Consider the following 144,179-nt stretch of genomic DNA (forward strand, 5'->3'; position numbering starts at 1 on the left):
CTCATACCAAATGCCTTTTATAAAAAAATATTTAACTCTCAAGAAGTGGGATACATCGCCGAAAATTAGAAAAGTCAATTGAACTAGCCTACTCCTTCAGCCTTGATAGCATTCCGGAGCGTGCCTGTTCGAACTCAGGACTTACAGTATGTTAAGAAGCCATTAGTTACAGGACGCTTTTGTTTACTGACTGTTGCCAGAGAATACTTTTAGAAAATGCCCCCCAAAAAGTGGCGAAAGTGAGATATACATCTGGTGAGAGTTATAGTTCTAATGAAAGGGTGGTAACTTTTTAGCTTCGTGCTTCTTCTTGGCCGTCCACTTGATTGACCTTTGTCTTAAAGTAATGATGGACTGTCGTTTCTCTTTGCATATTTGAGCTGTTCTTGTCATAATATGGACTTGGTATTTTACCAAATAGGCTATCTTCTGTATACCAACCCTACCTTGTTACAAGAGACTAGAGGTCGACAGATTATAGTTTTTCAACGCTGATACCGATTATTGGAGGACCAAAAAAGCAGATACCGATTATTTATTTATTACAACAATACTGAATGAACACTTATTTTAACTTAATATAATACATCAATAAAATCAATTTGGCCTCAAGTAAATAATGAAACATTTAAATAATGCAAAAACGAAGTGCTGGGAGAAGAAAGTAAAAGTGCAATATGTGCCATGTAAGAAAGCTAACGTTTCAGTTCCTTGCTCAGAACATGAGAACATATGAAAGCTGGTGGTTCCTTTTAACACGAGTCTTCAATATTCCCAGGTAAGAAATTTTAGGTTGTAGTTATTATAGGAATTATAGGACTATTTCCCTCTATACCATTTGTATTTCATTAACCTTTGACTATTGGATGTTCTTATAGGCACTTTAGTATTGCCAGTGTAACAGTATAGCTTCCGTCCCTCTCCTCGCTCCTCCCTGGGCTCGAACCAGGAACACATCGACAACAGCCACAATCGAAGCAGCGTTACCCATGCAGAGCAAGGGGTACAACTACTAGAAGGCTCAGAGCGAGTGACGTTTGAAACGCTATTAGCGCGCGCTAACTAGCTAGCCATTTCACTTCGGTTACACCAGCCTCATCTCGGGAGTTGATAGGCTTGAAGTCATAAACAGTGCAATGCTTGACGCACAACGAAGAGCTGCTGGCAAAACGCACTAAAGTGCTGTTAGAATGAATGTTTACGCGCCTGCTTCTGCCTACCACCGCTCAGTCAGATACTTAGATACTTGTATGCTTGTATGCTCAGTCAGATTATATGCAACGCAGGACACGCTAGATAATATCTAGTAATATCATCAACCATGTGTAGTTAACTAGTGATTATGATTGATTGTTTTTTATAAGATAAGTTTAATGCTAGCTAGCAACTTACCTTGGTTTACTGCATTCAGGTAACAGGCAGTCAGTCTCCTTGTGGAGTGCAACGAGAGAGGCAGGTCGTTATTGCGTTTGTACGGTTGCAAGATTGTATCCCCAGAGTTAACAAGGTGAAAATCTGTCGTTCTGCCCCTGAACGAGGCAGTTAACCCACCGTTCCTAGGCCGTCATTGAAAATAAGAATGTGTTCTTAACTGACTTGCCTAGTTAAATAAAGGTATTAAAAAAAAACGCCTTTTTAAAATCTTTTTTTATAAATCGGCGCCCAAAAATACAGATTTCCGATTGTTATGAAAACCGAATTAATCGGTTGACCTCTACAAGAGACTGTAGAGACAGCATCCAAGATGGACGTTCGTATACACTGTTTCGTGGGGATTGCCATCTTTCTAGATCCAGTTTTACTGGGATTACTACGCATGCGCACTAGCACTCAGTGCAAACAAGGAGCAGTGAAGATGTCATCACGTTTTCCAAAAACATAAGAGAGCAGTTGCTTAGGTACTGTATCTCTACCCGACAGATAATAACAAAACGATCAGTATGACTGACTGATAGTTGTTATTCAGCAGTCTTAAAAGTATGCCTTATCTATTTTTAAGAACTATTGAAATAGTGATTTTGGTAGACAGCAGGCAGTTTGTTGTTTACTTGTCTCATGATTATACTGTACGTTCCATGTATTGGGCCTGATTACTCTATTTAAACTGAGCTTTAGTATTTCATTTTCTTCTGTTTGTTTGTTTTTTAAAACGTTTTTTCTTTATTGTAATTGTTGTTTTATCATTTTGTTGTCCTTTAATGTGGAAGAACTGAAATTCCAAGAAAAACATTATTACAAAATTAGGTTGATGGCACCCCCTGGTGGATACAGTGTGTTATTGCTGCTCGCGTAAAGTAAGTCATTGGTGATGCCTTACCTACCCTCTACAATTATGATATTGACAAACATAGAGGGCTATGTTAGCAATGTTAGTGTCTGTCAAAACTACTTCCTGAATTTTGTTTATAACCAACAAGAGTGTACATGTTTTAAGAAATGACAACGTCTACTCATTCCTATTCATGTGGTACCAAGTAAAAATTCAAGTTTATTGTCACCCACATAGAATGAAAACACCCAGCTCAGCTGGGGAGAGCCCAACAACCATGTTCCTTCAGGCCTACATCCACCACCTCAGGGTCAGTTTGTTTCACCTGCAATAATAATGATGTGATATAGACCCATGGATTAGTTTCTCCTGGCCCATAGATTTTTTTAAATGGTTATTTAATCTTTATTTAACTAGGCAAATCAGTTAAGAACGGATTCTTATTTACAATGACAGCCTAGGAACAGTGGGCTAACTGCTCTTTCAGGGGCAGAACAACCTTGTCAGCTCAGGGATTCAATCTAGCAAACTTTCGGTTACTGACCCAATGTTCTAACCACTAGCCTACCTGCTGATAGATTACTTGCAGGTTAGTGTTTTCCGTCATGAATCTTGTTCTGGAGGCAGCTCTGCAGAGTTGTTACTAGCTGGAACAGCCACAAAGACATAAAATCTGATTTTAAACCTAACATTAACCACACTGCTAACCCTAATGGCTAACCTTAGATAAATGTTTTCAATATAGGCAATTTTGACTTTGAAACTGGCCTATCTAAGGGGAAATTGCTCAGTTCTGCCTCCAGGACAAGACCCATGGCAATAAATGTCAACCTACTTCAGGGTGCGGAACTGTCTAACATCAACTTAACTAGGCTGGTGGCACTTCCTGGGGGATGCAGTGTGTTATGGACACTTGCAGGAAGCAAGTCATTGGCTATACCTACCCCTCTACAATTCTGATATCTATGAACATAGAGGGCTAGGGGTGTTTTTTTGGGTGGTCTGGTTGACACAATTAAATGTTCAAATATTACAGTAACATCTGTGTTTTTATGCGTGCCATCATGTGTTTAATTGTATAGTTGATGGAAACTGGGGCGAGTGAGAGATGGACCAGTCCTAGAGAAGTAAGCCAGCAGAGGGGCTGAGCATAGCCCTGAGTCCCTTCTTAAAATGAAGATGCTCTTCCTCAAGGTTGGGTTGCTGTTAAACACTTTGTGACAAATACTGCTATCTCACTATGCTGTGGTTGAGCACGAATACACAGGACTAAAGCTTAAAGTTTAAAGAAGGGAAGGTCACGTCGATAATACAATGCTTTGTGCTCAAATGCATGGTACGGTATAGAGGCCATTGCAACTCATACCATGCTAAACTATGGACTCTATGGAATATCCAGTGGTGTAAAGTACTTAAGTAAAAATAGTTTTAAGTACTACTACTTAAGTCGTTTTTTGGGGTATCTGTACTTTATTTATATTTTTAAATATTTTCTTTAGGAATGTAGTGAAGTAAAAGTAATGTACTTTTTACTCCCATACATTTTCCCTGATTTTACCCTGTACTCGTTACATTTTGAATGCTCAGCAGGACAGGAAAATCGTCCAATTCACACACTTATCAAGAGAACATCCCTGTTCATCCCTACTAACTCTGATCTGGCAGACTCACTAAACACAAGTATTACAAGTAAAAGTATAAATCATTTCAAATGTCTTAAATGTATTAAGCGTACCAGAAGGCACCATTTTATTTTTTATTGACGGATAGCCAGGGGCACGCTCCAACACTCAGACATAACTCAGACATAACTCAGACATAACTCAGACATCATTTACAAAGGAATATTCTAAGTTTAAAACCAAATACTTTTAGACTTTTGCTCAAGTAGTATTTTACTTGGTGACGTTCACTTTTACTTGAGTCATTTTCTATTAAGTTATCTTTACTTTTACTCAAGTATGACAATTGAGTACTTTTACCACCACTGGGAATATCCCATCAAATGTGACATCTATTGTTTTAAACTTTCTTATCTGCTCCTCTTCTTTTTCTCTCCCAAATCAAATCCGAGTTGATTTGTCCCATGCACAGGATACAGCCAGTGTAGTGAAATGCTTGCTGCTTGCAAGCTCCTTCTCAACAATGCAGTGATAGTAAGCTACATAAAATAAATACACGCAAGAATATACACTGCAAGGTCAATATCAGTGGCAAACAATGTCATGGATACTGGTGACAGTTATTTAATCAGGGTTAAAGTGACCCAGTGATCAGATGGGGAACAAAGGCGCTTACATCCACCTAAGAGGATCAGACCTCAAGCCAGAGTTTCAACAGTTCACTGCTGTGGTCAGTACATATCTCTAATAAAACCGATGGAGTTGCTTATTAATAAATCATATTTCATCATTTACATTGACTGCTCTTGGCAGAGAGAATGCCCTGCTCCAATGGTGCTCTTCAAAGAACCAACTCCAAGCTGAGATAATACTTTGGGGATAAGAGTCAGCATGCAAAATACTTGTATTTTTCCATTTCCTTTTTGCACAATGATAGTGGGACTGAGCCTGGTCTGTGTCTGGTGTCAATATGGACATTCCTCCATAGCTACCTCAAACACATTGTCTTCTTCAGGACCTTGAGCAACGCTAATGGGAAAAGTATCAGTTGGACAGCTTCCCAGGTTTAGAAAATGACCAGAGATAGTTATAGAAACAAATGGATTTAATTAGTATAGTCGATTCATTGCTTTCCCAGCATCCCAAAGGGAGAGGGTACAATGGTACTGTAGACCAGAAATTGTCATAAGCTTGCATTTTGAGTGTTTGTGAAACATAGTCAGGACAATGCGTATGTGGACTTCTTATTAGTATCTGATATCATTATGATCAAACCAAAAACATCTAGAGGACGGTTGTGGTGGTTTCTGTGTGTTTAATGACACGCACGCACGCACGCACGCACACACACACACACACACACACACACACACACACACACACACACACACACACACACACACACACACACACACACACACACACACACACACACACACACACAGAGAGGGGCTGGAATCACTCTTCTCACTGCAAAGGAAGAATGTGTTCTGTTTTGCCTGATCTCCACTGTGAACCTGTGGACCAGACAGAAAACATTTAGATGACAACCTATCTGTTTTTGTGAGACTTAAGTAGGTAAATAGAATGAATCATAAATATTTCATCAGAGGCAGACTTCATCTGTTGTATTTGATAGGGTAGAATTTTCCCTCACTAAGGCTCAAAGCAAATCACTGGGGGCTTAGCCCCAAAAGCAGCTCATGATTGGTAGCGAGGCCTGATTCTTTGATTCCTGACAACTGTTCTGCCATAAGATTATGTGCTTTCCTGGGTTTGAAATCACCCAGAGAGGGGAATTAGATCTCCACAGCAGCTCCTGTCATACACCGCGTTCTGATCCCTTCCCTCTCTCCTCATTTTTTCCACTGCTGTCTGTGCCTCATTCATCTCCCTTTCCTCTGTCCTGCACTTTGCTGAAGTAGCAGAGTGTGAGCTGACTAACAGAGGCAGAGCAGAGCAGCTGACGAGCACAAAGCTCTCTGCCGCCCGTATCAGACACGCTGGGTGAACAAAGCCCCTCTGCTCCACAGACAGACAATGGTACAATAGCTGACCGGGCTGTTACAACATGTGCCATACTCGCATTATGGAAGCACAGATCTGGTAGATTGGACTATTCAAATGAGTTGGATGCATGATTAATGAAAACGCAGTGTTAATTGGAGCAATTAGAAGAACATTGTGCTTTGGAAGTGTTCAAATTGCCTCTGTGTCTGCTGTCATTCCCCACATACAGTACAGTACAGTAGGGCGGTTGGGAACGGGGTTACATAACATTGGGAGTTGCCATTCCCAGCCTCATACTCTCCGCTCCCTCTCACTGAGGTGTCAAACAGGGAGTCATAAACATAGCCTTACTGCAGCAGACAAACCACATATTATTCAGACCAAAGCAAGTTCAGACAAGACAACACTACTTTTACGCAGCTAACCATATGAGCCTATTCTAGCCCTGTTTATACCTGGTTCAAACATGCAGCCTTTGTCCTGATCTTGTCCACATTCTGATTGTGCCCACATTTTTAGTGTACAGTAGATGATTAAAAGACGTATTGTGATCTGACTGTGATCTAATCTTATACGTGTAAATAGACAAAATCAGGTCAAGATCAGGTGGACGAAGGATACATGCTAACGGCAGACATAAACAGGGCTATCGATTCATGCACACCGCCTACGATGGTACGATACATCTACTGATGCAACATCTGTAGCTGACATCCTGTTGGCTAAACCACAGTAGAAGCCAATCAGCAGAGGGATGTGCTGACTCAGTGGTACAGAACATGGAACATGTTGGCTAACTGTCCCACTTAGTCACCCACCACATCACACTCACCAGATGGCACCCCGCAGATGGCATGAGCAGCCGTTGGAGGGCACAGGAGGGGTAACGGACCTACACATACTGGACAGAGAGAGAGACGAATGGATCCATAGAGTCAGAGTCCACATCACCAGAGGAGTACAGGCAGGGGACAAACCCTAAACCTGACTGGGGCCTTTGGTTCAGTAGAGAATTATCTGGTTCTGATGTGGCTAGTCGACTTCTTTACATGTAATTTGGGGTAGTCTCTCCTTTCTCTCTCTCTTTCTTCCTTCCCTCACCCCCTCTGTCTGTGAGTGAAGAAGTCTCACCCATGGCTCTGTTGTCCGTCTATGCCTCACTTCCTTCCTGCCTCTGGCCAATCTTCTTCCAGAGGGCCAGTCAGCCATGCCGTACATGCTACTGAGAGGCATACGCCTTCTCCTCAGCTCTTTTGGTATGTCAAACACTCACAAGACTTGTAAGGCATATGGTGCAGTCTGTGTTGTGAGTCTGATAGTCCAGTCACTAACAGAAAGGAGATAATGACTCAGACCATAACATTAAGCATTATGACCCAAAATGGGTAAATAAGGGAACGTTATGTAGTGGTGAGGGATGATGCCGTTTGGTGAGAGTATCCCTTCAGAATGTGAATGTTTTCATAGAGTTATTACAATATACACAGAGTGTACACAACAATAAGAACACCTTCCTAATACTGAGTTGCACAACCCAATAAGGGATCATAGCTTTAACCGGGTCAGTCTATGTCATGTTTTGTCCACTCGGTCCAAGTTTAAATCCACAAAAAGCTCCAGTTGAAACTGAACAAGGGGAAATCATTTTCATTTTATAGGCCACCTCATGACTTTTAAAAGGGGAAATCATTTTCATTTTATAGGCCACCTCATGACTTTTAACGGAATACATAACTGTGGGATGGATAAAAAACTGTGAACATTATGTTATGTTTTGAGAATAAATTTGGGCTACTGGCTATGAAGATTTGACTGTTTGTCTGCTATCTGTATTTTTCTACAACTCCACCACAAATGTGCAGTCTAGGCTATGTGTAACATGGAGGAAAAAGTTATCTTGGCATTTATTTAAAATGCCAGACTGCTTTTACAGAAGGTCTTTAACCCACCAGAGATAAGATGTAACACTGTGAAATGTTCAGAAAGGGAGTTCACACACTTACCAGTGGAAATTCATTATTGGAATGCTAAGTGGGGTTTAGTTGAAAGAGGAGCACAGTTTGTGTTGGCATGGAGCGAGCTGCTGTGAGCGACAACAACTGCCCTCTCGTATTTCAGCTTCCCAAAAAGCAGACAGAAAAATGCTAAATATGCAGCAGTGTGACCTCAACCCTTAGATCAGCCACTATTTTTCGACAAAGGTGTCTAATTCCTTTCACCTAGGTACTTTTCTCCTATATCTCCAATCAATCATGTCAGCACACGTACAATACTGTCTAATATATGTAGTTAACAAACAGTAGATTATTATATAGGCTATGTACAGGTGAGTTCAATTGCTAATGGATGACCTAGTTGTTGAGGAGTGTGTTTTGCTTCTTAAATTGCTAGTAGTATATTCTTATTAAGTTGTATGTTGGAATGTTGCACATTTGATCAATTGTGTTCATGCAGGGCTCCCTTGGAAAAGAAAAAACTCCTTCAGCAGTAACCAACCCAGCGCAGCAGCACAGCTAAGCTATGAATGGTAATGACCACAGACTGAATAGCTAGGAATGTCAACCAGAGTTATTGCACTGGAGCTCTTCGTCCATCGCTACACCGCAACAGATGCAGCAGTATATTTCCTTAAACAGAGATCCATAAACATGAGGACAGAATAAAATGTACATACAGTGGGGCAAAAAAGTATTTAGTCAGCCACCAATTGTGCAAGTTCTCCCACTTAAAAAGATGAGAGAGGCCTGTAATTTTTATCATAGGTACACTTCAACTATGACAGACAAAATGAGAAGAATAAATCACATTGTAGGATTTTTAATGAATTTTTTTGCAAATGATGGTGGAAAATAAGTATTTGGTCACCTACAAACAAGCAATATTTCTGGCTCTCGCAGACCTGTAACTTCTTCTTTAAGAAGCTCCTCTGTCCTCCACTCGTTACCTGTATTAATGGCACCTGTTTGAACTTGTTATCAGTATAAAAGACACCTGTCCACAACCTCAAACAGTCACACTCCAAACTCCACTATGGCCAAGACCAAAGAGCTGTCAAAGGACACCAGAAAATTGTAGACCTGCACCAGGCTGGAAAGACTGAATCTGCAATGGGTAAGCAGCTTGGTTTGAAGAAATCAACTGTGGGAGCAATTATTAGGAAATGGAAGACATACAAGACCACTGATAATCTCCCTCGATCTGGGGCTCCACGCAAGATCTCACCCTGTGGGGTCAAAATGATCACAAAAACGGTGAGCAAAAATCCCAGAACCACATGGGGGGACCTTGTGAATGACCTGCAGAGAGCTGGGACCAAAGTAACAAAGCCTACCATCAGTAACACACTACGCCGCCAGGGACTCAAATCCTGCAGGGCCAGACGTGCCCCCCTGCTTAAGTCAGTACATGTCCAGGCCCGTCTGAAGTTTGCTAGAGAGCATTTGGATGATCCAGAAGAAGATTGGGAGAATGTCATGTGGTCAGATGAAACCAAAATATAACTTTTTGGTAAAAACTCAACTCGTCGTGTTTGGAGGACAACGAATGCTGAGTTGCATCCAAAGAACACCATACCTACTGTGAAGCATGGGGGTGGAAACATCATGCTTTGGGGCTGTTTTTCTGCAAAGGGACCAGGACGACTGATCCGTGTAAAGGAAAGAAGGAATGGGGCCATGTATCGTGAGATTTTGAGTGAAAACCTCCTTCCATCAGCAAGGGCATTGAAGATGAAACGTGGCTGGGTCTTTCAGCATGACAATGATCCCGAACACACCACCCGGGCAACAAAGGAGTGGCTTCTTAAGAAGCATTTCAAGGTCCTGGAGTGGCCTAACCAGTCTTCAGGTCTCAACCCCATAGAAAATCTTTGGAGGGAGTTGAAAGTCCGTGTTGCCCAGCAACAGCCCCAAAACATCACTGCTCTAGAGGAGATCTGCATGAAGGAATTGGCCAAAATACCAGCAACAGTGTGTGAAAACCTTGTGAAGACTTACAGAAAACGTTTGACCTCTGTCTTTGCCAACAAAGGGTATATAACAAAGTATTGAGATAAACTTTTGTTATTGACCAAATACCCTTTTTCCACCATAATTTGCAAATAAATTCATTCAAAATCCTACAATGTGATTTTCTGGATTTTTTTTTCTCATTTTGTCTGTCATAGTTGAAGTGTACCTATGATGAAAATTACAGGCCTCTCTCATCTTTTTAAGTGGGAGAACTTGCACAATTGGTGGCTGACCAAATACTTTTTTGCCCCACTGTAACTCCAGGAGACATGGCAGCTTCCAAAGCATGTTGCAAGAGAGCTGAAAATAAGCACCGACCGTATTCACATAATCACAGCTTGTTATGTGAATACAGTGGGTTCTTAGGTTCTGTTTGGTATGATTGTAAAATATCTCAAACCTAACAACCTAATCAACCCAAAGAGAACCTACACTGTAAGCACCCACTGCCTTCACATAATTCATCCGGTGTGGTATGAATGGTAAAGATGCTATTGGCTGCATACTGGCTGTTCGGTCAAGGTCACTGTCTTGTTTGAACCCGGCTAGGATATCTCTGAGTGAGTCTTCTCCCATTCATCCATATGGTTGCATTACAATCACTATGAATCAGCTTGGCACCCTCACTCAACCTGTGTCCATTTGGGTTATTTTCAACCAGCTCTTATGGGAAGTGTGGAAACAACTATGCACTTACATCATGACCCTCACACATAGCCATATAGTGTTGTTGTGGGTTGGTATGTCTGTTTTGTTATTGAGAGATGAATAATGTTCACCTCTGAAGCGCTCTGGGGCTGGGTGACTCATCCAACGCCTTAGGGAGGTTTTCCGTGGGATCTGCGTGGTAGCATCAACAACAAACTGTCCATAGCAGAGGAAGCTGGTGGGAGGAGCTATAGGTGGATGGGCTCTTTGTAATGGCTGGAATGGAATTAATGGAAAGGTATCAAACCACGTTTGACTCTTTTCCATTAATTCCATCCAACCATTACAGTGAACCCATCCTCCTATAGCTCCTCCCACCAGCCTCCACTAATACAGCCTATAGGTTAAGAAGAATATAAACTATATAGTCTATGATTAGGCTGAGACATTTTTCTTTTTGTTTATTTCCACCCTGTAGCCTAGATGCTGTAAAACAAAAAAATAAACATTCAGTTGGAAAATAGGGATCAAAGAAAGGTGTTTAGACAGCAAGTACAACCCAAACATTTTTAATAACAGAACAGGCTACAACCGTTTTATTTCGTATGCATTCGTGAGTCTTCGTATGGGTTCGGAAAAGCCCAGGAGAGGGGGCTGAGTCCGAGCCGCACTGATATCTAGGTTGCATGTGACTAATCGAGTTTGCCAGTGAAGTAGGCTACAATTCATTCCTACGGAATGTTCACCTGAGAGAGCGGAAGCACTGCAAAATAACAGGTGAGTCTTCTTAGAAACGCATGTCACTGTTGCAATTGTTCACTAAATGAGTCATGTTATTTCCAATAAGTTACTTTATTATTTTTTGCGGATAAAATAACTTCTAAGAATGATCGTGTCTATCTACTGTAGCACAAACTTTGCTATGAGTTATTTATAGTTCGTTTATGGGAAGGCTAGTTTGTGAAAACAACTTGATAAACGTCCAATGTGATTAACTTTACACACGGATAGTAATTTTGAAGTGAGGTCGTTTCATTGAAGTTTGGACCAAATTTACACTAACCGTGATTCTCCATTACCTTTTAGACCGAATCGTTTTGAGAAATGTGGTGTCATTAGAAGCGAAGGACGATTGCACGGTAACCTGACTTAAAACGGAAATTACAAATTCCCTGCTGAAGGAGCGAAGTTTACAAACGTAGTAAAGCCACTGGTGAAAACCCCACACATACAAAACGAAAAAAAAGGAACATGGCAACGGGTGGATTTAAACCAAATGCACAGACAGACTTTCTGGAGGAATGGAAGGCTAAACGGGAGAAAATGAGGGCAAAAATGCTCGGGGACATCGCTGCGGCCACCGGCGCGTGCACTGGTGGTATTGCCCCTGCCACTGCGTCCCTGGGGAGCCACAGCAACAAAAGTGAGATGCGCAATGCTACCTCGAGCACCGAACTTAACAACAACGGCAACCCGGACCGCGGGACATCATACCCCATGGCTCGCTCATCATCCTCCTCAGCCTTGAAGAGACCTGACGATGACCCACACCCGACACCAGCCGTCAGAGGAGCGGATACACCGGGGAGTAACCTGAAGAAGACACCGCAGCCGGAGAAAGTGCCCTGCACCCCACAAGAGTCCAGCCCGACTGCATGCAATGACCATGGCAGTGACAAGGAGAGCCCCTCACCCAGTAAAGGCAAAGAGAAGAAAAACAGTGGTCCAAGCGCCAGGAAGGGGAAAGGACAGATAGAGAAGAGAAAGCTGAGGGAGAAGCGCAGATCAACAGGTGTTGTCAGCATGCCATCCACCGAGGTGAGTCCAAGCTGTCTAACTTTCATTTGTTTACAAATCATCGCCTAGTTAATTAGCATGACGCATGGTGTTGGATGAGACTGTTTACATTCTGTACTGGCAACCTGTAGGCCTATGCAACAACAACAACAAAAAAAAAGTTATGAAAAGACGGCATAAAAGTTGGACTTATCTGTCTCTTAGGTCGCGTCATTATCATTATGAAACGAACATTTCAATGTACCAAATGGGTTGGATATTTGTGGGGAAATAGTTTGAAACAGAGTAGCTTTAATGACCAATGAGATGTTATCAAATGGGTTTCTAAAACATGAATTCTTCTGACCTTCAAAAGCCCACATAAACATGTCTGTTCCGGTGGAGTGTTTATGAAGACCGTCTGTCTAGCACAGACATGAAAAAAGTCTCCATGAGTATGCTGAAAATGTGCAGAGGGAGCAGTATCGTTGTTATTGCACTTAAATCATGTCACAGTCTGGCCGCGGGGACGTTGATGAAAGCTTGACCACTAAGAACTTCCACCATCAGGGAAATTATGTTTATACAGTGCCTTTAGAAAGTATTCGCATCCCTTGACTTTTCCCACATTTTGTTGTGTTACAGCCTGAATTTAAAATGGATTCAATTGAGATTTTGTGTCACTGGCCTACAAACATTTTTATGTTTTTAGAAATGTTTACAAATTCATAAAAAATGAAAAGCTGAATTGTCTTGAGTCAAGTATTCAACCCCGTTGTTATGGCAAGCCTAAATAAAAATGCACTTAACAAGTCATATATTAAGTTGCATGGACTCACTCTGTGTGCTATAATAGTGGTTAACATGATTTTCGAATGAGTACCTCATCTCTGTTCCCCACAGTTACAATTACCTGTAAGGTCCCTCAATTCAGTTGTCAATTTCAAACACAGATTCAATCCAATTTCTCGCAATAAAGGGCACTTATTGGTAGATAGATTAAAAAAGCAGCCATTGAATATCCCTTTGAGCATGGTGAAGTTATTAATTACAGTTTTTGATAGTGTATCAATACTAGAGGACGACTGATTATGATTTTTCAACGCCGATACCGATTATTGGAGGACCAAAAAAAGCCGATGCCAATTTGTATGTATGTATGTATGTATGTATGTATGTATGTGTGTACAGTGCCTTGCGAAAGTATTCGGCCCCCTTGAACTTTGCGACCTTTTGCCACATTTCAGGCTTCAAACATAAAGATATAAAACTGTATTTTTTTTGTGAAGAATCAACAACAAGTGGGACACAATCATGAAGTGGAAAGATATTTATTGGATATTTCAAACTTTTTTAACAAATCAAAAACTGAAAAATTGGGCGTGCAAAATTATTCAGCCCCTTTACTTTCAGTGCAGCAAACTCTCTCCAGAAGTTCAGTGAGGATCTCTGAATGATCCAATGTTGACCTAAATGACTAATGATGATAAATACAATCCACCTGTGTGTAATCAAGTCTCCGTATAAATGCACCTGCACTGTGATAGTCTCAGAGGTCCGTTAAAAGCGCAGAGAGCATCATGAAGAACAAGGAACACACCAGGCAGGTCCGAGATACTGTTGTGAAGAAGTATAAAGCCGGATTTGGATACAAAAAGATTTCCCAAGCTTTAAACATCCCAAGGAGCACTGTGCAAGCGATAATATTGAAATGGAAGGAGTATCAGACCACTGCAAATCTACCAAGACCTGGCCGTCCCTCTAAACTTTCAGCTCATACAAGGAGAACTGTATGTGTATATGTATTATACACATTTTGTAACGATGACAATTACAACAATACTGAATGAACACTTACAGTGGGGCAAAAAAGTATTTAGTCAGCCACCAATTGTGCAAGTTCTCCCACTTAAAAAGATGAGGCCTGTAATTTTCATCATAGGTACACTTCAACTATGACAGACAAAATGAGGGGAAAAAAATCCAGAAAATCACATTGTAGGATTTTTTAATGAATTTATTTGCAAATTATGGTGGAAAATAAGAGGAGGAAAACCTGGTTCCGTCTGCTTTCCAACACACTGGGAGACAAATGTACCTTTCAGCAGGACAATAACCTAAAACACAAGGCCAAATATTCACTGGGGTTGCTTACCAAGATGACATTGAAAGTACCTGAGTGGCCTAGTTGCAGTTTTGACTTAAATCGACTTGAAAATCTATAGCGAGACTTGACAGAGTTTGAAGAATTAAAAAATAATCTGTACAAATATTGTACAATCCAGGTGTGCAAAGCTCTTAGAGACTTACCCGGAAAGACTCAAAGCTGTAAACGAAGGTGATTTATAATAGGTTGATTCAGGGGTGTGAATACTTAAGTAAATTAGATATTTCATTGTCAATAAATTAGCACAAATTTGAAACATGTTTTCACTTTGTCATTAGGGGTTATTGTGTGTAGATGGGTGAGCAAAAAAATTAGATGTAATTCATATTGCATGTAGGCTAAAACAACAAAATGTGGAATAGGTCAAGGGGTATGAATACTTTCTGAAGGCACTGTATAATGGGCGTGCTTTATGATGTTGACACTGGCTCAGTGCCTTGAAGCCACAGAGTGTAGTCCACATGTTAGGGGTCTGGCTTTTCTGACAGCTGCCCACACCCAGAGCATGCTGCCCTCTGTGGCGTTTCACCTGTAGGTTGACCAGTGTCTGCTGGCTGGTGACAGCCTGTTATTAGACGGCCGGCAGTGCCAGTAGAGAAGTTTGAGAGGCTGGTCAGAAGCCAAGCCGTAAAGCTAGGTTTCATCCCCACAGATCATGCCAAACTATGTGCTACCATGCAACAACATTGCCTGTGTTTATTGCATTGCATATTTCCCATGGTAAATCTATACCCTGACATGGCGATCACTGTATGATTTGGACCCTCTTCACACAAGGCCTCTGGTGTTATGAATTTTATTGAATAGGTACGCTGGGGCATAATCAGCCTGCATGTTCTGTGGGGCACAATAGCTGTTGAGGGGGTTTCAGAGCAATAGGGAACCCAATCGCGCCACTCTGAATAGCTGATAATGGCTTCACGGTTAACCGAAGCAAACACTGGCTCTTCTGTGGCGTGTCAATCAGGACCACCTCCTGCATTCCAGGAAGGTGTCTCGTTTCAGCCTCCCTGTCCATCTCACCCTCTTTGGCGGAGAATGGTATGTGTCTACTGGCTGTTGGGGACCTCTGACCCGCTTAACAAATGCTTACTGAACAACGGAATACTGCTTAAGTGATGTGTGCGTTTGAAGATAACGCTATCTGAGTGAGTACTCACCTTCCCTGAGATCTCTGCTCGGCTCTCCTTTTCTTTCTCTCTTTAGGATGTGTGCGTTGTCAGTGATCCGTTTCCTGTTGGCCTCACCGTGGCTTAGGCCTAGTTGATGAGCCTCATTGTCTGGGGCCATCCATGTTTTATGACCAGCAGTATGTTTATAAGGCTCTGCTTGGGGAGTTGCTTTCACTCAGGAGCGTGAACTTTGTTTCATGTGTTGGGCTGGATCTCTTTGATAAAGGCTGCTGCTGTTGTGTCTGGAACACCCAGGGCTGTTCGTCAGTAGCAACTGTGAACAGGCTGAGTGATAGGGCAGGCTACATATTGGTGCCAATTAGCGCTGGGCCATTCCACGGTAATGGAAAATGCTGAGACTCACATTTTTAAAGTGAAAAATGTATACCAAAAAAAAAGCATTGATTTAAAAGTTTAACAAATCATACAACAAATCATACAACTATATGCACGAGGACTTTTAACATTTTCCACAGGAAATTTAGCAAAAACACATTCACAGAAAGAACTGTGCAGATACAAAGTTTGGTAACGGAATAAAACTGAGGGAGATTGTACTGTAATTCTGTTGGTAAAATTTGCATCTGCACTGTTTCCAGTAAATGTTAATTTATTTTCTGTGTAAATTGTTCCAAGTAGTCATTGTGCATCGAGTTGTATGGTTTGTTAAACTTTGAAATCAGTTGTTTTTTGTTTAGCATACATTTTTAAAATGAGTCTCAGCGTAATTCCGTTACTGTGGTGATGGGTAGCTTAGCGATTTAAGAGCGCTGGTCCAGGAACCAAAATGTGACTGGTTCAAATCTCAGAGCCGACTTGGTAAAAAAATCTCTCATTGGGCCGTTGAACAAGGCACTAAACACTAATTCTGCTAAATGACTAAAATGTCAAACGTAAAAAGGATAGGGCCGCAGGGTATAGCCAAGGGGATTTCTCAGAGCTTCTTCCTGGTTGCTGTTGAATCACTTGTGTGTAGTTCATGCATATCTGTCATGAACTAAGAGGAGTGTGTGTTTACCTGTACATAATCATGCTGATGTCTTTCACTCCACGGACAAAGCAATGTGATTATAACATTTATTTTCCTATGAGAATCTGCTTCAACAAAGTGCCCATTGACAGTTGGCTTTGCCTCAATGTTTATGGCCCATTGGTAGATAAAGCCACAGCTCCAGTCTGATTGGTTGGATTATCATTGTCATTTTGAGCTCAAACCGCAACAGTTTTGTTTAGGATCATATCTAGCTCTGGGTATATGCACAACAGTCTCTCCAGGTGAGTGAGTTGAGTTTTATCTGCAGACAGACCGAAAAGTTATTTCAAAGCCGTCATGCTACAATTACACCATCAAAACATCTGTAAACGCTCTTGAGTGACATACCATCATGTTGAAACAGTTTTTCTTCAGCATCTCTTGCTATTGTTGTGCTTAAAGTAGCAGTGCTGGCAGTGAGGGATAAAGCAGAGAATCTTGAGTGTATGGTATGTTGTGAGTCAGAGCTTTGCCCTGTAACTACATGAACTCCCCCCTTGACCTGTACTGAAGCCCTGGGGAATGTAACATGGATGTGATAAAGTGGCCTGGTTCTAGTTTATATTTTTTGCTTTCAAAACAATTTCTGGTCAAGCCAGTCTGACTCTCACAACCAGAAGCTGTGGCATTCAGACGTCAGACGTTTGGACACACCTACTCATACAAGGGTTTTTCTTTATTTGTACTATTTTCTACGTTGCAGAATAATAGTGAAGACATCAAAACTATGAAATAACACATGGAATCATGTAGAAACCGAAAAAGTGTTAAACAAATCAAAATATCTGTGTGGGGGTACAGGTTAGTTGAGGTAATTGGTACATGTAGGTGGGGGGTTAGTGACTATGCATAGATAATAAACAGCGAGTAGCAGCAGTGTACAAAAGGGAGGGGGGTGTCAAAGTGAATTGTCCGGTGGCGATTTTATGAATTGTTCAGCAGTGTTATGGCTTGGGGGTAGAAGCTGTTGAGGAGCCTTTTGGTTAAATCAAATCACCCATCCTAGTGCTGCTACACTCTCTGCCCGTCCTCTGGGAGCTGTATACGTTTTGCTCCACTACTTCCGTACCTTATGCTGGGGCTGTGGTACTTTCTCTCATCCATCTGTGTTCAGTTTCCACCTCTAAAGATACCTCTCTTGGTGCTGTAGTACGATCATAAATTATTCTGTTCTAAAGGCCTCCCATGGACTGCAGTTCTGAATGGAGTTGTCATTCACGTCTTTGAAAGCAATGGCCAGGGAACGTTTTGAGTATCAGTGCAATAGGGTGTTATTTAATTGTACGGTAATTAGGTGAAATGTAAAGCTTTCTATACATCTGTTCTCAAGGAATGTAAGTGTGCCATTGGGTGGAGCCTGTTGTACTCGCTCCTAAAACCTTTCCCAAACAAGGTCACATCATCACTGGAAATACCATAGGGATTGGATCATGGGCTTGGATAAGCAAGGAATTATTTTGGCAGGGTTTTGGGTTGTTGGTGGAACAAAAGGAATTTGTGAAGTTATGTTAAACTCTCTAATCCAAATAGTGTTTCTTTTATACCCAGGCTCCTTTGCCAGCTATGTGAGTTTACAAGAACATTTGACAGGTTGACTAATTAGCAGGAGTTGTTGATTTGTTTACGGGGATGTCTTTCGCAAAATAAGTTTTAAGGGGGGTGGGACTAATAGAAAAGTTCCAATAGAGCTGTGTGGTGAAAGTTAGGGGAATTCCACAGGAAGTTGTAGAGGAGGAAGAATGTGGAACTACTGTTCGCCTTGTTCCATGACATGGTTACCAGGTAGGCAGGCCCCTAATAAAGGGGGCACCCAATGGTCTCTCAGCACCTCATAAAACACCCTGCTCCCACTAATGGGCTGTGGCACAGGGTTTTGTGCATGTTTTTGGAACGTTACGTAAGCGACAGCTCTCATTAATGTGCCCTCTGACTAGGTGAGGCCCAGTGAATAGCCGTCCATTACTCTGTCAGGTTTAATCATATCACTTAAACAGACCAAGGGTATGTGAAAACTGGAGCCTTCACTCAGAATACAGTAGTCCTGGCTGCTCCTCTAATGGCCCTCTAACTGACCTGGCCTCTGCTTACTCCCCACATCCTCTTTGCTTGTCACAGGTTAATGAGCTCACTTTCTGGCAACGAATCCAGTTTTAAACGTTTTGTGACAAAACATGATCACAGGAGTATTTTTTACAATGTATGCATTTCAGCAGGCCTGACAAGAAAATAGCCTGCGTAATTTGGACTCCTGTTCCGAATGTGTAGGTTTGTAGAGTGTTCTGTTCTAACCCAGGCCATAGATTTCTCTGCTGTAATTGGGTCAGTGCTCTTTAGTTATGAGGCTATAGGAGCTCCATGTGGTAGATTATTATTGTCCAAAAAAGAATGCTCCCCTGCGCTGCCTCTCTCCAAGAATGCAAACCTGATTGCCCAGGGTCAATGGGCATTGATGTCTTGAGCACGTGTCTGGTGAATGAGTAACAACCCCCCCCCCAGCCTTGAGCACAACAGAACCACACAGTCATGGTCCCAATGGACAGTAACACGCCAGGCCCTATGAATCTACCTTTTACAGAGACCCCTGTTTGCACATTTTGTTTGCGTGAGAAATGACATGGTCCTCTGTCACTGCTTGGATGACACAGTGGCTGTCTGAGGGGCCAATCATTAACTCACAATCAAAACCAGGATGTTTCAGCGATATGGGAGACTTGTTGGTTACTTAATAAGGTGTTGTTGAGGTTAATGTCCGACTGTGTTGTGAAATGTGACCGAAGGATGGGTCAACTGTTCGAATAGTAAATCCTAGCGTGACTGATCTTCCCTCTTGGTGTGTGGTTGACCAATACTTTAAACTATTTGTTAGTACCAAATTGTTTGTGTCCAATTCCCTGTGAGGCACTTCAGGATTTACTCTAAGACCTAGAGTAAAATGCCAATGCTTTGGAATTGTGTCACGGAACATGGAAGCCTTCTCCTTTGAACTAAATGGGTATTTCTAAGTCGTTGTCTCCCCTCATAGAGGTTAACACCTTCATAATCCAGTAGCAGATGTGGAGACAGTGATTTCCTTTCATCTGTCATATATTTAGGCTTAAGTTTTCCTTTTTCCATACCTGTTCCCTCCAATACCAGCCATCACGCTAACAGTATTAACATGAACTGTTGCATGTTATTGTAAGTGAAATGTCCTGCCCCTGAAATCTGATAATAGCTTATGGTTTCACACGGATACATGGGGTAGTGGTTTTCATGCCTCCCCTTTGGAAACTGCCACTTAGCCCCCCCCCACTGTGTTCTTGTGGAAGCTTGGGCTGCCACATTCAACTGCTGCATGCAGAGATCCCATAGAGAGATTCAGTGGATTGGGGTTTGTCTGCTGATCACAGCGACTGTCAATCAGCAAGCTGGTGTGTGTGTGTGTGTGTGCGTGTTCCTGCATAAATGTAACTTGTTTGTTGGACATTCCTGTGTGCTTGGCAGCAGTGGGGGATTTGTGAGTCAGCTGTAATCAGGCCACTGCATGATTAGGCATTCAGGAGAACTGTATGTTTGAATTTATTACAGTAGAACAGAATAGTATGCAGCTGCTACCTCTTTCTTTCTCTCCTCTTTCTATGGGCACGGAAAGAGTTGTTATGGAGTGTTATTCTTCGTAAAAACCTTAGCTTAATTTTTATGGATGAGCTCTTATAGATGATATGTCCACATACAGTGTCTCTAAAAGAGTTCCAGAACGTTATGTTAGTACTGCACACACAGCTAGAGAGATCCAGCACCACCACAGGCCAATGGGTTCTCTCTCCTCCCATTATGGCACCATGGTTCCCTGTCAGACTTTGTCCCCTGATAAGCGTCAGCAGAAGTAGGCTACGGTATCAGACACGGCAGCATAACAATCTAGCTAACCAAGGTGATGAATAATAAACATGCAAGTCATACGTCTGGGCTATTTTCATTCTGCTTCACCGTGTGGATAAGGGGGAGAGAGTCTTCTGGGTGTCATAAAAGCACCTAGCTGAGTGTAGGAATACGGTTGGTTGGTGATCTACAGGTGGAGGCGGTCAGGAGTGTTTGACATTCCACTGTATAATGGGAGGACTGTGGGGGATGGGGGTCTTAAGCCTAGCTCTCAGTCTTTAAAAACACATTCACTTTACATGCATACCTGAGGAGGCTTAAGTTGATTTGTTGGAAGCTGGCGAAATGGGAGGGATTCATAATGCTTTGAAGAAATCGAATATTCTAACTGTTGACGTGTATGTTGTTAGTGTGGCTCATCTTGTTGATTTATGGAAAATACAGCCAGGCAGGCTCACATCAAGAGGAACCAAATGAAAAAGTGGTTCAGGAGAATGTAGCCGATAAACACTCTAAATCAAATTAAAATGTGGGTTCAAAGTGCCTGTGGATATAAAGCCTTGATCTTTAAGTTGTTGAACCAAACAAATATGAATGAATGTGTTGTAGAGGATTAAAGTAACCACATGCCATCCTACCCTTGGCTTTAAAGCTGGAACCTCATTCTGTGTGTTTGTGTGTGTGTGTGTCCTTCCCCTACTGATCCTGTTGTGGGTAGAAGGAGAGTCAACTTGGCTGTGTTGAACTATGATGCATTACTGGAACGCATCCCACAATGTCCACAACAGACCAGCGATTGGCTGCTACTGGCAGCATACCTACCTTCCGCCAACCCATGTGACCCACGTATGCGTTCCCAGGGGGCCGAGATGGGCTTCCAACCAACACCCCAACCTCACATCCTTCCTCGCTTCCAGCAGGCCTCTGGGGCACTGGAATGCTGTCCAAATCCCAGTTTTTATTTTTGTGCTGGAAGCCTTAAAGACTCCGTTATGTGGATCATGCCAGCCATGTGCTAGGGTCCGGAGGAAAGCTTGATTTCTTCCCTGAGGCTACTAGGAGGCACGAGGTGCACAAGGCCCAAAGACAACAGAGACACGGAGCAGAACAACATGATTAGTAGTCACGCCATTGTTCCAGACCATTTGCTCCTGCTTACACCCCTCATTGCTTACACCCCTCAGTGCCATCCCGTCTTAGAGAACGTTTGTGCGTTCTGTAACGCCCACGGTGACGATTAACCCAGCCAAAGGTTCAATTCTTCTGCTATCAGAAGAGATTGCTTGGTATTGTACCCGGTGGCCTTAGGTGACACGTGGCCTGGCATGAAAAGTAAACACGGTGCTCTTTAATCACATTGGCAGATGCATCAACAAACCCTGTGTCAGTGTCCCCAACCCAGAGCTGAGGAATCTTGACAATATGGTTACGCCCTGTCAATAGGCATACTTTCCTCATCACACGTCCTATCAAAACAGAGTGTCCACGTAGCTACAGTATCTAGGGTCATTCTGTTTACTCAAGGCTGGTTTATTACACCCCATTGCATGTGTCTTGGCATTTTACAAGCTGTCAAGTGTATGGGTGGTGAGCCTCTCTTTATCATTGATAATCATAGCCATTATGAAGAGGTGTTGGCATGCATGGTATCTTTCCTCAAAGTGAAAGCTCGGCGAGGAGCCGTTGTCCAAGACCACAGTGACCTGCCCACCATCGCAGTTTAAACTAAACAAAGTAGCACTTCTTTGGCCTCCCCAAACATACTTGTATTTTCACTGTAGGGGATTTCCATCAAAGGATGAATGAGCGCCAACATGTTAAGTTCATCGAAGCATATCAAATTGGGTGCCAAGTGAATAAAGGCACAACCATTTTCCATCTTAAAAATTAGACATAAGTAAAGGCTTTAATTTCTGGGTAAACAGATGGAAAAGGGGTCTTAGAAACCAGAAAAAGTCTTAAACGGTATGAGAAATGCATCAAAACGCAATGTTGACGTAAAGACTCCTTTCAAATAATATTAACACTTTATATTTAGTATTTGTTTTAAATTGTTAAGCTTCTGTAAATGAAGATGTTTTCTAATTTCTCTCCCTCATGAGAAACGGAGTATAATGAAAGTTCATAGAAGTAACAAGTAATGGTAGACCTACCAATTAGTTAGTGATTTGACTTTTATCATTTAAGTTATTAAAACTCCTAATTCCGTTAGCAAATTGTTAGTTTTCACTTGTTAGCATTGCCAAATTAATTGCAAAGACTGGCAAATCCAGCTCAAAAAGTTATACAAGCTTGGCTTGTAGCTACCGAATGTCATTTTTGGTGAATGTAGACCATTTACAAGCGAGATAAATTATGCACATGTACAATGTTGTGATGCATGTTTTTCTGAAGGAAAAGTGGGAAGCACAGCGGGGGAAAAACTCATTCGGACCTCTTTGAATTCTGGCAGAAAGCCATTCTAAGATATCTGATGGCAAATATTTTGAAGTGAATTGCATACAAGTGTAACTTCTTCACCTCATGTGCACCGCACAACAGAGACTTGCCGATAGATATAAAACGCTATGGACTCACCAGATCACGCCTTCTCCCGTTGTGCAATTTACAAACATACACGTGACTGGCTCAACTGGTCTGGGGAACTACGGTAAGCTTCATAATGTAAACTGTGACGGGTGAAATGAAGAAAGCAATCTGATTTATCTCCTAACGTATTGCAGTTGACTGCAAGTATTAACTTAAAAGTAGCTACAAATATTCACATTTATTGAAAAACGTCAAATAAATTGACGATATGGAGAACATCCTGTGTCTTTTTCCAAATTCCCCAGTATATGGTATACCACCCAAGCCTAGTACAGATCAGGGACCCATTATGTAATTCTATTACCAGGTGTAAATCTACTTCACTTACAGTAGGTCAATAACATAAACAATTGTTTTGAAACTGAAGGTGGGATGTCATAGCTGGTCACCGCATTGTTTCTACAGACATCTTTGAATCTTAATTCAGGGCAGATATTTAAGTTTTTGGAAAACGTGCTTGCATAAAAACCTGAGGGAGATTTTACCCTAATTCCATTGCAAAAAAACATTTTGTGTACAATTTTCTGAGGAAGTAGTCCTTGTGTATAGTTTTATGGTTTGTTAAACTTTGAAATCAATGTTTTTTTTTGCATACATTTTAAAGTTAAAAAAAAACTGAGTCATTGTAATTCTGTTACTGTTGAATTGCCCAGAAGCAAGCAATTCCACAGTGACAAAGGGTTATATTAAACAGCAATGTAATTCCAAACAGACACAGCATATACATGTAATTTCCTCCCTGTTTGTCTCTAGGAGTCTGTTACACCTCCAATGTAGATCATCTGCTCGCTTACGTTGTAAAACTGTCCAGTGGTCAGATCAGTGCAATGAAGTCTGTTACTGCTCTGTCCCCGCCAGCACTTATCTCTTGTTAGACGTTCTCCTTCTGCATACTGATAAGTATCAGTTTGGAACAGTTTTTTTCCTCCTCTCTTTCAAAAGTACACTGTTGCATAATTAATGCAGGCTTAATTGGTTTTGCCAGTTTGCATCACCCTCACACCTAAAACCCTGCACAAAAGTTTAAATTGAAGAGCAAGAGTCTCTGAGAGATGGCAAATGCCTCCCTTTAATCTCCTGGGTGATGACTGCACTTTCAGAGAGAATAAACCAAATGGTAATTTTCAGCAGGCTTGCCCTGTGCGATTTTGCCTCCTCTGTGGGTATGAACCTTTTGTCTGTGGAGCCCAGCGGCCTCTTAAAAGATGCACGGCCAATGAAACGCTCCACTCTTGTGTGACCGATGGGATTCTCATCCCCAAAACGCCCTCATTGATTGTGGATGCCTGGTCTGGGTTTCTGCTCCCTTTTTCCATGTCTTATTCTTCCTCTCTTTTATGCTCGGCTAGCTGCTTGAGTCCTCGCATGGTATTTATTTATGTTAGGCTGGTTCCACTTTTTTGCATTCTTTCCTTTCTTTCTCTGGACTGGGGACTAGAGGTCACTCCTCTCTGGCTTATCTTGTGAAACTGCTTATTTGCATGGCAGTCCTCTAGTCTGCCCAGACCGTGTTTGTTTGTGTCCGCTGTCCAGAGAGTTTGAGATGCACTGCTCCTCCTTTTGTGTGTCCCGGGCTCATGAGTAAACATGAGGTGTGGTTCTCGTTCTTTCTTTCGCTCTCTCGCGCCGTCTTTCGCTCTGTCCCCCTCCCCCCTCTTTCCTTTTCCACTGTGGGCCAGCGGTGAAAGCTAGATGGCTGGATCCTTCTCCAGCAAGATGAAGGGGCTGGTGTTGTCTGCTCCGTCTGTCCACAGCGCTGGATTTATCTTTCCCAGCCTCACACAATCAAGTGCAAATAGTCCATGGACCAGCATTATCTAGAGAGGGAGAAAGGGACAGAGTGCCTCCAGTCAACACTCCTTTTGATGTGAATGATACAAATGCAAACAGCATGCTTCTGGGTATATGGAATTTAACTTTCAAAGGAATGCACAGGAAGAAAGTCAACCAAATTCATGCAGTGAAATGCTCGAAGGCATTTGCCAATTTAAAGTATTAATATCAGACAGATGTTTCATGACAACACTCCCCTGTTGGTTATAATAATGATATTTAAATTTAACACTTGTCTTTTAGTTATTTATCTACCTAACTTAGTTATATGCTTGTCGTTTAATGTAACGTCAGGGCATTGTGCCAAAGCAGTACAACGTAGTAGTGAATCATGGTTTCCTGTTTCTGATTCCCTCTTAAAATGTGTTAACAACTTGACAGTGGGTTATAGTGGTCAGGAGGATATTCTCTCACAGAATAACTCACTTAGCCTTCATTCTGTGAACGTTCTCCCAGTATTCCCAGTAAGTATAATTCAGATACCACCAGGAGAACGATGATCTTCACAAGGGGCGCTCCCGAAAGAGCTGATTCTAAAATTTTACGAGGACATTTCCAGAAATTGACTTTGACTGCAGCAGCAGCTTTTTGATGTGGTTAGCACAGCACATGCAATTGAATTTCCTGTTTCCTGAGCTTCGCCGTTAGCCCCCCACGCTAACACAGCAGCCTTGGTAGGAAAAGCTATTTGCTCTGTGAACAACAGCCATTTCAAAATCACTCTCTTTATAGTTCAGCTCTTGTACTGATGCCATGTCTCATGTTCTGTGTCATATCTGCACATCTATAGTTCTCAGGTGAAAAGGGGAATAGGGAAATGCTGTTTATTTCCCCTGATCAAACATGGACTTAACCTTTCCCACAATTCCCAGTGATCCCAATGTCTCCTCCTTGGAACCCAGACAGTGCTCTCTATGACTCATGGTCTACTCTAGTCTGCCAATGACCTAACACAATGGCCACTGTACACAAAGCCCCCTTTCTCATAGGAATGCAAAACATGCCCTAACCGTTTCCGACATAGAATATTGGGAGGTTGTGTTACTCGTTAGGCATGCCATGCAAGGTGCGCTTTATTTTCCCTGAATGTTATTCCCAAAACCACGTATTGTCCTGAGCACAATGGTAAAACCACAGTAGGGGTAGTTTCTTAATCATGAAAACATATTGACTTTGAGGTGTCTTTTATTAGAGTAACTTAGCACTTTCCCAAAAATCCGCTAAAAATCAGGGGGAGGAACGTAAAGTATATGTCACATTAGACACTTCAGACAGATTGTGAGGGAGATAGCAGGCACAAAGCCTTGCAGCAGTCACATGCAGACTGTCAGGTTTTTCCTCATGTTCCCAACAGTCCCTCGCTCTCCTTTCTTCTTTGCTTCTCTCTCTTGCTATCTCTCTTGCTCTCTCTCTCAATTCAATTCAAATGACATTCTAGTTCTCTTTTTTTTGTTAATTACTTGACACATCAGAAAGAATTATCTTTTTGTTTTCTCATGATTTGGTTGGGTCTAATTGTGTCGCTGTTCTGGGGCTCTCTGTTTCTTTGTGAATAGAGCCTCAGGTCCAGGTGTATCTCTCTGTAGGTGATGGCTTTGTTTTGGAAGGTTTGGGAATCGCTTCCTTTTAGGTGGTTGTAGAATTTAACGGCTCTTTTCTGGATTTTGATCATTAGCGGGTATCGTCCTAATTCTGCTCTGCATGCATTATTTGGTGTTTTACATTGTACATAGAGGATATTTTTGCATAATTTTGTATGCAGGGTCTCAGTTTGGTGTTTCTTATTTTGTGAATTCTTGGTTGGTGAGCAGACCCCAGACCTCACAACCATAAAGGTCAATGGGTTCGATAACTGATTCAAGTATTTTTAGCCATAACCTAATTGGTATGTCAAATTTTATGTTCCTTTCGGTGGGATAGTAGGCCCTTCTTGCCTTGTCTCTTAGCTCATTCACAGCTTTGTGGAAGTTCTTTGTGCTCTAGGGCTGCGGTGTCTAGAATTTGTATTTGTTGTCCTGACTTAAAGCTGCATCTCTGTCTCACCCAACAGCCCTGGGGAAAGAAGTGTTTTTTTTTGTTGCCCATTTTAACCGCACATTTGTTGTTTGTGTACATGGATTTTATAATGTCGTATGTTTTTCCCCCAACACCATTTTCCATTAATTTGTACAGCTGACCCTCATGCCAAATTGAGTCAAAGGCTTCTTTTGAAATCAACAAAGCATGAGAAGACTTTGCCTTTGTTTTGGTTTGTATGCTTGTCAATTAGGGTGTGCAGGGTGAACACGTGGTCTGTCGTGCGTAAATAGACAAATTGACATTTGCTCACTACATTGTTTTCATTGAGGAAATGTACGAGACTACTGTTAATGATAATGCAGAGGATTTTCCCAAGGTTGCTGTTGATGCATATCCCACAGTAGTTATTGGTCAAATTTGTCTCCACTTTTATGGATTGGGGTGATCTCAGTCGCTCGCTCGCTCGCTCTTAATCTACTTTGGAGAAGCGGAGGCAGTCATTTTGCAGCAGATGAATAACTGTTGAGTTATAGGGACACTTTTAAAATGCCTGGAGGTGATGATGCTTCTTTGTTGTCACATGCCTGTAGTTTGGAGGCAGTTGGTTTCCTGTCACTCTCCCTCTCTGTGGAGGGTTAATATCTCTGGAAAAGCTGAGAAAGTACAGACCTCAGTGTTCTGAACCTTTATCTTTCACTTTGCGTCCTCTCTCCATTGGATGAATTATTGCAGTGAGATCCAGCATGCTGTCACATGCAGAGAGAGGGAGACATGGAGGGCGAGGTTCTGCAATGGCGTGTAAGGATATAACTCCCCCTTTGCACAGTGTCTGCCACCAGCCACCACTTAAACAAAAACTGAGAGAGTTCCAGTATAAACATCAGTGCTTTAGGTTAAAATGATTATTGGTTGAAGATCAATTGGTCATGGAGGTTTGTTATGTAATGATTTTGTGAACAATGTAATCTATAACCCTATCACAGTGTAGATATCAGATATGGTATAGCCATTACAATAACATAACTATAGGGAAGCCCGTTAGATCAATCATCCAAATACGTTGTACTGCTACGCCGATCATTAACATTGTTTTATATCAGGGTGAATTCACACCGTCACCATCATCGGCGTAGATATAAAAGGATACAATAGGAAAAGCAGGGGTAGTTGCCTAAATCGGTGCTTGCATGACCATCACTAACACAAAGACACCCGCTTTAAACCTGTTGGCTTCTGCTGTCCTTATCAGGTAATTAGATCTATATTGTGGAGACACACGGTTGCCAGAGTCCCATTTAATCAGATGAACATGTTATCAGGGAAACCAACTGGAAACATGTGAAACACTGCCTCCTCCCTCTCCGGTCTTTTTCCCTCCCTCTCACCCCCGAGTGGCGCTTTGATGCAGGCAAACGGATCGCTTTGGTTCTAAAATATTCAAGGAACCGCTATCAGCTAGCTGTGATAAATGATGTGTTGCTGTGACTTTATCTCCCCGTAATCTCGCTCTGGAGGCCTTCCCTTTCGTGTTTTGCCTATTTTTAGATGGAGTCAAAATCGTGCATGCCTTAGATGTATGCCTCCAAGTGGTGTTTGAGATTTAGCTCAACTTGAGGTTTTTCCTCATTGTCTGGTTTCTGCAGGCATGCATACGCACTCTGTCTTATGATTGTTTTGTGAACTCCTCATTGGTTGAACGTGGCTGCTTGCATGTCTGCAAGGCTCTGAAATCCTCACTATCCCTCTATTATTTTTCTCTCGCTCACTCTATCTCACTGCCTCTCTCCTTCTCCACACATCTCCCCTGATTCATTCTTGGAGACTGTTACCCAATGCATGCTTGACCTGTTGGTCTACTTCCAAGAAAATCCATCATCTTCACCCCGAACTCTCTCTTGCTCTCTCTCACTTCCTCTCTGTCCCCCCCCCCCCCCATGCTGAACTCTCTTCTGCCACCTCCCTCTGTGCCAGATAAGAAGTGATGGGGTTTGAGGTCATAGACACGGTAATGGCGGTGGCCATCTTGGTCTGTCTTCAGATCCAGAGAGCAAGGGAGAGAGGAGGTTAATTTGCCCAGACAGTAACATTCCCAGATCTTTGTGGGGGGAGCAGGGAGCCATTTCTTTATCATGAATAACAAACGTCATGCTGGGCTGCGCTCTTGGCCATTTACACTGACTGTTTGTCTCTGTCTTTCCACGTTGGACCCTCCGGCTCCCTTGAAAACCACACCGGGTCCATTGCACATTTCTTGGGTGATCCTCTCTGAAAGGTGAGACTTAAGCAGAGGGAGATGTATACTATGAATGTGACGGTAGACAAACTAACACAACAGAGATGGTACTTTACCCTCTGGGTGTTGTTTAGATAAACGAGGCAGGAAGTTGCCATGCGGCTATCCTGTGCTGATGGTAACCAATGGAATGTGAAGAGCTTTAGACGCCTCTTATCTCACAGCCACCTGTCCCGGAACCACACCTGGTGTGTCAACTGTCAACCACTCAAACAGCCCACTAATTATGGAAACTGTTGGTGTATGTTCCTGGCATGATGTGATGCCTCTTGTCACTATCTCTGGGGGTGACCTCCATCTTTGTCATTTCTACTGTCTTTGTGTTCCCTCTTCCTGCACCGCCAGGTTAAGGGGAGCGGTAGGAGGATTTCAGTAATGGTTCTCAGGTAACACAGTGGCCATTTTTAATCTACTGTCTCAGTGATGGAATGGACTGGTGGGTTTTTGAGCAAATTACCACCAGGGAATCGTTCTGACAGAGAGTGTGTGTGTCAGGCCTGTCATTGTTGCTCTAAGCCCGCCCACTGTCTCTGTCCTAACTGTTTTGCCAATGGAGCGGCAGTGCAGGAATGCACTAATCACGCAACTCTGCTGCCCTGCCTAGCAAAGTCTGCCAGACTGCTTTTCTTTGTCAGCACTTCAAAACAAAAGTCCTCAGACCAGACCTGGGCCATTTGGCTACGTTTGCCCTCTCTGGCCCAAACAATGCTGATGCAGAGGAAGTTTCACTATTGTCGGGAAAGTGTTTTTTTTGTTGTCTTGGTCTGCCGGGGGGGGGGGGGGGGGGGGGGTGTTAATATAGGGTAAATGCAGATGGGCAAACCCTGTTTTTGTGGTCCGGCGTTCCCCGGATACCTTTTATGTAGAGGGACTAAGAATCTCAGTTCTTGTGACTTTCTAAAAGGACATTCTATTCCAAAATGAATTAAAATAAATATGCTAACACCGTCAAAAATATAATTTCCATGATACTAGCAGTAAGCATTATCACCTGTAGCCTATGTGATGCAGCATAGTGGCTAGAAATAAATAGGCTGAAGCATGGGGTTGCCAACCTGCATTTTCCCGATTGCGCTAATCATTAGCTAAATCCCAAATGTGATCTTTTAACAAGTTATCATCATATTTGATTAATTTTATATCCCATATATACAGTGACTATAATACCTGTTAGGGTAACTTGGGGTTAAACGCCACCTGGGGTAATACGCCCCTGCCTGTACTTCTCTCAGAACCCCCCCCCCCAACACAATTTGTCACTCCCTTGAAAAGATTGAGGTAGGGTCTCGTTTTACCCCAAGTTATCCTACAATTGACCCATGTTATATTCAGCCCCACTCTCCCCTATATACTCATGGTGGATTGCAGTGTGGTAAGGTTCTTCACCATGCAGCTGCTAAAAAGTCTGGGTTTAAAATGGTGCCATTCGTAAAATATTTAGGAGTTGAGAAATAAAGTAACAACAACAAGCTGACTAGGTAAATGGACCAACTCTTCTACCTTAGGTTTGTCTGATTTGTCTATTCATTACTCATTTTGTTGCAGAGCAAAAGTAAATGTGGACTGTTCCTGCATCTTCAAAGTGCGCCTCGGCAGAAAAATGTGTTCCTGTCCCACATTTTGTTGCCGTGGCGGCAATCATTTTGCCATGCCGCAGCTCCACAGTGAATTAACTGCCGCGGAAACACTGGGCTGAATGGGATCCCCCCGCTCTGTACTACAGTGAAACAATGGGTCTCATTCACAATGAAAGGTGTCTCACCAGGATGGGAGTTTCTCTCCACTTTTACAGCAGCCATGGCAGCACCACACCTTTCTTGCGGTGTTTGACTAACATTTCCAGGCTTGTCTTTCAAATGCACACAGACAAAGGAAGGAGCGCCAACTTCATGGCATTGTGGCATTCTTGTTTGATATGGCAACGGAGTAGCTTGAAGCTGGCTTATGTGTGCCAAAGTGAAAGTTCAGCTTTTTCTGGCCTCAAATAAACAACTGTTTCACTCATGAAGCTTCACTTAAACTGTTTTATGTGACCGTAAACTGAGCTATGTGCTTCCCAACAATATTTTCATCAAAGGGAGCCGCACATTCCATATGGTAGTGGGATGTTTTCAGGCTCAGAACTAGAGTTTTTTTTTCTCCATTTTAGTCATTTAGTAGACACTCTTATCCATACTGGCCCCCTGTGGGAATTGACTCCACAACCCTGGTGTTGCAAGCGCCATGCTCTACCAAGTGAGTTACACGTGCAGCAGAACTCTCTTTTATACCAGACAAGACATGCCCAACACCAGCCTCATTATTACAGTGCCAAAGAGGTGTTTTACTGCATCTCTATGCCAAACATATTTCAAGCTGAGAGTTTAAATGTTTGTTTTCTCCCCATCTGTTCTTAAGTAAAACAGCTGTTTTTGATGTTTTGGCCTCAGAATTCAGGCATTTACTAAGTTTCCTGTGTTTTCTCTACTCTCCCTTGAAATATTGTTATTGTATTAGAAATGTTTTCTATTTTAAAATCAATGATGATGATAATCAAGATGGCGCCGGAAGACATGGAAGCCCTGTTTTCTGGCTCCTAAGCAACTTTGCACAAGCATTTCGCTACACTTACACATATTTTGCAGATACTATTGCATGTGACCAATAAAATTTGACATTCAGAATTCTAGAAATACAACTTGGTTCAGAACCCAGTCTCTGCCTGCCTCACTGGTGAATAACTCTTCCTACAAAGTCCTTAAGGCCCTTTATTCATATTTGCTCTTCATGCAGATAGATGTAACTGACATTTGATACGTGTAGACCTAAAGTCTTTATGCAAATACGCGTCATTCATTCACTTCCTCCTTCCTTATTGAAGCCAAATAAGTAGCATTACTCATGTGTCATCATTGTCATGTTTGACAGGAAACTATGAAGCACGCCCCAGAGTATTTTTTTTTTTTAAGATGGCAAGTTTTCAAACTATTCAGTTACTGTGTGAGGATATGTATTGACTATTTTAGAGAGAGTGTTTCATGGTAAGACTGGTCCAGACTCTTACTTTTTTTTAATATATATTTTTTTAAACATGAGAATGAGAATCTGATAAACATTTGCTGAAAACCAGCCTGTTTTTGTTTTCCACACTCTTATCAGCTCTGCTCGACACTGTCTGTCTGGTTGTTAGTTTACTTTGGGAGGAAAACAACCTAGTCATTCGACAAGTATTTCCGGTTTATGGAGGTATTTGTTGTACTCCATTTTAGATAATGTTCGCTAAATGCTAAATATGGCTAAGTTAGATCTATGCTTTTGTTCTGTGTCTTCCATCGAAGCTGAGCAACACAGGCACATTTCTGAAACAGAAGAAAAGGGGTATGGAGACAACGGGGCCTGCAGAATTACGTTGGGGGAAAATGACGGGCTTAAAAAATGTACTAATGCAATACATTCTCATTGAAGCCCTGGAGAAACATGAGGAAGGTTGCATTTTCTCCCTTTTCAAATAAAAATAATGTTTTAACATTCCTGTGTATCTGTAGCATTTGCTATATGAAAAATAGTCTTCTCTTCCGACCTGTAGTGGGTATCGCCACACTGACCAAACCAGCAATGTTAATCCGATCATTGAAGGTCTTTTAACTTACAGTGAAGAAACCCTTATTTACCATCTTTCATTTATTGTAATGAACAGAATAGCATTTTATGTATCTTCACTGGATCCATAAACTCAGGAACTCTGCAACATCAGGTGTAGTTCACACGAGCCGGCGAGTTCCACTGCCTTGGCGTGACACCCTCTCACTTCAACGGAAATCCAGATCTCTCTGAAGTGTCTCCAGAAGAACAATGCCCTGGAAGCCATCAACCCATCCTGGATAATAGTCTTATGTCACACTGTTGTAAAAAATCAGCCATTGAACCAGTTTCTCCCCACATTCTCTCTCCCACTTAGTCTCTCTCTTTCAAACTCCACCCCCATCTCTCTTTCTTTCTTTCTCGCTCTCTCTCCCTCTTTATCCCCCTCTCAAACCCCCCCCTCTCTTTCTCTCTCACTCGCTCTTTCTCTCTCTCTCTCTCTGTCATCGTCTCCTCAGTTCTCTCTTTCCCCCCTCTGTCTTCATCTCCTCAGTTCACCCTCTCATTGTTTTTACAGCCCCTTTCACCCCCTCTAGGCATTGAAACATTGTCAGTGTGTTCTGTCTGTATGATAAGTAGATGTCACAAGTCAGGGTATGCCAGTCAAAACAGAGTGTCTAGGGATTTCCTTGACTTGCTCTGAGCCACTCACACACTGATCAAAGCACAATGTCTCAAACATTGTGCCCAGTCACCCTCCTGGGCTCCTTCTTAGGTACTTTACATTGCTATATAGTATCATAGTCCTGCCATGTTGGCCTTATACGTGTTAGGTAATGCTAGTCTCCTTTGTGTTGAGTAGTTTAGTGCATTCCCTTGTGAAGCTGCAGGTGTGAAAGGGTGTTGGCTTAACATGTTCTGACTGGATTGTGTAGTGGAAGGTTAGGACTGGGAGAGACCGCTCTGGGGGACATGCGAGAGAGAATGAGCGTGGAAGAGAAGTGTTATTGAAGCCATGTGCTGTTAAAACCTAGTGCTTATGGGGATCTTCTACAAAGGGCAAATAGTTTAAATGGCTCAAATAACTTCTGATATCAGAGAGGTGATGGAATTTAATTATGCTCTCTTCTACACTTCACAGAGGATTTGAGGTTCTTAGACTTTGGTTTCAATTTCAAATTGCTTATCGGCCCTGAAACAACAGCCACATTTTTTGCTCAACATCAAAGCACACATTTTAATTGAAGCTAAACAGTGGTGGTCGAAGTTGCTAAATGGTAAAATAGCCTTTTTGATATTGTGATTATCAGCTAATCGTCTGAGTGGGTGGTCTTGCCCTCTCAGGGCCTGGAGTTGATGACTAAAACAAGTTTGATTTGAACCTGTAGTCTGTAATTCACGCTCACTCTCATTACCTCACTCAGTGTGGCCACGGCTCTGTTCTCACTCAAAGGCGTAGAGGTGGCAGTGTGTCCCTTAGCCAGACTTGGTTTAACACGGTGGACTGCCAGAGCTGGTAGCGGGGGTGGTGGTGTTAGGCCAGCCAGCTCGTCCCGGAAAGCAGGGTAAACTGGCATTAGAGCGCTGGTTCATACTTTATAGCTCAGTAGTGCTGTGAAGTGCTTTATCAGCCTATGGCATTGTTTGTTTTTTATGCCCAGTGTAGCAAATCCCTGTCTGTCTCCATGTGCAGTGGACGTCATCATGTCTATGAACAGATGCCAATGAATCTCTACCCTTTTGCATGACTCTCCTATCTTCCCGTAGTGCTTGTGGATTTGCAGTGCATGCTGGGACTTGTGGTAAGCTTCATTGGCCAACTGGGGTATTTTGGTATTACTCCAATCAAAGTGTACCTGTGGTCTGTGGATTGTATTTTAACACTGTTTTTATGGGCTGAACTGAAGATGAGGTTTAGTAGCTCTAGAGATGTATAGTAGGATTGAGGAAATCAGATGGCTGTTTATATCTCTCCAGTGTACTTATACCCTTTAGGGGTCTGGCAGGAATGGGATGGATAGTTGCCCTGCAGGGAAAATAGTTCCTCTACAAAAGAAAGGGACCATTAGACACTAATGCAGAGCATAATCAAAACTTAATCAGTATGGAGCACACACTGGTATGAAACACGATGGTAAACCAACTGCGAGAGCCTACTTGCTTTGATTTATTACAGCATTCTGTTAGACCCAATTGAGATTACATAAGGTAATCACACAGGCAGAGGCTTCTCCCTCCAGCTCCTATCCACCTACATGTGATTCCACCCACAGTAGGCTACGTGGAAGAGATGGCCTCTAGTGCTGCTATAGCACACTGTTCAGTCCAAAGTAGTCAACCTAGAAACAAATAGTATGTTTATTAGAGAAAGAGTTCAGACAGAAGCCTCTCATCTGCTGTGATCCATCCTCGGGAGAGTTGCATTACCCAGCTTGTCCTGATTCAGGAAGCACACGAGAGAGCAATATCAAGAAAATGTTTTTGTTTTTCCTTCATATCTGACGTTTTTGTGCATGAATGCCACCCGTGGCAAAAAAAGACAGGGAATGCTGGTCCCCGGCTGGGAGGCACAGACAGTGAGAGAGGAGAGGAAGTACAGAATGCCTGAGAATGCTCACTCTTATTTTTTTTCTTTCCTTTTCCTTTCAACCATAGGAAGAAAGAATAAACCTGGCCCTGAAATAAGTGGGATGTCTGTGGGTGTTTTGTGTGGGGTCTCTCTCAAAGCACTTGGTCTGTTCTGTTCAGATCAGGTTTTGTCTCTCATTCTCACCAATCCCATACTTCCTAGTCCTCAAAATGAGAAGTAAAATACATAGTTGGTTTGTATCTCCTGTCCTGTGGTTCTAACCAACAACAGGCCTAGAACCCCAATGCGTCTTCAGCTCATGTCTCCCCGTTGTCCACCACAGCGTCAACCATAGCCCATAGAAGATATTTGCCCGGTGGCCCCACAAATTGAATCACTCAACCAGACTATTTTCATGTTTGGGAGCTGTTAGAAATCTGGTTTATTTTCTTAAGTCTGCTACTCATCTCTCGCTATGGCTGGGAGTGCAGACAGCTCAAAGTAAAACCCTCAGCAACCCGATGAGTTTCGCACTGGCCGCCACTACTGGGAGGATCCGTACTCAGTTCATTTACATTCCTCTGATATTGGGACTCACTTCAGAGACTCATTACATTTTCCCCAGAACACCAGTCATCTGCAGACACACACACACACACACACACACACACACTGGGCCCCAGTTTTGGGATTCATTAAAGTCCATATTTTACCTTCTGTGTTTATACAATGGGCTTAAAGTTAATGCCGTTATTACAGTATATAAGTCACAAAGGAGTCTTTGTTATACATCTCTGATATACCCCAAAGCCATACTACTTTGATTATCCCATTAACATTTGTTATACCTTAGTTTTAATGCAGAGAGTGAATTTTAGACTTGTACATGGGCCCCGAGAGACTAGTCTCTGGGCCTTCTGCCCTCATTGGACCAACCCCAGAATGACAATGTAGCGGCTGTCCTCCGCACATCACTCTTCACCCACTGCGCTGCCTGGTGATTATGACATGGCTTGGACACTGTGATTCTTGGACTTTGAGATATGTGTGGGTTATTCGATCCACGAGAAACATATGTGCAAGTGTACACAGTGCATTCTCTCGGTTTTGCGTTGTTAAATTGTACCAAATGTGTGCGGAATGTGTTGACGTTGTTAGGTTGTGCAGTCACAAGGCCTGTGAGGAACCTGGGAGCCTGTGTTGCGGCATTGCACTGTGTGATTTATCCAGCCTTTACATGGGAGCACCGCTTGGCTCGTTAGTTCCTCATTAGTTAATGCCCAGGAATTCGGGGCGCTTCTGTCTTGCTGAAAAATAAACTCTTCAGCTGAGCTCTTTTTGTAGAAAACGTCTGTTTTTCCGAGCCTCCTGTTCCCAGCTTCCCTTTTGGTCCCCCTCTCAAGAACCCTTGGAGGAAATGAAAGTAGGAATGAGCTTTGTGCTTTGAATGGACTTGGCTGGGGGAATAAGAGGTGCGTCTTCAGTGTTCTCCTGTTTTTCTTTTTCTTCCAGAGGGCTGTCAATCAGATATAGTAGTCCCTCGGAGTTCCCACAGCCATACGGTAGATAGTTAGGTTAATGTAGGTGTTCAGTCAGCCCTGTGTGTGTTTGGAGGGGCTGTTCTTATGCGCTTAACTTCTTGACGCTACCCATCCCTTAAGCAGGATCATTTTCATCAGCAACCGCTGAATAACATAGAGCCTCAGTCAAATAATATTACTAAAATATTCATATTCATGAAATCACAAGTACAAATATTGCAAAACACAGTTTAGCCTTTTGTTAATCCACCTGTCGTGTCAGATTTTGAAATTATGCTTTACAGCGAAAGCAATCCAAGCGTTTGTAAGTTTATCGATCGCACGACAAAACATTAAGTACACTTAGCATCAGGTGGCTCGGTCACGAATATCAGAAAAGCAATCAAATTAATCGTTTACCTTTGATCTTCGGATGTTTTCACTCACGAGACTCCCAGTTACAGAACAAATGTTCCTTTTGTTCCATAAAGATTATTTTTATATCCAAAATACCTCCGTTTGTTTGTCGCGTTATGTTCAGAAATCCACAGGAAGGAGCGGTCACGACAACGCAGACAAATTCCAAATAATATCCGTAATGTCCACAGAAACATGTCAAACATTTTTTATTAGAGGGAAAAGCAATACCTATCCAAACTCTGTTGTGCGAGCAAAACTCATGTGACCACTTGACGCGACGTTATCGTTCTGGCTCATTTTTCAAAATAAAAGCCTGAAACTGTCTGAAGACTGACACCTTGAGAAAGCGATAGGAAAATGAATCTGGTTGATATCCCTTTAAATGGAGCAATGGGAACATGGAGTTTTCAAAATAGAAGCCACTTCCTGGTTTGAGTTTTCTCAGGGTTTCGCCTACAATATTGTTCTGTTATACTCAGACAATATTTTGACAGTTTTGGAAACTAGAGTGTTTTCTATCCTAAGCTGTCAATTATATGCATATTCTAACATCTGGTCCTTAGAAATAGGCCGTTTACTTTGGGAACGTTATTTTGACCAAACATAAAAATAGTGCCCCCTAGCTTCAAGAGGACTCAATCGGGAATTCTTCATGTGGGGCTACCCATGCAGGGACCAGGGTCATGCACATATTTTTTGTTTGGGCCATTGGGCTTTTATACACATTCCTTTTCAAATGCTTTGTTTGGGAGAAGTGCATTAACATAGTTCTCTAAATAGAAATGACTAATACACACTATAATGTAAATTGTGTCAACCGCAAAATTGTTAGTCAACCCAGGAGGAGGATGTCCGTCAATTTGATGCCAAACCAACTTTGCACCAAGCTCCTCAGCTCAAAAATTGCCATTGTCGTTAAATCCCTTCAAACGTCCCCCCCCAAGGAAATGCCATATTTTGTGAGTGATCGCCTTTATGTAAACTGTGTACCGTGCATCTGCACAAATGAGGATTTCTGTAAATAAATGGTGGTTGATGGTGCAGATGGATTGATATTTTGCCAGAAACCCTTCATGGATCTGAGGGTGGCTGGCATTTTTCCTTCCATGCACTGAGCGGCTTATAGCACTGCCTCCTCATGTGTTTGACTAACAGATGATCCGGTGTACAAATGGGAGATGACGCGGTATACTCTGTGTGTGGCATTTCATTTTAGAACCTAGCCTAATTAAAAATTGGCTCCATCTTTTGATTCCTTCAAATTAAAGTGGGATGATACAAAAGCTAAGAAGAACATGAGCATGAATGACAAAGCTAATAAGAAAAGAGGAGGACAGTTTGTTTCCCAAGGCTCGGTAATCCCATTACTACATTTGATTCTTGGAGTCAGTCTTAGTGTGTTTTTTTTTCTCTCATTTTGAGAACAAGGAGCTCCATGTGAAATAATTGAATTGTGACCTACTCTGGATCAGTGCCCTGCGCTGGTTGCCAGAGGTATGTTTTGTTGCTATAAGACATTATCTCCTTAATTAGTTTGTTGTTCTATTGCCGAAATTGCTTTTAAACAGGCCAGTCCCCTTAATGAGATGGAGGGAAAATATCCTGAGGAGGAAATCAAGTCTTCAGTGCCATACTTTTCTAATGGCCCAAACTAAAAAGAAAAAAAGAGTCCAGCCTTGGAGCTGTTGGAACTAGGCTACACAGCAATACCCCACCACTCTAGTATTCCGGAGAGTGAAACCACATTGAAGGCAGTATGTGTGTGGTATTTGATTGAATGATGAATACCCCTTCAAACTCAACCTCCAATGTGAAGTGAAGGATGACGCGGGAAATAGAAAGGGACAACATGTTCTCCCACTACTCGATGTCCTCAGTTTCCCCTCAATAATTGTGGTTTGTGCTATCACACTACTTTGAAATTGCCCTGGGTGCCAGACCAGACTATTTCTGTGTTCAACAACGCCATATCATTTACAAGACCAAAAAAAAGTTAGCTAAAGCAGAAAATGAAACGGGTGGGCCTGGCAAAGAGTATGAGAGAGTTAGAAACTATGCATTTAACATCAGATTGTTCTGATTGAAATATATACTTCTGCACTCTGTCCAGCTCAATGCTCCCTACATGTATTTGAGGTCATTGTGTTTCTAGGAGACCTGTTGGAGGTGTGTTGTTTTTATTTATTTAATTTCACCTTTATTTAACCAAGTAGGCTAGTTGAGAACAAGTTCTCATTTACAACTGCGACTTGGCCATGAATAAAGCAAAGCAGTTTGACACGTACAACAAGACAGAGTTACACATGGAATAAACAAACATACAGTAGAAAGAAATCTATATACAGTGTGTGCAAATGAGGTAAGATAAGGGAGGTACGGCAATAAATAGGCCATAGTGGCGAAGTAATTACAATATACCTATTAAACACTGGAGCGTTTTGATGTGCAGAATATGAATGAGCAAGTAGAGATACTGGGGTGCAAAGGAGCAAGATAGGTAGATAAAGAAATACAGTATGGGGATGAGGTAGTTGGATGGGCTATATTACAGATGGGCTATGTGCAGTGATCTGTGAGCTGCTCTGACAGTTGGTGAGGGAGATATGAGTCTCCAGCTTCAGTGATTTTTGCAGTTTGTTCCAGTCATTGGTAGCAGAGAACTGGAAGGAAAGGCTGCCAAATGAGGAATTGGCTTTGGGAGTGACTAGTGAGATATACCTGCTGGAACGTGTGCCACGGGTGGGTGCTGCTATGGTGACCAGTGAGCTGAGATAAGGCGGGGATTTTCCTAGCAGAGATTTGTAGATGACCTGGAGCCAGTGGGTTTGGAGACTAGTATGAAGCGAGGGCCAGCCAACGAGAACATACAGGGTAGTATATGGGGCTTTGGTGACAAAACGGATGGCATTGTGATAGATTGCATCCAATTTGTTGAGTAGAGTATTGGAGGCTATTTTCTAAATGACATCGCCGAAGTCGAGGATCGGTAGGATGGTGAGTTTTATGAGGGTATGTTTTAGAGGTTGACCGATTTTAATTTGGGTTGATTTCAAGTTTTCATAACAATCGGAAATCGGTATTTTTTTTTATACCTTTATTTAACTAGGCAAGTCAGTTAATAAGAACACATTCTTATTTACAATGACGGGTGGGTTAACTGCCTTGTTCAGGGGCAGAACGACAGATTTTCAGCTTGTCAGCTCAGGGGACCCAATCTTGCAACCTTAGTTAACTAGTCCAACACTCTAACCACATGCACTCCACGAGGAGCCCGCCTGTTGCGTGAATGCAGTAGAAGCCAAGGTAAGTTGCTAGCTAGCATTAAACTTATCTTATAAAAACCAATCAATCATAATCACTAGTTATAACTACTAATCCAGGTTAGCAGGCAATATTAACCAGGTGAAATTGTCTAATTTCTCTTGCGTTCATTGCACGCAGAGTCGGGGTATATGCAACAGTTTGGGCTGCCAGGCTCATTGCAAACTAATTTTCCAGAATTTTACGTAATTATGACATAACATTGAAGGTTGTGCAATGTAACAAGAATATTTAGACTTAAGGATGCCACCCGTTAGATAAAATACTGAACGGTTCTGTATTTCACTGAAATAATAGACGTTTTGTTTTCGAAATTATAGTTTCCCGATTCGACCATTTTAATGACCAAAGGCTCGTATTTCTGTGTGTTATTATGTTATAATAAGTCTGATTCGAAAGAGCAGTCTGACTGAGCAGCAGCAGGCTCGTAATCATTCATTCAAACCACACTTTCATGCGTTTTGCCAGCAGCTCTTCACAAGCACAGCGCTGTTTATGACTTCAAGCCTATCAGCCTAATGGCTGGTGTAACCAATGTGAAATGGCTAGCTAGTTAGCTGGATGTGCGCTAATAGCGTTTCAAATGTCACTCGCTCTGACACTTGGAGTAGTTATTCCCCTTGCGCTGCAAGGGCCGCGGCTTTTGTGGAGCCATGGGTAACGCTGCTTCGTGTGTGGCTGTTGTCGATGTGTTCCTGGTTCGAGCCCAGGTAGGGGCGAGGAGAGGGACGAAAGCTATACTGTTACACTGGCAATACTATTGTGCCTATAAGAACATCCAATAGTCAAAGGTATATGAAATACAAATGGTATAGAGTGAAATAGTCCTATTATACTATATTAACTACAACCTAAAACCTCTTACCTTGGAGTATTGAAGTATCATGTTAAAAGGAACCACCAACTCTCATGTTCTGAGCAAGGAACTTAAACGTTAGCTTTTTTTACATGGCACATATTGCACTTTTACTTTCTTCTCCAACACTTTGTTTTTACCTTATTTAAACTAAATTGAACATGTTTCAGTATTTATTTGAGGCTAAATTGATTTTATTGATGTATTATATTAAGTTAAAATAAGTGTTCATTCAGTATTGTTGTAATTGTCATTATTACAAATAAATAAATACAAATTGGCAGATTTAATCGGTATCGGCTTTTTTGGTCATCCAATAATCGGTATCGGCTTTTTTGGTCATCCAATAATCGGTATCGGCGTTGAAAAATCATAATCGGTCGACCTCTAGTATGTTTTGCAGCATGAGTGAAGGATGCTTTGTTGTGGAATAGGAAGCCGATTCTAGATTTAATTATGGATTGGAGATGCTTGATGCGAGTCTGGTAGGAGAGTTTACAGTCTAACCAGACACCTAGGTATTTGTAGTTGTCCACATATTCTAAGTCAGAACCGTCCAGAGTAGTGATGCTGGACGGGCGGGCAGGTGCGGGCAGCGATCGGTTGAATAGCATGCATTTAGTTTTCCTTGCATTTAAGAGCAGTTGGAGGCAACGGAATGAGAGTTTTATGGCATTGAAGCTCGTCTGGAGGTTAGTTAACCTTTCTGATCTCCCCATCCCGGATCCGGGATCGTGAATAGACTCAAGCTCATTACCATAACGCAAAGTTAACTATTCATGAAAATCGCAAATGAAATGAAATAAATATGCTAGCTCTCAAGCTTAGCCTTTTGTTAACAACACTGTCATCTCAGATTTTCAAAATATGCTTCTCAACCATTGCAAAACAAGCATTTGTGTAACAGTATTGATGGCTAACGTAGCATTTAGCATTAGCATTCAGCTGGCAACATTTACACAAAAAAACAAAAGCATTCAAATAAAATAATTTACCTTTGAAGAACTTCAGATGTTTTCAATGAGGAGACTCTCAGATAGCAAATGTTCAGTTTTTCCTGAAAGATTATTTGTTTAGGACAAATCGCTCCGTTTTCTGCGTCACGTTTAGCTATGAAAAAAACCCTGTATCCAGGATTGTGTAAATCTATCAGCAAGCTCATTAGCATAACACAACGTTAACTATTCATGAAAATCGCAAATGAAATGAAATAAATATGCCATCTCTCAAGCTTAGCCTTTTGTAAACAACACTGTCATCTCAGATTTTCAAAATATGCTTCTCAACCATAGGAAAACAATCATTTGTGTAAAAGTTTAGCGTTAGCGTTTAGCGTTAGCATTAGCGTTAGCATCCAGCACGCAACATTTCAACAAAAACATAAAAGCCTTCAAATAAAATCATTTACCTTTGAAGAACTTCTGATGTTTTCAATGAGGATACTCTGTTAGATAGCAGATGCTCAGTTTTTCCAAAAAGATTCTTTGTGTATTAGAAATAGCTCCGTTTTATACATCACATTTGGCTACCAAAAAAAATCCGAAAATTCAGTCCTCAAAACGCGAACTTTTTTCCAAATTAACTCCATAATATCGACTGAAAACATGGCAAACGTTGTTTAGAATCAATCATCAAGGTGTTTTTCACATATCTCTTCATTGATACATCGTTCTTGGACACATGGTTTCTCCCCTATATCAAATGGAAAAGTACGAGCAGCTGGCAATTGCGCACCGAATTCCACGCAGGACACCAGGCGGACACTTGGAAAATGTAGTCTCTTATGGTCAATCTTCCAATGATATGCCTACAAATACGTCACAATGCTGCAAAGACCTTGGGCGAACGACAAAGTGTAGGCTCATTCCTTGCGCAATCACAGCCATATAAGGAGACAATGGAAGACAGAGCTTCAGAAATTCTGCTAATTCCTGGTTGATGCATCATCTTGGTTTCGCCTGTAGAATGAGTTCTGGGGCACTTACAGACAAAATCTTTGCAGATTCTGAAACTTCAGAGTGTTTTCTTTCCAAAATATATGCATAGTCGAGTATCTTTTCGTGACAAAATATCGCGCTTAAATATCGCGCTTAAAACGGGAACGTTTTTTATCCAAAAATGAAATAGCGCCCCTAGAGATCTAACAGGTTAACACCGTGTCAAAAGAAGGGCCAGAAGTATACAGAATGGTGTCGTCTGCGTAGAGGTGGATCAGAGACTCACCAGCAGCAAGAGCGACATCATTGATGTATACAGAGAAGAGAGTCGACCCAAGAATTGAACCCTGTGGCACCTCCATAGAGACTGCCAGAGGTCCAGACAACAGGCCCTCCGATTTGACACACTGAACTCTATCGGAGAAGTAGTTGGTGAACCAGGCGAGGCAGTCATTTGAGAAACCAGGGCTGTTTAGTCTGCCGATAAGAATATGGTGATTGACAGTCGAAAGCCTTGGCCAGGTCGATGAATACGGCTACACGGTAATGTCTCTTATCAATGGCGGTTATGATATCGTTTAGGACCTTGAGCGTGGCTGAGGTACACCCATGACCAGCTCTGAAACCAGATTGCATAGTGTAGAAGGTGTACGGTGGGATTCGAAATGGTCGGTGATCTGTTTATTAACTTGGCTTTCGAAGACCTTAGAAAGGCAGGGTATGATAGATATACATCTGTACCCCTTTGAAGAGGGGGATGATTGCGGCAGCTTTTCAATCTTTGGGAATCCCAGACGATACGAAAGAGGTTGAACAGGCTAGGAATAGGGGTTGCAACAATTTCTGCAGATAATTTTAGAAAGAGAGGGTCCATATTGCCTTGCCCAGCTGATTTGCAGGGGTCCAGATTTTGCAATTCTTTCAGAACATCAGTGATTTGGGTGAAGGAGAAATGGGGAAGCTTGGGCGAGTTGCTGTGGGGGGGTGCCGGGCAGTTGACTGGGGTACGGGTAGCCAGGTGGAAAGCATGGCCAGCCGTTGAAAAATGCTTATTGAAATTCTCAATTATAGTGGATTTATCAGTGGTGACGGTGTTTCCTAGCCTCAGTGCAGTGGGCAGATGGGAGGAGGTGCTCTTATTCTCCATGGACTTTACAATGTCCCAGAACTTTTTTGAGTTTGTACTACAGGATGCAATTTCTGTTTGAAAAAGCTAGCTTTATCTTTCCTAACGGACTGTGTATATTGGTTCCTAACTTCCCTGAAAAGTTTCATATCACAGGGGCTATTCGATGCTAATGCAGTACACCACAGGATGTTTTTGTGCTGGTCAAGGGCAGTCCGGTCTGGAGTGAACCAAGGTGTATATCTGTTCCTGGTTCTAAATAGTTTGAATGGAGCATGCTTATTTAAGATGGCAAGGAAGGCACTTTTAAAGGATAACCAGGCATCCTCTACTGACGGGATGAGGTCAGTATCATTCCAGGATACCCCGGCCAGGTTGATTAGAAAAGCCTGCTCGTTGAAGCGTTTTAGGGAGCGTTCGACAGTGATGATGGGTGGTTGTTTGACTCCAAGACACATTACGGATGCAGGCAATGAGGCAGTGATTGCTGAGATCTTGGTTGAAAACAGCAGAGGTGTATTTGCAGGGCAGGTTAGTTAGGATGATATCTATGAGGGTGCCTGTGTTTATGGATTTGGGGTTGTACCTGGTAGGTTCATTAATAAATTGTGTGAGATTGAAGGCATCAAGCTTAGATTGTAGGATGGCCGGGGTGTTAAACATGTCCCAGTTTAGGTCACCTAGCAGCACGAGCTCTGAAGATAGATGGGGGACAATCAATTCACATATGGTGTCCAGGGCACAGCTGGGGGCATTGGGTGGTCTATAGCAAGCTGCAATGGTTACTTGTTTCTGGAAAAGTGGATTTTTAAAAGTAGAAGCTCAAGTTGTTTGGGTACAGACCTGGATAGTAAGACAGAACTCTGCAGGCTATCTCTACAGTAGATTGCAACTCCGCCCCCTTTGGCAGTTCTATCTTGGCGGAAAATGTTAGTTAGGCATGGAAATTTCAGGGTTTTTGGTGGTCTTCCTAAGCCAGGATTCAGACACGGCTAAGACATCCAGGTTGGTAGAGTGTGCTAAAGCAGTGAATAAAACAAACTTAGGGAAGAGGGTTCTAATGTTAACATGCATGAAACCAAAGCTTTTACGGTTTCAGAAATCAACAAATGAGAGCACCTGGGGAATTGGAGTGGAGCTAGGCACTGCAGGTCCTGGATTAACCTCTACATCACCAGATGAAAGTAGGATAAGGGTACGGTTAAAGGCTATAAAAACTGTCCGTCTAGTACGTTTGGAACAGAGAGTAAAAGGAGCAGGTTTCAGGGCGCGATAGAACAGATTCAAGGCATAATGTACAGACAAAGGTGTGGTAGGATGTGAGTGCATTGGAGGTAAACCTAGGCATTGAGTGATGATAAGAAAGATATCGTCTCTAGAAACATTTAAACCAGGTGGTGTCATCGCATAAGTGGGAGGTGGAACTAAATGGTTGGGTAAGGCATATTGAGAAGGGTGGTGGCTCTACAGTGAAATAAAACAATCACTAACCAGAACAGTAATGGACAAGGCATATTGACATTAGGGAGAGGCATGCGTAGCCGAGTGATCGTAAGGGTCCAGTGAGTGGTTGGGCTGGCTGGAGACATGGCAATTCAAACGGCTAACAGGCCGGAGCTAGCAGAAGGGCCTTAGAGGGAAGTCGGATAGGCGGAGGATAGTCCGTTTTAGCCTCCTCGTGCGTTTCTGTTGATAGACCAGTCGTGATGGATTAGTAGGGTTCCGTGTAGCAGGTGCAGTCCAATTGGCAAATGGCTCTATTCAGCTAACAGTCCAATATGCTCTAGACAGCTAGCGGGCTGCGGCTAGCAGATGGGCATTCAGGGGACGTCGCGATGAAGGAGCCTGTTGGAAAAATAATCCTCGGGCAGATTATGTTGGTAGTCCAGTCGTGATGGATAAGCAGGGCTTCATGTGGTAAAAGGGGCCCAGGCTGATTTGGCAAAATATTAATAGTGGCACGAGAAATTAGCCGATGGACCTATTAGCGAACAGTCCGATCTGCCATAGACGGCTACCAGGCCGCGGCTAGCAGATGGGCATTCAGGGGACGTCGCGACGAAGGAGCCAGTTGCGTAACCCCCTCGAGCAGATTACGTCGGTAGTCCAGTTGTGAAGAATCGGCGGGGTTCCGTACCCCGTACCTGCAATAAAGGGGCCCAGGAGTGGCTGGTGGACCTCTTCAGCTAGCCGGGAGATGGGCCTAGCATGGGCTAGCTCCAGGCTAATTGGTGCTTGCTTCGGGACAGAGATGTTAGCCAGGAGTAGCTAGCTGCAATGATCCAAGTGAGAAGGTTCAGAGCTTGCGGTAGGAATCCGGGGATATGGAGAGAAAAATGGGTCCGGTATGCTCTGGTTCGAATCGCATTGTACAGACTAGCGAGAGCTCTCTGAGCTAAAGGTAGGTAGCTGATGACCGCTAGCAGTGGTTAGCTGACTACTAGCTAGTAGCTAGTTATCTGGCTAGCTTCAGTTGAGGGATTCAGAGGTAAAGAAAAATACTTTAGAAAAAAGCAGATCCACACCACATTGGGTGAGGTGGGTTGCAGGAGAGTATTTTGAAGTTCAGGTTTAGAAAAATATAAAAAAAGATATGCGAAGAAAAATATATAAAAACATATACATTGGACAAGACGAAGGACAAAGACATCTGACTGCTACGCCATCTTGGATAACATTGTTTTTCTGTGGTGTGTTGTTGCAGGTCTGTGTTAATGTATCTGTGATAGACCTGTAAAGGTATAGTAGAGGAAGGTGGCTGCCTGGCAGGGGAGGATGGTTCAGTACTGCCATCAGGCGCATCCAGGCTGCTCTGCTCTCTCCTATTGGCCCATCAGTCACCCTAGAGACACAACACACACTGGTCTGACTCACAGCTATTGTTCTTTTTATCTCCTCATCTCCTTCTGTCACTTGATGAGCAGGCACCCTGATGTGTTACAGAAGAGCTGCACAGCCATCTTGGATGACATTTTTTGACTGGTATATGTTTAACCTGAATCTAAAGAACCTTGATTCCAAGCAATTGTTGAGACTGTTATTGAGACCTCTCTTGGAAATTGACTCCACAACCCTGAGGTCACGGAGGACTTGATCCATTCTCATGCATTGGGTTTGTCCTGGCCCTGTGTTTTACAGGGTCATAGTTGTGATTGTATGCACTGGTTTTACACACATCCTTTCTCATGTTCTAGACAGAATATATTATTCTACCCTGTGAAAGGACAAAGGAAGCTGGTATTGTACACAGCCCTTCAGGTTGTTTGGTTTCATCCTGGCCATGAGAAGTGATATCTTCCAGTCTGACAACGTGTTGCTGCTACTGCTCTAGCTGGCTGCTGTGCACCGGCTTTACGGCAGCCCAGTGTCTTTTTTTGTCTTTTGATAGCTCTATGAAACCCCAATAGTCCCAGAGTTGAGACTGTATGAGAGTGAAGAAGCTGCTGCCAAGATACCGAGCCATTGCGGCCAAAAACCGTGAGGGCTCACACAAAAGGAGCGAGGGACTGAATGGCGCTTGGCTCTGACTGTCGTTGGCTAGTTTATTTTTTAGATAAACCCAATCAAAGGGACGACGAACCGATGGCTTTCTCTTCTTTAAGCCTCCCGAGGGGTCTTATTGGCTCATACTGGCCCAGCCAAGACATCTCTTCATCTCTCTATTGCCTCCTTTTGTTGGGGCGAACCACTACTGACACAAAAACCCAGTGTTAAATTCTTCTGTTGCTGATTCCCCTGCCGCTTGGAAGAGCCCCCTGCTCTCCGCACTAGGTAGCCTTAGATCAAAGCATTGACACAACATTGACACAGAATATTATGGGCAGCTACTACAGCTATTAGAGGTCAGGTTGTAATGGGGAGATGAGCAGCCCATTAAATACTGGTTAGCCTCATATAGTGCATTCGGAAAGTAATGGGACTTTTTCCAGACCCCTTATTTTAAATTGGTTAAATAAATAATTGTCTTCATCAATCTATACACAATACCCTATAATGACGAAGTGAGAACAGGTTTTTAGAAATTTTAGCACATTTATTAAAAATACAAAATATATATATATACCTTATTTACTTAAGTATTCAGACCATTTGCTATGAGAAATTGAGCTCAGGTGCATCCTGTTTCCATTGATCATCCTTGATAGTTCTACAACTTGATTGGAGTCCACCTGTGGTAAATTAAATTGATTGGACATGATTTGGAAAGGCACACACCTGTCTATATGAGGTCCCACAGTTGATAGTGCATGTCAGAGCAAAAACTCATCCATGAGTTGGAAAGATTATGTCAAGGCACAGATCTGGGAAAGGGTACCAAACAAATTCTGCAGCGTTGAAGGTCCGCTAGAACACAGTGGCCTCCATCATTCTTACATGGAAGAAGTTTGGAACCACCAAGACTATTCCAAGAGCTGGCCATCCTTTCAAACTGAGCAATCGGAGGAGAAGGGCCATGGCCAGGGAGGTGACCAAGATCCTGGTGGTCACTCTGACAGAGTTCCACAGTTCCTCTGTGGAGATGGGAGAACCTTCCAGAAGGACAATCATCTCTGCAGCACTCCACCAATGTGGGCTTTATGGTAGAGTAGCCAGAAGGAAGCCACTCCTTAGTAAAAGCAACCTGACAGCCCGCTTGGAGTTTGCCAAAAGGCACCTAAAGACTCTCAGACCATGAGAAATAAGATTCTCTGGTCTGATGTTACCAAGGTTGAACTCCTTTGGCCTCAATGTCAAGCCTCACATCTGGAAGAAACCTATCACCATCCCTAAGGTGAAGCATGCTGGTGTCAGCATTCTGTGGGGATGTTTTTCAGTGGCAGGGACTGGGAGATAAGTCAGGTTCGAGGGTAAGATGAATGGAGCAATGTACAGAGAGATCCTTGATGAAAATGAGCTCCAGAGCACTCGGGACAGACTGAGGCGAAGGTTCACGTTCCAACAGGACAATGACCCTAAGCACACAGCCAAGACATGCAGGAGTGCCTTCAGAGCAAGTCTCAGAATGTCCTTGAGTGCCCAGACTTGAACCCAATCGAACATCTCATGAGAGACCTGAAAATAGCTGTGCGCCAACTGGCAGAGCTTGAGAGGATCTGCAGAGAAGAATGGGAGAAACTCCTGAAATACAGGTGTGCCATGCTTGTATTTGCTGCCAAAGGAGCTTCAACAAATTCCTGAGTTTAAAGGCTGTTAATACTGGACATTGTAGTTTTATATTTTTTATAAATGTGGAGAAAAAATGGACCTGTTTTTGCTTTGTCATTATAGGGTATTGTGTGTAGATTGATGAGGGAAAAAACAAACAAAAAGTCAAGGGGTCTGAATACTTAACGAATACACTGTTTCTGTCCCATCGGTCCCTCCCACCACCGTGGTGACTCTCGAACAGCACCGACCACCTCTCCCTAAGCGTGAGTCAGCAGCCAATGGAACAAACATGCATTGCTGTCCATTGAGGATTGAAGGAAGGGAGGGGGTGCATTTGAGGCTGCCCTGCTTTCCCTTTAGTCTCCTGGCTACCTGCACTGCTTCCACCTGCATGCTTCTGTAGGACTGTGTGGATGGTGCGGTGAATGACCGAACAATGGAGGGAGCTTGGCGGCCTGGCGCTGGATGAGAAACAGCCTCACACTATGGGGTTGTTCTACGTGTACCAGAGTGCCAAGTCTAGGTCCAAAAGGCTCCTTGACAGCTTCTACCCCCAAGCCGTAAGACTGCTGAACAATTAACCCAATGGCCACCCTGACTATTTTATATTGACCCCCCCCCCCCCTTGTTTTTACACTGCTGCTACTCACTGTTTATTATCTGCGCATAGTCTTTACCCCACTTTACCCCTACCTACCGCTAAAAGCGGGTGGAAGTAAGTATTCGTGCCAGTGCTGAGGACGGAAACAACATTAGGAGGTTACGCCTCGATCAGACAGACAGCGTCATTGCATAATAAATTCTGTAGTTACATTTTTTTCATTATGTTATCTGTGAGCAAGACAAAGGTGCTGATCTTGGACTACAGGAAAAAGCAGCCCGAACAGGCCCCCATTAACAACGACAGCACTGTGGTAGAGTGGGTCGAGAGTTTCAAGTTCCTTGGTGTCCACATCACCAACAAACTAACATGGTCCAAACATACCAAGATGGTCGTGAAGAGGACACGACACAACCTTTCCCCCTCGGGAGACTGAAAAGATTTGGCATAGGTCCCCAGATCCCCAAAAGGTTCTGCAGCTGCACCATCGAGAGCATCCTGACCGGTTGCATCACCGGCTGTTATGGCAACTGCTCAGCATCTGACCGTAAGGCGCTACAAAGTGTTGTGTCTTTGTCATTATTAAATTGAAGACTTATTTTATCAAATCAATTTTCTGTAATTATTATTACATCATTAAACTAATGTCAATGTAATTAACTAGGAAGTCTGGGCACCAAGGAAAATCTTCAGATTACAAAGTTATAATTTTCCTAATATAACTTCAGATCTTTTAATATCTTTTAATTACTTTTCTAATTAATGAATTGTTCTTTACCTCACGTTAGTCTCATTCCAAACGTTGTAAATTGTTAGATATCTGCATGAACCCAGCCTTTACTATGAATCATCCATACATCAATTGGCTTAATCATTTATTTACTAACTAAATAATCACAGAAATGCATAAACAAACAAACAGTAGATATGGTTACAAAGAAATGATAGGGGAGGTTCCCTAGTGGGCTAAGCCGATATGACGGCTTGGTGGACAAAGGGAAGTGGGTGTGGACTGAGAAGGGCGCGAAAGACAAAAGAGAGACTACACAGTTGATAATTATATTCATTGAAATGCTAATCCTTTGCACATGAACGCTCACTCATTTGGGAATAATTGCAATCAATATATATATTTACGCTCAGTGTGTCATCGTGATCTCTGTTGGAATCGTCCATCTTTCTGTTGGAAAGTTCCTCCAAGCTTCTCTCTGCTTCCCTTCATGGTTAGAATGGTTACTTCAGAGTACCATTCAGAAATGTTCTTATAGAATAGATGTTTTGGCGGTCTTAGCCAATGCTCCACGTGGTTTGGTTAGGAATTCAGCAAGCAATACAACCTTAGCTTATACTGAGGTTTTTGTGGTCTCTACTCAAACCTTCGCCCCCTCTGTGATTGAGGTATGCATGGCGTGTTTTTTTTATTCAGAACAGTAGAAAAGGGCTGTCCCATGAGCCAGATCATGTCTGTGTTCATGGGGGTGGGCCAATGACTTAGTTAAACTTTAAAGGGAATATAATTCTCTCACATTAACGGTTTAAAATCACATTCCATAATTTCACAAATAGTTTCATCTTTATTCATTCATTTTATACAATAATTAGACGCAAACCTCATAACGGAGGCTCCTGTATAAACAGAGTTATGGTAATGTGGCTGTATTGTCTTTCATGAGGTCACAAACATGAAACAAAATGGACCAGGTCGTAGCTGGCTTCTCCACCGACCGTTTACACATTCTCCAAAACATGGATATTGTTCAGTTCTCAAATTCTGTGATGTAGAGAAGTTCCTTTGTTCTCTCTATGCGTCTCTTTCTGCATGGCCAGGAGGAGATAACAGAACCTGGGTGTAGGAGGGAGAGAGGGGGGATGCCATGCTCTATACCCAGAAAGGGCCACTTCATGACAAGAGGGTACTGCGAAAGGCCCAGTACATCACTGGGGCCAAACTTCCTGCCGTCCCGTCCAGTGTCAGAGGAAAGCACAGAAAATTGAGGCTCCAGTCACCCAAGTTATAGACTGTTTTCTCCGCAAGCGGTACCAGAGCGCTAGGACCAAAAGGCTCCTCAAAAACTTTCACCCCAAGCCATTAGACTGCTGAACAATTCATAAAAATCACTGCTGGACAATTTACATTGAACTCCCCTTCTTTACACTGCTGCTACTCGCTGTTTGTTTGTTACCTATGCATAGTCACTTCACCCCCACCTACATGTACAGATTACCTCAACTAGCCTGTACCCTGCACACTGACTCGGTACCTGTGCCCCCTGAATATAGCCTCGTTATTCTTATTGTGTTTCTTTTTTTTTTTTTTTTTTGCCTACTTGGTAAATATTTTCTTCTTGAACTGCACTGTTGGTTAAGGGCTTGTAAGTAAGAATTTCACGAGTAAAGTCTACACTTGTTGTATTTGGCGCATGTGGCAAATAAAGTTTGATTTTAACATTTTGTTCTGGATATGTGTACAACCAACAGTTCAACATTCACCCTTTTGCTACTATTTCTGTCAAGTCTACGGATACAATTTGATTAATACGTTGGATTTATCCATTGGATATGAATCTACTTCCTGTGTGTCCAAACGCAATGATGCTGTCAGTCTGAGGCTTTAGACAAAACACAGGACCAGCTTCCCCCGCTGACTCCGAATACCACCACCACAAACCCTGTTATTACTGCTGGTTTACAGGGATTCATTATGATGGTCCTGGATCCAGAGCTGTGGGTCTAAGTACTCTAGCAGGTCCCAGCTACCATCAGCCTGGACTCACTGTTATACACTGGTTTGAGTTACAGTACAGGCCCCTTAGCTTGTGGATAGAAGAGCCAGATGTTAAATATATCCCATCTACACTTGCCTTCAGACAGTTTCAAGACCCTCACGCCAGCTCTGGGGATGAGATGGTATTGTTGTTGTCATGCCAACAAGAAGAGTCAACAGTGTTATACTAGAAGAGTTGGATGTAACTGTTGGTATTTGAAAACCACACTGCCATTGAATAGGGGCAGCAGGTAGCCTAACGGTTAAGAGCGTTGGGCCAGTAACTGAAGGGCTTGGTTCAATTCCCAGAACTGGCAAGCTGTAAAAATCTGCCCTTCTGCTCTTGAGCAAGGCAGTTATCCCCCAACAACTGCTCCCCGGGCGCCGATGATGTGAACGTCGATTTAAGGCAGTACCTCTCTGATTCAGAGGGGTTTGGTTAAATGCAGAAGGCACATTTGGGTTGAATGCATTCAGTTGGCGTGAGGGCCTTAACTGTCTGCAGGAAATCTGAAGATATATTTAACATCTGGCAAATGACTAGTTACCCCCTTTCCCTTCCCTTCTCTTTCCCTATACCTGTGGACAGGCATGTCTGAACCTCGAGTCATGCAGAGGTTTCCTGTCATCATGATAGCACAATGAGTCTACCTGCACCAACCAGCTGCTCTAGGGTAGCCAGAGCAGTGGACCAGTTGAGTGTGTTTGCAGTTGGATGTGCGTGAGACACTCCTCCCTGGTCAAAGACTAGAGAAAACAAACAGTAGATTTGCAAATGGTGCCTTTAACTACAAGCTGCATACCCTTCTATCAGACCCAGGCAAGCAATGTTTATGCAGTGGGCTAGAGTCAACACAGAGATAAAGACCCCCTGGCCAACAGGTTAGTTTGGTCTGCACAGTATACAGTCCTGCTGGGATGCTTCTATAAGAGGATCTGATAGGTGTAGAAGACTAGACCGCTGTATTAAACACTGCTATCATTGGACGCTGATGAGCCCAAATGTGCTGAATGAACTCCAACAGAACTATTGTGCTGAAATCTATTGTCTTGAATATTCATGTTTTATTTCATGAATGGATGCCATGTCCTGGTATGAAAGATGTACGTTATGGTCCAAAATCATAACAGATAGAACGGGCTGCCTTTTTACACAGTGTAAAATCACGTTGTTCTGGAGGGAAGACAACGGGGGGAGAGGGGATCTGTTGGCCATCGGTTACAAGGTGAGTCTGTAATCTTTTAAAATGCTTGGCTGTCTTTTTATTTATTTGACCTTTTTATTTAACTAGGCAAGTCAGTTTAGTTAAATTCTTATTTTCAATGATGGCCTACAAACAGTGGGTTAATTGCCTTGTTCAGGGGCAGAACAATATATTTTTTTACTTTGTCAGCTCGGGGATTCGATCTTGCAATCTTTCAGTTACTAGTCCAATGCTCTAACCACTAGACTACCTGCCGCCCAAGCTAAAGAGAAGACAGCACTGGCTGTCTTTTCTCGAAGACGGTCTGTGTACAGTAGCCTATTTCCTCTGTTGCATAAATTCAACCAAACTTCCAGCTGCTAATTATTCATTAGGAATGAAGAGGCAACCATGTAATTAAGCAATTCTCCATACGACTGGAAAATTGCTACATCGTAACATATGATCAGCGAATGATATGTATTCATAATATTTCACACTATTTCCAGAGTTTTTTTATGCGGCGTCATCTTCTTACCAAGGTTGTTTTCTCCGAGTCATTTTAGATATTGCTCACTTGAACTCATCTTTTCTGTCTTTGTCTGCCACCGTCTCTGACTGAATGAATGTCTGTCACCGTCTCTGACTGAATGAATGTCTGTCACCGTCTCTGACTGAATGAATGTCTGTCACCGTCTCTGACTGAATGAATGTCTGTCACCGTCTCTGACTGAATGAATGTCTGTCACCGTCTCTGACTGAATGAATGTCTGTCACCGTCTCTGACTGAATGAATGTCTGTCACCGTCTCTGACTGACTGAATGTCTGTCTGTCACCGTCTCTGACTGACTGACTGAATGAATGTCTGTCACCGTCTCTGACTGACTGAATGTCTGTCTGTCACCGTCTCTGACTGACTGACTGAATGAATGTCTGTCTGTCACCGTCTCTGACTGACTGACTGAATGAATGTCTGTCTGTCACCGTCTCTGACTGACTGACTGACTGAATGAATGTCTGTCTGTCACCGTCTCTGACTGACTGACTGACTGAATGAATGTCTGTCTGTCACCGTCTCTGACTGACTGACTGACTGAATGCATGTCTGTCTGTCACCGTCTCTGACTGACTGAATGCATGTCTGTCACTGTCTCTGACTGAATGCATGTCTGTCTGTCACTGTCTCTGAATTAATGAATGTCTGCGTCACGGTCTCTGAATTAATGAATGTCTGCGTCACCGTCTGACTGAATGAATGAATCTTGCTCTGTCACTGTCTCTGACTGAATGAATGAATGTCACTGTCTGGATTGAATGTCTCTGTCACGGTCTCTGAATGAATGAATGTCTGTCACGGTCTCTGACTGAATGAATGTCTGTGTCACGGTCTCTGACTGAATGAATGTCTGTGTCACGGTCTCTGACTGAATGAATGAATGAATATCTGTCACGGTCTCTGTCTGAATGAATGTTTGTCTGTCACTGTCTGACTGAATGAATTAATGTTTGTCTGTCACTGTCTCTGAATTAATGAATGTCTTTGTCACTGTCTCTGACTGAATGAATGAATGTCTGTCACTGTCTCTGAATTAATGTCTGTGTCTGTCTGTCTTACAGTCTCTGACTGAATGTCTGTCTGTCTGACTGCACGCCATATTTAAGGCTGGGAATAAAACATGAGGCAGAGAACTCTCCTAGTAGCAGGATGCCATTGAAAACTCAATGATAATTTTGCACCAGAAATGCGTAATGCAATACATGTAATTAAATATGTTGTCACATATTTGTATCCATTAAAAAGCCTTGGATATTTTCATGGCGGTTGAGCAACTCACTAAACTATCATTCGTTGTTCTTATGACCATTCTGTCGTCTTGCGAATGAAACCGGGGGGAGGTCACGACCACACATCCTCTGAGGTCTCGCTGAGGTCAGAGGCACTGCTTTAGGCAGGATGAGACCTGTCAGGAGACTGACTGGTGGTCCTTTGTATCTCAGTTGGTAGAGAGCATGACACTTGTAACGCCAGGGTCGTGGGTTCAACACCCACATGTAAAATGTTATGCACGCATGACTAAGTTGCATTGGATAAAAGCGTCTGCCAAATGGCATATATTTATTTATTCATTTATTCAAAGTTTAATAAGGTCTGCCTCAGGCCTCTCCTGGGGGCTACATAGACTGATGGACAACCAAACAGCGTAGTACATTGTTATCCATTAGCTACACATGGCAATATTTGCTCAATTTCATTGATTCTCTGTCAGAAAACAAGACGACCCCATTCTGTGATATAACATTAGAAATGGGGTTAGTACAGAAAGCTGGGTGGTATTTCAGTAAGCTACCATTTTAGGAGTTTAGGCCCGGAGTCTGTTTTAATACCTTCTCTGCCCCCTCTCAAACTCTTCCCCCAAAGCCTCGTAACATGCCCAGCAGTTCAATTCCTGGCTCTTTGTCCAAACCACAGAGGTTATAGAGCATAGAATGAGGTTGGCAAAGCAAGAGCAGTGAGACACAGTGTGGTGTTGCATGGTCTATTTCCACAGATGGATTAAAGCTGGGGCCAGAGGTCAGACAGTTGACCTCTGCTTGGCCTCCTGGCTGCCCAGGTCTATCTACAACAGAGAGGGAAGCTGATGCTAGCACTGTCTCATGATTGATGACCACGGAGGATTTATAGTGTGTTTCCTAGTAGTTGTAGCCTATGTTTTGTAATGGCATACTTTTACTGTCACCCCATGTGGAGATTCCGTCCCTGTGAGGTCTGGTGGAGTATTAAACATGCTTGTTAAAACATTATTGCTGAAAAGTTTGATAGAAAAAGGGGAAATGTGGACTTCTGCTTTAGACCCAGTTTACTGGTTCTTTCCCGTTCCAGGCTTGTGCTTGATAAACATTGATTAAAAAATATATATAAACTCAGCAAAAAAAGAAACGTCTCTATTTCAGGACCCTGTCTTTCAAAGATAATTTGTAAAAATCCAAATAACTTCACAGATCTTCATTGTAAAGGGTTTAAACACTGTTTCCTATGCTTGTTCAAAGACACAAACAATTAATGAACATGCACCTGTGGAATGGTCGTAAAGACACTAACAGCTTATCGACGATAGGCAATTAAGGTCAGTTATGAAAACTTACGACACTAAAGAGGCCTTTCTACTGACTGAAAAATACCAAAAGAAAGATGCCCAGTGTCCCTGCTCATTTGCATGAACGTGCTTTAGGCATTCTGCAAGGAGGCATGAGGACTGCAGATGTGGCATGGGAAATAAATTGCAATGTCCGTACTGTGAGACGCCTAAGACAGCGCTACAGGAAGACATGACGGACAGCAGATCGTCCTCGCAGTGGCAGACCACGTGCAACAGCACCTGCACAGGATCGGTACACATGGACATCACACCTGCGGGACAGTTACAGGATGGCAACAACTGCCCGAGTTACACCAGGAACGCACAATCCCTCCATCAGTGCTCAGACTATCCGCAATAGGGTTTGTAGGCCTGTTGTAAGGCAGGTCCTCGCCAGACATCACCGGCAACAACGTCACCTATGGGCACAAACCCACTGTCGCTGGATGAGGCAGGACTGGAAAAAAGTGCTCTTCACTGACGAGTCACGGTTTTCTCTCACCAGGGGTGATGGTCGGATTTGCGCTTATCGTCGAAGGAATGAGCGTTACTGAGGCCTGTTCTCTGGAGCAGGATCGATTTTGGAGGTGAGGGTTTACTTAAAGAAGTTGTAATCACAGCCAAGACGAGCTGCATTTTATGAGAATGTCTTGTACACCGTTTGACTTCAAGGCCCAAACCAACCCCTGCAAGGATAAAGTTTATTCGGAATTTTAACTCAGAAGTTAAATAAAAAAAACTACATTTTGGGAACAAAACCAGTGTGGGATTAACAGGGCAGATAAATCATGCTTTCTGGGTTTGGGGGGAGAGAGAGAGAGTTGGCCCTGATTTTTAGAGGCTCAGAGATGGTTTAAGGTTGGCCCCATAGCTGACCAGCACCTCCATCTGTCTGACACAGCCCACTGAGCAGCCTCTTCATCACTCTGTCTCTGTGTGTGTGTGTGAGCTTGCCTGAATCTGGGCACTGAACAACACTCCCTTGGACTCTTGCTACAGCCAAGAGGCATTGTGGGTAATGCACTTGTATCCTCACGTTGTTCCCTTTTACTCAGCGAATCAACCATTTAATTCAGAATTCACCTAATCTGCCTCCATGATATTATTATTTCACGTTGGACCATAACAGGTTGTTACGATAACCAGACAGTCATATTTTACACAAACTCTTATGACCTTGTCAGATGATATCGTTCAGGCCTCATAGCTGGCAAACCTCTACTTTAACCCACATAGGCAACAACGTCCTCAAGTGTCACATTTATCCCCTCGACTCTCACCGTGGATGTTTGTTCTCCCTTTGATCTCTGACAGACCTGAGTTCCTCCAGTCCCTCCAGAGAGCTCTGTGTTGTATTTGTGAGCCAGGTCCTGAATGAACAACGCTAATGATTAATGGACAGTGGGCAGTGTGTGAATCACCTCAGTGCCGTTGTTCCTCTCCTTTCCTCACTGCTCCTCTCCATCTCTAACACATCATCCAAATGAACTCAGTCAGTGCCAGGGCATGCAGTAGGTAATTAATGAACACAAGTCATTAAACACGGTCGCGCAATACCGCCGTCGCAGCAGCCTCCAATGGGAAGAAAAGACTAGCGGACGGAGGTGCCCTTTGCTTGTTTATTAATACATTTGAGGAGTAAACGGACAGAGCGCTGGCACGTTAACATGTCGGCGCTGGCAGTCTGCTTCAATTTTTCAAACGGGTCCTCTGAGGAGAGAGACTTTGTCGTGTTGTCTGTCTTGTTGTGATGTGTGTGTTTTGTCATTTATTTATTTTAATCCCAGGCCGCCGTCCCTGCAGGAGGCTTTTTGCCTTTTGATAGGCCGTCATTGTAAATAAGGATTTGTTGTTAACTGACTTGCCTAGTTAAAGGGGGGGGGGGGGGAGAAGATATGAGTGTTAGTGTTTAGGAAGGGATATTAGGTATAGCTCCACACTGAGGAGAGAGAGAGAAGATATTATGAGTGTTAGTGTTTAAGAAGGGATATTAGGTATAAGACCACACTGAGGGGAGAGAGAAGATACTATGAGTGCTCTGCCTGTATGAGCTGTCTGCAGCTATAGTTCTGTCAAGGAGCAGCTGTTGGAAATTGTTCTTGAGGATTTTTTCCCCATCTTAAAACAAGGTGAGGATGCTATAAACTGTTCAGATTCTTCACCTCCATTACATAAGCAGTGTTATTTGAGACACCTGATGTCCATTCAGGGAGGTATAGACACAGTCCATTCAGGGAGGTATAGACACAGTCCATTCAGGGAGGTATAGACACAGTCCATTCAGGGAGGTATAGACACAGTCCATTCAGGGAGGTATAGACACAGTCCATTCAGGGAGGTATAGACACAGTCCATTCAGGGAGGTATAGACACAGTCAGACATTTTGCAAGTTCCTCCTGCCATGGATTCAGCATTAGAATGATAGATTGCGGATCACTTTCCCACAAAAGGACCACATTTCCACCCAGCACACACATTCCTAATGGACCGCCACAGTCGGGACCAGATGTAGCTTCTTAACTGGACTTGTCTTCCCATGATGAACACTGGCGTTTGGAGACCTCAATAACATGTTGAGTAAACGCTCTTCAGAGGCCTCGCGCTTTACGCCTGCCAAGGTCCCACACATAAACAGGAAGAGGAAGGAATGTTGGGACTCTGCTGCTTCTTTTCAGAACTCACTTCCCCTCTCCCCTCTGGTGTGTGTCATCATCACCACTTTATCTGAGCCCCTCGACAGGAGGAAATGTACTCAGCAATTCCCAGGGCAACCAGTAGTGCCCTCTTCCTGCTTTCAATAGGTGATACTTGTCCCTAGTTTAGCTGTGTGTCTGTGTTTGCTAAGTGTGTTCATCTGTATTTTAAATACAGCTGTCTGATGATAAGTTGTGTGGTTACACCATAATACTGTATACCCATTCTTAATAGTTACTGTACAGTAGTCATACAGTATGCTAATATTTGTATGTCTCTGCCTCCAGTATGAAGGAAGTTAGAGGTAGTTCGCAAGCCAATGCTAGCTAGCATTAGCACAGTGCCTGGAAGTCTATGGTATCTACTAGCATGCTAAGGACAGTATCCTATAATACTTCACTATCGGACTTGGAAATGTGAAAGTGAATGCTGGACTAAGGTTATATATCCATGGTTCTATTGACATAAACCTATTTGACCCTGTGGACTCAGACGTGGCCGCCATGACTGATCGAGTACAGAGACAAAATATGGCTTAGCATAGTCTCCTCACTGGCTGGGTCGGAAAAACACACATTCTTTCTGCTGAAATCAGAAACATCCCTTAAAAGGATAAGCCTAGATCTCCCATTGTTTTATCTGGAATAAGACAAATGCATGGAAATGATTTGAATTAATAGTGGGTAAAACAGCCAGCACCGTGATCCAAAATAAATGTTCGTAACCCAGTTCCAGAAGTCCCTCTGTTTGGGCAACTGTGCATAGCAACATTTTTAGTCTTAAAACACTGTGTTGATGTAGACTGACTTCTGTTAGACTGTAAAATCCCTCATTATTCCATATGTGACTGTTATTAGTTTTATGTTTCTGACCCCTGCTTCTCTGGAGTGTACAGCTGTGTATTGCTGTAGGCAGTTGGGAGGGAGCAGGGGAACGTTTTGGCAAATCAAACAGCACAGAGCATCCCTGTGCCCTTTGCAGAGGTCAGATGGCTAAAGGCAGGCAGTGTGTTTACTGGGCTTGTCTGCACAGACACAGGCAGCATGCTCCTAAAAGTAATGTCTGTGTCAATATGTCATAGGCCAGACGAGAACAACTAGCGTTAACCTCTGCCTGAGTTGGAGCAGAGAAGAAAGGAGTTGGCATTTCCCCAGGCGTGCTGATAAACATTTTGGCAGGAAGGTCTTTGCAAATGACTGCATTCCTTTATAGCCTTTTAAGGCTATTTTTACCATTCAAGGGCCTGTTCGGTAAGCACTGTTTTGTTTGTTGCACAGCGTGAAAACAGGAAAGACTGGTTTGTGTTCTGCATGAGTGGGAGGTTGGCTCCTGTTTCTGTCAATATAGAGGATACAACCGTCAAGTTCAAAGTCAAACTATTTTCTCAATGCATATTCATTTATTTTTGATGCACTACTTAACTAAATTGCATATATCATGAATTTCACAATTTCTCGCTGTGCCCCGACTGACTCCTACATCACAGGGCGTTTCGGGGACATTCCACGGGTCAAAAAGCCCTCTGACTACACGTCCACAGCAGCAGTGTAAGGACCCCTTGCCTGCCATCTTCCTGTTGCCTGCGTGTCCCAGTGAATGTGGCATAGGTTGCGTCAGAGCTGTCCAGGGGCTGGGAAAGAAATCATTTCTTAAGAGGATTAAGGGGACCGGGGCCACATCTCTTCGGAGGTGACCACGGTTACAGTGAGAATGACCCTGGCTGTCACCGTGCGCCAACATCAGTGGTGGTGTCTCACTACCCATGCCTCTATCTCTTTATTGCTCTGTACCTCTCTCTCTTTCAATAGATGTACATCCTGTTGATATGTTACTTAGTGTATAGCATAGTTCATTTATTTGCACCTAAAGACCATTCAGGAAGTTGACCTCTATTCACACCTTAATTATTCAATAAAGGTGTGTTCAACTCTCTGTCTCTCTGTATTGCAGAGCCTGGATGAGCTGGATGATGACGACGGAGGGGATAAGGCGAAGGAGGAGGAGCAGCAGCTGACACAGCTCAACACGGAACAGAACGAAGCCATGACCTCTGACCCAGGGGCCGCCACCCACTTACTACAGGTGAGGACCATGTCACCCAACCTCACTGACCTTTTTACCCCTTAGTGTAATATCTAGGGCCTGGAGTTTTGCCTGACCATGTAACTGGACCCGGAAACACTCTGGGCTCAAGTCATATCAATCAACAATGCATTTGGAGCCCCAAGTTATTGTACACATTTAGGGAAAAAAAGGGTTCTATCACTTGCTTCATATATGAAACACCTAGAAGTTCTATATAGAACCCTTTTTATATGGTTCTTTGATCAGAACCCTAGAGGTTCTTCACTGAACTAAAATGTTTCCATATACTGTTGAACACTGCATGGTGCCATTTATGAATTATGGCTACTACTATTTTGAGCTAAGAATATACTTTAATAAACAATTAAGCAATGGATCGAAGAATATCAGCTAGAATTATTTGCCATTCTATGCGAACATAGTTTGGAAATATGCACTGGTGGCCAGGAAGGCATCTCTTTGTTTGAATGATGGCCCACGTCAACTCTGGCTGACTTCTTTACAATACAACACTTTGTCCTTTATTTAGTGATCAACAAAAAGGTGTCTTCTGCTCTGTTCTCAACCACCACCAAACAGCAGACCTCACACATACAGTTGAGACAACCACAGGTTCAAGCTGCATGCAGTGCCCCTGGATGGAGAGCATGTTGTGGGGTTAAAGGCCTTGCTCAAGGGCCTAATGGTAGGGGAATGTTTTGAAGATGTGAACCCAGCAGCCCTCCAGTTGTCAGATCAATTCTGTCTTTTTTTTTTTCTCCAGTGCCCAGCCCGGGATTAGAACCAGCCACCTTTCGGCCACACGCCGCTGGCTTACCTGCTTGACTGGAGACATGAGTTCATCTCCAGAAATAAGCATGAGTTAACCTGCCAAAATGCTATGCAGTCATACAATTATTATGATGTAGAAGAACAACTTGCATGTAGTTGTCTGCAGCAGCCGAAAGAGAGAGCCTCTGATAGGTCTGCGTTACTGAAAGAGAGAGCCTCTGATAGGTCTGCGTTACTGAAAGAGAGAGCCTCTGATAGGTCTGCGTTACTGAAAGAGAGAGCCTCTGATAGGTCTGCGTTACTGAAAGAGAGAGCCTCTGATAGGTCTGCGTTACTGAAAGAGAGAGCCTCTGATAGGTCTGCGTTACTGAAAGAGAGAGCCTCTGATAGGTCTGCGTTACTGAAAGAGAGAGCCTCCGATAGGTCTGCGTTACTGAAAGAGAGAGCCTCCGATAGGTCTGCGTTACTGAAAGAGAGAGCCTCCGATAGGTCTGCGTTACTGAAAGAGAGAGCCTCTGATAGGTCTGCGTTACTGAAAGAGAGAGCCTCTGATAGGTCTGCGTTACTGAAAGAGAGAGCCTCTGATAGGTCTGCGTTACTGAAAGAGAGAGCCTCCGATAGGTCTGCGTTACTGAGAGAGAGAGCCTCTGATAGTTCTGCGTGACTGCAAGAGAGAGCCTCTGATAGTTCTGCGTTACTGCAAGAGAGAGCCTCTGATAGTTCTGCGTTACTGCAAGAGAGAGCCTCTGATAGTTCTGCGTTACTGCAAGAGAGAGCCTCTGATAGTTCTGCGTTACTGCAAGAGAGAGCCTCTGATAGTTCTGCGTGACTGCAAGAGAGAGCCTCTGATAGGTCTGCGTTACTGCAAGAGAGAGCCTCTGATAGTTCTGCGTTACTGCAAGAGAGCGCCTCTGATAGTTCTGCGTTACTGCAAGAGAGAGCCTCTGATAGTTCTGCGTTACTGCAAGAGAGAGCCTCTGATAGGTCTGCGTTACTGAAAGAGAGAGCCTCTGATAGTTCTGCGTTACTGCAAGAGAGAGCCTCTGATAGGTCTGCGTTACTGAAAGAGAGAGCCTCTGATAGTTCTGCGTTACTGCAAGAGAGAGCCTCTGATAGTTCTGCGTTACTGCAAGACAGAGCAAAACACAGATTGTGTGTTTAAAAGTCATGTAATAATTAACTAGGCTATTGAATCACCAATACTTATTATACATTTATTATATTTAATGTATACATACCTCTTATTCAGAAACGGTCATATACTGGTTTTAATGAAACGGTCCCCTCAATTGACTCTGAAATACTGACATAAAATAAAGAATTAGCTAATTGCCAATGTCAGACTGGGTCTGTAGCTCTATTTGGCATGTCCCATAATAAAAAATTGTTTATTAGAAAGCTAGCTTGTGAAGTGGTGAATTTAAAGTAGCCTAGCTTTTTCTGTTTAGCTAGCTAGCTTACAAACATGTACATTCTAATAACGTTTCAACTTTATTTATCTAGTATATAGTTTATCATAAGACTTTTGCTTCATATATTTTAATTAAATCAACTTTGCTCACCTTTTAATACATTGAAAAATAACTTGCTTATTGGTAGGCTAGTTGCAAGTTGCCTCAACCACCGTCCTCTTGCTTTGTCAGGCTGGAATGGATTGGCAGTTGGCTTTTGAATCGGCATGGCAGTTACATTCTGACTTATCCAAAGGTTTCTAGAACCCCTTTATGTGTCTGCTTTTATTTAACACATTATTTCCTCTTGCACAAGTTTGTGCCTGGCTGTTTGCCACTCGGACCGGTCAAGTCCTACAGCAGCATCATTAATATGGATATAAATGTCAATGGAAAACAGCTAAAACCAATTAAGAGGGAATGTTAGCTGTCATTTCAGAGTTTGATGTGACTGGGTTAGCTTTTTTTAGCTGTTTAATTTCTAAAATCCCTATTACACTCTGGGGCGGGATAGAACCCTCAATCTCCTTTGTCTTTACTGGGTATATATAAAAATATAACTTTTTTTTTAGTAAAGGGTCCTTTTAAATATTAATTGAAGAACCAAAAGGATATATATAGAACCCTTTTTTTCTAAGTGTATAGTACAAAACAGGATAGATCTCTTGATTCCCGGTGATCTACAGCTGAGTCCAGCCCCAACTTACACACTCCCCTCCCCTGAGCAGAATGTGATGATGGATAGATAGATAGATACCACAGTGCCACCAAACAGAGGCACTGTTGGTCAGAGAGAAATCACTCTGCTTGAGAAGGAGAGCGCTGCAAATAATACATTGCTCTAGTTGTACTACAATACTCCACAAAATACAAAGTATTCTCATTCCATTCCGAGTGTGGTGACATTAGTAGTACTAAAAACACAGCTTAGACACCTGTGTTTTTGAGATGGTCGCAACACAGATCAGCTCAACGGTCCACAGGGATAAGTGCTTATAGCTTCATTGGGAGCCTATGTTGCAGCAAGTCTCTCTAAAAACACACTTCAGAGCTGTATCTGGAACTAATCTGCATGTATGACAGGCTGTTGATATGGAGCATGCAGTTTGGGAACTACCTATTCAGTCCAATGCGTTAATAGATTTCATAGGAAGGCCAAACCAATTTTATATACACATTGTTTTGCAAACAATTATGTTTTGATTGTGGTACTAGGTGCATAATTGATTTTGAAGCAAACCGTTCCAGAGCATAACATACCTGAATAAGACATAGTCCCTACTATCAGGTTTATTATTATTGATACGATTGTTTCTATAAGCAGTGATGTTGCAAATATCGTTTTCTGTTACTTTTCCCTTGAAGAGATCATTACTGTGCAGTCAACAAGTGTGCAATTGAAGTGCTGTCAAACTCTCTATGCAGAGACATGAAAGGACTTCAATGAGAATGTCGGTAACGAAGGCAACAGCGGACGCACTCGTCTATGAGCTGGAATATGGTACGATTTAGATTTCCTCCCTGTTATATTTACAGATGTGTTTTCTGTCTGTACAATACAGTATATCAGATAATATATTAATATAAAGCTTTCCCAATGTAGTTAGTCATTTAATGTATGAAGTCAGTAGGCCCACAAACACTTAATTCACTAGAAATACAAGTCCCCCACACACTCGTTTAACCTGTCATGTGTGTAGAAAGTGAAGAGGCTTCTACTCTATTGACATACCATATAGTGAATCCAGAAGATTCACTATATAACACATCCTTCCCACTGAGACAAAACCAGATTACACTTCAGCCATTTCAAATGAGACCTAGAGGTGCTTGCTGAGCCCACCTTACCATTACCACATATTTCCCTTAAGTCAGAGCAGATGTGGGTATTGCCACGGCTAACCACTGGGGAGCTCCCACACTGCATCTCACCCATTGCTCTACCACTCCCTGTCTTTGGGTGAGGGATTGTTGATGGTCATATTTGGTTGTGTGTCGTGCTTTTGACCGTAGTGATGATCTAACGGAGGAGGAGGAGGGGAGAGAGGATCTACAGGTAGCTGTCAAGTCGACGTCTGTAAAGACAGAGCATTCCAAAAAATGTGCTGTTTTATTCTGACCCCATTTAATCACACAGACAAGCGGTTGCCATGTTGTCTGTGTAATATACAGCTCCCTCGAGCGCAAACTGTCAGGTCTTTTAGCTTCGGCACCGGTATCAAGATGTCTGGACTGAGACGGGACTGGCAACTTCAAATACTAAGAAAACGTAGACGTTTCTGCAAAACAAAATAATCCCCTATCGTTTTGAGCCCACACGGTGTTGCGTCAATAATAAGTGAACTTGGTTAATGAGCTTTCTGACTTTCATTTGATAGTTGATTTGTATTTCTATCCTTTCATCCTTTCTTGGGTCAGTCTATCTGGTACCAAGTAAAACACACTATCCTCCCCTTCTTCCTCTGTGGAGCTCTGTCTGTTCCTGCCCTATAACAACCCGTTCATGGAGATGAGACTAGGTAATAGCATTGTAGCACTGACCAGTTTTGCTGTGACAATACCAGTATTGCAATATGTTTTCCATGGCAAAAATGAAAACACGAAGCAGACCAAACTCTTTGGTCATTTAAAAACCTGCTGTATGTACAATATTGTGTGCTACAGCTTGGAAAATAAAGAAATACATGTGATTCTGGATGATAACATAATGATTTTTGTTTCCAACAACAGGGCTGTTTTCCTAAAGACGTTAAATCCACTCCGTGTTTTGTTTCCTTGCCATGATACTAACGAGCATCGCGATGCTGGTATCCTCCCGTCCCTCCTGACCAGCCCATCTCAGTGAGAGGGAGTAGAGAGGGATTCCTGTAATGGCTGCAGCACTATCTCCTCCACTGTCATCCTCTCCCTGTTCCTACTCATCTATTTCAACCCGTCCACCCCCACACACTAGCACCTTGTGATACACACGGAATCACACACACACCCGTACGCACACGCATACACACATACTCACACGCACACTGGTGTTTTTCTTTCCTATGGTTGCGTTCCTCTGTGAGGTAGTGTAATCAAGTGTAGTTTCAGTAATGTCCGTGTCACGGAGAGGCCCTCTCTCTGGGGAACCCATGTGGTCCTGGTTATCAGGCCTTACCCCTCTGTGGTATGTGAGCCGTACAAGGAAAACACTTTCCCTAAACCTGGAGCCTTGTCAGATAAACAAAACCATAGGTAACATTCAACTGGATCATCTGCTTCTAATGTTGCGCCCCGTCCAAAGGGGAGAGTGGCTTAGGTTCTGAGTCCTGAAACGGTGTGCGCTGTATACACTGAGTATACGAAGCATTAGCAACACTAATATTATGCCCCCCCCCCCTTTGCACTCAGAACAGCCTCAGTTCGTCAGGGTATAGACTGTTCAAGGTGTCAAAAGCATTCCACAGGGATGATGGCCCATGTTCACTCCAATGCTTTCCACAGATGTCAAGTTGGCTGGATGTCCTTGTTGTGGTGGATCATTCGGGAAACGGTTGAGCGTGAAAAACCCTGCAGCGTTGCAGTTCTTGACACAAACCGGTGTGCCTGGCACCTACTACGGTACCATACCCCATTCAAAAGGCACTTAAATATTTTGCCTTGCCCATTCACCCTATGAATGGCACACATACACAATACATGTCTCAATTGTCTCCAGGCTTAAAAATCCATTTTTGGGGCCTCCCGAGTGGGGCAGCAGTCTAAGGCATTGCAGTGCTTGAGGCGTCACTACAGATCATAGCTTTCACCTGGTTTGTCTAAGTCATGGAAAGAGCAGGTGTTGTATACTAAGTTTAAATATATACATATGTAGCTACAGTATATGGTTTTGCAAAACAATTATGTTTTGATTGTGGTACTGTATGTGCAAATGATTTTAGAGCATAACATACGTGAATAAGACGCACACCCACACCCCATTGTGGTATCCAACACCTCAACACACATTTGCATTTTTGATTTGCACCTGTCAGTCTTTCTCCTCCCTGCCTAGACAGTTTTCAAATGCATTAACTGAAGCTTCCCTGCTTAGATGTAATGTTCTTTAAGCTGTTCAGAAATTTGGTTGTTTAGCCCGAGACATTAATTTCAGAGGGTATCACCATTGTTGACCAAAGATTACAAGTGTGTAAATCAGGTTAACCAGATTAATATTTATCCTTTACAAGACTGCTGCCAGCTAAAATAGGTCATTGGCTGTAGTCCTCTCATTTTGCCAGTTTAATTCTTTGGCCTCACCTTTTGAAATGTCAATCGTGGACTCATAAAATGACAGAGCCTCCAGAGTAACAGATGGGGATATTTATCAGCTTTGCAAGGAGACATAGATGGAGAATTCAGGGCATTGGCAGTATGCTGGAATGCAAAAGTAAGCCTATTGTTGAACTTTTATTAGGCATGCCTTCTGGGATTTCAGGCATTTTAATGGGCTGTCAAGCGCACAAAGGCTGTCAGACTGCAAACCCATAAATTCCTTTTATTTTTTTTTTATTATAAATGTGCATGTGATTTATGAGCGGGAGAACATTGTCATGAATTATACATTTGGCCATGGATAGATGGGCAGACCGACACAGACTGACTGACACAGAAAATCTGCCAACTTTACCATGCAAGGTATTGCCAGTAACAAAGCTTGTACTTTTATTTCCTCCCACCGAGGTCTTTAATGCAGTAGTATGTTTAAAACTCCCGCCAACGCCTCAGTATAAAACGTTGCCTTTTATCTTACCGGCTTTGGCACACAAGAAATCATGAACAGTCTATTCTTGTCCGACATCAAACCTGTCAATTACAAAGCTTCACTGAATTCCTTTTCATGTGTTTATCTCCATTTACTTGTATGTGGTTCTGTCCTTGAGCTGGATTTTGTCACTGAAATTTTGTCATTGTCATTTTGTCATGACTTTGTCATTGTCACAGAAATGCTTTAGCATTTAGCCTGAGTGAACACACACAGGAATCTGCCATTTTAGATTTTTGTATTGACTTTTAACAGGTACATTTTAAAAGGTCCTTAGATCTACCTAAGAAATGATGGGTAAATATACATGCGTGTCAAACTTAAACTACAATTCGGCTTTTAATGTCAACTTTTATTAAGCTGGGATTTCTGAATTTCTACTGGGCTGTCCAGCTCACAAAAGCTTTCAGATCGCAAACACCCATAAATTCCTTTTTAAACAACGTGCATGTGATTTATGAGAGGGAGAACATTTGCCACTGCGCTTTTCCTCTTTTGCTGGAGTGGCACAAGTCTATAGGCTACAATATCATGTTGACATTTATGTTGAGCTTGTTTTGCTGCTCTAGTGGAAGTAATATTTGACGTGTGTATTTACAGTTATTTACAAATACCTCAAGTGCGACTCGTAATAAGACTAGGTATTTAGCCTATTAACATGTTTATCTGACTCCATAAAGATAATTAGCAATATGCAAGAACACTATAATTGCGATACAGTAATAGGCAATGAAGAAATGTCTGAGAATGGAATTCGAAATACAAGTGTATTTAACTACCTTGGAAAATGAATGGATTCACATACAAGGCATAAATCTGAAGTTACAAGGCAATACTGACATTAACAAAGCAGTATACTATGCATGATAAGAGAGAAATCATAGCCTGAAATGCCATGCCCCAGAAATCCATGGGGTAGAGAAGGAAAGAAGGTCAGAAAGAAAAAAGAGAACCTTGAGTCTTAGACTCTTTTATAAGCATCTGAGTTGTTTGGATTCAAAATCTTGAGTTGTTGGCCAATAGTATTCCTGTAAAGTTAACCTCCAATCAGATATCAGATCTGCATGATGTGACCTCTGCTTATCAGAGGTGAGACAATGGGGGTTGGAGAAATAAAACGGAGGATGCTGAATTCCTAAGACAACACAGAGGAGTTTCTTGCATACGGTTGATAAGTCAGGGGCTTCTCTACCCTACAGTACGATTAGTCTTATTTAGATACATGTCTGCTGCCTACAATTTAAAAAAGGCAGTTTGGCGAGGACATTTGTTAGCAAGATATCAATGTGCATGATTTCTAACAAAGCAGAGTGAGGGTAGGAAAATGTATGAAACCTGGATAAAACAGTGACTTTTTCAAATCATCCTTCGGACGTTCATCCAGGTCAGCTTTTACATTTCTTTACATTATCGGAAAGAGCAGATTCTAAGGTTTCTAACATACAATCACTTACAAACTCTGGAAAATGGGGGCAATGGGCTCTGTTTCAAAATATCACTTGTTTTGTTACATGACAGCGTTTCCATGCTTTACCGTGACACTCAAGTTGTGTGGGAAAAGTAATGTAATTAAACCCAAAATACGCTATTTCATTCTTTTGAAAATGTATTTTATTAGTCTTATAATGGTTTTTAGGACCTGCATAAACAAATTAATAATGGATTTCTTTGTGATGGTATATTTTCAATGGATTTATAAAAATAGACGCTTACTCACATCTGCATACCCTCTTTTTTTTTAATGTTATATATTTTTTAAATTGAACCTTTATGTAACTAAGCAAGTCAGTTAAGAACAAAATCTTATTTACAATGACGGCCTACACCGGCCAAACCCGGACGATGCTGGGCCAATTGTGCGCCGCCCTATGGGACTCACAATCATGGCCGGTTATGATACAGCCTGAATTCGAACCAGGGTGTCTGTAGTGACACTTCTAGCACTGAGAAGCAGTGCCTTAGACCGCTACGCCACTCAGGAACCCCTACTCCCATTGTCACCGGTACAGGCATGTGCACAGGATATATACATGGTTTACCCCGGCACAAATGTGGTAAAAATGGGACTGTTTGAAAGGGGGTCGTCCCCCCAAAGTTTTTTTTTACAGGTAACATACACAAATCACACAGGATTTAGAGTATCTTTGACACACACACACACACACACACACACACACACACACACTGCCTCCTGTTGATGCAACAGAGGTATTTTTCAGTTTAATTGTTTTCTATTGTTAAGATCCCATTGTTAAAATCTCTTCAGTCATATGTATACCTATGAAAATAAAAGAATGCCAACTGTCCCTACCCCGGCTTCATGAAAGACACAACTCTGCACTGACTTCGCTGTCAGCCTTCTAAAATCTAAATTCAGAGACTGGCTACCCCCTGACCGGAGGCAGGAACACCTGCAGCCAAAACAAACAGACTATACCAAAGTCTAGAACAGAAAGGTACATGACGTCACCAATCCCTTGTTTCTGCTCATTGATTAATGAGTCACTTTAAGACAACAGGACATTATTGATTTTTTTTCTTTCTGGTATTTGTTTATTTTGTTACTGTTACCCATGAATATGTTGTATGTGCATGGATTTCTGTTTGTATTGACTTTAATATGAGTGTTGAAACAAACAAAAAATTAACATAAGAGCTGGAAATGTAACATGCATACAGCTCATTCATAGTGTTGTTTCCGAGGCATTCCTGAGGCCTGTCTGTTCTCTGTAATAGTGGCTCTTAGGGCTGCAGCAGAGGCCGTTAATTAAGGATCCGCCCCTTTTTTTTACATTTCTGTATGCATGGTACAACTGGAGGCTGTGTGGTGATAGCTCCCCTGAAGCTAATAGCTTAACTATCTGTCAGTTCAGCAGCAGAGGTACAAGAAGGTTTATACACAACCTACAGGCTCTCTGTAGTAGCTACTCCTGATGACTTTCTGCTGATGTTGACGCAATACTATTTTGTTGTCGTGTCTCTGTGTTGCACACAACTGCGTGTGCGTTTGTGTGTGCTCACCCTAGGCAGATTAATCAGGAAAGGTGGGCTTTGTGTCAGGCAGTGACAAGCTTTTCGAGCGGATTATTTTTGAGTCTCCTCGGTGCATTTCACAATCTGGACACAGGTGTTGAATACAAAAATGCTGACTAAACCGTTTCATAACTCAAGCTACAGATCATAATTTTCCTCAGGCACATTGAGTATTCATCCTAACAAACATTTCCACCGCTGTGTACGATAGACTTCCCTTGCCTTTGTTCATGTATTCATTAGCAATTAGAAATGGCCCTCCCCCTGACATAGCCCACCAGTATGTAATATACTTGTACAAAAGAACCCTGGCCCTTTGTTGTCTGAGTATCCCCTTCCTCTGACATGGCTCTCCTTTGTTTTCCTAGGATACTCCAAGATCCGGGAGTGGCCACCACCAGAGGTAAGAAACCTTCCCTATTACTTCTGTTGAGAATGAGGGCGTGTATTATTGTTTCTGGTATGGTGGGAGTGAAGGTGGTGATAAAAGTGAAGAAACGGAGAACCTGGAAGACCAAGAAGAGAAGGCAACAGTTTAGGTCATTAATTACCATAGCAGATGACCTTGCATTTACTTAAATAGATTTTGAAGTTTCACCATTGTAAATGCCCTCTGTGTTTACGGTGCCTGTCAGAACATCTAGTTCCAGTTTGATTTCAATGCATCAGAAATTACAGCACAGCTTAACTCGCCGGGTGTCTTCTCGTACAGGGTTTCCCAACCCCGGTCCTGGGGCCCACCCTAATTCAAGTTAGCTTTGATTATTTGAATCAGGTGTGTACCCAGGGGGGGGGGGCAGGACCGAGTTTGGGAAAACCTGCTCTAGTAGACTGTATGCCAACAACAGGCGTGTACATTTTGTTCAGACTATCGTTCGACAAGTTTGCAGGCAATGCAACGTTGACGTGATACGAGAGCATATCAAGCCGATCCGATGTCTCGATAAGGAGTTGAAGTTCAATCAAGGTCGGAAAGAGTTGTTGCTGATTACAGCCGACATCCTCTTTATACCACACACTTACTATGATTGACTTATCGGAGCATACAAGAGCCAATTAATCCACACCAAGTCAGTATTTTTCTTGCTTATGGTGTGGCCATTGACACCTCAATTTATCTTCTTTAACACTGTTAAGTGTCCAAAGCCATTGACACCTCTGTTTTTCCAGACACCACACTGCTAAATTTCCAACCACCATTTGGACATTCTTTTCCACTATTTGCATAAGGACAATCGCCATCAAATTGTTAAGTTCTGTGTGATCCCTGCCCAGTTCACCGGCTGACGCTCCCAATCTGGCCCAGTAATGATGTCCTACTGTGATTGGCTGGCCTCCACTGTCGGATGGTCCAGTGTTGTGGCGCAGAGAGGCTGCCAGGTGGGCGCCACAAGATGGTGGAAATATTGGACAACCCGGTCTCTGAACTCCACTGAAACTATACAACAGGCTGCTAATGCATTCACACCATCCTCTCTCACTACACTATCATTATGGTTGATATGGGCTATTATAGTGATCAGCCTGTTGCTGGTTGTCAGTCTGGAGATGGCTTATGACTTTAAGATGGATGGGCCTTCTCTGTTCCACTGGGCTCTGCTAGCAGACCACACCAGGCATCTCAATGCTTGTTGTGTGTGGCCATTGGGTCTCTGCCTCTCCTCTCCAACCCCCAACTGCTGAGACCTCCAAGAGTGGATCATTGCCTCTGCCTGTCTCCCGTGCGGTCTCTGCGGGGCGCTAATGGACCAGAGTGGGGTGATTAGCACTGAGGGCATGGCCGTTTAGACTGGGTGCCTGGCAGATGCTGCAAGCCCTAGAGACAGAGGGATGTAGAGCGTTTGTGTGTTTGCATTTTCAAGGGTGGAGTGGCCTTGAAGACATTCAGCCAAAAACATGTCATTCACTTGGTGTAGGAAAGTGCCATGGAGAGCATTTCAAGGACTTTCTCTCTATCATCAAAAGCAATGGGCACAACACTCTTTAGTTCTGAAAAGAGTGAGTGAAAATAATTTCTGTGGGCTCAGCCTCTGAGTTACTGAGGAAGTAAATGTCAAATAGCCCCAAAAAACTGCATTACTACATGAGTGTTTGTATTATGAGTGGTGGAGCTTCCTGGCTAAATAAAAGAGATGGTCTGATTTATTATTTATTTTTTTGCTATTTCTGCTTCTTAGGGAGCTTGTGATCATGTAGTCTCGGGAAAGTATATATATTTACTGCTCAGGATAAGTAGGTATTCAACCCCGTTTAAGAAATATTGAAGTTTCCTTTTCTGTAATGCAGACATACTGCACTCTTCCAGAGACTGGGATCACTCTTCTCTTAACTGGTCTATAGAATGCCCAGTAGGTAGCAGCCTGAACACACTTCTACAGGTGGAATACAATGGAATATTATGGTTTTCTGTGGCAATTCCAGAAGTTTCCCTTTTTTTCTTTTTTTTTTGTGGGCCTTGTTGAGAAATATGCAGACAACCCTCTTAAGCAATGAGGCGAAGCCCAGCGGCTGCCCAATAATTTGATTCCAGGAGAGAGTTATTGGACCGGGCACAATCCGCATGGGTAAAAATATGAGGAGCGCAACTCATTCCAAGACTTCCACGTCAGTAATTATTGAAATAAAAGCCGCTAGGAAATAAGTTCCAATATTCCCCTCGCTGCCCTCGAGTCTTCTCAGAGAAGAGCGAGAATGAGAGAGAGAAAGGGGGAGAGAGCTGTTTGTTCCTCACTAGCAGACCAAGGACCGCGGAGCACCTCTTTTCACTAGCCGATGAATAGGGACGCTTTGTTGCTAATGACATGAAGTGGATTTATGCAGGGCACTCTTTACACATCTCAGCATTCAAGATAGTCATATTGAAATGGCCTCATATTCAGAATCCATTCTTCGCCCTTCGAGATAGAACCCTGACAGCTTTTATGTTCTAATGGGATAAAAGGTATAAGTACTTGTTCTCCTCACACTTAAGTCTGACCATTAGAGCTGTATTGTGCATTCAACAGGCTCTGAGTCATACACTACAACAGCTTTTCAGTTTTTATGTGATTCTTTTGAATGTCAAGGAACGTTCAAAAGGTTTATACGTTCCTTATTGAATTTACTTCACAAACTACAGGTTTTTGTGAACGTGTACCGTACCCAACAGTGAGTCAGTGTTGAAAGCATGGACATTGGTGTTGGTCAGAAGTATTGACGTGTGTGTTGTGGCAGCAGCAGCTCTGGAGGTCCTGGTTCTGAGGAGGAGGCGGGGGGGAACAGTCGACACCGCCACGGCAACCGCCACGGCAACGCCGGAGGACTGGAGAGGAGGATGGAGGAACTGGAAAAGGTACTCAAAATTAGGCTTGCTCTACCATTCCCCCAGAAACGTGCACTCGGTCACTCCCCCTCATGCATTGAACGCATTGGATTAGTGCAAGCAAGCATAGCTGGGGGAAGGTTCTGCATTAGGCCTGTCGTTCACTGGTTGACAACTATTTCAACACAGGCCTATCCATCATCACTATCCAATGTTTATAATGTCACTGTGATGTAAATATTAAAATGACATGTTTTAGTTGATTATTTCAGAATGACTGTTATGCTTCTTGGCACATTTGACCATTTTTATTGTTGGTATTTGTTATCCTTCCCGTCTACTGCTATTTCTCTGTCTATATCCATCTCACGTTTCCTGAAAGCCCTGTTTGTCCTTCTGTCCATCCGTCACAGGGGCAGAGAGACTTTGATAGTTCTCCTCTCCCAAGGCCCTGCTGCAATAACTGTTTTTAAAGCATCTATCAGCATCCTGTTAAATCTTGAGGATTTCTTTTTAAAAGATGAATTCCTCTCTGAGTCGTTTGAGCGTCTGCCCAGTCTGGCCTCGCTGTTCGTCTTCAGTCAGATGTAGGCATTCCTATATTCCTGTCTGCAATAACTCCTCTGCGTTCAGTCAGAGAATGTATTTTACTGGAGTTCTCTCTTCCCCATCACCCTGTTCTTATGAAACACTCTGTACTCCCTCTCAATCACTTTTTAGATTCTCAAATGTCATCCCGGTCCAGTCCATTTCTAAAAGAAAAACTACTGCTTTCACTTGCCACGACGCCTGTAAATGGAGAGTTTGCACATCACTGGCGAGTTCGAGAGAGCAGTCAGTGCACTTTAGTTTTGTATTGATTTCAGCAAGTTCTGTCGTTGGTCTCTGGCTCGTTTAAATGCAGTAGATTTCATGGCTTTATACAACATTGACAAATGTGCAGCGCCCTTGATTGCTGTGAGTATCGCATTGTAGTGTCATTCATCATGATAATGAAAGTATTACTTTCAACCTTCAGTTACCCATGTAACTCGGGTAACCCTCCATAAAATAAAATGTATCTTCCGCGGCCTGAAGATTTATGGTCGCCGTGGTATGGTCATCATGCTACATTGTTTTGATGTTTTCTCGTTGCCATATGGGTTTCCATGGAAACCAGTTCACGCTTATCTGTAGTAAAAAACAAAGTTAAGTTGGAGAGGCGGATTCCTGGCGAGCCTTCATTTCGCAGCGTAAATATCATCTTGAAACGTGACCATATTTCCACATGGATGAGGCCTCTATATTTGTTCTGTCTCTGTCTCTCTGTCTGTGTATGTGGACCATACCAAAGTGCTGCAGGATGTGTTCTAACGTTAACAGAGCTCTTTGCCCCTTCTTTCTCAGGAGCTGGCCAGACAGAGGCAGGAGAACGAGCAGCTGCTGAAAGCCCACCAGGATAAAGACGACCTGATTGGAAAGCTGAAGGAGGAGATTGACTTGCTGAATAGAGTGAGTGTTGGAGAGGGTTCGGCCAGGGTTGAGCGGGTAGAGTTGGGCTAGGCTGGGGAGTGTTGGAGAGGGTCATCCAGGGTTGACAGGGTAGCTGTGGGGTAGATTGTTGGGGAGGGTCAACCAGGGTTGACAGGGTAGAGTTGGGCTAGAGTGGGGAGTGTTGGAGAGAGTCAACCAGTGTTGACAGGGTAGATGTAGGCTAGGGTGGGCAGCCTCTAAGGCACTGAGAGTTTAAGGTATTTTGAAGAGGTTACTATACAGATGTTAGAGTAGCAAGGCTAGATCTACTTTCACAATTATTCAAATCAAATTTTATTGGTCACATACACATGGTTAGCAGATGTTATTGCGAGTGTAGCGATATACTTGTGCTTCTAGTTCCGACAGTGCAGCAATCTAACATGTAGTTTAACAATTCCACAACAACTATCTAATACACACAAATCTAAGTAAGGAATGGAAGAAGAATATAAAGATATGGATGAGTGATAACCGAGCGGCATAGGTAAGATGTAATGGATGGCATAAAATACAGTATATACATAAGAAATTAGTAATGCAAGATATGTAAACATTATTAAAGTGGCATTATAAAAGTCACTAGTGATCCATTTATTAGTGGCCAATGATTTCAAGTCTGTATGTAGGCAGCAGCCTCCCTGTGTTAGTGATGGCTGTTTAACAATCTGATGGCCTTAAGATAGAAGCTGTTTTTCAGTCTCTCGGTCCCAGCTTTGATGCTCCTGTACTGACCTTGCCTTCTGGATGGTTGCGGGGTACACAGGCAGTGGCTCGGGTGGTTGTTGTCCTTGATGATCTTTTTGGCCTTCCTGTGACATCGGGTGCTGTAGGTGTCCTGGAGGGCTAGTAGTTTGCCCCCGGCGATGCGTTGTGCAGACCTCACTACCCTGTGGAGAGCCTTGCAGTTGTGGGCAGTGCAGTTGCTGTATCAGGCGCTGATACTTCCCGACAGGATGCTCACAATTGTATTAGAAATGAATAGTATGCTACTTAAATGATAATGTATGGTGCCCTTCTAGTCTCGAACACAGGTATAGTAATGTATACCTATGTGGGTTTTTTTGCCCATAATCCTTTGATGGACATCTCTATCCTGCCACAGTTAAAGATGCACTATGCAGAAATAGCTCCGCCATTTCCTGGTTGCAAAAATTCAAATAGTTAGCTAAATTTCAGTTTGTGGCAACTGGCAAGTATAGTGTAGAGAATCATTGTACCATTTAAACAGCTGGGAAATATATTTTTCATAACCCCAAATATTTTATTTTCAGTTTTAAAGCTGGTGTACAAAACTGAAAGAAAGAAAATGCAAAAATGTAACTTAAGGGAAGCATATAAATAGCACACGTAGAACAGATCTACCACTTCAACTTGCTTTCGATGAGAATTACTGATCTATAACACACATTTCTATGTGAATTGGTCAGGTCACCCAAAAAGTTACATATTGCAACTTTAATCTTATTATAGTTTCTCTTAATTGTCAGTTGAAAGCTTGTCATTTTTAGTAACTGTGTACTGCAGAGGAAACTTGGAGCAATTCAGTCTCTCACAGCTGTGTTGAGTGAAGCCGAGGACTAAATAGAACCGATTGCCAAATTACCACGTCCATATCTGCAGGCAATCAGCTTGATATTGTAAAGCTGCTTCTCGGATAAGCAGAAGATTACAATTATCCAGCGCTTGCAAGGATTAACACTCACACAGGCACCCCCCAAAAAAGTCATTTCTCATGTTCTCTCTCGCTCTCTTTATCTCCCATACCCCAACCTCTGAACTGGATCTGATTGGTGTTTTATCAACATTTTAAACTCATTGTCAACCACACGGGTTGTAACCCCATCCGATTTTGGTCTACAGAGCCTGAAGTAAACGATATGCAGACCCGTTCGAGGTGCAGAGCTCTTCAGTTTCACTCCCCTGCACCCCATTGCAGTTTGGAGAAACAACTTTTTAGTTTCGCTCTGTGCCTCCTGACTTAAAACAGCTCCCCTTTTCAAAACATGACATTTTCCCTTCCCTGACAGAGAGTTTATCGGATCTAGTCTGAAGAAAACACTAGGCCCCTGCTATATGTCAAGAGTCCTTATGCCAATCAACATTCTACATGCTGTGGTTAAGAGAAACCCTTGTAGTGTGGAGTACGAGTCTGATTTCAATCATCCCCTGATATGTAACGTGACTTATAACCACTAGGGTTATCAGCCTATAATTAATTCATCATTAGTCAAGAGTTACTACATTTCCTCTCCTATATGCTCCTGAATGTTATGTAACCATTTAGTAGTCCACGCATTAGGCTAAATCCACAGACTGAATGTAAAGAGACAGCTGTGTCATGTGCCTCTTTCTCTAGAGACCAATTACATTGCTTCTCCTTGGCACCAGGGAGTCCGATCTGTGACAGCCTACAGGCAAATACCCCACACCCTGTCTCCATACCTATTGTAGACCCACACTGTATACAGAGGCAAATACCCCACATCCTGTCTCCATACCTACTGTAGACCCACACTGTATACAGAGGCAAATACCCCACCCCCTGTCTCCATACCTATTGTAGACCCACACTGTATACAGAGGCAAATACCCCACACCCTGTCTCCATACCTACTGTAGACCCACACTGTGTACAGAGAGACAAATACCCCACCCCCTGTCTCCATACCTATTGTAGACCCACACTGTATACAGAGAGACAAATACCCCACACCCTGTCTCCATACCTACTGTAGACCCACACTGTATACAGAGGCAAATACCCCACCCCCTGTCTCCATACCTATTGTAGACCCACACTGTATACAGAGGCAAATACCCCACACCCTGTCTCCATACCTATTGTAGACCCACACTGTATACAGAGGCAAATATCCAGTGAAACACATTCCTCAGCATTTCTCTCGATGTTGTTTTGTATCTTTCTAAAATGGATGGCATTCACTCACTTTGAAGGTTTCATATATCATTGTCTAGCTCCTGCCATTGCATATTGAGAAGAAAGCCGAGGTCAGAGTTTCTGTTTCCTGAGTCTACAATCTTGGGCCAGTGGTCCAGTGTTCCCAGCACTCTGAGACCATCAACAAACTCTCCCCATCGCATGACCCCTGCTCACGTTATCTGTGTCACATGTTTTGGCATTGGGAAACCCAGCAGGAGGCCTCTGAAATATTCCAAATACTCTGAAATATTCCAAATACTCTGAAATATTCCAAAAGAGAGTTTGCAGCCTTCCTCGATGAGGCATTCCAATGCAAACAAGCCCCGAGTCTCCCCTGCCAACAAATACAGTTGCCGAACAGTGTTGATTTTGCACATTTCAGGAACTTGCAAGTGTCCTCAATGCCTGGCTTTCTTTATTATCTTCACATTTCTTCATTAAGATAGCCACTGCAGTCTACAGCCTATGAGCCATGTGGAGGAGGCCATAGAACTGTTGGATCAGAGACCCCTGATAGCATCACATGAACAGGACCTCATAAGAGGCAGCCTCCCTGTGGGAACACTCGCCGGGGCGATAGTGATCAGAAATGTCCCTCGGAGAGGTTACTGCAAAGCCTGATGGGAAGGCAGGAGATAAGGAACAGATCCAGTGTGGCGTCTCCTTCTCGCGGCGCTTGAAGATTGAACTGTGACTCACTAGCAAAGTTTGTTTTGTAGGGAAGGCTTGGATAAGGCTGAGGTGCTGGCAGATGATATGACCCTGGAAAACATCTGACTCTGGGTGTTGGCTACATAGAATACAGGCTCAAGCAGGTGCATGCAAATTGAAGTACATGTGGATATAATCTATTTTGGGAGATTAAATGAAATGTGAATAAAGTTATTAGTCGGTTGTAACTTAAAAAGGTTCAAATGGTATGCCGGAGGCAGCCGCCAGATGCGAAATGAGATTGCTTTTCTCCCCTTGTGTCAGAGCTCAGACAGTGAGCTGTTCTGTAGCCACAGCATGTCTGTGGCTCTGTGACCTCCAGTGTGTGATTCGCAGACTACCTCGCTTTTTAAGTTTCCGACAAGTACGGCTTAGCTAATCTTGACGGTCGCCTGTCGCTTCCGCCAGTGATGGAGGAAGCCGAAAATGAGAAGTGTCACTTTTAGATCAGCGCTTTGATGGGAGTGCGTCATGGCAATGGGGCTCCTCATTTGTGTCTAATTGGAGCTGTTCAAGTTTAATTTGTTATTATCAAGGCAATTCTGCTGAAGAGAGACCCGGGAGGTGAAACTCTTCGTTCCACCTCTCACTCTCATCTTTTTCTAAACTGACAAGCTAACTCTCTGAGGTAAAAATAAGGCAGATCTTGCATAATGAAAGTAAATGACTTCCTTTAGATCAAGCTGAAGTGGAGCTGTCGCCTTTGTTTTTGTTTTGCAGGACCTTGATGACATTGAGGATGAGAATGAGCAGCTGAAGCAGGAGAACAAAACTCTCCTGAAGGTGGTGGGCCAGCTGACGAGGTAGAACCCAACGGGCCACGGATCCCCACTTCCAAAAAGAACAAACCACCCCTCCCTCCAACGGAGTGCCCCTCCCAAGCTCTTACACACCCTGCTCTCACCCTTCCCTTTCTACCCTCGGCCCAAGTCCAGCATGTCCTTTCTCTGTGTCAGTGGTGTCTCTGTTATTGTCGCTGGGTGGAAGGGGACATTTGAAAGTAGCTTTTAGAGCCTTTGTGTCATATGCACACCTTTTTATTCTGTTCTGAGGGGAACCTGAAGCCACTGAGAGCTCTAGTCCTATTTAGATCCAATGGGGTGTCTAAAGAAGATTCTGTGATGGTATATTTAATGTAAATCTCTTGTACATAGGCCATTTAGATTTGTTGTTCTTTTTTGATGAATCTTAAAAAGGAAATTGAATGTACGTGGTGCATCACCGAGCACATGAGGGATGTTTTGTTTGTTTTAGGAACTAAAAGAGGTCTTGGACATTTTGACTCTAATGATCTGTTGACCAAGGTATATAATGCTTGCCTAGGTTATGTGCAACCGGCTCTCTGCTTCTGTTCATCTGCATCATTACAGTGTAAATACGTTGTCAGTCCAGTGACCATATTATCCATCTCAGCACTAAAACCTGGTCTCCATCTGCACGTGAAACAACCTGCTCTGTGATGGAGCCTATGTCATTTAGACTAAATTCAAGACAAAATCCCTGCTACCATCAGCCAAAGTAGGCATAATGCCTTGCACGTTTACGGAGGTATTTTTTGGAAATCCATTAGTTCCATCTCCCCAAGGGGATAAAAAAAAAAAGCCTGGTGCTTTTTCTGTTCATGTTGATGGCGCTTTTACTCTCTTGTTCCGATTTATACTTGGTACATTTTAATCACTGGGGTCGTTTCAGCTAAACTTAGGGTATGCCAGTGACATTGGTGGGGAGATAAAGTTGAAGCTTTATTTACTGCATTTCTACACAATTTAAAAACTCTAAAATGATATTCGGAGAACAAAAACAAGCTAAATTGACTTCTGCCATAATACGCTAAACTGCTATTGCCTTTTAATGGGGATTTGAATGATTTTAGTAGCCTATTTTATATTGTTGGTGTTGAGCTAGGATATGATGTCTGCCATACTCAATTCACGCCCTAATTTTTTAACCCAGGTGGTATATTTTCAACCTGAAGTCATTCAAATATATATATCCCCATTTATAAATCATAAAAAGCAAGCAATTTGTTTTCATTAATTCTTTGCTTTATAGCCATTTCAATGTTGAAAATGAAATATTCTAGTATTGTTGATGGGGAGAGGTCTTGAGGTTACACCCCGGTAGAAATACATATGGAATCTTTTGAAATCCGTTTTGCATCTGTAACTCAAGCGTTTACAGCTTGTTCTGTTAGCAATATTGATAGGTGTAGCTGCTCTTGGTATATAGTGAGCAAGAGTTATAGAGTAAGCTACTGCAGTGCATTTTGTTGTAACCAAATCAACTGAAGGAACATACTTTTTGAAATGCATCTTCTTTTGTATTTCTCAAGACAGTGATGTGGCTGTGAGTAGTTCTATTACTTTACCCAGCTGTATTTAGAGCATTGCATTACATACAGGGGCCCATGTTGTGCTGAAACAAATGTGTGGCTCTTGCATCATGTACTTGGTAAAGATTTTAGGTTTTAGACTTTACTGGAGTACATCTCGATATAGAGACACACACACACACACACACACACACCCCTTACAGAAAAAACATGTGAAACCATGTGTTTTTGGAACATTTCACGTGTAGTTTCACATTAACCTTTCACATTTTTATTCAAATGTGAATATTTTTGGGGGGATATTTTTCACATGAGATTTCACAGGTGATGCCCTGCAAATAAAACAGATTTGTTAGAATGCACACGCGGTGCTTTTAACATAATGTTTTCAACTCCCATATTTGGCACACTTTGACATACATGATTACGTTGTGTATGTTTGTTTATACAGTAATTGTTATTCCACATGTCCTCGCCGAGGATTTCAACTCCCAACCTCTTCGTTCATGGCATTCCGATATATTCCTACACTTTGGACTTCAAAGTAAATCTGTTTTGTTAAAAGTGCATTTATCGGTGTGATTCAGGAGTAATGTTAAAACAGAATAATATACCCTCCAACATTAGACAACTGTACAGAAAACCCTCAAATTGCTGCAATAAGTAAATGAGTTAAACAATGAGAGAATAGTCAGATGAACTGATAAGTAAAATGGCAGTGTAGATAGCACTCTTTTGGTAAGTGCAGCGATGTAGGGGAATGCTTCAGAGTTTGTGCCACAACAGAAAGATCAGTTTACCACAAATCCAGACGATGTTAAGAGTTTAAATCCCAGGTGGGGTCATATTGAAAAGCCAGTAAATCCCAGGTGGCCTCATATTGAAAAGCCAGTAAATCCCAGGTGGCCTCATATTGAAAAGCCAGTAAATCCCAGGTGGCCTCATATTGAAAAGCCAGTAAATCCCAGGTGGCCTCATATTGAAAAGCCAGTAAATCCCAGGTGGCCTCATATTGAAAAGCCAGTAAATCCCAGGTGGCCTCATATTGAAAAGCCAGTACTTAACTACTAAGTGATCATGTCAAATGTAATCATTGACATTGAGTAAAGATTTGACTATTTTAGCGAAACAGCGGGCTACTTACTTTAAAACCTCCATATCATGTATTTACTCATCATGTTACGTCTTGATGAATTGTAAAACAAAGGTCTTGAACATCTTAGAAACATGTTCCTCAATGACTTTATTGGGATGTTGTGTTGTGGTCCCCTGGAGTTTTTTGTTGTCTAGTTCCAGTTTTGTTCCAGGGACGTCCCCAAGGACGTTGTTGGGATGTTCTTGGAATGTTGTCATGGTCCCCTGGAGGTTTTATCTAGTTCCTGGTTTGTTCCAAGGATTTTCCCCAGGACGTTCTTAGCACATTCCTGGGATGTTGTGTCATGGTCCCCTGGAGGTTTTGTCTAGTTCCCGGTTTGTTTCAAAGATGTCCCCCGGGATGTTTTTAGCACATTATTGGGATGATGTTGTCATGGTCCCCTGAAGGTTTTTGTCTAGCTCAAATGTTGTCACATGTAGTTTCATGCGATCACATGTTAGTTTTGCCTCCCCATTATTGTCACATTTACTCAAATGTTGTCAAGTGTAGTTTAATGGTGTCACGTTGACATTTTGCTTCCCAAGTTGTCACGTTTATTTCACAAATGTTCTCACATGTTGTTTTACATGTCACATGAACTTCATGTGACGTGTTTTTCTGTAAGGGACACACACCTCATTCTCTCTACATTATGCATGTACAGAAGATGAAGTCATTTAATAAAAGTTTGATTATCTCTCTGTCGACTTGTTAGTGTTTATTAAGGCTAATTTGATGTGGTGATACGATACCACTGAGCTGGTATGTAACGTGACAGCGGGGGTTCAGTTGTGTGCGCCCCGACCATGGTTATTCATCATCGCCAATCACCTCGTCGTCTGACTGGAGCGGGACCACCCATCCCTGGCGACGCCGCGTCTCCAAGACACATCGACGCTGGACTAATTTAGCAATGCCATCCAAGTTAATTAGTCTCCCTCACCTTGAGACATTCATTCCTCCTCCTTCCTGTAGTTTGTGAAATAATCTCCTTTTTAAACCCCCGGTTTTGTCTTTTTTCCAGTCTTGTTGTTCACAAACTTGACGGTCTTGACTGCTTCTCCTCTGCGTAGTAAAACTAGCATTAACTGAGTTTCAACCCATTCCCTGTAGCTTCATTTAAACCCCCTCTCATCTGTTCCTTAACCAGCCCTCTGAAAGGCACTCACCACAGCCTCATGGGGACATGTTTGGAAAATGGAGGGATGTAGTTTTTGTTCATGCTAAATCCATGTAATTATTCTTACTGATACACGTCACAGTTGGGCTCTCATCGCACTAACGAAAGTACGGGACTGCAGTGTTATCAGATATAATTTTACCTTTACTTTTAAACTAACTTTTATTTTTTTTTAGATCTGAAATGTGACAGAGGTGGCTTTTTTTCTTCAGTGTGAAGACCTTAAAGATCTTCACTGAGCTGAGGCCTGGAGGCTAGTTGATATGGATGGAATGGCCACGTCCGTGTACACCGAAATGCATTTGATCCTGTGGAACTGATAGTCATTGGAGAAAAAATAAAACCAACCCTTATCTTGTTTATTGAAGGAGGCCATATTTCATTATCAGCGGTTTCTTGGTCCTCAGAGCCAATCACCTCCATCTCTGGGATCTCTGGCGCAAGGAACCACTCACCTAGCTGAGGATGGCAGGGGTCGGGGGGAGAGATGGCCGGAGAGAATATATGGGTTTTTGTCTCCCCTGAATTGGCTGGCTGGTTTGGAACCATCTGCTCAGAAAAATACATCCTAAAGAATAAAAAACAATTGCCCATATGGCATTTTGTTTAGACTAAGGTAATATTTCTCTAAAACCATTCGTAACCAGTAGATCCTGTTCTACTGATATGGAACCTACGAGATCTCCCACACGTCACACTTGCATCAAAATTGGGATACATTCTGCAGCGAGTCTTTTGTAACACAGATTAATAGCTTTGGCATTTGTGGAAGCCTGATGGACCCTGTGGCTTGCTACTAGACTAGTGAGGGATTTTTCGACTCGCGCTCTCCCACCAATGCTCTGAAACGCAAACAACACCATGTCAGAGAGAGGGGGAGGTGGAAAAACACAAGACGCACACATTTCCCTCAACACACTAGGGCCACGCGCTGTGCTGCCCTTTCAGAAATACCCTGTAAAAGTCAATAAGGAGGAAAGGTGCCATTTTCAGACCAATAAGCAACATAAACCATTGACAGACCAAAGGCATTTCATTCACCACAGAACTCCTACGAATGTATGATTCATAGTGCGATAGATTCTCATACTTTCATTTTGGTGTATGTGGACTTTGATTAGGCTTATAGTAAGTTATGTTATTGCTGTAGTATTACAGGTTTTAATCATTCCTTAGCAAGGCACAGTACATACCTCAGGGGACCCATTATAAGACTATGCAATTAGCCTGTTGATCTGACTCCATAAAGATCAAATATGCAAGAGAGTATAGTTGAGTTAGTAATAGGCAGTCAAGAAAGGAATGTGTATTTAATTATTTTGTAAGATGAACGCTACATTATACAAGGCATAAACTTAAGTTACAAAGCATGAGAGTGAGAGGTCATAGCCTGAAAGGCCATGCAACCAAGAGTCCCTGGGGTGGAGAACGAAAGAAAGTGTATCTCACTGGCACAGGCCAGGAACAAAAGAGAGAAAAAATTAGGCTAAGACCCCTTTATAACATCTGAGTTGTTTGGATTCAAAATCTGAGATGTTGACCAACAGTATTACTGTAAAGTTAACCTCCAATCAGATATCCGACATATAGGATCTAAAGAACCTCAGAACCTCTGCATCTCAGAGGTGTGACAGGGGGTTGGCAAGACAACACCGGGAATGATGAATTCCTAAGACAATTAAACCCCTTTGTCGATAAGGGTTCCTTCAGGGGCTACAAAGGTATCATAAGAACATAATATTTATGTTATGGGGGGGGGGGGGGGGGGCATCTGAGTAAAAAGAAAAAGAAAAGCACACCATGTCCTCTGTGCTTTGCTGGGTGCTCCACTGCATTCTTAAATGACAATAACCTTTTCTTCATCTTAGTTGAATGCGAGGCTTCTAAGCCACATGGACATTGGTCTGTGATGGCCAGTGGGACAAGCGACATTGTTGGAACCTAATTTCTATGTGGTCCTTTTGTCAAACTTGAGGTCAAGTTCAAGGCAGGACAGTTGGATAGCCAGGCACTGTAGTAATGGTAGTTATAAAGTGTCATTGTTTTTCTGTCTTAATCCACTGGTGCCTCGTTGTCCTGATGACTGTCATGTTGGGGGCATCAATGTCACCTTGAAGCTGCATCCTCAAAATGAACTACATCAGCCTCAACATGGATTGTGTAAACCAGAATTTATTCAATAGTATTTGTGTACAGTTGTCGATACTCTGGTCAAAAAGTCCTCATACAACATATGGAACTGTCGAGTCCCATGATTAGAACCGGAGCACGACAGGCTTCAGTAGTGCTCTTCTCAGCTGGAAATAAAGTTGGCTGTTCCAAAGATCCAGTATCGGTCGCCATGGCAACGAGTTATGATGCAGAACCCGATCCATCTTTCTAAACTGTGGTCTGCGCACACCCATGCAGACACACACACACAACCTGCCTGCTAATTCCACCAACATATTTGCATTGTTGGGTGAGAACACTAACGACAGAATACCTCATATAAAGACTATGGATATTTTGTTGCCCCTTTTTTTTATTTGCTGGACAAAACTACCTTGAGCGCCACCTATTTTAATTATGTGGAAGAAACGAGTTGAAATAACATATCCAATGTCTTCAACTTTCAAAGGAATTTCAATTCGAAGAATGACTCACACAACCTACACTGTGTAGATAGCAATCATGTTCAGTACCAGATATGTTTCCCTACCCTGCTTCAGTTAGGCTCTGCTCTACCAGTGGATGGCTGTGTTCTCACCACATCCATGCAACCTATTCAATCCACTACACTGGGGGTGTCAAACTCATTCCACGGAGGGCCGAGTGCCTGGTTTTTCCTTTCAATTAAGACCTAGACAACCAGATGAGGGGAGTTCCTTACTAATTAGTGACCTTAATTCATCAATCAAGTGCAAGGGTGGAGCAAAAACCTGCAGGCACTTGGCCCTCCGTGGAATGAGTTTGACACGTGCACTACATTGATTCATATCTCTCTTTGCTACACACAGTGTCCTGTTAATGCTTCACCTTTGTTCTGTTTGGGTACAACAGTCCTGCCTGCCGTATCTCAGTTGTATGTTTGAGAGGAAATGAAAATGAATGAATTCAATAGCTGCAAATTAAGTCAAATACTGTCGTTTGTATTACATAGAAATGCCCTTTGCACTGTACAGTCACAAATGAACAGCATGTTCTAAAGACCAGTGTTGTTATTATGCTAAAGTGGCATGCTAGCCTGTGGAAACTCATAAAGCCCCTGTGGGAGTCCTGTGTTCTACAAGAGCCTCCCTCTCACAGCACCACCACTAGCTATGGACAAAACACAAAGGCAGAAGATTATTACTGTCAATACTATGGAGGCAGAGAAAATAAAAGATCTCTTGAGTCTGCCAATATTCGCATGTGGGACCGTTGTACACTTTAATTTGTTTCATGATAGTGATGAATCCCAATGTAATTCTGGACACAATAATAACAGTAGTAGTCGAGTTATGAATACAAAAAGCCCTCAAATAAGTTCCTAGTAGCTATTTCCAGTGAAAGTGCATGGATCTCAAGGTTGTGATGGTTACACATAAAGCCACACGACATACTGAATATGAAACATCTCTGGGGAGCATCAATGGTCCCTGAAGGTCACTTTACACTGTTTCCATGAGAGCCCGTCTGGCTCCCCTTCTGGGAAAGCTTGTTGCTGTTGTGGTTTTGTTATGTACTGTGATTTAGGGGTCCACACACACACACACAGAGTCTCTCTCTCTGTAGGAGCGAGGCAGAGGTACATGTTCTGCTCGGAGCAGAGTCTCATTCTCAGTACTCCCAAGGGACGCAAACAGGCACAACACGACTCAACCGCTGGGCTGGCGCAGAGACAGCGGAACACCTCCAGGGAATCAAATCACATTTTATTTGTCACATACACATGGTTAGCAGATGTTAATGCGAGTATAGCAAAATGCTTGTGCTTCTAGTTCCGACAATGCAGTAATAACCAACGAGTAATCTAACCTAACAATTCCACAACTACTATCTTATACAGACAAGTGTAAAGGGATAAAGAATATGTACATAAAGATATATGAATGAGTGATGGTACAGAACGGCATATACAAGATGCAGTAGATGGTATCGAGTACAGTATATACATATGAGATGAGTAATGTAGGGTATGTAAACAAAGTGGCATAGTTTAAAGTGGCTAGTGATACATGTATTACATAAAGATGCAGTAGATGATATAGAGTACAGAATATACAGTGGGGAGAACAAGTATTTGATACACTGCCGATTTTGCAGGTTTTCCTACTTACAAAGTATGTAGAGGTCTGTAATTTTTATCATAGGTACACTTCAACTGTGAGAGACGGAATCTAAAAAAATCCAGAAAATCACATTGTATGATTTTTAAGTAAGTAATTAGCATTTTATTAAAACTTAGTACCCTCTCCACTACTGTCCTGTCGATGTGGATAGGGGGGTGCTCTGTCTGCTGTTTCCTGAAGTCCACAATCATCTCCTTTGGTTTGTTGACGTTGAGTGTGAGGTTATTTTCCTGACACCACACTCCGAGGGCCCTCACCTCCTCCCTGTAGGCTGTCTCGTCGTTGTTGGTAATCAAGCCTACCACTGTAGTGTCATCCGCAAATTTGATGATTGATTTGGAGGCGTGCATGGCCACGCAGTCGTGGGTGAACAGGGAGTACAGGAGAGGGCTCAGAACGCACCCTTGTGGGCCCCAGTGTTGAGGATCAGCGGGGTGGAGATGTTGTTACCTACCCTCACCACCTGGGGGCGGCCCGCCTGGAAGTTCAGTACCCAGTTACACAGGGCAGGGTCGAGACCCAGGGTCTCGAGCTTGATGACGAGTTAGGAGGGTACTATGGTGTTAAATGCTGAGCTGTAGTCGATGAACAGCATTCTCACATAGATATTCCTCTTGTCCAGATGGGTATGTGCAGTGTGCAGTGTGATTGCGATGTGGGAACAGCAGACTGGGATAAGAATTGATTGAATATGTCCGTAAACACACCAGCCAGCTGGTCTGCGCATGCTCTGAGGACGCGGCTGGGGATGCCGTCTGGGCCTGCAGCCTTGCGAGGGTTAACAAGTTTAAAAGTTTTGCTCACATCGGCTGCAGTGATGGAGAGTCCGCAGGTTTTGTTAACGGGCCATGTCAGTGGCACTGTATTGTCCTCAAAGCGAGCAAAAAAGTTATTTAGTCTGTCTGGGAGCAAGACATCCTGGTCCGCGACGGGGCTGGTTTTCTTTTTGTAATCCGTGATTGACTGTAGACCCTGCCACATACCTCTTGTGTCTGAGCCGTTGAATTGCGACTCTACTTTGTCTCTATACTGACGCTTAGCTTGTTTGATTGCCTTGGGAATCGGGGAATAGCTACACTGTTTGTATTCGGTCATGTTTCCGGTCACCTTGCCCTGGTTAAAAGCAGTGGTTCACGCGAATGCTGCCATCAATCTACGGTTTCTGGTTTGGGAATGTTTTAATCGTTGCTGTGGGTAGAACATCGTTGATGCACTTTCTAATGAACTCGCTCACCGAATCAGCGTATTCGTCAATGTTGTTGTTGGACGCAATGCGGAACATATTCCAATCCACGTGATCGAAGCAGTCTTGAAGCGTGGAATCAGATAGGTCGGACCAGCGTTGAACAGACCTGAGCGCGGGAGCTTCTTGTTTTAGTCTCTGTCTGTAGGCTGGAAGCAACAAAATGTAGTCGTGGTCAGCTTTTCCGAAAGGAGGGCAGGGGAGGGCCTTATATGCGTCGCGGAAGTTAGAATAACAATGATCTAGGATTTTACCAGCCCTGGTTGGGCAATCGATATGCTGATAGAATTTAGGGAGCCTTGTTTTCAGATTAGCCTTGTTAAAATCCCCATCTACAATGAATGCAGCCTCAGGATATGTGGTTTCCAGTTTACATAGAGTCAAATAAAGTTTGTTCAGGGCCATCGATGTGTCTGCTTGGGGGGGAATATATGCGGCTGTGATTATAATCGAAGAGAATTCTCTTGGTAGACATTTGATTGTGACGAATTCTATGTCAGGTGAACAGAAGGACTTTAGTTCCTGTATGTTGTATTAACCATGCCGAAAGGAAAAGAGTACCACTACCAAACCCACACACCTCAGCAGAAGTGACTGCCTAGAGTGTAGCCTGTTTACCAGATAGCCAGTGGAGAGAAAAGAGAGTACACACCCTATAAAACCCATATCACAGCACAGGGGTAACCCCACAAAGAATACCTCATCAGCACAGGGGTAACCCCACCAAGAATACCTCATACAATAATAATAATAATAATAATGGCAGAGCAATTGAACAGCAACTTCATACAATAAAGAACCCAGTCATCAACAGAAGATTTGTAGTAATATGTATTATCTTCCAGTAGAGGAGTGCAGAGGGTAAGAATGTGGGGGGTGTTCATAGACACAACACAACAAAGGCCTTAAAAATGTCCACAATCTTCTCGGCCACATGTCATTAGCACACCCCACCTCAAAACAGTTCAAATAACAATACACAAACAACCTCCCTTTTAACTAAAATGTCCACCCAAATACTTCTGGCAGGGCAATGATAGTCCAGCTCTAATGAACTTCAATGGGAAGTGCATTTGAAAAATAGAAAGTCTGTTGCAGGGTAAAGCACTGGAACGATAGAAGGAAGAGAAAGGGAACGAGAGATCTTAGCTGTGGTCTTCAGGCATGCCGGTGTACTGTCTGACCGTCCGATGGTTGGTTGGTTTGTATGTCAAAGCTTCGCAACAATGTTGCTACTAATCCATGCATCCATAACCGGTGCGGTCCCAACCGACAACAACCACGACCTAGAACTGTCACACCGATGATTGAGTTAAATACTTGATCAACTACACACGCTGCAAATAAACAAGGACATCTGCAGCACAGCACACACAATCAAACTGTTGCGCCAACCAAGAGCTCCTCCCCAAAGAGCTGAAAGAGCTGTTTTTATTTCCTCCTTCCTTACTGCTGATGCGCTCTTAAAGTGGCAGCGCACGGTGAAGGCTCCGTGCAGGATTTCGCCACATGGTCACTAGTGTAACCAGGAGGTGAGGCCTCATTTAACACAGTAAATTCATCAGGCTTAAGCCATGTTTCAGTCAGGCCAATCACATCAAGACATTGATCAGTGATTAGTTCATTGACTATAACTGCCTTGGAAGTGAGGGATCTAACAATAAGTAGCCCTATTTTGAGATGTGAGATATCACGATCTCTTTCAATAATGGCAGGAATGAAGGAGGTCTATATTCCAATGAGATTGCTAAAGCGAACACAGCCATGTTTAGTTTTCCCCATCCTAGGTCGAGGCACATACACGGTCTCAATGAGGATCGCTGACTACACTGACTGTGCTAGTGGCAGGCTCCACTAAGCTGGCAGGCTGGCTAACAACCTGCTGCCTGGCTATTTCATTGTGGAGATTGGGGAGTTAGAGCCCTGTCTATGTTCGTAGATAAGATGAGAGCACCCCTCCAGCTAGGATGGAGTCCGTCACTCCTCAACAGGTCAGGCTTGGTCCTGTTTGTGGGTGAGTCCCAGAAAGAGGGCCAATTATCTACAAATTCTATATTTTGGGAGGGACAGAAAACAGTTTTTAACCAGCGATTGAGTTGTGAGACTGCTGTAGAGCTCAACGTTCCTCAATAAATTAAATAGTGACATTCAGATGGCGCAGATATATATTTTAAATTATAAACCGGGTAGTTTGGGTCCTGAATGCTGATTGTCTGAAAGCCGCGGTATATCAGACATTATACAACGGGTGGGTCTAATCTTGAATGCTGATTGGTTAAAAGTGTATTCCAGCCGGTGTCTATTCCACAAATTATCATCGGCTAAATCTATGACGTTAAAATTCCTATTTACTCTGTTCCATCTGACTGCGCAATCCATCAGTCCAGGCAGGGAAGTTATGAACTTAATCTACACAATAAAAATAATCTAGACATTATCTCACATTTCTTTTAGGCTAACATTTAGTTTTCAAAAGCTGAGATTTGTAAAAACCTTGCTGTCTCTTTCCGACATTTGAAACATTGTTTCAATATTTAAATTCGATCTTCAACTGTCCCATAGTAATGAGCGTGTAGGGGTTGGGAGTGGTGATGAGAGAGAGAGGTAGGCAGCGTTTCTCAGCCAGTCGAAATCATGAATCAGATGGCATCATTTTTATGGATATATACAAAGAAATGTCAATTTAAGCTAGCTTGCAGTCTTTCCAGCTTCAGTTTGAAGTTATTGTGTTTGCTGTGTTGTTGGCTAGCTCCTGTGAACAACAGTGTCCTGAAGAGAGAGCACATTTTCTATGCCAGGAGAAATCGTGCCTCATTAGCTCATTGTTATGGATGTATCCAAATAAATGTCACAGCTTAAACAAATGCAGCTACTGTTCTGACTGAAGACTGAACGACGGGGTTGCGTCTCTGACTACCGTACCAATAGAACGAATGACCCGCCGGGTTGGGTAACAACCCTAGATTTGTTTCTGGACTATATATTGTGGAAGGATGAAACAGTATGAATGAATGTATCAAAATAAAGTTTTAAATTAAAATATGTCAATCATTATTTGAATATGTTTGTAACCCTTTGTATAAAAGTGATAATGTCCTCAAAGCCAGGGTTTGGAGGATATATTGGCGTGGTTTGCTTCGACTTCGTCTCGGGCCTAACAATGCCCGTGCCAATATATCCTTCAAACACTGGCCTCTCAAGCATTATCACTTAATTATTCTGTGGGTGGTTCAATCACTGAATGGTGATTCTCTGAAAGCCGTGGTATATCAGGGTTCCATCTTTCGGATGGGATGTTAAATGGGTGTCCTGACTCTTTGTGGTCACTAAAGATCCCATGGCACTTATCATAAGAGTAGGGGTGTTAGCCCTGGTGTCCTGGCTAAATTTCCAATCTGTCCTTCATACCATCACGGTCACCTAATCATCCCCAACTTACAATTGGCTCATTCATCTCCTCTCCCCTGTAACTATTTCCCAGGTCGTTGCTGTAAATGAGAATGTGTTCTCAGTCAACTTAGGAGCAAGAATGGCTCAACTGCGAAGTGGTAGGCTACACAAGCTCACAGAATAGGACTGCTGAAGCGCATAGTGTGTAAAACTCGTCTGTGCTCGGTTGCAACACTCCCTACTGAGTTCCAAACTGCCTCTGGAAGCAATGTCAGCACCAGAACTGTTCATCCAGCTTCATGAAATGGGTTTCAGGGGAAGACAACCCTGTACCTGGAGTGTTCCAACTAGGCACCACACCTGACCAACCGAGGTAATTGGTCTAGATGATGATCACCTTTTAGACCTTTTAGAGACATTTCTGGTGCATTGATACTAGAGAGGGAGAGTAACAGGTAGTTTTAACACTTTTACGGAGCTATTAGTGAGTGAACCAAGGTGTGGTGTGTGTGCGTGTGCGTGTGCGTGTGCGTGTGCGTGTGTGTGTGTGTGTGTGTGTGTGTGTGTGTGTGTGTGTGTGTGTGTGTGTGGTAGATGAAAGCGGAATAGAGTTCAATGGGCCTTTGTTGTAGTGGGAATTAGTCTAAATATTCCTACTAAAGGCAATGTGTTAGGGTAATCTGCCTTGACAATTTCATCTTTCTGCTTTGATCATTGGTTGTTAGTAAGAAAGCAACATAATATATAGGCAAGCTTTACCTTGATTGGATGATGGGCATCAGCTCTTACAAAGATATGTATGAGTGTATTTGAAGTGCTTTGATAAATCAAAGGCTCCACTCCATACAAAAATAACATTGAAAACACCACTTAGGTGAGTAATCTCACGCAATCAGGATCCAAAGTATTTTGTACATGTTGCTGCTACCGTCTCTTATGACCGAAAAGAGCTTCTGGACATCAGAACTGGGATCTGATGCGAGGGAAATACTACGGACACCCGACCAGGCCCAGATCCCCATGATTCGCTGGAAAAGGAAACATAGGTTTTGCCGAAAGAGATGAAGATGCCTTGTGAGGATCAGGTGACGAGTGGCTAATCTGCCCTTGCCTTCCGTTCTGCTAGCTAACGTTCAATCGCTGGAAAATAAATGGGATGAACTGAAAGCACGTATATCCTACCAACGGGACATTAAAAACTGTAATAAGTTTCACAAATCTTATGTTATGTTATATCTTATGTTTCACAAATTGTCAGATGAAGCAGATGCTAAACTACAGTACAGGACTGTTTTGCTAGAACATACTGGTATAGATGTTCCGGGATTATTGCGATGGCATTGAGGAGTATACCACATCAGTCATTGGCTTTATTAATAAGTGCATCGAGGACGTCGTCCCCACAGTGACTGTACGTACATACCCCAACCAGAAGCCATGGAGCTGTCGCTTTCATACCACCCTGCATACCACTGCTGGCTTGCTTCTGAAGCTAAGCAGGGTTGGTCCTGGTCAGTCCCTGGATGGGAGTAGGAGGCACTCTTACCTCTGGTCTAAAAAATATCCCAATGCCCCAGGGCAGTGATTGGGGACACTGCCCTGTGTAGGGTGCCGTCTTTCAGATGGGACATTAAACGGGTGTCCTGACTCTCTGAGGTCATTAAATATCCCATGGCACTTATCGTAAGAGTATGGGTGTTAACCCTGGTGTCCTGGCTAAATTCCCAATCCGGCCCTCAAATCATCACGGTCACCTAATAATCCCCAGGCTCATTCATCCCCCTCCTCTACCCTGTAACTATTCCCCAGGTCGTTGCAGTAAATGAGAACGTGTTCTCAGTCAACTTCCTTGGTAAAATAACGAATAAAAATAAGAAATCTCGCTATGCCCTCCGATGAACCATCAAACAGGCAGAGAGTCAATACAGGACTGAGATCAAATTGTACTGCTCCGTCGGACGTGGCAGGGCTTGCAAACTATTACAGACTACAAAGGGAAGCACAGCCGAGTGCTGCTCAGTGACACAAGCCTACCAGACAAGCTAAACAACTTATATGCTTGCCCCAGGGCAAGTAACACTGAAACATGCATGAAAGCATCAGCTGTTCCGGACGACTGTGTGATCACGCTCTCTGCAGCTGATGTGAATAAGACCTTTAAACAGGTCAACAATCACTCGGCCAGACATATTACCAGGACGTGCACTCCGAGCATGCGCTGACCAACTGTAGCCGTGAAATTCTTTTAAAGGCTGGTCATGGTTCACATCAACACCATTATCCCAGAAACTCTAGACCCCACTCCAATTTGCATACCTCTCTAACAGATCCACAGATGATGCAATCTCTATTGCTCTCCACACTGCCCTTTCCCACTTGGACAAAAGGAACACCTATGTGAGAATGCTATTCATTGACTACAGTTAAACGTTCAACACCATAGTGCCCTCAAAGCTCATCACTAAGCTAAGGACCCTGGGACTAAACACCTCCCTCTGCAACTGGATCCTGGACTTCCTGACGGGCCGCCCCCAGGTGGTAAGGGTAGATAACAACACATCTGCCACGCTGATCCTCAACACGGGGGCCCCTCAGAGGTGCATGCTCAGTCCCCTCCTGTACTCCCTGTTCACTCATGACTCCACGGCCAGGCACGACTCCAACACCACCATTAAGTTTACTTATGGCACAACAGGGTTAGGCCTGATCACCGACAACGATGAGACAGCCTACAGGGAGGAGGTCAGAGACTTGACCGTGTGGTGCAAGGACATCAGCCTCTCCCTCAACATGATCATGACAAAGGAGATGATTGTGGACTACAGGAAAAGGAGGACATAGCACACCCCTATTCTCTTCGACGGGGCTGTAGTGGATCAAGTTGAGAGCTTCAAGTTCCTTGATGTCCACATCACCAACAAACTAAACTATGGTCCAAGTACACCAAGACAGTCATGAAGAGGGCACAACAAAACCTATTCCCCCTCAGGAGACTGAAAAGATTTGGCATGGGTCCTCAGATCCTCAAAAGGTTTTACAGCTGCACCATCGAGAGCATCCTGACGGGTTGCATCACTGCCTGATATGGCAACTGCTTGGCCTCCGACCGCAAGGCACTACAGAGGGTAGTGCGTACGGTGCAGTACATCATTTGGGCCAAGCTTCCTGCCACCCAGGACCTCTATACCAGGCTTAGTCAGAGGAAGGCCTTAAAAATTGTCAAAGACTCCAGCCACCCAAGTCATAGACTGTTCACTCTGCTACCGCACGACAAGCGGTACCTGAGCACCAAGTCCAGGTCCAAGAGTCTTCTAAACAATTTCTACCCCCAAGCTGTTAGACTCCTGAACAGCTAATCAAATGGCTACCCAGACTATTTGCATTGCCCCCCTCACATTGTCACATTGACTCTGTACCGGTACCCCCGATATATAACCCCGCTATCATTATTATTTTTATTTTTTATTTTTTTATTTAACCAGGTAGGCTAGTTGAGAACAAGTTCTCATTTACAACTGCAACCTGGCCAAGATAAAGCACAGCAGTTTGACACATACAACAACACAGAGTTACACATGGAATAAACAATCATACAGTCAAGAAAAATCAATATACAGTGAGTGCAAATGAGGTAAGATAAGGGAGGTATGGCAATAAATAGGCCATGGTGGCGAAGTAATTACAATATAGCAGTTAGACACTGGAATGGTAGATGTGCAGAACATTATTGTGCAAGAAGAGATACTGGGGTGCAAAGGAGCAAGATAAATAAATAAATACAGTATGGGGATGAGGTAGTTGGATGGGCTGTTTACATATGGGCTATGTACAGGTGCAGTGATCTGTGAGCTGCTCTGACAGCTGGTGCTTAAAGCTAGTGAGGGAGATATGGGTCTCCAGCTTCATTGATTTTTGCAGTTCGATCCAGTCATTGGCAGCAGAGAACTGGAAGGAAAGGCAGCCAAAGGAGGAATTGGGCTTTGGGGGTGACCAGTGAGATATGCCTGCAGGAGCAAGTGCTACGGGTGGGTGCTGCTACGGTGACCAGTGAGCTGAGATAAGGCGGGGCTTTACCTAGCAGATGACCTTGTAGATTCCCTGGAGCCAGTGGGTTTGGCGACGAGTCTGAAGCAATGGCCAGCCAACGAGAGCATACAGGTCACAGTGGTGGGTAATATATGGGGCTTTGGTGACAAAACGGATGGCACTGTGATAAACTGCATCCAATTTGTTGAGTAGAGTGTTGGAGGCTATTTTATAGGTGACATCGCTGAAGTCGAGGATCGATAGGATGGTCAGTTTTACGAGGGTTTGTTTGGCAGCATTAGTGAAGGATGCTTTGATGCGAAATAGGAAACCGATTCTAGATTTAATTTTGGATTGGAGATGCTTAATGTGAGTCTGGAAGGAGAGTTTACAGTCTAGCCAGACACCTAGGTATTTGTAATTGTCCACACATTCTAAGTCAGAACAGTCCAGAGTAGTGATGCTGGATGGGCGGGCAGGTGCGGGCAGTGAACGGTTGAAGAGCATGCACTTAGTTTTACTTGCATTTAAGAGTAGTTGGAGGCCACGGAAGGAGAGTTGTATGGCATTGAAGCTCGTTTGGAGGTTAGTTAACACAGTTTCCAAAGAAGGGCCAGAAGTTTACAGAATGGTGTCTTCTGCGTAGAGGTCTATCAGTGAATCAAAAGCAGCGAGAGCGACATCATTGATATATATAGAGAAGAGAGTCGGCCTGAGAATTTAACCCTGTGGCACCCCCCATTGAGACTGCAAGAGGTCCAGACAACAGGCAACAGAGAAGTAGTTGGGGAACCAGGCGAGGCAATCATTTGAGAAACCAAGGCTGTTGAGTCTGCCGATAAGAATGTGGTGACTGACAGAGTCGAAAGCCTTGGCCAGGTCGATGAACACGGCTGCGCAGTAATGTCTCTTATCGATGGCGGTTATGATATTGTTTAGGACCTTGAGCGTGGCTGCGGTGCACCCATGACCAGCTCTGAAACCAGATTTCAAAACGGAGAAGGTACGGTGGGATTCTAAATGGTCGGTAATCTGTTTGTTGACTTGGCTTTCAAAGACCTTAGAAAGGCAGGGTAGGATAGAGATAGGTCTGTAGCAATTTGGGTCTAGAGTGTCTCCCCCTTTGAAGAGGGGGATGACCGCGGCAGCTTTTCAATCTTCGGGAATCTCAGACGATATGAAAGAGAGGATGAACAGGCTAGTAATATGGGTTACAAGATTTCGGCAAATAATTTAAGAAAGAGAGAGTCCAGATTGTCTAGCCCGGCTGATTTGTAGGGGTCCCGGTTTTGCAGTTCTTTCAGAACATCAGCTATCTGGATTTGGGGGAAGGAGAAATTGGGGAGGCTTGGGCGAGTTGCTGTGGGAAGTGCAGGGCTGTTGACCGGGGTAGGGGTAGCCAGGTGGAAAGCATAGCCAGCCGTAGAAAAATGCTTATTGAAATTCTCAATTATAGTGGATTTATCGGTGGTGACAGTGTTTCCTAGCCTCAGTGCAGTGGGCAGCTGGGAGGAGGTGCTCTTATTCTCCATGGACTTTACAGTGTCCCAGAACATGTTGAGTTTGTGCTACAGGATGCACATTTCTGCTTGAAAAAGCTAGCCTTAGCTTTCCTAACTGCCTGTGTGTATTTGCTCCTGACTTCCCTGAGAAGTTGCATATCACGGGGGCTATTCGATGTTATGCAGAATGCCACAGGAAGTTTTTGTGCTGGTCAAGGGCAGTCAGGTCTGGAGAGAACCAAGGGCTGTATCTGTTCCTGGTCCTAAATGTTTGGAAAGGGGCATGCTCATTTAAGATGGTGATGAATGCACTTTTAAATAATGACTAGGCATCCTCTGCTGACGGGATGAGGCCAATATCCTTCCAGGATACCCGGGTCAGGTCTATTAGGATGGCCTGCTCGCTGAAGTGTTTTTGGGAGTGTTTCATAGTGATAAGGGGTGGTTGTTTGACCGCAGACCCGTTACGGATGCAGGCAATGAGGCAGTGATTGCTGAGATCTTGGTTGAAAACAGCAGAGGTGTATTTGGAGGGCAAGTTGGTTAGGATGATATCTATGAGGGTGCCTGTGTTTACGGATTTTGGGTTGTACCTGGTGGGTTCATTGACATTTGTGAGAGATTGAGGGCATCAAGTTTAGATTATAGGATGGCCGTGGTGTTAAGCATGTCCCAGTTTAAGTCACCTAGCAGCACTAGCTCTGAAGATAGATGGGGGGGGCAATCAGTTCACATATGGTGTCCAGAGCACAGCTGGGGGCAGAGGGTGGTCTATAGCATGCGGCAACAGTGAGAGACTTGTTTCTGGAAAGGTGGATTTTTAAAAGTAGAAGCTCGAATTGTTTGGGTACAGACCTGGATAGTAAGACAGACCTCTGCAGGCTATCTCTGCAATAGATTGCAACACCGCTGCCTTTGGCAGTTCTATCTTGTCGGAAAATGTTATAGTTAGGGATGGAAATTTCAGGGTTTTTGGTGGTCTTCCTGAGCCAGGATTCAGACACGGCTAGGACATCGGGTTGGCAGAGTGTGCTAGGGCAGTGAATAAAACAAACTTAGGGAGGAGGCTTCTAATGTTAACATGCATGAAATCAAGGCTTTTGCGGTTATAGATGTCAGCAAATTATAGCGCCTGGGGGATGGGGATGGAGCTAGGCACTGCAGGGCCTGGATTACAGATAAATATATGGTAGGATGTGGATACAGTGCGGGTAAACCTGTGCATAGAGTGACGATGAAAGAGATACTATCCCTAGAAGTATCATTTAAACCAAGTGATATCACCGCATGTGTGGTAGTTGGAACTAAAGTGTTAAATAAGGCGTATTGAGCAGGGCTAGAGGCTCTACAGTGAAATAAGGAAATAAATACTAACCAAAACAGCAATGGACAAGGCATATTGATGTTAGTGAGAGACATGCGTAGCCGAGTGATCATAGGAGTCCAGTGAGTGGCTTCAGGCAGCTTGCGGGCCGGGGCTAGCAAGCTAACAGAAGAGCCTTGTGGTAAACCTTGTGGTAAACCAGGCCAATTGACAGAATAGGTATAGTTGCCAGAGAATTTGTCTGGTGGGCCTCTTAAGCTAACAGTCCGATGTGCTCTGGACAGCTAGAAGGCCGCGGCTAGCATGCTAGCAGATGGGATTTCAGGGGATGAAACGACGGCGGAGCCAGTTGTGAAGAACCCCATCGGGCGATTCACGTCGGTGGTCCAGTTGTGATGAGTTGGCGGGGGTCCAAGCCAGTTGGCAAAACGAGGTATTGTAGCCCAAGTAGTGGCTGATGGACCTCTTTGGCTAGACGGGAGATGGGCCTAGCTAGGCTAGCTCCAGGCTAATTGGTTTTTGCTTCCGGACAGTGACGTTAGCCAGGAGTGGCCACTCGAATAGCAGCTAGCAAGCTGTGGTGATCTAGGTGAAAAAACAAAAATGTTCAGAGCTTGCGGTAGAAATCGGGAGATATGGAGAAAAATAAGTCAGATTTGCTCTGGTTTGAGTCGCACTGTGCAGACTGACGAGAGTTGTCTGTGCTAGAGATGGCTGACTACTAGCTAGTAGCTAGTGAGCTGACTAGCATCTGTTGGGGTTCCGGTTCAGGCAACGGTTCAGATGACGGATCAGCAGGCCTCCATATGGTGGGTATAGTGGCCAAAGAATTTATCCTATGGGCCTCTTAAGCTAACAGTCTGATGTACTTTAGACAGCTAGCAGGCCGTGGCTAACTAGTAGCCAGTTAGCTGGTAGCCAGTTAGTTGGCTAGCTTTTGATGAGTTGATGAGTTCTTAAGTATAAAAATAGTAGATCTGTACCACTTTGGGTGAGGTGGGTTGCAGGAGAGTATATTCAGTCCGTAGATAGAAAGTGATATTAAAATATGAAATATATATACACGAAAAAACAAAGAAAACAAAGGAAAAACTATGTTTACAAGGGACAGGAAAGGACAAGACAAAAACACTCCGACTGCTACGCCATCTTGGAATCCGATTTACTGCTGCTCTTTATTTATTTGTTATTCTTATCTCTTACTTTTTTAGGGATTTTCTTAAAACTGCATGGTTGGTTAAGGACTTGTAAGCAAGCAAGCATTTCACTGTAAGTATTCGGCGCATGTGACAAATAGAATTTGATTTGATTTGACGTAGACTTTCAGTGGCTTGTTGACATCCTCATCTTCCTTCAGGGTATACACAATATAACGGTACGTATTTTTCCGTCCTCATTCAAACTTTCTACATTAAATCATAGTTTCAGAACTAGCATCACTTGTTATAATCTAGCTATCACGCTCTCCTTTCTGTTGTGAATGCTTTATAAACAAACATCTCATTTTCAAATCCACTCTGCACTCCAAAGTGAAACTGATAACCAATCAGCAATAGACAGTAACTGTAGTTTTGCTGGTCCTTTTTACATACAAGGGGATGTCTTGCATGAAATAAACATACTTTTTCTGTTGGTGTGCGTCAGAGCAATCTAAACAAACACTCCTAATGTTCCCTAATTAAAACGGCATAACTGAGAACGGAAAATAAATAATATCATAGCTGCACTCAACACGGTCCTTCTTTCCCAACGGGAGTAACTGATGTGTGAAAAATACAATATTCTTGCTCTAATTAACATATCTTGGGAACAGAAAACAAAAGGCTTGATTTTACAGCCATTGTCCCTGCAGAATAACGACTCCAATATAGAATGGCAACGTCTTGAGAAAAACATCACGACTACTGATGGAGTTATAGACCATATAATATTCGGGCAAAACTGTACTGTAGATAGTCATGATGAAAGACACCATGATACATTTTCACTAACTCCTTATAGTAGGTACTAAGTGTACAGTTGACTAGGGTGCAACTCCACAGAGAAACCATTGCAGGTCATCCTCGCTTCTTTGAACACACTCCTTCGATGACTGCAGCTAAGATATCCTCTCTGGTCTGTGAGCTGTTCACTTCATAGCCCGTATAGAATGGCCATTCTGCTCTGTCATAAAAGAAGGACTTGAAAGGGATATATGCACTTGCCACTCGCACAGACATTCATGTACCAGGATAAGATGTTCTTGGCAGTAACAGGATATGAGGCAATGGGATATAAGGACTTGACACTCGCTCAGATTAGGGGATCAGGTAGGTTCTCTCAGCCCAAGGAGTGTTCTCCCACAATGCCATTGTGCAGCGGTGCACAGCTGGGAGGCGAGGATAGCGAGTGCGTCCGTCTGATTGTGTGACTTGGCCCAGTGTGCCCGCAAGACACATTCATCTCTGGGTTTTTAGCTATAGGTTTCAGTGGGGAGCTTGACTGTGTGGTATACAGTACCCAGATCCCCTGGTGGCTCTGCAGCATGAAGGAACAGACCCCTACATGGTTTTTACTAGGTGGTGTACAGCTATGAATGGAAGTGACTTTTTCATAGCAGGTTAGGAGAATTAACATAACAGGTTTGAGAATCAGGTTAAGGTTAGGAAAAAGGTTAGCGTCAGATAAAATGCTTTCGTAACCTGCTACGAAAAGTAACTTCAGGTTGTAGCTGTACTCCATCTCGTCACAACCCTGCAGGAGAGCACTCTGGTGATTAGACAGTGGTGGTTGAGCGGCTCCAGCTGACTGGCTGCAAAGCTGCAATCAGTTGGCCCTCACACTCTGATTTGCCTGCTGTGTGAGAGTTAGAAGGGAAATGGGATCATGACTCAATGTTTGTTGTGGTTGACGAGGTTCATGAAAACTGTGCCATTAAATGCTATTCTACCCCTTGTAAGTCTTTGTGAGATGTGAATGAATTCCTGAAAAGGACCGTTTGGGTACTATGACATTTAAAAAAAAAATATGACTGAAAGCATGCCTTTGAGCATGCAGCAATATGTCTTTCACAGCAAAAAGATGATGCATGTTGTACATCTTTTCAGCATCCCTGTTTAAGACCTGAATATTGAAGTATTGTGCCACCCATAGACCTTGTCTGGTCATACGTTGAACTCTGAGAAGGAGAGCGACTATGTGATCTATCTGATTAGAATCATAACTAAGCAGGTTTAAACCCTGCCTCTCTGACTCAGGCAGCTAAAGAACAGTGGATCAAGAAAAGGCACCTTGTGCCCAAGGTACAATATACCCAAGATCACATCTACCTTAGTCTACCTTAGAGTATGCCAAGCCAATCTATAGTAACTTACACGTAACATTTAAAATATATTGAGTAAAATACTCATTCAGTTCCATTTGTACCAGATAGTTAAAGCAGCGGTTCATGCCTTGTGTTGTCCCGCTGCATTTGTGTCCTCTCTCCTGCCACCATCTCCTCCTTCAGCACTGCTTTCCAGCCACAGTCTTGTCAGATAAATGAATGGCTTATCACTGGCTAATTTCATAATAGCCACTTATCGATCTGCATGAGTTGGCGTCACGTAATTGAAATGAGGCTGGGACATTGTGTCTCAGGAAGCCGGTGAAGAGGGTTCTTGAACAATGCCTCAGGGCCTCCAAGGAGATGTCTGTTAATTTTCTCTCTCTCTCTTTTTTTCTTTCTCTCTCGCTCTCTCCCTGAGCGACGTGGACGTGTCTGCATGCCGCCTAAGCATGTTTTTATGTCGACACACAGTGGGTTGCTATTATCCTGCATGTCATAGCTGTATTAGTGTATATGAAGCCCACTTTAAAATGGCATTATAAAGTGGTCTGGGACTTCCACTGACACTCATGTTTTATGAAAGACGACGTTCCTCTTTTTTTTTGAGTAATTTGGGTAAAAATAAGCTTTGAAAGCCTTTCCATTAGTAAAAGGTCTGAAAATGGAGCAAATCTGTTTTGCCAATATAAAATAGGGATTTTCAATGCACTAAAAGCCTGAGTAGTTGTAATGCAAATGGAGAAAACAGAAATACATCTGCTAATGTCAGTCAGCAATACAGTGAGATAAAAGGTGAGAAAGAGGAAAGGCTATATGGTAATTTATTCGGCTGGAATGTGGTTTAATTTCCCCCACAGTGAGGCAATACGCCACAATTCCCATCAGTGTTCTGCTGCATCTGTGTGAAATTAAGAAAACCTGCTCAAACTTCTTAATTCAACAGATAAACAAAGGGAGGGCATGTGTGTGTCAGCACGCTTTCAGTAAGTACGCTGATTTACATTATTCATGAACACCTGAATTTTCATTTTCATCACAAACTGCTGCTCCTGTTGCTAAACTTTGCAAAACACCAGGCAATCTGCTTGGTGGTTATAGCGTCAGACGAGAGAGATAATGAGAGGGCCACCCCTAAAGTGCGGTGACTGACAGTGAACACATCTCTCTCATTGTTCTCCAGATCATTTTTCTCTCAGGTGTGGGAGTTGTGACTGTTTAACAGAAGCAGTTGACCAGCCTGCTATAACCTCCACCCATGATTTGAAATGTAAATGACAGAGTTGTCTCTCAAGCATGCCATGTGTGACAAAGCCTCCTTTCTTATAAAACAAAAGTACTTAATAGAGCACTTTTGAGTAATGACCCCTTTGTGCCATGTAATGAGGTAAATTATGGAGAGAGTCGCATCGGTAAATTATATGGTGTCAGTCATCTCTGTCATTTCTACTTAAACACCCGTTTTATTTGTACTGACCTCAGATCAGCTTCCATCCCTACAGGAGTGTATGAGGGTGTTAGTCTGGCACAAAATTCTGCATTAAGAACAGTTTGTTGTTTGTTAGTGCATTCTTTTCTTTTTTTACAGCACAGTCACGATTTCTACACATTGTCATAGAAATGTGATTTATTGATAAGCAATGACCTTTATTGTCTGTGTTAAATCTGTGTTGAGGTAAGATACCACACACAGCAGTGGGGGTAGGCTAAACTACAGAGAGTTAACATGACAGTGGTTGACTGGGGTAATAGCTGTTCACTGGGGTGTGTAAGGTGAAGATAATGTGTGTTTGTCTTACAGTAAAGGAGGTGTACTGCCCAGGGGCTCCCCGAGCATCACGGTTCCCATCAGACTTCGCTGGAGGAAGTGCCAGCGCCATTACATTAACTACTAGCCTGTTGGTTGACAGAGCCTCAGGAAATTACTAAAATGTCTGTAGATAGCCATGCGTTATTGAGTATTACTGAATATACTGAAAGCTACAGGACAGTAGTTATTTGTCTCAGGCTCTGGGCTTTGTGAGTCTAGCATGTTGGAGCTGTGTGACTCCACATGCTGTGTATTCTCGCTACGAGAACCATAATTAAATCTCGAGCTAGCTGGTGTGATCACATGTCTACCCACCTAAAAATAACCTCACTCCCAACATACAATGGGGATAATGCCCATAACTCTAAATAGACTCACTGGAGGGAAGTAGGGGAAAACCTAAACCTATAGGGGAGGGTCTGGGTGGGCATTACTCCCTGGTGAGGGATTACTCCTGCTCTGGTGAGGGACGTGGACCCCGCTCCACCTCTGGCTCGGCTCACTTAGGTGACGCAACTAGAGCAGGGACCCTCACTGCCGACCCCGGACTGAAGGCCCTCGTAGAGAGCTCTGGACTGAGGGGCGCCTCTGGACTGAGGGACGCCCCTGGACGCCCCCTGGGCTGCATTGCAAGCTCCGGACAGGAGGGCGACTCTGGCAGCTCCGGACAGGAGGGCGTCTCTGGCAGCTCCGGACAGGAGGGCGTCTCTGGCAGCTCCGGACAGGAGGGCGTCTCTGGCAGCTCCGGACAGGAGGGCGACTCTGGCAGCTCCGGACAGGAGGGCGACTCTGGCAGCTCCGGACAGGAGGGCGACTCTGGCAGCTCCGGACAGGAGGGCGACCCTGGAGAGAGGAGACGGAGAGACAGCCTGGTGCTTGGGGCTGGCACCGGATGAACCGGGCTGTGGGGGAGCACTGGAGCTCTGGTTCGCAGCCTTGGCACCACTCCTCCGGCTGGATGACCACTTAGCCAGGCCCCTCCAGAGTGCAGGCACAGGTCGAACCGGGCTATGGGGGAGCACTGGAGATCTGGTGCTTACCAATCGCACCTCTCCCTTAGGCTCAATGCCCACATTCGCCCGGCACGGGCGGAGCGCAGGCATAGGGTGAACTGAACTCTCCCAACGCCCCGGAGACACAGTATGCAGAGCCGGCACAGGATACCCTGGACCGAAACGGCGCACCGGAGACCAAACGCGCTGATTTGGCACAATTCGCCCTGGCTGGATGCCCACTCTCGCATGGTACTTGCGGGGGCTGGCCTATAGCACTCCGGGCTATGAGCGCGCACTGGAGACACCTTGCGCTTCACCGCGCTGCTTCCGGTAAGCACGGGGAGTTGGCTCAGGTCTCTCGCCAATCTCCCCGTGTTCCCCCCAAATTTTTTTGGGGGGGGGCTGCCTCTCGTGCCTGCTGCCTTGCCTCATATATTCCCCAGCCTGTCCCCAGGTCCCTGTCCGTCTAAAATCTCCTCCCATGTCCAGGAGTCCAGGAAACCCTGCTTGGTCTTTTTGTGGTGGGATCTTTACGGCTGTCGTCGGAAGGATGAGACCAAGGCGCAGCGTTCCACATAATATTTATTGATGAAGTGAAACTTTTAGACAAAACAAAACAATAAAGATAACAACGACTGAACAGCTTCGCAACTACCTGGTCACAAACGAAGAACAAGATCCCACACAGAAGGAGGGGAAAAAAGCTACCTAAGTATGATTCCCAATCAGAGACAATGATAGACAGCTGTCCCTGATTGAGAACCATACCTGGCCAAACACAAAGAAATAGAAAACATAGAAAAATGAACATAGAATGCCCACCCAAATCACACCCTGACCAATTGATTCCAGTGCCGTCAGTGACATAGTAATCTGCTTTGTGCAGTAATTAGTATCTGTCAGGTAAATGAGGCTCGTCCCACTACTGTTCTGTGCTATTCCCCATCAATGGGAATCCTCCTCTGCTCGTTGCCACAGGAATGGTTTGATTAAGATTAAAATGAACAAAATAAGAAATTAAGGTGGGTAGCCTAGCGGTTAAGAGCGTTGGGCCGGTAACCGAAAGCACACTGGTTCGAATCTCAGAGCTGACTAGGTGAAAAATCTGTTGATGTACCAATGAGCAAGACATTTAACCATAATTGCTTCTGTATGTCGCTCTGGCTAAGAGCATCTGGTAAAATAGTTTGAATGGGTTGTTTCACTTTAGCCGATAGGACTAGGACCAATAGATGCTCATATTGCACAGACGCCACTCTCAGGTCGCAGACAATACTGCTTTCATGACCAAAGACAGTGTCATTATGCAGATACATGTATGTGGCATGCACCTCCCCATGGCAGCCATTTTGCTGTCCTTACTGTACCCCATGTCCCCCTCCCTATGCATTAATTCAAATGGGGCATTGAGCCCCTGCTGGAGTGTTGATGAGACTCCTGAGAGCCACGCTAAGGCACTCGACCGTCAATCAAATGAATACAAATCCAGTCTGTACACTGCTCCCACCTGCCCCAGCTAGATCCTCATTATTATTGTATGAGGGCAATTCCACAGTAACAGTGTGATGCTGAGACTGACTTTTTCACACAAAACATGTATGCCAAGCAAAAACCATTGATTGTGAAGTTTTACAAACCACACACATACAGAATATGCAGAAGTCAACTTTTAACAATTGCCTCTGAACATTTTGCTAAAACACATTTACTTGAGGAACAGAGCAGATGCAAGGTTTGGTAACAGAATGACAGTAAAATCTCCAGTTTTTTTTATGCGACCAGATTTTCCAAAAACACTGTTACATATCTACTCCAAATGAAGATTCAAAGATGTCTGCAGAAATAATGGGGTGTCATTATTGATATGACACCTTGAGTTTGAAAAAACATATGTTGGTTATTGAACTACAGTAAGTGAAGTGGATCAACATCTGGATGATGGTAAACGAATGACATCATTGGCCTTTGATCTGTACTATACAGAAATACATCATTAGGAATGTTATTATCTTCACTGTGATGTATCTTAAATAGGTACACAAACGTAGAAAAATGTGATATCCTCTTTTTCGTGTTTGGGTATTATTCTACACACGGGCTATTATTGTAAGGAAATCTGCCCCCAAAACAAGACCACATTTGCAGTGGTGGAAAAAGTACTCAACTGTCATACTTGAGTAAAAGTAAAGATAGAAAATGTGAAAGTCACCCAGTAAAATACTACTTGAGCAAAAGTCTAAAAGTATTTGGTTTTAAATATAGTTAAGTATCAAAAGTAAATGGAATTGCTAAAATGTACTTAAGTATCAACATTAAAAATATAAACCATTTAATATCCCTTATGGTACAATTTTACATTTGTTATATTGACAGATAGACAGGGGCACACTACAACACTCAGACATAATTTACAAACAAAGCATTTGAGTCTAGTGAGTCCGCCAGATCAGAGGCAGTAGGGATGACCGGGGATGTTTTTATTTTATCTTTTATTTCACCTTTATTTAACCAGGTAGGCTAGTTGAGAACAAGTTCTCATTTACAATTGCGACCTGGCCAAGAAAAAGCAAAGCAGTTTGACACATATAACAACACAGAGTTATACATGGAATAAACAAACATAGTCAATAATACAGTAGAAAAATAATATATACAGTGTGTGCAAATGAGGTAAGATAAGGGAGGTATGGCAATACCATGGTGGCGAAGTAATTACAATATACCAATTGTGTATATCTATTTTTTTATACTTTAAGGGGTCCTACAATTCTAAATCAAAAAGTGAAATGATCCACAGTATGTCCATCTGAAAACGACTCCATATAACATAGGAGTAATAGATATGCAGAAGATGAATGTGCACATAGAGATAATGGGGTGCAAAGGAGCAAGATAAATACATAACTACAGTATGGGGATGAGGTAGTTGGATGGGCTGTTTACAGATGGGCTATGTACAGGTGCAGTGATCTGTGAGCTGCTCTGACAGCTGGTGCTTAAAGCTAGTGAGGGAGATATGAGTCTCCAGCTTCAGTGATTTTTGCAGTTCGTTCCAGTCATTGGCAGCAGAGAACTGGAAGGAAAGGCGGCCAAAGGGGGAATTGGCTTTGGGGGTGACCAGTGAGATATACCTGCTGGAGCGCGTGCTACGTGTGGGTGCTGCTATGGTGACCAGTGAGCTGAGTTAAGGCAGGGCTTTACCTAGCAAAGACTTTTAGATTACCTGGAGCCAGTGGGTTTGGCTACGAGTATGAAGCGAGGGCCAGCCAACGAGAGCGTACAGGTCGCAGTGGTGTGTAGTATATGGGGCTTTGGTGACAAAATGGATGGCACTGTGATAGACTGCATCCAATTTGTTGAGTAGAGTGTTGGAGGCTATTTTGTAGATGACATCGCCAAAGTCGAGGATCGGTAGGATGGTCAGTTTTATGAGGGTTTGTTTGGCAGCATGAGTGAAGGATTCTTTGTTGCGAAATAGGAAGCCAATTCTAGATTTAATTTTGGATTGGACATGCTTAATGTTGTTTTGATAACTGTGTGTACTTTTGGGTGTCAGGGAAATGTATGGTAAAAAGGTCATTCTTTTCTTTAGGATTGTAGTGAAGTAAAAGTTGTCAGAAATATAAATAGTAAAGTACAGACACCTAAAAACCACTTAAGTCGTACTTTAAAGTATTTTTACTTAAGTACTTTACACCACACTGCAAATTTGGTTTGTCCAAAATGGACCACATCTGTACCAATCATTGTCGTCTCTGTTTCACAAGTTGGACATTACAGTACAACACATTACAGTACAGTAGAGTAAAGACAAGTAGAGTATAGTTCAGTACAGAACAGTACAGTAGAGCAGAGTAAAAAGTATAAGCAGAGTATATTACAGTACAATACAGTCCAGTAAAGTAGAGTATTGCATTATACTGTACCTTACTCATGTGTGCTCTACAACACTGTACTGAATTCTACTCTACTTTTCTTTGCTTCATGTGTGCTCTACTGTACTTTACTGTACAGTACTCTACTGTACTGTGCTCTACTGTGCTGTACTGTGCTCTACTGCAACCGATTTTTCGGGTCACTCCGTTACCGATTTAGTAACAGAGTGACTCCTTTTAATCACTTACTAATTGTTGCCTTTACTTGTTACTAACTTTACTTGTTACTTTCAGAATCTACCCTCCTCATGAGGGAGAGACATTAGACTATCTTAAAGATATGTTGGGTTTTGGTAACAGAATGACAAGACAATAGACAATATTTCTTAAACTTACGGAAGGCAAATAATTTCTGCAAAACTAAATATAAATGTTGATATTAGTTGGCAGGAGTCTTTACTTCAACACTATTCTGTTTTTATGTATTTCCAATACCGTTTAAGACTTTTTATAGTAGATGTTATTTTTTGACCAGAAATCAAAACCAAATTTTTAGAATAGGAAACGTATCTATGCCTTCGTTTCCCAAAAATGTAGACTCTTAGCTTTCAAATGACACCAACTTTGGTATGCTCCTATAAACTTCACATGTTGGTTCCCATGGGTCCTTTTACATGGAAATGACCATGAGCATCAGGCAGCACACTAAAGAGTCCAGAACGTTCAGGCTAAGGCCGAGCCTGAGGAGGCCGGTCACGGCTCATAAGAGGATCTTCATTTCGTCACAATTTTTCTGCTGATAAAAATGCTAACTTGTAGTTTATTCAAGGTTTAAAAACGCTTCTAAAGTTTGTAATTTCCACTTTAAAATGTCAGACTGATATGCCCTAATTAAAAATGTATTAACCCCTACAAAAAAATGGCCATTAATTATTATCCACATAGTAATTCACATTTCCTTTTGCTGCAGGATTATTTTCCTGCTGTAGCAAACTGTCTCTAATTAATATCCTACATCTGTACCTTTTTGTTTGTTTTATGAGCCATCAAACATCTCAAGACCACATAATGTGATTACACATCTCATTACAGCATCCACTTTCAATAAAGAGCCTCCAGGGGCAAGTTTTGGAAGCAGGGAATGTGCAATTAAGACACTCTCCGAGAGGGCCTGATCAAATCCATGGATCTGAATATTTTAGTGTTCTGCTAATCTTAGGCCTGCCTGTTAGCTCTCTCTGTGTTTATGTATGCTTGAAACCAATTCAGGGCAGCTCAGCCTCTGTTTTATAAAGGCTTATATTGACATTGACCAATTGTTACCTTGATAACATTTATCCTGTTATACAACAATATATGCCATCACACATTACCTGTGGTCCTATGAAGGAGCAGAAGGAACTCAAAATATATTTCTCCATCAACTGTTGCCCAAGGATTTCCTGTGTTTTCAATGTAGATCTAAACTCCTCTTATTTGGTATGAACTGAAACACAATATCCTATCAATACTGTCAGGAAGGCACACTCTAGAGGCACTTTGGACTTGGGTTTGGGCTGGAGGGCAAAAGTGGGAGGCATCTTCATATGGCTCCTGAAGAACGTTTCTGCTCTCAGGCAGACAATCCAGCCCCTCTTATCCCTCTCCCAAAGAGGACTGAACAGACAGACAATCCAGCCCCTCTTAAACCTCTCTGAAATAGGACTGAGCCGACAGACAATCCAGCCCCTCTTATCCCTCTCCGAAAGATGGCTGAGCCGACAGACAATCCAGCCCCTCTTATCCCTCTCCCAAAGAGGGCGGAGACGACAGACAATCCAGCCCCTCTTATCCCTCTCCCAAAGAGGACTGAGCCAACAGACATTCCAGCCCCTCTTATCCCTCTCCCAAAGAGGACTGAGCCGACAGACAATCCAGCCCCTCTTATCCCTCTCCCAAAGAGGACTGAGACGACAGACAATCCAGCCCCTCTTATCCCTCTCCGAAAGAGGACTGAGACGACAGACAATCCAGCCCCTCTTATCCCTCTCCCAAAGAGGACTGAGCCGACAGACAATCCAGCCCCTCTTATCCCTCTCCGAAAGAGGGCGGAGACGACAGACAATCCAGCCCCTCTTATCCCCCTCCCAAAGAGGACTGAGCCGACAGACAAGTCGATTGTATATGATGAACATGTCTGTGGAGCCTCCTGGGCATATGGTGACTGCAGGCTCATCTCTAGGCGCGCGAGCAGAGATAAGGTGGCTTGAGGTCTGGATTCACTGATAATAAGAAGTGGCTCCCCGCCATCAGAGGTGGGTCTTCAGTTCAAGACCTGTGCACTCGGTATACCCTTAAGAGGATTGAACCCTTTAAAGCTACTGTAGTCCCCCACCACCTGCTGTTGATGTCTCTAAGCATTTGGTGTAAATCTGATTTACCTTAAAGGTAGAACCAGTGAAACAATGTTGCAACGAAAAGCACTGCAGATATTGAGATGAGAGCGATGCAAGACTTTGTGTTTGTAATTTAGTGCATGCAACGACATTTCGCTGGGTCTACCTTTAAGATATGGCAAATTATTAGCAGTAAATATGGCCAGTATCACTCCAAATGATATACATTATCTGGCATTAGAGAAGAAAATGCGATATGATTGTGATCATTTCATTTAATGACCTGAGTAACCTTAGCTCTTCATCTCAAGGGAGCTTCTCCTTTGAGTATTTGCTGCTTGTTTACTTGACAGACTAGATAATAATCACACCTCCCCATTAAGTCAATCATGCACATTGTGGATTGCCTCATGTTTCGTCTCCTGAACTCAATTTCCATATAGCAAAAAGAAACGATTAGTATTAGTAATCTGCCAATAAAATCCCAGCACAGCGACACAGCCTCCCTAGATGTGTTTGGGAAGAGGTGGGGAGAGAGAGAGAGATGGAGAGACACAGGAAGTGCAAGAGAGAGAGAGACAGTAAAATAGAGAGATAGTGAGACACAGAGAGAGAGACCAGAAAGAGAGAGATATACGGAGGGAGAGACAGGATTAGCAAGTCAAACGGTGCGGTGGGCCCTCATTGACCCAGTGCGTACCTGGGGTCACCTTGATTGGAAGGAAGAGAGAGTATAGGTCTACTAGGAGTGTATGATGCACAGCCTTGGATGTGGAATCCAATCTGTCTGACTTCAAAGCACACTTGGCCTAATTTACTGGAAATGGTAAACTCACAGCCTTTTATGATTAGAATTCAGTTGGAATGCCAGTTTGGAACCTTGCTGTTGAATGATTTCCCAACACTGCTGTTGTTGCCTATCAGAGTTGACTTTGAGCAACTCTTGTCTTTCCATTAGAGGAGCTCACAGCCATCATCCCATGAAGCACTGGTGACAGCATCATGTTGTGGGGGTGCTTTGCTGCAGGAGGGACTGGTGCACTTCACAATGGTCCTCTTTACCCTGAGATGTAATTAGGTTTGCTAACACACATTTAGTGATGGGTGTTATGCAGATTTTCATATCGTTTCTGTACCCTACCGGGGTATACGGTATTACCGGCAGTGCATATAAGGGGCACTATTTCAAAATATACAGTTGAAGTCGGAAGTTTAAATACACTTAGGTTGGAGTCATTAAAACTCGTTTTTCAACCACTCCACACAATTCTTGTTAACAAACTATAGTTTTGGCAAGTCAGTTAGGACATCTACTTTCTGCATGACACAAATAATTTTTCCAACAATTGTTAACAGACAGATTATTTCACTTATAATTCACTGTATCACAATTCCAGTGGGTCAGAAGTTTACATACACTAAGTTGACTGTGCCTTTAAACAGCTTGGAAAAATCCCGAAACTGATGTCATGGCTTTAGAAGCTTCTGATAGGCTAATTGACATAATTTGAGTCAATTGGAGGTGTACCTGTGGATGTATTTCAAGGCCTACCTTCAAACTCAGTGCCTCTTTGCTTGACATCATGGGAAAATCAAAATAAATCAGCCAAGACCTCAGAAAAAAATTGTAGACCTCCACAAGTCTGGTTTATCCTTGGGAACAATTTCCAAACACCTGAAGGTACCACGTTCATCTGTGCAAACAATAGAATGCAAGTATAAACACCATAGGACCACGCAGCCGTCATACCGCTCAGGAAGGAGACGCGTTCTGTCTCCTAGAGATGAACGTACTTTGGTGCGAAAAGTGCAAATCAATCCCAGAACAACAGCAAAAGACATTGTGAAGATACTGGAGGAAACAGGTACAGACGTATGTACTGTATATCCAGAGTAAAAAAAAAGTCCTATATTGACATAACCTGAAATGTAGTTCAGCAAGGAAGAAGCCACTGCTCCAAAACCTCCATAAAATAGCCAAAATACAGCTTGCAACTGCACATGGGGACAAATATCGTACTTTTTGGAGACATGTCCTCTGGTCTGATGAAACAAAAATAGAACTGTTTGGCCATAATGACCATCGTTATGTTTGCAGGAAAAGAGCGAGGCTTGCAAGCTGAAGAACACCATCCCAGCCATGAAGCAAGGGGGTGACAGCATCATGTTGTGGGGGTGCTTTGCTGCAGGAGGGACTGGTGCACTTCACAAAATAGATGGCATCATGAGGGGGGGGGGGGGGAAATTATGGGGATACAGTGCCTTGCGAAAGTATTCGGCCCCCTTGAACTTTGCGACCTTTTGCCACATTTCAGGCTTCAAACATAAAGATATAAAACTGTATTTTTTTGTGAAGAATCAACAACAAGTGGGACACAATCATGAAGTGTAACGACATTTATTGGATATTTCAAACTTTTTTAACAAATCAAAAACTAAAAAATTGGGCGTGCAAAATTATTCAGCCCCTTTACTTTCAGTGCAGCAAACTCTCTCCAGAAGTTCAGTGAGGATCTCTGAATGATCCAATGTTGACCTAAATGACTAATGATGATAAATACAATCCACCTGTGTGTAATCAAGTCTCCGTATAAATGCACCTGCACTGTGATAGTCTCAGAGGTCCGTTAAAAGCGCAGAGAGCATCATGAAGAACAAGGAACACACCAGGCAGGTCCGAGATACTGTTGTGAAGAAGTTTAAAGCCGGATTTGGATACAAAAAGATTTCCCAAGCTTTAAACATCCCAAGGAGCACTGTGCAAGCGATAATATTGAAATGGAAGGAGTATCAGACCACTGCAAATCTACCAAGACCTGGCCGTCCCTCTAAACTTTCAACTCATACAAGAAGAAGACTGATCAGAGATGCAGCCAAGAGGCCCATGATCACTCTGGATGAACTGCAGAGATCTACAGCTGAGGTGGGAGACTCTGTCCATAGGACAACAATCAGTTGTATATTGCACAAATCTGGCCTTTATGGAAGAGTGGCAAGAAGAAAGCCATTTCTTAAAGATATCCATAAAAAGTGTTGTTTAAAGTTTGCCACAAGCCACCTGGGAGACACACCAAACATGTGGAAGAAGGTGCTCTGGTCAGATGAAACCAAAATTGAACTTTTTGGCAACAATGCAAAATGTTATGTTTGGCGTAAAAGCAACACAGCTGAACACACCATCCCCACTCTCAAACATGGTGGTGGCAGCATCATGGTTTGGGCCTGCTTTTCTTCAGCAGGGACAGGGAAGATGGTTAAAATTGATGGGAAGATGGATGGAGCCAAATACAGGACCATTCTGGAAGAAAACCTGATGGAGTCTGCAAAAGACCTGAGACTGGGACGGAGATTTGTCTTCCAACAAGACAATGATCCAAAACATAAAGCAAAATCTACAATGGAATGGTTAAAAAATAAACATATCCAGGTGTTAGAATGGCCAAGTCAAAGTCCAGACCTGAATCCAATCGAGAATCTGTGAAAAGAACCGAAAACTGCTGTTCACAAATGCTCTCCATCCAACCTCACTGAGCTCGAGCTGTTTTGCAAGGAGGAATGGGAAAAAAATGTCAGTCTCTCGATGTGCAAAACTGATAGAGACATACCCCAAGCGACTTACAGCTGTAATCGCAGCAAAAGGTGGCGCTACAAAGTATTAACTTAAGGGGGATGAATAATTTTGCACGCCCAATTTTTCAGTTTTTGATTTGTTAAAAAAGTTTGAAATATCCAATAAATGTCGTTCCACTTCATGATTGTGTCCCACTTGTTGTTGATTCTTCACAAAAAAATACAGTTTTATATCTTTATGTTTGAAGCCTGAAATGTGGCAAAAGGTCGCAAAGTTCAAGGGGGCCGAATACTTTCGCAAGGCACTGTATATTGAAGCAACATCTCAAGACATCAGTCAGGAAGTTAAAGCTTGGTCGCAAATGGGTCTTCCAAATGGACAATGACCCCAAGCATACTTCCGAAGTTGTGGCAAAATGGCTTAAGGACAACAAAGTCAAGGTATTGGAGTGGCCATCACAAATCCCTGACCTCAATCCTATAGAGCATTTGTGGGCAGAACTGAAAAAGTGTGTGCGAGCAAGGAGGCCTTCTAACCTGACTCAATTACACCATCTCTGTCAGGAGGTTGTGGAAGGCTAACCGAAACGTTTGACCCAAGTTAAACAATTTAAAGGCAATGCTACCAAATACTAATTGAGTGTATGTAAACTTCTGACTTCAACTGTATACATATATATTATTATTATTTTTTTAAATTGGGTGGAGCACAAAACAATTTATGCAACAAGGATCTTAATCCAGGAGGGGATTGAATGTCTCATTTGTAACGAAGAAGCTTGGTCTTGACTCTTAGCCACTTAACTAGCAAGTTATTTGGCCATTTTGAGTCTGTAATCGAACATGACTCCAGCTATGCAGAAGGCCAGCATCCCGGAGTCGCCTCCTCACTGTTGACGTTGAGACTGGTGTTTTGCGGGTACTATTAAATGAAGCTGCCAGTTGAGGACTTGTGAGGCGCCTGTTTCTTGAACTAGACACTCTAATGTACTTGTCCTCTTGCTCAGTTGTGCACCGGGGCCTCCCACTCCTCTTTCTATTCTGGTTGGAGCCTGTAATCGAAACCACAAATGCTGATGCTCCAGATACTCAACTAGTCTAAAGAAGGCCAGTTTTATTGCTTCTTCAATCAGAACAACAGTTTTCAGCTGTGCTTACATAATTGCAAAAGGTTTTTCTAATGATCAATTAGCCTTTTAAAATGATTAACTTGTATTAGCTAACACAACGTGCATTGGAACACAGGAGTGATGGTTGCTGATAATAATAAGACCTATTTAGCTATTCCATAAAAAATCTGCCGTTTCCAGCTACAATAGTAATTTACAACATTAACAATGTCTACACTATATTTCTGATCAATTTGATGTTATTTTAATGGACAAAACATGTAATTTTCTTTCAAAAACAAGGACATTTCTAAGTGACCCCAAACTTTTGAACGGTAGTGTAGGTATTTTGAAATACCCCAGTACACAGTATAAACGGTATATTGCCCAAACCTACATCCAATTAAGATGACTGTAAAGCCCAACATTCTAATCTGAATGTCCCTCCTAATGGCTAGTAAATTATTTGGTTTCCAGCTAGACATTCTTCCCTAACCATTCATCCCTGTCCTCCTGTGGGAATCAAATCATGTTTCATAGAAAAAATAAATTCAGCTTGAGAAATTCTTGTAATTATTTGTCAGTAGTTGGTCCATGGAGAATGTGTGTCACGTTGAACACCTTACCCATTATGTCTGGGGTTTGAACCCCGGTGACCTCTCTCTGTTGTGTCTTTTCCCAGAAAAAAAGGTTTAATAATGTGAGCGAGGGCTTTGCCTGGCAAAACAGATGAATGTGAATGCCGATGGGTTGAGCCAACAGCATGCAGAGCATTACTAATAAGACAGGGCGATGGGTTGAGCCAACAGCATGCAGAGCATTACTAATAAGACAGGGCGATGGGTTGAGCCAACAGCATGCAGAGCATTACTAATAAGACAGGGCGATGGGTTGAGCCAACAGCATGTAGAGCATTACTAATAAGACAGGCCGATGGGTTGAGCCAACAGCATGCAGAGCATTACTAATAAGACAGGACGATCGGTTGAGCCAACAGCATGCAGAGCATTACTAATAAGACAGGGCGACGGTTTGAGCCAACAGCATGCAGAGCATTACTAATAAGACAGGGCGATGGGTTGAGCCAACAGCATGCAGAGCATTACTAATAAGACAGGGCGATGGGTTGATCCAACAGCATGCAGAGCATTACTAATAAGACAGGGCGATGGGTTGAGCCAACAGCATGCAGAGCTTTACTAATAAGACAGGGCGATGGGTTGAGCCAACAGCATGCAGAGCATTACTAATAAGACAGGGCGATGGGTTGAGCCAACAGCATGCAGAGCATTACTAATAAGACAGGGCGATGGGTTGAGCCAACAGCATGCAGAGCATTACTAATAAGACAGGGCGATGATGGGAACATTTAAAGGTCTATGAATTTCATAGATCAACAACAATATCTAATCTAAAAGAGCATCGATCACAGTTCATAATTTTGAAGTCATTCAGCTTTTCATCCACATCAAGGTGTTCCTGGAGACATCATATTGATTGGAAGAAAGAATACTTCAATAGCAACGTTGATCGCTTGAATCGTCTCTTAATTATTTTGCAATTAATGAATCTATTGTAGTCCGTGGTTGTTGTTTTGTTTGCGTGCGTATCCAAGGAACATGCATAGGCTGAGTCACCTCTGGTGCGACTCTGAATAAGGAAGTGTCGACGTGGAGAGAAAAACTAGATTAGTTATGCATGACATTTACCAGACAGAAATATGGTCAGTGATCCTCTTGACAGGCCGTGTTGCTACTCTGCCTGTGGTCTCAATTTCCTCTACTTCCTTCACCTGATGGGGAAGCTGTGCCTCTCACAGAGAAGACCTCAGATGTGTAATTTGGACACTGCGCCTCTCATTTCCATGCAGATGCATTTGGCCTCGTTTTCATAATTTCTCGTCCTCCCGCCTGTCGCCCGTCTTGTCTCCCTCGCTTCCCTCGCAGCATCATCTGGGGCAGGTCTGGCCTTGTCATCCAGCCGTTGACAACCACGCGAGCTGACAGCCGCCCACTCGGCCCCGCGTCTATGCTGTATGTGGGGGGAAGGGGTGCTTTATGCCCCCCTCAGCACCTCCTGATCCACCTACACCCCCGTCCCCCCGTCCGTCCCCCCCCGTCCCCCCATCTCCCCTCTGGGTAGATTCGGGGGTGACAAGGCGCTCTGCCGTGTCACATCATCCATCAGGCTGTCAGAGGCTGTCGACCAGACCAGGAATGCCACAGATCTGTAAACAACCGAGTGAGAGACACGGCCGTCCCTGGGTCCCGTGCAGCAGGCCAAGCAGGCCTCTCCTCCTGGATGACTCACTCTCCCCCATGCCACGCCAGAGAGGGGACACAAAGACACAGACAGAAGCTACTTCTGATCAGCACACCGCCAGGTGGAAATGACTAACACCTCTTGATGCATGTTGTTTATGTGTCTGCACACCCTGCCGGAACCATGAGAATGATCAATGAACTATGTTACTCTGTGATGAGGGAATGATGTCATTATATCAATAGGGAGGAATTGATAGAGCACCTGGTGGAGTGGTTGTTCTTGTCAACATGCTTAAATTGAGATGTTGAAAGGATTCTTCTCAGGCTGTCTGGCAACGGCAAACCTAAATCCTCATTATAGCATAACCATAAGCTAAATGTATTTCTCTCAAAACATCACCACTTTTCTGGAGCTGTGATGCACGTAAGAACTCATGGCGAGAAAGATTGCATTTAAAAGAAAAATTATACTGGAACATTTGAGTTGTCCAAATTGTTAAAGAATCGTAATGAACCCCCTCAACTCAGAACTGACGAGGTGATTTTGTAGTTTTCACTCTGAGGTGATGAAATGAAGACTGTGACAGTTTTATTGGGTTGTATATTTTCTCCATTAAGGCAGAAAGACTTCAGGTGTCTACGGATGGATTGGCTGTTGATGACTGCATGCAGAAACAGGCATGCACACTTTCATTACCCACTCGGCCAAACAGTAATCTGTCCGTGCAGATGGCTGAAGGGGGGATTAATTTACTTTTTCATTAGTCTGTAATTATTTTTTCCCACCACATGATTAATATTGTCACTTTGATTTTCTCGTGAGGGCATTCAATTATAGAGACCATGTGACTGCAGACTGTGGAATCACAACTAGGGGTGGATGACATTATGTCAATCCCCTATGCTAACCTCATATTGCCCCCCCCCCCCCCCCCCCCCTTCCCTCTTAGTCTCTGAAGTCTAACCTCCAGAAAATCTACTTTTGGGCCAGCCAGGGCCTGTTGGAGCGTAGTGGGTTGAGCTGTTGGCTGGGACTTGGCCAGGTTGCCGCTGGGCCAGGCTATGTGTGAAGGCCAGCAGGGAGGGTACAGCTGGTGTCCCGACTGTGGAGCGCACAGCCAGGCCATCTCTGCTGACGGGGATTCAGCCCAGAGCCGCTGAGCTGCCGTATGGCCTCCGAAGGGGATGGGTCCGGCCCCCCCTCTACAATCAGCACAATGATCTATAGCCAGAGCCACAAATATAGTAGGGTAATTCCACGTTAACAGAGTAACACAGAGACTCAGATTCTTCACTTTAAAATGCATGTCAAACAAAAACCAATGATTGAAAAGTTAAACAAACCATACAACGCTATGCACAATAACTACTTGTAACAATTGCTACAGATTTTTTTTTGGACAAAAATAAATTTACTTGAAGAACAGTGCAGATGCAACATTTTGTAAGAGAATAACGGCACAAACAGCACAAATCATTGTTCTTCAAGTAAATGTGTTTTTGTCAAATTTTCAGTGGAAATTGTTAAAAGTAGTCCTTGTGCGTAATGTTGTATGATTTGTTTAACTTTGCAATCATTGTTTTTTGTTTGACTATAGAAGGTGAACAATCTGAGTCTGCGTCACTTTGTTACCGTGGAATTGTCCAATACACAGTTCTGTAAACTCAGTTTGAGATGAGGAATTTGAATGGCCGCAAAGTTCCAAGGCAATGACATCTAAGTATGAATATTCTGTTTCTCTACTAATGGCTCTGTGTAACTGTGGTGTGTGGTAGGAGGATGACCTTGGAGTGTGGGAGGTGGGGATAGCTCAGCAGAGAGCTTGGTGACTCACCTATAGAGAGAAGCTTTGGAGTTTGTGAATCGTGGTTGCAAATCGTGATTCTCGAACGGGTGTCTTTTGAGGATATTGGACATTGGGCAATTACTGGATGTAATGGGGTTGCATATGAAAATGTTCATAGCCTTTTGTGAATGAATTAGATCAGGGGAAGCTTGATTTCTAGTTAAATTCATACATCAGTTATGTTGATGTGCATTATAAAATCTAGTAGATATAGCAATGTGCCTGTTCTCATTTAAATGACCTTCTTATGTAGAGTAAAAATATAGACTGAAAGGCAAAGGAAATAAAATTGACATTTGTATGGAGGCGGGGTTCAAGCTGTCATTGCCAATGTCATCCATACCAATAATCTTCCTGGCTAAAATGGCGACTGATCTTTACCATTCTGAAGGACTAGCTTTTGTCATCATGTTGTTATAGCCGCTGACCAGGCAGCTGTTAGTGCTACACACCAAAGTTAGTTAGAGAGGATTTCCATTGGTACTCCCCCATCCCAGAGTTCACAGAGACTGTTTAAGAGAGTGTACTGTAGGGATTTGTGATGACTATCTGTATGAGGTAAGCAGTTGTTCAGAGGCACCACCAGGCTTCTAACGGTTCTGACTGCAGAGAGGGCGCACAGTGTATCTACATGTATACTGTATGTAACACACTTGTTGGCAGGGGCCAATGTCAAAGTGAATACTAAATGGGTCAGCTACGTTATTAAACATGAGATATAGCTAATGACGCCCATTCACCCATTCAGGCTCGTGCTGTTCAGAAAATACTACTTGGTTTGAGTAAATAAAGCATGGCAAAGTAATAGAAGTGAAATGATTTTACTCGTACTGTTCATAGTTATTTTGTTTTCCTCTCCTCCTGGATGACTCACTCTCCCCCATGCCACGCCAGAGAGGGGACACAAAGACACAGACAGAAGCTACTTCTGATCAGCACACCGCCAGGTGGAAATGACTAACACCTCTTGATGCATGTTGTTTATGTGTCTACACACCCTGCCGGAACCATGAGAATGATCAATGAACTATGTTACTCTGTGATGAGGGAATGATGTCATTATATCAATAGGGAGGAATTGATAGAGCACCTGGTGGAGTGGTTGTTCTTGTCAACATGCTTAAATTGAGATGTTGAAAGGATTCTTCTCAGGCTGTCTGGCAACGGCAAACCTAAATCCTCATTATAGCATAACCATAAGCTAAATGTATTTCTCTCAAAACATCACCACTTTTCTGGACCTGTGATGCACGTAAGAACTCATGGCGAGAAAGATGAGAATTTTCTAATTATACTGGAACATCCAAATTGTTAAAGAATTGTGTTGAACCCCCCCCCCCCCCCCCCCCCTCCCATTCAGGACTGGTAAGGTGATTTTGTGGTTCTCACTCTGAGGTGAAGAAATGACGACTTGGTTTGCCCCTCTGTCTTCTGAATTTAAACAAGATCCCTTTTGATAATGCATAGCAAAGTAATAGAAATGAAATGATTTTACTCATGCTTTTCATAGTGATTAGGTTATTTTATTTTCAGCGGTTTATGCCTTTAAATCATGTGGTGCACATCATGAGAATCAGTAAATGGAGAAGATGAAGAACACACACACACACGCTCAACTATAAAGGAGAGATGAGGTGGAAACCAGACGGCTGCCGCTCAATATGACATCTCCAGATTGAGATTAGCCCCTTTTCACTCCCAGAATGCCCCAAGACTGTGTTTGACACTGTGTGTGTGGGAACATGAAAGGAGTCAGAACGCTCTCCTGCTTAGCCCTCCATCATGACCTTTCAGCCCAGCCAGCCCTGCTCCTCATTCAATCCCCTATTGATTCCTTCCTGGTATTTCAGAGATTTTGATTTGAGGTGCAGAGGAACACTTTCTTGAAAGTTGAACTACTGTATATTTCCTTCGTGAATTCCATCTCATTATAAATGTAAAGATCCACTAGGGAATTATGTGTATGTTGCATAATGAGGTATTGTATGCAATTTCCTGTAAAAATATATCATTTCATCAATGTTATCATGGTGCCCAGTGTTGCACATCCTCATCAAATAACTATCCTGAAGGATACAGAGCAGACCAGAGGATAGCACTTATTGGATGGTGTTGCTGATCTCCTTCCAGGCTGTCACATGGAGTGAATAAGCATCCCCCTCCTAGTGCCTGGGTCAGAGTCACGACTCTTTCATCATTTTAATGAAATATTGCCTTGCAGTGTTTGTTGAGCTCCTCTATTGATGAGCTCTCCCCCCCTCTCTGGGGAAATCATGTCTCCTTCATGGGCATGATCTGACGGGACCTCTGTGTGTGTGCGTGTGTGTGTGTGTCTGTGTGTGTGTGTGTGTGTGTGTGTGTGTGTGTGTGTGCGTGTGCGTGTGCGTCTGTGTGTGTGTGTGTGTGTGTGTGTGTGTCTATGTCTGTGTGTGTGTGTGTCTGTGTCTGTGTCTGTGTCTGTGTGTGCGTGTGCGTGTGCGTGTGCGTGTGCGTGTGCGTGTGTCTGTGTGTGTCTGTCTGTGTGTGTGTGTGTGTGTGTGTGTGTGTGTGTGTCTGTGTGTGCATGTGTGTGTGTGTGTGTGTGTGTGTGTGTGTGTGTGTGTGTGTGTGTGTGTGTGTGTGTGTGTGTGTGTGTGTGTGTGTGTGTGTGTGTGTGCGCGTGTGTGTGTGTGTGAATGTACAGTATGTCTTAATGTGTGTGTGCAGAGGCAAGCCAGGGTTTTCCATGCATACAGAAACCCTGCACCCTTCACCCACTCACAAGCACACACACACACCCACACAGCTCCCAAAGGGGGGATTTTTGGGAGTGTCCTTGCTTGTCATTGATGGTGTGCCCTGCGATGTTGGGCTCAGACACAGGAGGGGGTGTTATGTGTGCTGAAAGGGTCATCTTACTTTACCGCCGCCAGAGCAGAGCACAACAGATCCCCCGTCCCTAGCATCTCCCCTCGACTCAGCCAATCACAGCCAAGGACTCTGTGATGTAGCGCCCCTCTCACTTGAGGGATTCCGAAGGAACTGCCGAATGACGACGGTCCGCTTAAACAGCCCAGTCTCTCCCTTCTCTCTCTTTCTCCACCTCCTCCCTCTCTCTCTCTCTCAGCCCAGCGCTCGGTGCATCCACTGTCGTTTCTAACGGGGGATAATAGAGCGCCACCCGTACTGCTCCCTCAACTCTGGCCACAAAATAAAGGCGGCAGACGGTGACAACATCAGCATTAGCAACAGGAGGCTCCTCTCTGATCTCCTCCTCCTCTCCTTTTGTCTAAAGACTCCTCCTCTCTCTGTCTCTCTCTCTCTTTCTCTCCCAGAGACTGCCTTGTTCCCTCCAGATGAGATCTTCTCCACATCCGGACGGACAGATCGGGAGCTGACAGCATGCTGTGCCAGGTAAAATGAGACATTCCCTTTCTGGGGTACCGCAAAAGTTATGGGCATGAGTAGCGTGGAGGTGAGGGAGGGGCTGTGTTTGTTTGGGTGAGTGTGATTGCTATCTGATTGATATTGAGAAGAGGAGTGGAGGGAGAGGGGCAGGGGAAGTCTACTCTCTGACAACTCCCACCGCTTTGGCGTGGCACCATTTTTGGCGCCCATTTCCGTGTGGCTGCGCCCCAGCGGGCGAGGTGTTAGCGTGGTTATTAGGAGATGGAAGACTATGTACAGGTTGAAATTAGGTGATATAAGCAGAGAGATGAGTAGCTGGAGGCACGGCTCCGGAAACAGAGACCACTGTGTTGATGTCTGGGTGGATGGATGGAGGGATGAGGTGGAGGGAAGGGGGTGGAAGATGAGCAGCTGCTTTCATCCTGGGGAAGCTAATCCCTCTCACCATCAGATAAAATGGCCCGGCTGTGGCTCCGTCTTTTCCTCCTCCATCCGCCACGTGACGGGTTTATCTTTGGCATGACTTGCTTAGGGAGGAACGGAGCACACTATTGATTCGGAAAAGAGCTATAATGCCATTTGGAATAAGGAGCCAAATGTCGCTCTCAATCCTTTAACCCCTTAGTTGTGCTGCTTCCTGTTTCTGCACAGGTGTGTGGGATAAACATCATATACAGAATCTTCTTTGCACAGCAGTCTATCGCTGTTGATAAGATTGAAAAAACGTTGCGAGCCCTCGAGCTGCGAACATGGATAGCTTCTTAACATCACTCTCAGTTGGTGTCGGGTCCACTAACATGGGGCCTTTGTCACAATGAACACACGTACTGTGATAACCCCATGTACTGAGCCCAGTCTGAAACATGTCAAGCATATCCCTAGTTATTGTACTGTTGCTCTCTCTCTCTAACAAACAAGGCATGGGCACAGGTCGCCTGTTTCCCCGCCCGCCCATTATTACCTCGTATCTCAGGTGGTATGGATAAACCGGTTGCTATGAGAGTCCTACCCGAGAGAGACTACCAAGCGGGTTTGCTCAGCTGTAGCCCTGGGCTCATGCAATTGAGACTCTCAGCCCCAGCCTCCCTCAGTCGCTGTGAATACATTAACCGGGAGGTGCCCATGTCAAACTGTTGCCAGGTGATAGTAGCGAGAAGGGAAGCAACTCTCCCTCCTGCCCTCCCTCCCTGCCCCACCCTCTTGCCATCCCTCCCACCCACCCTTCCTCCTCTCCCAAATCACAATTTTCTCCCCAGCTCATTTCTCCAGACAGCAGCTTGTTGTTTACATACTGTCTGGGAGAGCTTTGCAGACGCTTCGTTTCATAACCACTAACTGAATCAGATGTGATAGGGGAAGATGGGGCTGGTCTCTAGCTGGTGGATGCCATGTGCACTGTGTTATTGTGATGACTTATTGAAACACAACAGGCAGAGAATACTTCTGTCATTCACCGGTCATATGGGAATACAGGAAACACCGTTGGGGTAGATCTGTGTGACATGGTTTTTCCATCCGTTTACATTTATATTTCAGTCATTTAGCAGACACTCTTATCCAGAGCGACTTACAGGAGCAATTATGGTTAAGTGCCGTGCTCAAAGGCATATTGACAGAGTTTTGTTCACCTAGTCTTCTCTGGGATTCGAACCAGCAACCTTTCAGTTACTGGCCCAATGCTTTGCTACCTGCTGCCCCAATAAGGCCAATTAGGCCAATAATCCAATAAGGCCTCAAGAAACCCTAACAAGACAATGTCTGTGAGAGCAACAACTTCCCAACCAGAGAGGAAGGGGCAGATATTGAGCTCAAATAAATCAAGCATCCCCTCTGTCGCCGGAGGTAGCATCATGTTTTATCATCCTCGTTAAATCGCCAATAATGAGGAGGACTAGGAGGCTGCTGCCCCGAGCCTGATGTGCAAACAGCCCTAACCTTTTGATTCAGCCCTGGTTATTTTGGGTTTGCCTTTTCAAAACCCAAGTCTTCTGGGTCAGAAAGGGCAGCTGGCAGGATGACTTGGTGTTTGCTCAGAGCTCTTTATTTTAAACAGCTGTTGTTAATGAGAGCCGATGATTGAGGAGGAGAAGGGGGAAGAGGAGATGGAGAGGGAGGAGGGGGAGGGTGCTATTGTCATTGCAAAATAGAAGGTTAAAAATAGTCTCTGTATGATTTGACATCGTGCGGCCGTTTGGCAGCAGGTTGCTCTGAAAGGAAGTGCACCAATCAATGACATGCTCATGAAGTGGCCTGTGTTGGCCAATGATGAATGCTTCCAATATCAGGACCTGACGTCCCTCTCACCTTTCACTGTCTGCAGCTCCAATATCAGGACTTGACATGCCTCTCACCTTTCACTGTCTGCAGCTCCAATATCAGGACCTGACGTCCCTCTCACCTTTCACTGTCTGCAGCTCCAATATCAGGACCTGACATGCCTCTCACCTTTCACTGTCTGCAGCTCCAATATCAGGACCTGACGTCCCTCTCACCTTTCACTGTCTGCAGCTCCAATATCAGGACCTAACGTCCCTCTCACCTTTCACTGTCTGCAGCTCCAATATCAGGACCTGACGTCCCTCTCACCTTTCACTGTCTGCAGCTCCAATATCAGGACCTGACGTCCCTCTCACCTTTCACTGTCTGCAGCTCCAATATCAAGACCTGACGTGCCTCTCACCTTTCACTGTCTGCAGCTCCAATATCAGGACCTGACGTCCCTCTCACCTTTCACTGTCTGCAGCTCCAATATCAAGACCTGACGTGCCTCTCACCTTTCACTGTCTGCAGCTCCAATATCAGGACCTGACGTCCCTTTCACCTTTCACTGTCTGCAGCTCCAATATCAGGACCTGACGTCCCTCTCACCTTTCACTGTCTGCAGCTTCAATATCAAGACCTGACGTCCCTCTCACATTTCACTGTCTGCAGCTCCAATATCAGGACCTGACGTGCCTCTCACCTTTCACTGTCTGCAGCTCCAATATCAAGACCTGACGTCCCTCTCACCTTTCACTGTCTGCAGCTCCAATATCAGGACCTGACGTGCCTCTCACCTTTCACTGTCTGCAGCTCCAATATCAGGACCTGACGTCCCTCTCACCTTTCACTGTCTGCAGCTTCAATATCAAGACCTGACGTCCCTCTCACATTTCACTGTCTGCAGCTCCAATATCAGGACCTGACGTGCCTCTCACCTTTCACTGTCTGCAGCTTCAATATCAAGACCTGACGTCCCTCTCACATTTCACTGTCTGCAGCTCCAATATCAGGACCTGACGTGCCTCTCACATTTCACTGTCTGCAGCTCCAATATCAGGACCTGACGTCCCTCTCACCTTTCACTGTCTGCAGCTTCAATATCAAGACCTGACGTCCCTCTCACATTTCACTGTCTGCAGCTCCAATATCAGGACCTGACGTGCCTCTCACATTTCACTGTCTGCAGCTCCAATATCAGGACCTGACGTCCCTCTCACCTTTCACTGTCTGCAGCTTCAATATCAAGACCTGACGTCCCTCTCACCTTTCACTGTCTGCAGCTCCAATATCAGGACCTGACGTGCCTCTCACCTTTCACTGTCTGCAGCTTCAATATCAAGACCTGACGTCCCTCTCACCTTTCACTGTCTGCAGCGGATTCGGTTGTCCATGTCAAAGGCAAAAGCAACTTCACAGTAGCCTCAGAAACACTCACGTCTGCTCGCTAGATGGTACAGATACAGAACCGGCTCCAGGCATAAGCGACATGAGCAGTAAGTCATGGAAAAATGTGTCGAATTGCATGAAATTACAGAAGCTTTAAACTAAAAACTATTCTCTCTACCCCATGGCAAAATTAGTAGAATTCCAGGAAATGTACTTTAAACATATATTTTTCTCTCAGCTGTCAAGAGGTGGGGCCACTGTACAGCCGGCCCTGTACAGATATGAGGGTGTCTGAGTGTGCCTGTCAAGAGGTGGGGCCACTGTACAGCCGGCCCTGTACAGATATGAGGGTGTCTGAGTGTGCCTGTCTGAGAGGTGGAAAGAGCTGCTATTTTCATCTAAAAAAAGCTTTTATAGCCACCTATAAAAAAACATGCATTTTAGATTCCTTGTGAAGAACCATAGAGCACCGTTTAACATCCAAACCAATGACAAAGACAGAGGATCACAGAGCAGGTTGTAGTTGGCTAACCATTCTGCATGGGCCAGATACATCACGGGGGCAAGTGGCCCCCAGGGATGTGTAGTGTAGCCGGATAAATCATGTTGTGTTCAGGCAGCAAGTCGTCCCAAGGTCAGATTCACAGTAAGGGGGAGAATAGGGATGACATATCTTGTGCAACAGTGTATGTACTGTATGTGGAACAGAACTCTATACTGTCCAAATGTTGTTTTTTACCTGGTCCAGATAGGGACGACTATTGGAAACATACCTTTGATATGTTTTATCATCTTATTTCCGAGGCATGAATTCAGTTGCATTTCTCACACCTCTAATTCAAACAGACAACGGGGCTCAGTGAGGACGGTGTGATAGCCCCTGGACAGATCAAAGAGAACGCTCTTGTCTGTGGTTTTCTCTTCTGAATTCTGCCCCTGTTTAGCTCCTGGGCCAGCTACCCTCTCTGACCTTTCCCCTCTGAAATCCTTTAAACAAGGCTTCAAACAACAACCATACAATGCAATCTCACTGCTAGCACCTGTAACTTTGCCATAGGGCCAACTGTCATGAAATACACTACATGACCAAAAGTATGCTGACACCTGCTCGTCGAACATACCAAAATCAAGGTCATTAATATGGAGTTGGTCCCCCCTTTGCTGCTATAACAGCCTCCATTATTCTGTGGAGGCTTTCCGCAAGATTTTGGAACATTTCTGCGGGGACTTTCATCCACTGTCGTTTCTGACGGGGGATAATACAGTGCCACCCGTACTGCTCCCTCAAAGCTGGCCACACACTAAAGGCGGCTTCCATTCAGCCACAAGAGCATTTGTGAGGTTGGGCAATGATGTTGGGCGATTAGGCCTGGTTCGCAGTCAGGTTTACAATGAATTCCAAAGGTGTTTGATGTCAGGGCTCTGTGCAGGCCAGTCAACTTCTTGCACACCAATCTGGACAAACCATTTCTGTATGAGCCTTGATTTAAGCACGGGGGCATTGCCCTGCTGAAACAGGAAAGGGCCCCAAACAACTATTCCTCCTCCACCAAACTATACAGTTGAAACTCTGCATTGGGGCAGGCATCTCCAGGCATCTGCCAATCCCAGATTAATCTGTCAGACTGCCAGATGCTGAAGCGTGATTCATCACTCCAGAGAACGCGTTTCCACGTTCTAGAGTCCAATGGTGGCAAGCTTTACACCAGTCCAGCCATCGCTTGGCATTGCGTATGGTGATCTTAGGCTTGTGTGCGGCTGCTCGGCCATGGGAACCGATTTCATGAAGCTCTCGACAAACAGTCCTTGTGCTGACATTCAAGAGGCAGTTTGGAACTCGGTAGTGAGTGTTGCAACCGAGGACAGATGATTTCTACGCACTATGTGCTTCAGCATGCGACAGTCCCGTTCTGTGAGCTTGTATGGCCTACCACTTCGCGGCTGAGCCGTTGTTGCTTCTATATGCTTCCACTTCACAATAGCAGCCCTTACAGTTGACCCGGGCAGCTCTAGAAGAGCAGAAATTGATGAACTGACTTATTGGAAAGGTGGCATCCTATGACGATGCCACGTTGAAAGCCCCTGACCTCTTCAGTGAGGTCATTCTACTGCCACTGTTTGTCTATGGAGATTGCATGGCTTTGTGCTCAATTTTATACACCTGTCAGCAATGGGTGTGGCTGAAATAGCCGAATCCACTAATTTGAAGGGGTGTCCACATTCTTTTGTGTGTATGTAGTGTATACAGTGCCTTGCGAAAGTATTCGGCCCCCTTGAACTTTGCGACCTTTTGCCACATTTCAGGCTTCAAACATAAAGATATAAAACTGTATTTTTTTGTGAAGAATCAACAACAAGTAGGACACAATCATGAAGTGGAACGACATTTATTGGATATTTCAAACTTTTTTAACAAATCAAAAACTGAAAAATTGGCAGTGCAAAATTATTCATCCCCCTTAAGTTAATACTTTGTAGCGCCACCTTTTGCTGCGATTACAGCTGTAAGTCGCTTGGGGTATGTCTCTATCAGTTTTGCACATCGAGAGACTGACATTTTTTCCCATTCCTCCTTGAAAAACAGCTCGAGCTCAGTGAGGTTGGATGGAGAGCATTTGTGAACAGCAGTTTTCAGTTCTTTCCACAGATTCTCGATTGGATTCAGGTCTGGACTTTGACTTGGCCATTCTAACACCTGGATATGTTTATTTTTGAACCATTCCATTGTAGATTTTGCTTTATGTTTTGGATCATTGTCTTGTTGGAAGACAAATCTCCGTCCCAGTCTCAGGTCTTTTGCAGACTCCATCAGGTTTTCTTCCAGAATGGTCCTGTATTTGGCTCCATCCATCTTCCCATCAATTTTAACCATCTTCCCTGTCCCTGCTGAAGAAAAGCAGGCCCAAACCATGATGCTGCCACCACCATGTTTGACAGTGGGGATGGTGTGTTCAGCTGTGTTGCTTTTACGCCAAACATAACGTTTTGCATTGTTGCCAAAAAGTTCAATTTTGTTTTCATCTGACCAGAGCACCTTCTTCCACATGTTTGGTGTGTCTCCCAGGTGGCTTGTGGCAAACTTTAAACGACACTTTTTATGGATATCTTTAAGAAATGGCTTTCTTCTTGCCACTCTTCCATAAAGGCCAGATTTGTGCAATATACGACTGATTGTTGTCCTATGGACAGAGTCTCCCACCTCAGCTGTAGATCTCTGCAGTTCATCCAGAGTGTTCATGGACCTCTTGGCTGCATCTCTGATCAGTCTTCTCCTTGTATGAGCTGAAAGTTTAGAGGGACGGCCAGGTCTTGGTAGATTTGCAATGGTCTGATACTCCTTCCATTTCAATATTATCGCTTGCACAGTGCTCCTTGGGATGTTTAAAGCTTGGGAAATATTTTTGTATCCAAATCCGGCTTTAAACTTCTTCACAACAGTATCTCGGACCTGCCTGGTGTGTTCCTTGTTCTTCATGATGCTCTCTGTGCTTTTAACGGACCTCTGAGACTATCACAGTGCAGGTGCATTTATACGGAGACTTGATTACACACAGGTGGATTGTATTTATCATCATTAGTCATTTAGGTCAACATTGGATCATTCAGAGATCCTCACTGAACTTCTGGAGTGAGTTTGCTGCACTGAAAGTAAAGGGGCTGAATAATTTTGCACGCCCAATTTTTCAGTTTTTGATTTGTTAAAATTTTTTGAAATATCCAATAAATGTCGTTACACTTCATGATTGTGTCCCACTTGTTGTTGATTCTTCACAAAAAAATACAGTTTTATATCTTTATGTTTGAAGCCTGAAATGTGGCAAAAGGTCGCAAAGTTCAAGGGGGCCGAATACTTTCGCAAGGCACTGTAGCTAAGCATTGAGTTCCAATGCATTTGTATCAGTAATGTATTTGGCTACCACCACCACTAGAACATTGCTGTTTAAAAGAGTGTGTAGTAGGGGAGATAGTGAACATAGTACGTAGTGAACAATGAGATATTGCCTTCTTGACTCAATGGCATGTTGACGGTTGGTTTCAGGCAAGGAGGGATTGGTGGAGGGAGGAGCTCTCATTTGACTAGCTGTGTGTTACCATGGTGCTACATTCACTACAGTATGCCCACAGTCAACCAATGTGATGTAAGATCCTTATTCAAACAACTGGATCACTGGTGAGCATGAAACTCGAATGGCTTGTTGCACTTTGAAACACTTCGTTCGCATTGAATTCTGGCCTATCGATCTCTGTTTTGTTTGTGATGGCTTATTTCTGTCTGGGCTTGGTCCTGTGGTATTACTCTGTTATAAGGCCCGCCTCTCATAGTCTAATTAGGCTGGTCTGAGGCTAAATCCTGATACAAGGCTCAGTGTTTAACAAGGTCTACGGAACTCAGGGCTCCTTGATCTCTGTTAGACCTGGGGAGATAAGGCAGAGATTACATGATCAATGAGGCCTTTACAATAATACAGACCCAGTGCACACCACACTCAACATTTCTTGACAATGCAATGGCTGGCACTGCTGATGCTGGGTTTGCAGAGAGCTAGGGTGAATGAGTGGCATGGACACCTTTGTTTTGTGGTTTTGCTCCAGTTCTGTCTCAGACCCTGAATGTACTGTATGTACAAAGGATATTGTGATGAGTTTGAAAGTGACTCACTGACACTGAACTCAACTGGGTGAGGGTTAAGATCCTTCCCTTCACGTGGAAGTCATTGGTGCAATAACAAAGCATAAAAACAAACAGCTCTTTTTGATGAGGCCCAATCTGTTTAGCCTACAGCTGTTGTTGTCCAATGTTTCTATTCATATTTACAGAGTGCGCTGTGCTGAAAACAGTTGCTGTTCCATTGCAGTTAGTCCTGTGGACCCAATGACTGTAGACAGGCTGGAAACGGTGTGTTTAATGAGGCCTGTAGAAGTGCACCGTCTATATTGAAGATGTCTGTCTCCTATTTGAGCCCAACAATGGAATGAAGAAGCGCATGAAGTGACAATTCAAAACAATTGAATGGTTTCACCGTAGTCAAAACGAATGAACACCAACATTTCATCATCCTGCATGCAGGATGATTTTTTTTATTGAGGAGGAATCCAAACTAACTGGTAAATGAGAGAAGTACGGAAGAGAGATAGCATAGTAGGTGCAAATCTTCTCAGAGAGACCAGCCCTGGAGGAGAAATTCTCAATGCCGAGCTTCTGAGCATATCAATAATTACTAAGCCGAGCCACAGAGGTGGGTTGGAGGACATTTTGACTGTTTTATGAATGAATAAGGAACGGGAGCAGCATTCATTCAGCACCCCTCTCCCACTTTCCTAAAATGCTCACACTCATCCACTCCGTCCTGTGTCACACCTAGCAGGAGGGTAAGGGAATCATGGCATCCCAAGATGCATCTGTGGCCAGCATGCAATGAGTTGATAAAAGAAAGCTAATATAACAGAGGATGCTGTTTCACTTTACCATGTCTAGTATCTAGTAATGACTGTCTGAGTTGTACAATGCTTTTTGGCTAACATGGTTTGGACAGTCTCGTCAGAGCGATAAGACTTGTTTCGGTGGGCACAGTGGGGGTGAGTCATATTGTGACCCTCATTCATCAGAGCCATGACCACAGAGAAAAAACCCTTTCACTGCTTTATAAGGTTAACAATAAAAAGAGGATCAGGAAATTGGCGCATGCCGTTGTATTACATTTAGGGTGAAAAGACATGACAACTAGACTGAATAGCTTCTTAATACCGTATCTATTTGGACAAAGCAGCCTAGTCTGAGTACAGAAGATCCACGTTGCGAGTTATTGAAGAGCTGCTTTATGTTGTTAAATTGCATTTTTCTATAAAAGTATGTTCAGTTACTTATCTCCCGTCCCTCTGTTGAAACCCCTCAAATAGGGCCAGCATGACAGCTTCGAAATGAGAGAAACTACTTCCAAGAGATTGGCCTCTGAGCTATTGCACAGCAACAACAACAGCAAGTGCCTCTGGTGCCCTTGGAAGATGCATGAGTCATAAAGGACAGGACAGACAGTAATGTACAAGACACAGCGCCACCACCAAAACGTACACGCAATTACAGTCAATGTCTTACTGCTGCATCCATGTCAGAAAACATCCTTCGTTGAGTTTGTGTGGCCATACTAACCTGATTAGCCTATTAGAAACGAATGACATCAGTACATGTGGGTATGGGCGGTCTTTTCTGTGTACAGATCATAGCTTCCTTTTGCCCATACATCCTATACCCCTAACATTGATTATATACAGTGGATTTAATGTCTGGTTCTTGACCTCCCTCCACCCTGATATGCTTCAGTAGGAGGATATTTGGTTGGATGAATCCCACACTAACCAATGGCATTCCTCTATTGTTTTACTACCAGCCAAGGTCATTGTTGATCCTTGTTGATCATTTACTAAGGATGAATGAAATGTGATATTCTGCTGTTATTGAATCTACAAATACACTTAGTGTGGCCATAATGTGTAGTAAACAGTGTAATCTGGTATATAGATGCTAGTGTCCCTCCCTACTGAAGAACAAGGCTGTAGTAAACATTATAGCTGCTAGACCAATGGCAGCCCCAGCCCGTCTCATATTAGAATGGAACCCTCCTTCTGGTCATGGCTCGACTGGACCCTGATTGAGGAGGAATGTCGAGTGATAAGAAAAATGTATACCTCTCCACCACCTGCCCCCCACCCCCCCTCTTTGGAATGAATAGCCAGTGTCGAGCTCCAGTGATTCTCCATTACTGCCGGTGGAAGGTGTGTGTGCCTTTTGTGGCCGCCTGCCGAGATTAGCCTCTGATACAAACATCCTTGTTTGTCGCCATGGCAACCAAGTCTCCCGCCTGCCGTGGGTTGTCATGCCGCCTCTTCCTCCCTCACCCCTCCCTCTTGCTCCCCTGTGAGCACTGTAGATGAACACAAGCAGTTCCCTGTTACAAGCCACAACGTGCTCCATCTAGTTATCTCCCTAATCTGTAAAATGAGCCTCTCCTCCCTCTTCCAGTCCACTGTCTTTCAGGCTGCTGCGTTTACATTACACCCCAAGTCATGGCTCTTCAATTTTTCTCTCTTGCCGCTAAAAGATGAAATTGCCCCGTGAGCAGAGCTTGTGTCAATTGCTAGAATAATAACATAGCAAAATAAGCCCATAGCTCTGCCTCTGCCATGGTCAGAATGGAAAAAAAATAAGCTGAAAATAGCACAACTAACATAGTTTCATATTTTGTTTGTTTGGTCCCCCCTCCCTCCATCAATGGAACAGTCTGATGAATTTGGGGATCCTCTGAAGGACGAGGCAAATGAGGAGGCTTGCTTACGGAACGACGCATCCCACTGGGCACACACCAGTTGAATCAACGTTGTTTTCACGACATTTCAATGAAATGACGTGGAACTAACGTGGAATAGACGTTGAATTGACGTCTGTGTCCAGTGGGACGCATCGTCAGAAGAGAGAGAGAGCTAGGCTTCTCCGGAGCCAGACAGAGAGGAGGCCTCCCCAAAACATGTCCACCCAGTCAGACGGAAAACAACACTTAGTACCACAGCGCCAAGAGGGCAACTCGCCCCATTGGGGATAATAGCTAGGCATCTGGTTAAATTTGATAGACTGTAATGCTAGCTCTGTGTCTAGTCTGAAGTCTGGAGTGTAGTAACAGGTAATATTCCTCTCCATTAAACCTTGGGACTTTTGTATTGCAAACAGCTTGAAGCATACGATGTAAAGCTTGAATAAATGTAGAGAATGTAGAACATTTGCATATCTGGCCATTTTTATCACATTTGGCAGCTATTGAATGAAATCCCATATTATAGCATTAATAGAGGCCATTTTCTCCTCTCTTCAGTGGGCGGTAGCTGGAGAGGCCATATTGTTGCTGGTGGAGAAATCTCAGAGCATACATTTGCTGTTCCTTATCCTAAATGAACTCATTACCTTGACATCCATCCCCTGCACAGATTGGCCTTGAATTTCTAATGGAACATGGCTGTCCCCTCCCAAATGCACGGTGATAGATTCCCAGCCCAGGTTCTAACTCTCGCCACTGCTCTCGCCATTGATTTTGACTTCACTCTTCATCCAGATGAATACTCTTGAGGAGGAAGATAAGATCTGGGGGAAAAACAGAACTCCCTCCTACAGTATAGAGACTTTCTGTGGCCATGTCCCCTCTGAAATGAAGGCATATCAAACCCAGAGCAAGGCTCTGCTAGCATCGCTCGGCTGCCTACAAGACCACCACAGCAATCTCAACAAATAGCTGTTTGCTCATCGCACAGAGGACCCCACTCAGGGGGTTTGCCGTCATTGTTCCTCCACTACAAAAGTGAGGCAGCCATCAATAACAAACAGTTGTGGGCGTAAATTGGGTGTGCAGTTTCCCCCTGGCTTGCAGTTTGATTGATTGTAATGGGCAGTGAGATGAAGAATGGAAGTGTGTGTCCAGGCCAGAAGGAGGGAAGGCTTTTAGATAGATCTCAGCTGGGTCTCGTCTGGCCTTGTCCACCTGCTATGTCTCCCCAGCATGGGGCCAACACCTAGCAACACCTAGCACAACCAACAGCAAATTACTGCTACAAGATTGACTATATGGATGGGCAACAGCTGTCTTCTAGGGCATGGAACATGCGTAATCCCCATTTCCTTCCCCTGTTGAAAGTCTATACTCTTCGCATTTGCTACTGGGAACCAAGTACCTAACGTGCCAAACCATTCCATTCACGTCAATCTTTTTTCCCGGCGGTTTATTTTAATTGCATATTATATGCAAATTGGTGCAGAATGATATAGGACTCAACTGAATGATAGCAGAGATATGATAATGGAAGATTTCCTCATGTTTTTATCTCAGAAACATACTCAGTCACTAAGAAACGTTGATTATGCATGCATTGTGCATTGTAAAACAAACTCTTGAGGCTGCTGGCATTAATGACAATTATGCTAATGTGGGAAACAATCAAGGTATTTCACCCCAGTCCAGATGCATGTGGAACATGCAGCATTGTTACAGATTATTGCTCAGCAAATGATGTATCTGCTTCCTTCCATGGAGTGTAAATGTGGTCAATCTTACGTCGAAATGGTCCTCACATGTTCCTTATCAGCATCAGTGTTATGGCATCAATGTCATTCATGATTTCCTTACATTCTGAAAGTTTGACAATATGTAAAAAGGTTTTATTGAATAAGCATTATGTGTTACCCCTTTACACACGTGGGAATTGGCCTATATGGATATGGCTCAATTGAAATGTTTCTTGCAGAAGAAGTATGAAAAGCACATGCATAACCATGGTAGCAATTGAAAGGAAACCGTTTGGAGATCAAAGGTCAATCCAAACATCACACTGTTTTATGTGCATTTTGCATTTACTGTACTTTTCACAGCATTTATTGACAAGGAAATCTGAAAATACTCTGGATACATTCAGTAACACGATACGAATATTCCTGGAAAATGTGTTGTAGGTGCAACGTACTGTACGACAAAAGGATGACAAAGGTTTGAGTGAGAGGACTAACTGGTGTCTCCAAGTGGCCACAAACCTCTCCAAACTAAGCAATTGCAACGGACTTTATGACCCAAAGAAGAGTCTTGAACTATAAGATGTTTTTAGCTCTCCTAGCTGTGCTGTTGAGGAACTACAGCAAGCACACTTGTCGTTGTTTTGTTTGGAACACAACCCTGCATCCATGTCATCACACAAAAAAAGGTCCATTATAAATCGCAATCTGGGTCAGGTGGGCATGATTTGAAAGCTTGTTCTATTGCCAACACGACTAGCTAAGTTATAAAATAGGATCTCACAGTGTTAGGCTTTCACCAGGCAATTCAGAGAAACAGAACGTAATATTTGTGCCATAGAGAGGAGTCATGTGCGCATTCAGGTGCGTGTGCGGCGGCACATTTTCTTCACATGCACACATATGCTCATTCTGTTCAGAACAACCCAGTGTATGACGACATGTCATCTTGTAACTGTACATCAAACACAGTGACCATGGTTGTTGAATCTGAATATGACATGAGTTTTATGATTTGGAGATGTGAAGGGCACGTTTGGACTCACGGGTGTTTGGCTTGCTTGTATGACATCAAAGCAGTACGTGTTATAATGCAGTATTTATTATGATCCTCGACGTCTCATCTTTCAAAAATATATACATTGAGTCCTCTTAATGTACAGCATTCCCCTCTCTCTGTCAACAAAAAAATGTGCAAAAGTAGCCCGATTAGCGGGAGGGGTGGTTCAACTTCAGAACGTCTATCAGTCAAAACCCATACAGAGCTCTGAATCGCAGAGCCATGGCTCTGACATTATGCTCCTATTTAGGTGCTTATTAGTGCCCAAATATGCTATTTTCAACTTGTATACATACGGGTATGACTGTAAAGGGTTACTACACTATAATATGTTTATTTACTCACAATGTACTCACAAAAGAACAACAGACAAATAAAAAAATACCAGATATTCTTGAAAATGAAAGAGCAGGAACTTGTCCGCCTGCCAGCAGTAGCCACTAAACACCATGGGTCCTGGCTACATAGAGGGTTTTTAAAACGGTTTCTATTTAGTGGCCGGAAGGAGGCAAGGACGGCCTCAATGTCAGAGCTCTCCCCCACCGTGCTTAGTCCATCTGGGCCTCAGGGGCCCCACTCACATATTCCAAGACTCTTCAATCAACAACCTAGCAACCCAGCCTCCCCGCGCGGCTGCCCAACCCTGCTAAGAATCCCCTGGGGGCCGTTGGGTACAACCTAGCACAGACACTCATGACCATCCAGATGGTGACTAAACCCAGCCTTATCTGTGCAGCATTCACAGACCTGTACAGCATGTGGATAAACGAAGAAAGTCAGTGGTTCTGCACCAGTCACTCCAGCTTTGTGAATTCATAAAGGCATCCAGGCCATTAACACACATGGGTTCATTGCTAGAAGGTGTATGTGAATGACTGTAGTGGATTAGAGGCTCTTAAAGACGTGAGGTTCATTTGCACATTAGTATTCCAACCCATAGAGGCTGGAGTCGTTCACTCTTTATGATAACTCAAGCAGAGTAGTTCATTTGCCTATTCAGATGATGGAGAGATGGCTGCAGTGCTGCGTCACTGCCGCTAGATACTGCTGCAACCTGAAATGTGATGGCCCCTTTTGATGAATCAGTGGCCACCAGCAGACTGACTCTTATGACGTGATGTCATATGAATCTGTTCATATGTAAATATACAATTATGTCATTATTGGAACATGGATAAAGGAGATTGGAACTGAGCTCAAATATTGTGTGAGGCAGGAGCTATTTCGGGAGAAAGAGGGAAGAGTGGAGTGCGTATGCTGCATTTGAGTGGCCCTGAATTAGCCCCCCATTGCACCAGCCGTCTGCAATTGCATATAACTCACGCGGGGCACCAAGGCCTTACATCTGTGCCGATGCCTCTGCCAAGCTTCTACACCCTCATGAAAAAGTACTACTGATCACTACTTCACAAGAGCTACACAAAACCTTCTGGTTTTACTACTTGATTACTATTGCGATGTCTAGTAAACCAGTGGTAACTTATGTAGTAACTACATATTTCCTATTCAAATCACTACATTCATCTCACTTAATGACTACTGTGTAACTACTGAGCTTTCTGGAATCTACAACACATGTTCACTACGGAATTACTACGTAGTGCCTACAAAATACTGCTGTAGGCCTACTCAATCCCTATTGAGTTACTACTGCCATTTGTGTGTGTAGAGTTGTCAATACTGATCACTTCTGAATAGCTCCTGATGCTTTTTATTTTCCTACAAACCCTTTTGAATTGCTACTGAAAACAGACACATTTACCTATTTAAAATCACAATTGACATCTTCTTGTTTCACCATTGTGTCACCTCTAGACTAGTACACATGTTATTTCCTCAAGTTTCTAGCTGTAGTTAAGTCATCAAACAAGAAATAATAAGCGTTTTACAAACGTAACTGCATTTTTAAAATGTATTAAATGAATTACATATCAAATTACATATGAACACATTATTTTATCCCTTTGAAGCCGTGTCTTCATTCAGCATCGACTTAACTATCTTCAGATACTCTTTTTTTGTTGCAGCCATATTTCTCCACCATGTAACCTTTTAGAAAATAAAGACAAGCACAAGAGACAACCAATTATAAGCCATTATCAATCATCTGCTAACAGAGGTCCAATAAGGCAACACAGAAAAACATTTGATAAACAATGTTACTCTTACTAACAATGGCCTCCAGTCTTCTTATGACGAGGGCCTCCTTGGCTGGCAGGTCAAAAGAGGTAAGTGGAATGTGTATGCATACCAATATGAACATAGTGCACATTTCCATTCAAACACACATACAGTACTTATTAGCTAGCGTGAATAAAACAGAGCCTACATAGCTACATTTCAATGTGGCTAGCAAACAGCTAAGCTAAACATGGATAGCAATCTTTTTAATGTGGTAAAAAAGTTATTTAAACAGCTAAACAACGACATGAAAATATTCATAAAACATAAAGGAAAGTTAAAACTTATAGATGGTGCCAGAATAAGGGCTATGAAAGACAGGATGACAAAGGATGGAAGATCATTACATTCGGAATTGTCAAAAACAGTAGCTAACAGTAGCTAACTACTTCCTGCTTTGTCTTCTTTGGTGGTCACAAAAAGCCGGTGTAGTCTGACTTCAGTGTTGTGACGACTTATTTGCTACCAACTTCAAGTAGCACAAATCTCTACCTGATTACTACTGGAAACTACTGTTTTCCTACTGAACCCTACAAAACTCTACTTGTGTATCTTGAGTTGTGCATAAGCTATTTCTTCACTACACAATCCCTACAGGTCTCTACATAGTCACTCCTGCACGAATAGGTTTTGTTCAGGAATTCAATAGTACTTTTTCATGAGGGTTTGGCCTTAGTTTGGCCTTAGTAACCTGGTGTTTGCTCTTGTCTCGGTGCAATGTCATGGAGTCAACATCTTTTTTTGTATGGGGGGAGGGGATAATTCACCATTGACTGGTCAGACAGGAAGGAAGCATAATAAAAAAAGTGTATCAGTGTTGTTAAACTGTATTTGGACATACTAATATCAGAGCTTATTGTCGTGATGTGTGTGGTATTGGCAATGGAGGTTAGCAAAGTGGTTTGCTTTGTTCCCGGAATTGGACAGAAAAATCCCCTTCTCTCCTGTCATCCACTGTTGCAAAGTGGTGGCTCTTGATTGACCCCTGTCTGCGCAGCGTGACAGAAAATTATGTTGTCTCTGTCGGAACAGTAAACACACTCAACAGCCAACTCCATCTCATGCCACAGATCACAGTACACTGAGTGACTCTGTCTACTATTCCTCCACTTGCTATCACTTCCTTGTTTGCCTCTATTTCTCCCCCCACTCTCTCTGTCGCACTCCTCCTTATCTCCATCTCTTTCGCTCAATATATATTTTTCACACTCTCCATATATGCAGCTCTTCACTAGACACAAAGCCATAGGCAACATTTACCATTCATTAAGCTTGCGGGACATTCACAAAATGAATATGTGTGTGCGTGGTTATACATTGTCCTGTCTTGGTTATCTCCATTCATTTACTGTCCCTTATAGTTGCCCCTGGATGCAAAAGTATTGTTTCCGCCCAGCGCCTGGTGTTGGTCTGCTTAAGCAAACATACTTTGAAGTTGATTTGACAAATTGTTTGTGTTCCAGATGCACTGAGTCCTTTGGCCCCAGGGCGCCATTTGCAGAACGCAACGATTTTACCTTTGCCTTGACCAATAGCTTTGTTTGGCTTCTATCAAAGGAAGCAGACTTGTTCTGAATCAGACCCGGATGTTCAGTGCCTTCCAAAACTATTCATCCCCCTTGGCATTTGTCCTATTTGTTGCGTTACAACGTGTAATTTAAATTGACTTTCATTTGGATTTCATGTAGTGGTCATAAAGAAAATAGTCCAAATTGGTGAAGTGAAATGAAAAAATTACTTGTTTAAAAAAATGAAAAACAATTTCAAATGTAAAGGTGTGCGTGCATATGTATTCATCCCCTTTGCTATGAAGCCCCTAAATAAGATTTGGTGCAACCAATTACCTTCAGAAGTCACATGATTAGTTAGATTGCACACAGGTGGACTTTATTTAAGTGTCACATGCTCTGTCACATGATCTCAGTAAATATACACCTGTTCTGAAAGGCCACAGTGTTTGCAACACCACTAAGCAAGGAGCACCACCAAGCAAGCGGCACCATGAAGACCAAGGAGCTGGCCAAACAGGTCAGGGACAAAGTTGTGGAGAAGTACAGATCAGGGTTAGGTTTTAAAAAAATATCAGAAACTTTGAACATCCCACGGAGCACAATTAAATCCATTATTAAAAAATGGAAAGAGTACGGCACAACAACAAACCTGCCAAGAGAGGGCCGCCCACCAAAACTCACGGACCAGGCAAGGAGGGCATTAATCAGAGAGGCAACAGAGAGACCAAAGATATACCTGAAGGGTCTGCAAAGCTCGACAGCGGAGATTGGAGTATCTGTCCATAGGACCACTTTAAGCCGTACACTCCACAGAGCTGGGCTTTACGGAAGAGTGGCCAGAAAAAAAGCCATTGTTTAAAGAAAAAAATAAGCACCCACATTTGGTGTTCGCCAAAAGCATGTGGGAGACTCCCCAAACATATGGAAGAAGGAACTCTGGTCAGATGAGAATAAACTTCAGCTTTTTGTCCATCAAGGAAAACGCTATGTCTGGCGCAAACCCAACCCCTCTCATCACCCCGAGA

General features: G+C 43.4%; 2 protein-coding genes across 5 annotated transcripts in view; both read left to right on the forward strand.

Annotated features, from left to right (window-relative positions):
• The first annotated feature begins 10,884 nt into the window (after nucleotides 1-10,884).
• pawr (PRKC, apoptosis, WT1, regulator) lies at nucleotides 10,885-84,898 on the forward strand. 2 transcript variants are annotated; one of them, XM_021563854.3, is made up of 7 exons: nucleotides 10,885-11,336; nucleotides 11,646-12,377; nucleotides 62,093-62,224; nucleotides 72,631-72,665; nucleotides 75,476-75,593; nucleotides 76,950-77,054; nucleotides 81,451-84,898. In XM_021563854.3, the coding sequence occupies exons 2-7, from the start codon at nucleotides 11,811-11,813 to the stop codon at nucleotides 81,535-81,537; spliced, it is 1,044 nt and encodes a 347-aa protein (XP_021419529.1). In that variant the 5' UTR covers nucleotides 10,885-11,336; nucleotides 11,646-11,810; the 3' UTR covers nucleotides 81,538-84,898. The 2 variants fall into 2 exon arrangements, with proteins under 2 accessions (XP_021419529.1, XP_021419530.1); XM_021563855.3 differs by having other exon boundaries at nucleotides 75,479-75,593.
• Nucleotides 84,899-125,315: 40,417 nt separating this feature from the next.
• Nucleotides 125,316-144,179, forward strand: part of LOC110490458 (synaptotagmin-1) — a 209,706-nt gene continuing 190,842 nt past the window's right edge. For 2 of the 3 annotated variants that reach the window (XM_036944838.2, XM_090200710.1), the window contains exon 1: nucleotides 125,339-125,717. The gene's annotated coding sequence lies outside the window, so the exon portion shown is untranslated. Of the gene's footprint in view, nucleotides 125,718-144,179 lie in introns of all 3 variants that reach the window. The other variant, XM_036944841.2, reaches the window with a different exon arrangement.

Source organism: Oncorhynchus mykiss, chromosome 15 (genome assembly GCF_057628025.1).
Source record: "Oncorhynchus mykiss isolate SJ-2025 chromosome 15, ASM5762802v1, whole genome shotgun sequence".
Taxonomy (NCBI): Eukaryota; Metazoa; Chordata; class Actinopteri; order Salmoniformes; family Salmonidae; genus Oncorhynchus; species Oncorhynchus mykiss.

Coding starts and splice junctions, on each gene's coding strand:
- pawr (XM_021563854.3), top strand. CDS start 11,811: ATGGCAACGGGTGGATTTAAACCAAATGCACAGACAGACTTTCTGGAG. Junction 12,378..62,092: donor TCAGCATGCCATCCACCGAG/GTGAGTCCAAGC, acceptor TCTGTATTGCAG/AGCCTGGATGAGCTGGATGA. Junction 75,594..76,949: donor GGATGGAGGAACTGGAAAAG/GTACTCAAAATT, acceptor CTTCTTTCTCAG/GAGCTGGCCAGACAGAGGCA.